The following is a 140740-nucleotide window of genomic DNA, read 5'->3' as shown; positions in this document are numbered from 1 at the left end:
TGAAAACAAGCAGTTCAGTTCATTTTAGGTTACTTGAGATTTTTTCACATTGCTGTGTTAACTGTACCATCTTTACCAAGAAATTTTATTTAAAAATAATTTCTCTCTAAGTTCAATTCTTTTTAATAATATAATATGAGCAGTTACAATGATGGTTTGGCACAACCATAATGTGTTTTTGTACAGTCAAACATTAGCAACAGGCAGTGTTAAACCATAAAAATTAAATGTTTATTGCTTATGAATTTCCCAGATTTTCTATATCAGGAGGTTTCAAAATATTTAGCGGCTAAATATTTAAGAAAAGTGAACATGTTAACCCTTTTCTAAACATCCCTGAAACCCACAGCACCACACACAATAATCTATTAAAACTGAGGTATATAACTGATGTATTTTGAGATTGTGGTGGGTGTGTGATTGTAAATGTCTCAGAGTTTTGTTAGCATTCTGTGCCCATCATCCGTTATTCCCGCCACTTTTAATTAAAATATGACGTTTTATTTCACATTTCTTTTCGTTTCGCGTTGCCTCTCATATTGAGGTATTTAGTCCGCAAACATGACAGTATTCTTACCGCGCCCGGCGCTCAATCATTCTCTCTATGAAACCTATAATTCACCGGTTCTTACTCTATAGCGACAATAACTCTATAGCGGTTGACCAGAGCACTGCAATTAGCCTTTCGCTGAGCCCCGCCCCCCTTAGTTACTGTTGCTTTGTCCGACAAGCCGTGGCGCTGTCACTCCACACACAGTGAAAAATACATCGCGGAACAAAGAGGATACTGACCACACATCGACAGACAAGACAGAGCAGGTTACTTATGATATTAAACAAAGTCTCAGCTTTCAAACCGTGTAGTTATTAAAGAAATTCAAACAATAAATACCGTTTTGTTGCTCTTTAATGTGTCGTGACTCATGACAGATTGCTGTAGATCCTCAGCTCAACCGCTCGTAAAAAACTATCATCTCTTCCTATTATTCCATGAACATGAGAATGAATGTTGTTTAAAACACGGAAAGATGTCAATACAAACCATTTTTCAAGTTTAACTCCACCGAGGTTAATCTTTTAACTACTGGCTGCTTTGTCGGACAAAATGGCGGATGCGGCGTTCTGATTGGTTAGATCGCTTGTCAATCAAACTCCCAGCGAAAGGTCAATTATTTCTCATTTAAACTACAATCAATTGTTTAAACAACTGACAATTGACATTTAAACAACTACATTTAAACAACTACAATTGTTATGACAACGGGCGGTGCGCATGCATGCGCCGAACGCCTCTTTCCCAGACTGAACGGAACACGGGAAATGAAGTATACCCGGGCCTTAACCGCTCTAAATTGTAATGGACTGGAGCTCACGTTCACATCGGGAACACGGGAGCACTTCGATGCGACCGCAAAAGGCACTTTCACTTTCACTTTCACGATCAAAGTGCACGCCACTGATAAGCATTGTAAATTAAGTATTACAGTAGGCTATACACATACCAATTAAACGCACAGATCTCATCTCGTGCGTCCTCCACTGGATGAGGCAGTATCACTTTCTTTTCTATTTCAGATATCTCTTTTATAGATGCCATCAATGCTTTTGCCTTTCAAGATGTAATTACCGAAATCAAAACAGTCCATAAACTATAAATCCTCACAAAAACTTCAGTCAAGCCAGCGACAAAACAGTTGATTATTTACGAACGGATCGCTTACAGAAACGTGAAAAGGGTCTCATTTGAAAGAAAATATCCTAAGCTAAAAGATGATTTAGTGTGACTAATTGAAGCAGCCCTTTTCAAAACTGCGGGGGTCCTGATCCCCTGTCCCCCGTGCCAACAGCGCTCCTGCCCAAATGTGTCGACAGACCCACATAAAAACAAACACAGTCATGATCACCTGAACATAAATGAATGTTATCAGTTCAGTCACAGCTGATCCATATGTTGCTTGACCAGATGAGATGAAAAGCAAAGGTGTTTTGCTCACACGAGACAATCTTTGCTTTGCAAACTGACAGTATCTTACAGATTAACTTACAGTTTTATAACATTTGAACTTCTCTGGCCTGAGAATGACGTCTTTTAGATCAATGCAAAGCAAACAATCAAATTTTTTTTTTTCTTTCCCAAAAACATAAAAAATCATAAAGTGGGATGTATAATTGTGTAACTGAAACATATTTTTTTATTATTATTATTTCAAAGTTTTACAATAAATAGGATTCATTCAAAGAATCATCTGTTCAATTTTATAAAACAAACAAACAAAACAAAACAAAAAATATGAGAGGAAATAAAGAGGAATATAGATATTATGTCATTTCTAATGGAGATGAATATTAGCCTAATAATAATAATGAAAAAGGTATTGTTGGTAATTGGAAACTTTCTCAATTGGAAATGGCCCGTACACACACAAGTTTTCATTTATGCATTTAGCAGACTCTTTTATCCAAAACCATCAAGACTGCAGTCATGCCAACCAGCATACAGTAAAACCCCTGGTGTTCATCTGGCAGTGGTGTCTAATTTTACTGTGGTACTGTATTGTGTGACACCCCTGTCATTTGGAAATCACCAGTAGGGTGTTAAAGTAACACTGAAGCAGTGTTAGAGTTAATTATAGTATCGTTCTGAATATAAGACAGTTTTTTTTTTTTTTATTGGAAATACATCTGAAAAACAGGCTGGTCTTATATTTGGGGTTTAGACTTTTATATGACAATAAAAACCTGCAACAATAGGTGGCGCCAAAACATCCGTAAAACGAGTGTGCCAAGGAGGAATACAGTGTGTCAGAGTGTAATGCTAGAAGATCACAAGCACCAAAAGACATTCTTAAAAACCCTAACAGTCAAAGACAAGCAAACTGTCTAAGAGCCGAACATGAATGCCATGTTCTCACTGATGGGACAAAACTTCCCCTTACGTGATTTTAAAATGTAAGATGGTATCCAAATTTCAAGACTACAGTAAGATTTCACTTCTGTTAATGAAATGTTGGTCGGCTACATGTTTTTCACAATGAGATGGATAGACTAATTGTTATATAATTCAGTTAGAGGCTACATGTTATTTTTATGGTATGCCAAAAAGGGTTTATTTTTAAATGTACATTTTACCAGTATTTACCACATTTTCAATGAAATAAATGCATATGAAAAAAAATGCAATATGAAAATTATTTTCAGATAAAAACATTCTTTATAAAATATAAGATTTGGTTTATTGAAAATATTTGGTCTTTGTAACAGTGTTTACCAAAACACAAAACTTGTTGTAAAAGAAACCATAAACAAAGATGATCAGGTGATATGGTTTCCATCATAATAAAGTAAAATGATTGATTAATATCATCATTGATATTAATACATTCACCAATAATACATTCTTGCCACAGATCAGCAGTGTTCGGCAAGTTTCTTCCAAAATGTAATTATTCATTCATTATTACTTGTTACTGTCATTTTAAAGTAATTAGTTATACATTACATTTGTGTTTTTTGTGTTACTTTTTAGTTACTTTCACCAAAATAACCACAGATGTATGATAGGCAAATGCTAAAATGTAGTTTATTGCTGCTCATTATACATCCAGTGGAGGATGATGTGGTATAACACAAAATTATACAATTATATTTAGATACCAGCATATGCCCACATTAATATTACATGGTAGTTTAAGAATGTTTCAGTCAAAAGGCATACTAGAAACGTCCATGTTTTGAGGCAATTTGGAGCAAAACTCTGCAGGATGGTGGCCCTCCAGTAAACAGCTTTTAGCTATTATCTACAACTTAATTTAGTAAGCCATATATTATTTTTGTGGAGTGATGTAATTATATTTCTGTGCCATTCTATTAAGTTAACTGAACAACAAGCTAGTGATTAGGTGTAATTACTGCTGGTTTTCAGTTATAAATTGCTAAAATAATATAATAAATACAATTTGACCTCCTATTCTAAATTAAAAAGTATATCCTCATTAATTATGGCACTTATTGAGTGATATTTAAATGTATTGACCAGAATAAGCTGATAATTACATTTAATTCATTCGCTGTAATCCACATCTTTAGAATTCATACGACTGCATACAGATTTAATTCTTTATCCAGCGATCTTCATCTCCAGATGGCTATGGCTATCACAGGAAAAACTTGTACCCATTCCAGAAGCCAAGAATCCGGAAGTGTGAAAATGGTTAAATTCTGCTCTGTACCAACTATCTGATACACAACTATTATATAATCACCAGAGAGGACTGCGACTGCAACACATCGTCATTCACACTACTATTGGTAGCGCTTTTGACATTATTGACATTATTTTTGACCACTTTATTGGGATTACACTTTTCTGTCTATGTTTTTTTTTTTTTATAACTCAACATATTTTTAAGAAATGGTTATGGGTAGGTCTTAAATATTTCTGTCCATTATGTTGTAATTCTCTATAAAATGGTTATGTTTGGGTTTAGGGATAAAAAATGGATACAGATATCTTTATGATATTAAATATTTGTCAAGTCAAGTCAAATTTATTTATATAGCGCTTTTACAATTGGTAATTGTTTCAAAGCAGCTTTACATATTAGAAGCACAGAAAAAAGGGAAGTGGTTAAAAATAAGCTGTACAAACAAGCGTGGTAATATGTAACATATACAAGATGGTGCTACATTAAGCCAATGTCGGCTGACTTCCAGGGGTGGAAAAAAACCCCTTGGATATATATAATATATGTAAATGGATATGGAGATCAAAATCTGAATTATACATTTTTTAGGGCTGGGCAAGTTAACGCATTTTTATCGCGTTAACGCATTCATTAATTAACGCTGACAATTAGTTTATCGCGCGTTAACGTACTTTTTATTTTGAAAGTCCTTTGCTCACTGCGTTTGGGTTTGAATACACATAGATAGACTACAGCCGAATACAACACAAACCATGGGTCACAGGAGGGGCGGGATGTTTATCAGTAGGCTACTGGCTGCTTGGGATGAGCGTCATCACGCGTCTCAACCAATGAAAGCATTTGTTGTGTGCCTAAGAGAGCTACAGCGCGAAAAAGAAAATATCTGGTGCGGACAGAAAAATGGAAAAAGGTACCCACTGCTTATCACTCAATAAAAGAATCACATTGCTAAGTGTTTTTGAACGTTTTGATTTCGTTTGGTTAATTAACATTACCTTTGCGAGTCTGACTCTCACTGCGCCCGTGAATTAGCAGAACTTGGCGGGGACATTCAAATGCTTAACAAGAAAAACGCTTCATGTGACCAACAATTCTGTACATGTTTATTAAAGCATACTGTGTGGAGATCCGCAAATGAGCCCAAAATATGAATGCAACACGTTTATATCTTAAACGGTTTCCTCTCATGTCATCTCAAGAAAATGCTTAATGCACTTAGACTGATATTAAAGATACCAAATTCTATTTACAAATAAAGCACATGCAGAAAACGGATGACACCAAAATATAAACTTTAAGTATCACTTAAAATGTAACCATTTTATAAATTTTCTTCATAACGGTCTTATAAAGGTAGGAAATTGCTTAGTGTGGTTGTCATTTGTTAAAATAAATATAAAAATACAGTGTGTTCGTGTCCATCTGTCCGCTGAATTTGACCCATAATCTCTGATTCTCCTCATCTGTGATCATGGAAAAGGGGAATTACAATGACAAGTAGGCCTACTCAATATGCTCGTTTAAGCATCATTTAAACGTTTCCAACAAATAAATGAATCGACTTTTCTCAGTGTGTTAATTACATAGATTTATTTGGATATTCATACGATGATATTCATACGATGGCTGAAGCAGCAGTGAGCGTGCAGCGCGCGACACGGTAAACAGATCAACACTGTAAACAAAATTCTACAAAACTTAAGTGAAAAAAAATTAAAATAAATAAAATGATCATGCGATGCGATAAAATAGCTTCTATTCCCTGCAAACGATACCATTAAAAATGTTAACGTTCCACTTAATGGCAGAAACAAAACAAAAGGTAAGCAAGAATCCGTATTAATTTCAGTATGAGTAATAGAGGGCGATCCTGTCAAAATGGCGGCGCCGCCCCGGCATGCAACGAGGTGTGACGTCGGTTCGTATTCTCTATTGCACTTTTGTTTATACAGGAGTACTTTGAAAGAATAAAATTATGCAATACAGTACTTTTGATTTCATTATTGAATTTTGCGCATGCTGCGATTAATCGCGATTAATCAGAAAAATCATGCGATTAATCGCGATTAAAATATTTAATCGTTGCCCAGCACTAACATTTTTATTATAGAGATTAAAAATCGATTATATATAAATATATGTAAGCGGATATGGGGATTAAAAATCTGAATTATAGATGCAGCCAGAACTGGATCTGTAGGCCCATTGTCTCCAAGGCTACGTTGTAGTCAGGTCCAGACACAGGTTCTCCATCTGATCTGGATACGGCCTGAATCCAGCACCCGGCAAACCTCAGGATAAGCGGAGAGACAGATATTAGCGTAGATGCCATTCTTATTCTGATGTACAGGTATATCTAGTGTTATAGGAAATGTTCTCGGTTCCAGCCGACCTAATTATTGCAGCGTAACAATCCTTTAACGGATTTGAAAAAATGTTAATGTATTGATAATGTGTTATGTTTATGCAAGAGCAAAGAGATGTGTTTTTAGTCTAGATTTAAACTGACAGAGTGTGTCTGCTTCCCGAACAATGCTAGGAAGATTGTTCCAGAGTTTAGGTGCTAAATAGGAAAAGGATCTGCCGCCTTCAGTTGATTTTGATATTCTGGGTATTATCAACTGGCCTAAATTCTGAGATCGCAATAAACGTGGAGGACTATAATGCATTAAGAGCTCACTTTAGGTACTGGGGAGCTAAACCATTTAGAGCTTTATAAGTAAGTAGCAAGATTTTAAAATCTATACGATGTTTAATAGGGAGCCAATGTAATGTTGACAGAACTGGGCTAATATGGTCATACTTTCTGGTTCTAGTAAGAACTCTAGCTGCCGCATTTTGGACCAACTGTAGTTTGTTTAAAAGCCGAGCAGAACAACCACCCAGTAGAGCGTTACAATAATCTAGTCTTGAGGTCATGAATGCATGAACCAACTGTTCCGCATTTGTCATTGAGAGCATATGTCGTAATTTAGATATATTTTTTAGATGGAAGAAGGCGGTTTTACAGATACTAGAAACATGACTTTCAAATGAAAGATTGGTATCAAAGAGCACACCCAGGTTCCTAACTGAGGACGAAGGTTTAATGGAGCACCCGTCAAGTGTTAGAGAGTATTCAAGGTTTTTTCGTGAGGAAGTTTTTGGTCCAAAGATTAGGATATCAGTTTTTTTTTAATTTAATAATAAGAAATTTCTTGTCATCCAGTTTTTAATGTCAGCTATGCATTCTGTTAGTTTTGTGAAATTGTAGGTTTCGTCAGTGCGCGAGGAAATATAGAGCTGAGTATCGTCAGCGTAGCAGTGAAAACTAACACCATGCTTCCTAATTATCTCTCCTAAGGGCAGCATGTACAGAGTGAAAAGCAACGGTCCTAGTACTGAGCCTTGTGGTACTCCATATTTATCCTGTGATCGATAAGACATCTCTTCATTAACTACTACAGACTGATAACGGTCGGATAAGTACGATTTGAACCATGCCAAAGCAATTCCACTAATGCCAATATAGTTTTCAAGTCTTTTTAAAAGAATGTTATGATCGATAGTGTCAAAAGCAGCACTGAGATCTAATAACACTAATAGAGAAATACAGCCACGATCGGATGATAGGAGTAGATCGTTTGTAACTCTAACGAGAGCAGTCTCAGTACTATGGTATGGTCTAAATCCTGAATGGAAATCCTCACAGATTCCATTTCTTTCTAAAAAGGAGCACAGTTGTGTTGAAACTGCCTTTTCTAGTATCTTTGACAGAAAAGGTAGATTCGAGATTGGCCTGTAATTTACTAAATCTCTCGGATCTAGTTGAGGTTTTTTAATAAGAGGTTTAATAATAGCCTGCTTAAAGGTTTTTGGCACGTATCCTAGTGTTAAAGATGAATTAATTATATCAAGAAGTGGACCTACGACCTCTGGAAGCATTTCTTTCAGTAGTTTAGTCGGCATTGGGTCTAACATACATGTTGTTGATTTTGATGATTTGATAAGTTTAGATAATTCTTCCTCTCCTATAGCGGCGAATGATTCTAGTTTTACCTCAGGGACACTACAGTGCACTGTCTGAAGCGAAACTGTAGACGGTTGCATGTTTATAATTTTCTCTCTAATATTATCAATCTTGCAAGTAAAGAAGTTCATAAAGTCATTACTGCTGTGCTCTATGGAAACGTCAGCAGTTGAATCTCTGTTTCTAGTTAATTTAGCCACTGTGTCAAATAAATACCTAGGATTATGTTTGTTTTCTATTAAGAGATTTGAAAAATAAGTAGATCTAGCATTTTTTTATAGCCGTTCTGTACTCAATCATTTTTTCTTTCCACGAAAGGGCGAAAAACTTCTAGTTTTGTTTTCTTCCAACTACGTTCAGCTTTTCTAACAGCTCGTTTTAGAGCCCGAGTGTGCTCATCATACCACGGCGTTGGATTAGTTTCCTTAATCTTCTTTAGACGTAAAGGAGCGACTGCATCTAATGTGCTGGAAAAGAGAGAGCCAATAGTTTCTGTTGCAGCATCGAGTTCTTCTAAGTTGTCAGGTATACTAAGGCGATGAAACTGCTCTGGGAGATTATTTATAAAGCAATCTTTAGTGGTAGACGTGATTGTTCTACCATATTTATGGCTGGGTGGTGGTTTTGTAGCCTTGGCTAATTGTATTATACACGAGACTAAATAATGATCTGATATATCATCGCTCTGCTGTAGAATTTCAACAGCATCAATATCAATTCCATGCGACAGTATTAGATCTAGGGTATGATTACGACAATGAGTGGGTCCTGACACGTGTTGTCTAACTCCAATAGAGTTTAAAATGTCTGCAAATGCCAATCCAAATGCGTCTTTATTATTATCTACATGAATATTAAAATCACCAACAACAAGGACTTTATCTGCAGCCAGTACTAACTCTGATAGAAACTCAGCAAATTCTTTGATAAAGTCAGTATGGTGCCCTGGTGGCCTGTATACAGTAGCCAGCACAAATGTCAACTTACATAATGTTACATAAAGCACCATCACTTCAAAGGAATTATATTTGAAATTCTTTTGAATGATTCTGAATATATTACTATAAATTACAGCAACACCTCCCCCTTTGCCTTTCTGTCGAGGATTGTGTCGATAATCATAACCTTGAGGACTAGATTCATTTAAAGTAATGTAATCGTCTGGTTTTAGCCAGGTTTCTGTCAAACACAGCAAGTCTAGTTTATTGTCTGTGATAATTTCATTTACAATAAGTGCTTTTGAAGAAATAGATCTAATATTCAGTAACCCAAGCTTTATCATTTGTTTATCTGATTTATCTGTGATTTTCATTTTTTGAACATCAATTAAATTTTTACCCTTAAAAGGTTTCGGAAGTTTTTTGTATTTACTAGTTCGAGGTACAGACACAGACTCTATGTGATAATATCTAGGTGAAAGAGTTTTTTATGTGCTGTGAATTATTTGAGTTCTGTGACGTGAGGCGGCTAGCAGACGGTCGGTTTAGCCAGTTTGTCTGCGTCCTGATCTGGGCCCTGGTTTGTCATGTTTCAGCTCTAAGACTTTTTGCCAAATTTCTAGATAGAAGAGCAGCACCATCCCGGGAGGGATGAATACCATCTCTTTTCAACAGATCAGGTCTGCCCCAAAAGCTTTTCCAATTGTCTATGAAACCTATATTATTCTGCGCACACCACTTAGACAGCCAGCCATTGAGTGATGATAACCTGCTAACTATCTCATCACTCCTACGAACAGGAAGAGGGCCAGAACAAATTACTTCTGCTGACATTGAATTTGCGAGTTCACACACCTCTTTAATGTTAATTTTAGTGATCTCCGACTGGCGAAGTCATTTGTGCCGACGTGGATAATGATTTTAGAATATTTACGTTTAGCATTAGCCAGCACTTTTAAATTTGCTTTGATGTCAGGTGCTCTGGCCCCCGGCAAACATGTGACTATGGTGGCTGGTGTCTCTATTTTCACGTTCCGTGTAATAGAATCGCCAATTACTAGGGCACTTTCAACAGGATTCTCAGTGGGTGCGTCACTGAGTGGGAAGAACCTGTTTGATGTTCTAATCGGAACGGAAGAGTGGTGTTTGTTCTTTGCCGTTATGCCGCCTCACAGTCACCCAGTTAGCCTGCTGCGTGGCTTCTACAACCGGAACCGAATGTGCAGTGTTTACTAGGCTAGTCGCATCCAAAGCAGTATCTAAGGCCCTTTCATTCTCACTATCCTCAATTAAAGTTTGGATGCGTGTCTCTAATTCTGAGATTCTCTCTGTCAGCCTGACAATATCCCTGCATTTATCACATGTGTAAGTCTCACTGCTGACAGAAAGAGCTAAGCTGTACATGTTGCATTTACTACACATGATAATCGTCGGACATGACTGACCATGTGTTTGATGAACGCCGTCCGAAAAACTGCAACGCACACGGGACTCGCTGGCTGGATGTCTCGGTCGCTTGCCGGTGCCTGGGGCGAGGGTGATGTGCGGGACGCTGTACCTCGCGGTGGATCGATGAATGCCGGGCAGCAATGTCTCCACAGCTTCCCGATCTGGCGAGGACAGATCAGAATAACATACATTGGATATATCCGCCATTAAATCGACAAGGAAGGTTGGTTTAGAGGAAAAAAGAAAGTAGACGGTAGCTAGCAGGCTAGCGGGCTATGGCTAACACTAGGTGATTACGCTGGTGGATTGCTAGTAATAAATCGTTCCGTTTAGTAATACTATGCAATAGGTTAAGTAATCTAGTGAAAAATAAGAAAGTTATATTATGTGAATAAGAATAAAGAGAAGGATTTAGGATAAACTCCACAAAGCTCCGAGCGTAGGTCAGACAGCAGACAGGCAACAGCGTTGAACCGGAACAGTGTCCATTGTTGGCTCTTTCGGCGGTGGACAGAGGTCAGCATGGACACCCTGACTGATCTGCAGCAGCTCCATATGAAACAAACTGTGATGAACTGTGTATTCTGACACCTTTCTATCAGAACCAGCATTAACTTCTGGAGCAGTTTGAGCCACAGTAGCTCTTCTGTTGGATTTTAATTAATTACATTTGTGAACTGACTTGAGACAAAAAGGTTTTGGATGGTTTTGTTGTGTGTGCAGTGCTCATAACAGACACTAGATGGCGCACACACAAAGCGTGAACAGTTATTTGGTTTCTTGTCAAGCAGCGTTACACATGTCAGTGTTACACATGTTGAAGGAATAGCTCTTGGTTTCTTACAAACAAAAAAGGGAATACAGTAGTTCTTTTGATTCATCTTGTGAAAACAAATATCCTTTAAGTTGCACCATAATGAACTTGGTCTGAACCTCTTGTTAAATGACTTTTTTTTATTGATGGATAATTTAGATAGATAATGTAATGTCCTCAGGAAAACATACTTCCCATGGTGGGTACATACATATCACAAAAACATAAGACATACAATCTTATACAAAAGTGTAGAAAAGAAAAGGACAAAGCTCTTACTATAACTGGCCTTTCTGCACAAGATTGATTAATCAGATAAGATGGAGTTGAGAATACTGATGAGTTTACTGTCTAAATGAGTTTTAATTTTATTAAAATTTTGTTCTTTAAAAATTAAAAGTTTGTTCTTGTTGGTAACTAAACATATAATAGAAACAAGATGGCACCATAGAGAAAAGCTGGTGCAATAATGATTATTATTATTAATCATTAGTTTAAGACTGGATTTATATATCTTATTATTTTATTAAGTTACAGCTTTATTATTGGCAAGGCAAGGCGATTTTATTTGTACAGCACATTTCATACACAATGGTAATTCAAAGTGCTTTACATAAAGAACAACCAAATACATAATAATAATGGAAAATAATAATGTATAATAATAATAATAATAATATTGTAGATGTTGTTAATGAGCTGGTGTCTATCATATTAACTATATCAACTATCTATAAAGCTCTGAACATCCCAGATAGCAAGCAACCGTCGAAATAACATAAAATCAAAGTTAATAACTGCATTGAATCAACATCACTTTTGCACCCGCAATTAATGTTGAACAAATGTTGATGTCACGGAGTCACAGCCATCACAACCACTAATCAACCCATCGGCACCAGATCAGCACGCTCTGCCCACTCGTTCACTTTCCCCAGAGTCCTGATTCACTGCACCTCCTCATCAACACACCCCATATACACCTTCACAGCCTGCACTCCATTGTCTGCTCTCGTCCTTACCGCCACAAACAGACTCCTTACAACAGATACTCACCTGAGTACTTACCTGCCGCCTTGGATCCCATCTTCTGTCGTCTGCTATCTCCGTGTGTTCATCATGCGCCTGGTCTGCATCACCACATCTGCAAGAGACAATACCTTTACCATTCAACTAAGTCATCTCAACTGCCTCACCATTGATGCATTCCTGTTCAGTCCTGTGCTCTGTTTAATAATAAACTCTGTTCATCATCACTCACCTGTCTGTCCTCTTCTGTTGTGTGACAGTTGACATTTCATCTAAAAATCAATGGTAATGGCATTGAATCAGTGTTACAATGTGATGTTGGTTCAACATACTTGCACTCTCAGAAAATTAAACACAACTGACTTACGCTGCCTTCACGTGCTATAGGAATTGTCGTTAATACAAATTTTCTAGATAAAGTTGCACATGAACGCCCTCTGATGTCGTGTTTACCACTGGGAAGTTCGGGAATAATTCTGATACCCAAATTCTAAACTTTAAACATGGCGAGGAGAAATACTGCTGTGACAGGTATGATTTATCAGTGTTTTTTTCCCCCATAACAACTAGATCATCTTGTCATTAATGTAGTGCATATTACATTCATGAATAATCATTTGAAGTGTATTGTATGTTTTCTACATAGTGAAAATAGCCATTCTCCCCTTTGGGTAGCTTCTGTCTCATTGGTCATGCACACCATTTCAATCAAGCACAATAATTTTATTGCACAATTACTTGAAAACATGACCTATATTTACATGCATGCATACAAGACAAACTTTACAATGTTAAATGAAGAAAAAAACAGGTTATGCAACAACCATGAGGCACTGGTACACTATTACATTTGTTAAAAAGAAAGTATCTATCTTAGCCTAAACATCTCACACTTGTCTATTCTCTTGTTTGGAATATGTGCTGCATATACAATGCTGGGCATTGAAGATAAATTTAAACAATCCCTTCATATGCATATTCTGAAATGTATAAGGCTATTTAAATAATAATTTCAGTATTTACAATATTAGTAAAAATTTAAAATTGTACATGTTTCTCCTAAAATAAAATTGAAGACATATGGGGCTGGTTGCAAAAACTTGTTAGAGTAGTCTTAAAAGTTAGTCAAAAAAAATAAAAAAATAAATTAAATTATTATTATTATTATTATTATTATTTTACTTCAAGCCTTGTAATACATTTTTGTAAGTCCACTGCATGAATATGAAGGTATATCTGTTTAATTTGAATCAGGAAAGTAAGACTGACTGCTTTGGTTAACTATGTAATCAAACTAGTTCTTAAGTTAATATGCAACTATGTAAAGTTTATGCAGCTGGCACTAAAACACAACGCTGAAACCTAAACGAGATGTATAAGAGAATAATCAGCTCTTAGTATCCTGAGCCAAGTTCTCTGTCAGAACCACAGCCTTGTGGACAGCACATCAACATTGAGACACAGCAGCTCCTCAGACAGCACGAGTCCGAATCCCAGCTAAAGGTACCTGTTCCCTTCTCACTCTCCCATTGTTTCCTGTCTCTCATCCTACTGTCCAGTTTTTCATTTTGGACTTCTTTCTCTCAGAACTTTCTAATGTCTCAGTTGTGTGTCAAGTGATGGGCAAATCGAGGCTTCGTGAAACACTGAAGCAGTTGAAGCAAATGTGCCGTAATGTGTCGAGGTTTCGAAACAATCTGACACCCGTCTCCACGGTGACCCCTAGTGGTCAAAACAATTTAAATGCAACAAAACTCAGGCCAAACATGCATTAAAAATACCCATTTACAAATGTATTGCAAAAGTTTTATTGAAAGTAAAATCAATCAAATGCAATTAACTAATCATCTAATAAGATTAAATATATAGTATCTGTATAATATGTGTTTTTTATTAATGTATCAATTTTGAAGGCTTGTTTCTCTGTTCCATGGCTCAAGCTAAACAGGCCAATAAGAGATTAATAACAACCATTATTCATTTTAATTATTCTAATGTCTAATTAAAACATCTACAAATGTATAAAACTGATCAGAGATCAGGTAAAAGCCCATAGACACTTGTTCAATAGTTCTCAGTGAATCTACATGATTAGTCACTTTATCATCGCCCTCTACCGGTGAACCATTGAAATTAACTGTTTTGAAACGTTTCGAAACAGCGATGACGTAATGAAGCCTCGTTTACTAAAATCACGTGACTTTGGCAGTTTGATACACGCTTCGAATCACTGATTCGAAACAAAAGATTCATGAAGCAGTGTATAAACCATCACTAATTGTGTCTACTTTTATTTTAGGAGAAACATCTGAGACAGTGTTGATACTACAATGAGAGATTTTTGAGAATCACAACTCTCACAAGTCTCATGAGCTTAGAAGGAGCAACCTCTGAGAAATAAAATATTCCTATAAAGGAGTATTGAGACTGCAGAAAGACAATAATGAGATATTCTAAATTTCTTCCACCACTCTCTCAGTTTTGACTCTTTTTTTCTCTCAGATATTTCTCATAGCTCATTTCAGTCTTCTCTTATTTCTCCTAAGGAATTTTAGGAGAAACATCTGAAACTCTATTGATACTAAATGAGGGATATATGAGAATCACTACTAAGTCTCACAAGCTTAAGAAAAGCAACCACTGAGCAATACATTTTCCAATGTGTTAATATGTACTCTTAAAATATGTAATGACTGTAATGACATATTTTGGTCATATGCCACTGTTTTTAGGACTTTGATGAAGAAGAAATGTATCATCATCATACTGATGTGGTCCCTGAGGACTCTAGAACCATCACTACTGAAAGATATTTCCTATTGGAAAATTTGCAGTTTGCTTAACAAAGTTAAAGGGTAAGATCACCCAAAAATGAAAATTGTCATCATTTACTCACCCTCATGTCATCCCAAACCCATAAGACTTTTGAACTTTGGAACACAATCCAAAATATTTTTAATGATGTCTGAGAGATTTCTGTTGCTCCATTGAAAGTTTATTCACCCAAAGCTCTGATGCTTCAAAACATTCATAAAGAGGTAGTAAAATAAATCAATTTGAAAGGAGCTTTAATCCAAATCTTCTAAAGAGACACAATCACTTTATATGATGAAAAAGATTAAATTTAGGCTTTTATTCACATATAGTTGAGGACAAGAAAACTTGATATATGGTAAATAATAACTAAATTATTATAAAAAGTTGAAATAACAAAATTATTAAAAACGCAAAAATATTTTTTACAGTGCATGTGGCGGTTGTTATTTTTGGCGTATGTCCACCAACACAACCTCACTGCCATGGAAACCATTGTCGACATTCCGGAAAATGAAAGAGCACCAAGGGAAACACTATTCGGATGTGAACAGTTGTGATACACAAAGGGGACAGTCAATCATTTTAATTTTCAGATACACAAATAATCAGATTTAGACTAACGGTGTGAATGTAGCCTAAATACTTCTCAATGCCTAACTTAAAATTCTTTCACAAAAGATAATAATAATAATATGTTACATCTATATAGTGCTTTTCTCTGCACTCAAAGAGTTTTACATATGGATGGTGTAGCATCACTGAAAGCTTATCAACGTATTGGTATATTACAGTGATTTTTCTACCACAGCACTTTTATATGTCGTTCAGTATGATTCAACCTTTCTGTAAGTAATAAAAGTACAGATAAAAATTACTAAACCATTTGAGTCAAATGTCATACTTTCCTAATCTGTTTCTTCCTTATTCTCCTTCTGTAACAACAGTGTGTTTCTGCTCATCTCTCTTCTTTTTCTCCTCTTGTTTCTCTTTCCTCTGGGATTCTGATTGTTCACAGCAGGTGTTAATCAATAATGCTCAATCATCAACACTATACAGAGATTCAGCAGGTGGAGCAGGAGATGATTTCTGTGCTAGTGAGGGAGATGCAGCGTTTTTCTTCAAGATTAAATAGAGGTATTAAAAAAGAAAACAAACAGCAGACCAATTGGTGTTTTGGTTGTTTAAAGTAGCACTGTGAAATACACTGTAAGAAAAAAATCCTTAGAAAAACATATAATGTCCTGGCAGAAAGTTGCCAGTACCAAAACATTTCACACTTTTTTAGGCTGTCACAGCAGAAAGTATCTAACTGCTAATGAAGAGGAAAGTTAAACAGACTTTGAAAAAATGCTCAACTCAGCCTCTAACTAAGTGGGTGAACTGAATTGTGACATATTGTATATTATGATAAATTCACATACATTATGCTAATAACTTTTACGGTGACCGGGAAGGGACATGTTTGGTTCACTTAGTTTTGTCACGGCCATGAGATATTAATTTGTGGGAACGTGATAAGTCATGGCCACATGATCATTTTTATGAGGTAACTACATCCTTATCCCACTAAGTTATGTCCAGAAGACGTCTTTTCGTCATCTTGGCACACGTTGAAAAGACATCCACTGAGGAGCCAGAATGGTTTTTATGACGTCCTTTTTTGACATCTTCTGCATGTCCAATATAGACGTTCATGAAACCTCTGTACAAGGTTAAAAAAAAAAAAACTCATCCACGGATCCATCCTAAGGCAGTAAAACACACATTCACACCTTTTAACATCTGTAATTCACACATCTTTGGATTGTGAGGGAAACCAGTGACTTTCTGATTCAGCTGAGACTCAAACCAGGAACCTTCTTGTTGTGAGGAGACAGTGTTTCCCACTGACACACTTGTGCTGCTCTTAGACACAAACATAAAATACAGATACTTGTAGGTAACACTTTACAATAAGGTTCAATAGTTAAACATTAGTTAATGTATTAACTAACATGAAGTAACCGTGAGCAATACATCTGTTACTGTATTTACTAATCTTTGTTCATGTTAGTTAATGAAAATACAGTTCATGGTTTGTTCATGTTAGTTCACAGTACATTAACTAATGTTAACAAGATTTTCATAATGTATTAGTAAATGTTGAAATTAACATTAACAAAGATTAATAACTGCTGTATAAATGCAGTTCATTATTAGTTCATAACTAATGTAGTTAACTAATGTTAACTAATGAACCTTATTGTAAAGTGTTACCAAAAAAAAAACTATTGCAGACTTTTTTCATGTTTGTACTGTATGTAAAAAAACAAAAAACAAAAAAACAACATTTACAGGTACATAACTCTGTTTGGACAAAAGCTGAAATGTACAGCATATAATCCTCAGTGAACACTGCTCAGTGTTTATATGAGTCCAGTCTCCACAAGAAACACTGAAACAGTGTTGAAGTTAATGAGATAATTAAGTCATCAAATAACTGATGATTGAGCATTTGGTAAAATCAGCTGCAAGTAAAAGACATTAAATCTCTCCAGATTTCAGTAGAGGAATAAACAACTCCACAAACAACATTATCAGCTTGACTTATTACTAACCAGATTGACTTTATTTCTGACAGACTTCTACAGAAGATCTTATTGAGAACTAACAAAAGTTTAGATGTTGATGTTTGTTTCATCTGTAGTCACCATCATGGTGTTCAGTGTTTGCTTTAGCTGGGTTCTTGGTTCCCGTACTTTATGTGTTCACTTTCTTTGGCTGCTGTAACTGTGTGTTTATAAAACAAAACAAAACAAACATCTAATATTCTGTTTTTAATTCTGTTGTTGGTATTTATATTTAACCTTGTGTAACTGCAGTATTGGCACCAATAGCATTAAAATGATCATTTATCCTGAATAAAAAGCTTGTGCACAAGATGTTTGAGTGAATGTATCAAGCAGTCACACACAGACATCTTTTTTTTATTAATCGTTGAATAAAATCTGATGCTTGATTCCAAAGCTTTTTGTTTTGTTTTGATTGTCACCGTTGTTGTGATTCATATCCAAAATCTTGATGTGTGTGTGTGACTACTTGATACACTCGCTCGGACATCTTGTGCACATGCTTTTTATCCACCTTCAGGATAAGTGATCATTTTAATGTTATTGGTGCCAATACTGACTTTGTGCCAATACTGAATCTGTTGATTAACAGTAATTCATAAGAAAATGACCCATCATGCATTAATTTCACTGTAAAGTCCTGACTACTAATTATTGTAAATTAATACTCTTTAATCCTATTTTTTACAGTGTAGGGGAAGGGTTTGGTTTAGAGTTTGTTGCTTGTAATTATGCATAATTTACTGTTATTACTATAGTAAGTTCATGTAACAAGATCACTAAAATAGTTACCCTACTTCTCAAGCTTTCTCTCATTTCTCAGGATGAGATATGAGATCCTCTTCATTCTGGCTCTCAGCAATGGAGCAGACTGTCAGAGCTTTAATTAATTCAAATGAAATCACATTCTCTCAACTCAATTTAACACCAGGGATATAAGTGCTTGTGTTACATGTGCCCTGGGTCCATGCTCTATTCTGACTATATGGACTCCATTTCCTACAATTCCCCACCTAGAAACTAACAGCATGCCTCTCGATGCAGTCCCTCCGTAACAGCTTGGGTGAGCTCCCTGATGAACAAAGATTCAAAAACATTCCTTCATCCATAGCAGTGAAGAATATGAATCTGCAATGACTTGGGCTGAAACATGTTGGGCTGAAAGGGTTGAATCATTTTACAAGTACAGTACCCTTCCAAGTGTACATTTTTGACTGTAAAAGGAGAAAGTTTGTCATTTGAAATAGTTCTAAAGGCCTATTGTAATGAAGATCCACTGGAGGCAAGTTTGCAGAATATTCCCCCCTCTATGGGCAGCTCCAGACCTCAAACGACACAAAACCAAACACTCAAAGTTCAGGAGGGTGGTGGAGCGGAGGCGGTCTTGGGGGAGGGATGGTGGGCCAGGCCTGTGTGGGGGAACAGGACATAGACCTGGGCATGGCAGAGGCGGGTCAGGGCTGTGGAGCGTGGGCAGACCTGGCAGGCTAGGACACCTCCAGGGCGGCGTCGGCAGTTCAGGGGATCAGAGAGGCGTGGCCTCCATGGCCTTAACAAGGTACCCACTGCCCCCCAGGGTTATGCGGTCGTGGAGCGGGTTCATAGGCTGAGGCAGTCTCTGGACGCTGGTCAGGGGCTGGAGACAAAGTGTGTGCAGACCACACACACTAAATGGCTGTGGCCATAATTGTCAGTATTGCACATTCAGAAGTTTCTAACATGGCGACCATCTTAGCTGAGGGCTCAAGCGTGGCGGCCAACTTGGAACAGGGCTGTGGCTAGGCAGGCGTGGCCTGGATAACTCTTGAAGTGACCGTCGGGACGTGAAAACACTCTGGTGTGGTGGATACTGTGCGATTGTGGAGCCCCTCATCTACAATTCCCACAGTAAAGGATGAACCAGACAGCAAAAGGGCATGGTCAATATACTGACCAAGAGCGAAATAAATTTTCCCCCAGGCAGTACAGAGCGCAAGGCTTCATTTAATCCATTTCTAAAAATGTCTTTGAAGGCAACATCATTGAAGTCCACCTGGTTACACAGTCCACAGAACTCTTCCGCATAATCCTCAATTGTGCGATGGCCTTGGCGAAGATGTAGTAAGGTGACTGCTGGGTTCATTGTTGTAGGTCACACATTCTGTAATGAAGATCCACTGGAGGCAAGTTTGCAGAACCCAAGTGCAGTTTATTTCCTTTCACATGAATCCAACATCAGACAAAGACTTTACATGGCTTGGCATAAACAATAAACATGGACTCACCAACAATGGTTACAATGACAATGCATGACCAAGACACATGTTAAACATGAGGACTTAAATACACAGGGACTAATGACTAACAAGAGACACATGTGGCTGTGAACAATCAACCAATTAACCAATGGAAAAAAACACATGACAACATGGGAACGCATGGCAGGATCACATGATACAAACAAGGGAATCACATGACACAAGGGAGCACATGGCAAACATGGAAACAAAGCAATGACAAACAGGAACATGACTAAACTGTGAAATAAAGACAAAACACAAAACCCAATAATTATAAACATCCCAATAAAATAATTATTCGCAAAGGGCAGTTTGGTATTATAAAACTGATGAAATGTACACCTTGAATGCAACACAAGTCACTTCGAATAAAAGCATCTGCCAAAAGCATACATGTCTCATCTCTACAGTGCTTGATTTAATTGCAGCAGTCTTTTCTTTATGAACAAACAAAAAGAAACAGAATACTCAGAAACATGTTTTATAGTTAAAATATAAATCCTAAACTTCAGATACTGATGCATCTGCTGTCTGCTGTCATAATTGTAATCTATTGCCACTGTTCTTGAAGACTATAAAGATCAATGTTAAGCTTCATGTTAAAGCTTCAGTAAAAGCTGGATTAAACTTCATCTGAATAAATGTTTGAGTGACACTGCATGCTGATGTCAAACACACAAACACCACATAAGAAGAAACCTTGTTAAAACATTTCACACTTTTTTAGGCTTTCACAGCAGAAAGTATCTAACCGCTAGTGAAGAGGAAAGTTAAATACTTTGAAAAAATGCTCAACCTCTAACTAAATGGGTAAACTGAAACCATTTTCTGACATATTGCATATTATGATGAATTCAGATACATTATGTTAATAACTTTTATGGTGACCGGGAGGGGACATGTTTGGTGCACTTAATTTTGCCGCGGCCATAAGATATGAATCCTATGAGGGTAAATCAGAGGCAAAACTCGAGATTTGAATGTGAGAATTTGTTGTATTAATATTTGTATTTGTAAATTGAAATTTACACTCACAGCCCTGATGTGAAAAGCTTAATGTTTCGATTTGCACACATAGACAACAATCAACACATCTGTGTTACAAAGTTGAAGTTGCAGATTAAAAACTACAAATGTGTAAAATGGCATTCACAAAATGACAGACACAAAATAACTTCTTTCAGTCTTCTGCTGTCCAATTCTTGCTGTACTTGCAGAATTCTAGTCTGTCCTTGATGTTTTTCTTGGAGAAAAGTGGCTTCTTTGCTGCCCTTCTTCACCAAGCCACTGTCCAAAAGTCTTGACCTCACTGTGCCTACAGATGCACACCTGCTGCCAATATTGAGCTCTGCACATGGTTCAGGATTGACTCTTCAGGAGGTGACCGTCCTGCCACTTGCTGGACACTCTGGGATGTTCTCCCTTTAAGACTCATACGGCTAATCTGACTATACATCCAGCAGAATGTGTCATGTGATTAACTTGCATCTAGCCAAAAACTGTGATAGGGTAGTGTTTTGTTAAGCGAAATAAAATTTGAAAAAATTCAAAAGAAATATTTTAAATACATTTAATTGAAGTATTGCCCATCTCTGCCAATGGGATTGTTCAAATAATTCAATATAATGAGATGAGAATCTTCTGTCTCTGTCAGGATCAACTTCTGTCTCAGCGGTTCATAATGTTTTGTTTGTCAGATTGTCTCTTAAAATTCCTTATTTCAGCAATGAATTTTCCTGCTTTTGACCTGAACTTACTTTCATCTAGTTCTTCATGTAAGGGTTTTTCTGCTAGTTTGTCCATGTCATTGAGTGCTCTGCTATATTCTTTAACTGAGATCAAGGTTAAACCCACCGTAAATTTCTGCTATTGATGTAAGCAAACACATGTTTACAGACATCTGCTTAGTCAGTTCAGCAAGCTCTTCTATCTGCATGTTATTAAAATCACTGGCATCTTGCTTTAGGTTTTTAAAGTCTCTTATTATTTTCTCAGTACATTCATGAAGCAGCAAATGTCAGAGAACAAACACTGAAGGACTAAATATGTACTAAATACAGTGTCACTGGAACAGAAGATCTTTCACTTTCTGGAACTCAAACGTTACGGTCCAGACCTCACTATTTAAAAACAACAGCTTAAACTAAATATGTCGATTATCAACTAATAACATGTTTCCACTTGCTCCAGCTAACTTGGTCAAAAATTACAAAAACAAAACAACAAAAAAAAAAACACTAAACAGGTAAAAGAGTTAGGTTAAACTGCTTGTTTACTGATGTGAAAAGATAAAACATTGCTGTGTATATTATTACATTATAGTTTTGGATCATTTAGATTTTTTTCTTTCTTTCATGTTTTAGAAAGAAGTCTCTTCTGCTCACCGAGGCTGCATTTATTTGATCAAAAAATACAGTAAAAACAGTAAAATTCTGAAATATTATTACAATTTAAAAGAACTGTTTTCTATTTGAATAAATGTGACCCTGGAGCACAAAACCAGTCATTAGTCACACGGGTATATTTGTAGCAATAGCCAACAATACATTGTATGGATCAAAATGATCGATTTTTCTTTTATGCCAAAAATCATTAGGATAGTAAAGATCATGTTCCATTAATATATTTTGTAAATTTCCTACCATAAACATATCAAAAATGTATTTTTTGTGAGTGGATATGCATTGATAAGGACTTTATTTGGACAACTTTAAAAGGTGATTTTCAAATAGTTGTATCTAAAACAAATCTTGTCCTATCCTAACAAACCATATATCAATGGAAAGATTATTTATTCATTAATATTTGTGGTCCAGGGTCACATATAGTAAAATATAATTCATTCCTGTGATCAGAGCTGAATTTTCAGCATCATTACTCCAGTCTTCAGTGTCACATGATCCTTCAGAAATCATTCTAAAATGATGATTTGCTGCTCAAGAAACATTTGTGATTATTATAAAAGTTGAACACAGTTGCTTCATATTTTTTTGTGGAAACCATGATACATTTTTTTTTTTCTTTTTCTTTTTTTTCTCAGGATTCTTTGATGAATAGAAAGTTCAAAAGAACTATTTCTATTTATTTGAAATAGGAATCTTTTGGAACATTATAAATTAATTCAGCTGTGGCATCCTGCTGGTGTCAGCTATCTGAATAAAAACCACACAGAGAGCTCAAGTGCAAATCTACTTGCTATTGTGACAACAATCACTTGTTGGACTGATATTCTCATAAACAACACAAATACATTTTTTGCCTCCCTTTTTGTTTTATAATTGATAAAAGAACAAATTCATGCATAAAACACAGGCGAAGTCCAAACCTTGAGGAATGAGGTGATAGTTGATCCTAGTTTGCTGTTGCACTCCACCTAGTGGACAGAAACAGATGTGCAGTGAGATGATGGTCATGGGTATTTGTGGATGAATGGTGTTTATTTGCATAAAGACTTACAGCCGCTTCCTCATTTGGAGCCTGATCACCAACCACCAGCATCAGGACATCTGAAACACACGGACATGTAAACAGAAGGCGTTCTGGGTTTGATTTTCACCATTCTTACTTGAAAGTGTTGTTCCTGCCGATGCTCTGCGACTGCGAGGCAAAAAGAAAAACATGAATGAAGGCACCAAATTGTATTTGTCTTTCATTGTGTTGTATCACGTGTGAACTTGCTTGCTGATAATATGCATGTTGCATACCATGTTATGAAAGGTACGTACTGCACATATTTTGCATCATATAAGTAACTTTTAATGCAAAATTAAACATGCAAGTACACAGCATTGATATATATATATATATATATATATATATATATATATATATATATATATATATATATATATAAAATTCAACTGTCATTAGTCATCTGCTTCAAAGGGTCAGATCAATCAAACCCATTTTTTTTTTAACCTTTCGAGATGATAATAATAATACATCCAAAACACTATGTTTGACAATCTTTGACCCTTATTCATAAATCTACATAACTGTCCACTTTGTATGTCATTGTATTTTTTATTTATAGCAACATAAATCAACAATGCAAATAATAAACAGCTGGAACATCTGCTTTCATCTTCTAATACAGTGGACAGATGTGTACTGCTATTAAAAAAAAAAGAAAGAAAGAAAAAGGTTGATTTCAAGAGAAATAAAACATGAAGATACATTTGGTCCTTTGTGATTAGATAATTAATAATAATGCTAACAATCTGACCATATTGTTGCTGTGATTAATTTCATATTCTGTGCAGTGAAAGCAGGTGATTTTACCCCAGCTCTTCCAGAAGAGTTTGATGTTGATGAGGTTCGGCACGATTCTCTCTCTCTTGAATCAGATCTGTGTTTGCTGACAGCTCTTCCTGAAAACACACACACACACACACACACATGTTTGTTTTTGTGAATTGTGGGGACTTTCCATAGGCCGCAATGCATTTTATACTGTACAAACCGTACTTTCTATCCCCCTACCCTACCCCTAACCCTAAACCTAACCATCACAGGAAACTGTGCACACCTTTATTTTCTCACAAAAACATCATTTAGTATTTTTATTAATTAATTTACATTGTGGGGACCGGTGGCTGGTCCCCACGATGTAGGTGAACTCAGGTTTATATTACATCATGGGGACATTTGGTCCCCACAATGTAATATAAACAAAAGCACACACACACACACACACACACACACACACACACACACACACACACACACACACACACACACACACACACACACACACACACACACACACACACATGTTTGTTTTTGTGAATTGTGGGGACTTTACATAGACTTCAATGCATTTTACACTGAACAAACTGTACATTCTATCCCCCTACCCTGCCCCTACCCCTAAACCTAACCCTCACAGGAAACTGTGCAAACTTTTACTTTTTCACAAAAACTCATTCTATATGATTTATAAACCCATTTACATTGTGGGGACCGCTGGCTGGTCCCCACAATGTAGGTGAACTCAGGTTTATATTACATCATGGGGACATTTGGTCCCCACAATGTAATATAAACAAAAGCACACAGACACACACACACACACACACACACACACACACACACACCAAACAGTTTCACTGTTTTACACAGCTTTATAATGGACGGCATTTATAATGATTGTATATCAGTCTGAAAGACTTGATTTTGATTCCTGTAGCCCAAACAGCAGAACATCTGGGTCATGGGTTCAATTCTCAGAGAATGCATAAAAATAATATAATATAATATAATATAATATAATATAATATAATATAATATAATATAATATAATATAATATAATTATGTGCTTTGAATGCATGAATGCATTGTGAGTTGCTTTGGATAAAAGTGTCTGCTAAATGCATAAATATAAATTATTGATCAGTTGCAACATTGTGTGGCCAAATAATTTTGTATGATGATGCTAAACTGTATAATTTCCATCTCACTGTCTCATTCTCTAACATTATAAAGTAATTTATTCCTAAATCAATAATTTATATCCATGTAGTGTTATTGTTAAATTGTTAAGATATTGTTATAGTTTTAATTCTAATCTAATTTCATTGCTGTTGAAGCACAAACATAAACACACACACACACACACACACCGGACTGAAGAGGTGACTCAGGATTTTGTCTGTGAGGGAAGACGTCAGATTGGAGAGCTGCAGAGGAAACACAAGCCATGTTGTCATTTTCGGGTACATTTTGTTATTAATCAGCAACATCATATACAGCTGACAGACCTTCTGGACAGCCCAGTTCATCCAGACTTGTGAGTTTGTGTCCATGTTGATCAGCACGAGTCCTTCCATGGCTTCAGGGTTTAACAACTGTGTGTGAGAGAGAAGAGAGCGGATGTAAAGCTGCGCTCAATGAATGTGAAGATGCTGCGGCTCCATTTTAAACCCCAGTCATCATCTACACAGACAGAATTTGAAGGTATAATGGGCATTTTTCTGTTCAAAACACTGGCAAAAGGATGCTGCCTTCCTTTCTGGACAAAATCTAAGGTATCAGCATGTTTCCTTTGAAAATAAGGCAATACTATGTATTGTGATGTAAGTTAGTTGATGATTTAAACAGTCTGCAAAGTGAAATAATATTTAATATTTGACCAGCAGAACTTCATTCAGTCTTTGAGTCTCTGTTTGTTTTATATATGTTGTATTTTAACATATTACAGTTTTTTTCAGTTGCTAACAAGCATTGTTCAATACCGAAACCACATTTTCAAATCTCTTCACACAGTCTGCATTACCAGCATGAATGTTGGCCAAACAGTTAATCTCACCTACAAAACTCACTCAGACCAACATAACACTCATTCAGAAAACACATTTCATTCACAACACACTGACCTAAAAAACACTAACAACAGGAAGCATTACATCATTGATGAACTTTTCTTTTTTAAAGTTTCAATGAATAATATTTCATAAATAAGTTCTTCATATAGAATATTGTAACACAATTTCACTTTATTGAAAGCATTTGTAACACGAATGAATCAGAAATTAATCAAAATTTCATTTTTTTATATGAATATACTTGAAAATTATAACCAAAAAGTGAAAAAAGAGGGAAAAAACTCCAGGGCTGCAATGATAATAAAAAAAGAATAAATAAAATACATTCTACACATTACTGTAACAACATGTGTAGTTGTTCATTATAGTAAATTACAGTGATGGTTCTAGTCTGCTCTCTCTTTTGCACTGGAGTGGGTGGAATCTCAGCTAAAATTGCAATTAGCTTGTAATAATTATTATTATTATTTTTTTTTAATTTTTGGCTATAAAATTGAGAATATTTTAAAATAATTATTGGAATTTGCCATCATTCTGTTTTGAATGTGTTTTTAATCATTTTAAATGCAGTGTGTTAGCATTAGAAAAATGTGCTGAAAATACATAGTATTTTGCATGTTGTGGAGTACGAATGGGAAAAGAGTTCCTGAATTTTGAAAAGTGTGGTCACTGAATGCATTTTGTCTGAAAGAAATGAAAAACGGTTTACAGTTTGGTCTACATTGACTTTTGTTTTGCTGATTGTGTGAAGAGTTTTGAAAATGTGGTTTCAGTATTGAACAATGCTTGTTAGCAACTGAAAAAAAACTGTAATGTTGCATATTTAAATGTTTTATGAGAAAGAAACTCAAAGATTAACTCAAAACTTACCAGAAAGCTGCTAAAACATTTACTACTAGAGTCAAACTGAACACCAAAAAAAAAAAAAAAAAAAAAACAAGTGTTGAAATTATTAGTTTACCATTATTGACCAGAAAGCAATAAAAAGGGAAAAAATTACAATAAACTAGGAGACCTTCAAATAGTTTTCTTTTTCAGAATTCTGGGAATTCTACGATTTCAACAAATATTTATGTGTGTATTTACTGATGTATCATATTTATGATATTTGTGCTGTATTGTGCTATGAATCTGAATACCATATTAATGGTAATTATAGAGAGATCTCTACAAGACCATGGTATTATCTGAATGGCTTTTTTGATATTCAGATCAGTTCATTATTTCTTTGATTAATGAAATGCAAAACATAATTTCTGTATATTACTGGAAAAGCATTTTATTTCACATCAAATAACTGAAACATTAGTAATAATGCATGCATTAGATGTGACACTCACAGTAAATCTGGACAGTATGTAAGCATCAACTCCGACCCCAACACTGATAATTGTGCAGAAAGTAAACCAGATGAAAATAATCAGCTGTAATTGAATCATGTTGTCAAGTACATCATTGTTGTGAATCACTTAAAGAACTGCAGGATGGCAGGGAGCATCTCAGAGATCTGATCCATGGTTGCATACTGGTATCTGTCAGAGAATAAAAACATTTTAGGACTCTTAACACATCTAACATGAGACACAGTGGCCTGAGGATATATGAAAGCATAAAAATAGACATTGAGTCACAATCTGCATCTAACGCACAGGACATAAAACCACTAACACCTTCTGAAGAGCTGAAGATGGTTTGACAGGTGTCAAACGGCATTTATATGGATATGTCATACTTTATATATACTGTCACATACTTCTTTATGTTCTTTATGATCTCCTGCATCTCCTCAAACGTAAACAGGGTGAAGGTGCAGCTCTTTCCTGAGAGACAAAAATCATTAAAATCATTTAAAGTGACTTGACCCGAGGTTTAAGTGTCTTGTCGATGGTTCATGAATAGCATGACTTGGGAAGTCCTGACTTTATACAAATAATTATTTTAACACAGAAACACATACAACACAACTCATATGACTGTTTCTCACGTTTACATTCATTCGTTCACTTTTCATTTCAAAGCATATTCAAAACTACACAGTACACTGAACATGGCTAATGACACAAAGAAAAAGGAATACAATGTTTGAAATAAATCACTAAAAAGAAAGGTAAAAGGTTAAAGAGCACAAATATGACTTAAAACAACCTTTAAAACAACATCAACTTAAAAGTTATTTAATAACAGCATTTTTTGACCAAGGTTGTTTTTTTTTTTTTTTTAAATTTCAAATGAACTGAATCTGAATTTTCAGGAAATTGAGAAATGTTTCATTTACGTTTAAATTCATGAATTCATTCATTATCAAAAATGGAAGTCAGAAGAATACAGATCATATTTGTTTTGTGTTAGCATGAAGCTGCAGTTTAACAATACATTAATTGCACTTAAAAAAAAAAAAGTAAAATGCTGCAAATCGATTTACACCTTTAAAAATCTTACCCTGCGCATGCAAATCTTCATAAACTTCCCGTTTACCAAAAACTGCACATGCAATAAAAAAACTTCTAGTTAGGTGTTTATTTTGGTACTCGTGCACTTTGACCCTGTTAAACACACTCATCGAGTGTTAACTATATGGACTAGGTGTGAAGAGCTCATCTTGTTTAATGTTATGTGCACAGCTACCTTTAAACCTACATTATTAATAAATGCAGCAACACTTGTATTTAAAAAAAAAAAGTATAAAAAAAAGTATTTGCGCTGCATTTCCAAGAAACAAGGTTCTTTTTCACACCTGCCTCTAATAAATATGAAGGTTCAGCGAGCTTCTCAGACACTGCTGATGCTTTCTGAACTTCAGCTCAGACTCAACGAGACTCTTCATTTACTAAAGCTCAAAAAAGGCACACAGGTAAATCAATATCCTGTTCAAATGACTGAAACACATAAAAAATATTTATAAAAAATATGATTATATTAATGCGCATTCAGTTATTTTGTTAATGTACTATATTGTCCACTGTTGAAGTTTTTATTTTTTTTAATTATAGCTTGTTTGGAGTAACACGTGTAAAGTGTAATAATATTCATACACTCTAAAAAATGCTGGGTTGTTTCAACCCAAGTTTGGGTCAAAAATGGACAAACACAACCATTGGGTTAAATTTTTAAATGCATTTTTTAACCCAACAGTTGGGTTTGTCCATATTTGACCCAAATTAGGGTTGAAACAACCCAGCATTTTTTAGAGTGTAGTGATGAAATAAAGATAGTTATGATGATTGAGCAAAACTGACTTCATACAACCACTGAAAATCACCAGCTGATTTAAAGTTATCAAGACTGCAAACATGATGAAGAAACATCATGTTAGAAAAGAACCTGCAGCATTTGAGACTTGATCTAATCAATTACAATCAGATTTATATGTGACTGATTAATGGATAAAGTTCAAATTTAACGTTAAACAGTATTAATTTGATCAAAATGAATATGCTCATTTTATTCGTTTGACACACATGCTTACGCACTTGCTCTAATGAGTATTTAAAGTCTGTGAATAATTGAAAGTATTTAAAATAATCATAGTTCTTGAAACTCATAACAATCATAGACAAGAACAGTCAAATGTAAGTTCAACCTTAGTGTCTGATCTGGGTCTGGAGGATCCTAATTATTCAAGGCTTCATTACAACCAACTGCTCGATTAGTCATTAAAATAATATAAATAGTCAAAAGTTAATATTCTGGAAAATGTTGAAGACTTCCCCAACATGACTCACTTCTGGTCCTATGTATGGTGTTTGCTTTCATACTAAATGTCTAACTTTTCTCTTGTTTTCAGGATGAGATCAAAGGCTCTTCTCTCGCTCCTCTTCATTCTGGCTCTCAGCGATGGAGCGGATCACAATGACCAATACGAGGAGTTCAGACGAAAACACCTTCTCCCTTTGAACTTTGATACTGGGAGTAGAAATAATTGGGTGAACCACCTAGAGAACAATCATCTCTGTGGCATTAAATCCCCTTCATCTTTCATAGCAGGAGAGCAGGAGACAAATATTAAAGAAATCTGCATAAATGGCTCACACAGGAAGAGGAATTATTATGAAAGTACATCACGTTTCCAAGTGTATATTGCCTACAGCAAGTTCTCAGGCAGGAATTGTACCATCGATCGATGTAGAACAGGCAGTTATCTTGTAATTGTTGCCTGTGTCAACAGCCTGCCTGTGCACTATCATGGACAAAAGAAAGGGACGGGAGAAGATGATTGCTATGAAACCACATGACTTGTTTTTAATCACCGTGAGACTGAAAAACTATGTGGGACTTGAAATGTTGTTGTTCTTTGTACATTTTAAAAAGTTGCTATGCCACATTCATGTTTAAATCTGATCTAATTTCAGAAGCATTTCAAATAAAAGCTACCTTTGCAGAGCACAGTTTGGTATCGTCTCTGTTCTTTGTGATTCAATTATTCTGATTATCTTTCAGGTACGACATGCAACGGCATCAAAAGTAATTGGACTCTTTTAGATACTTAAGTAAATTCAAACATCCGAGTGTCATTTCATTGAATGCTGGATTTTTCTCTTCACTAATGTCACTTTTCTTGATCATGTCTTGAAGTGTCAATGTGTTTGAATCAACTGGTGTTTTTGGATTTCTGAGGTCAGTTCTTCTCAACCTCACACGGGTGACTGTATAAAGACACATCACACGTTTGTATCAACTTTCAATACAAAACAGCACAAAACAGGGTGTATTTTAACTCTTTGACCTAATAGTTATCAGTCCAGTGACGCTTTCTGACCTTTAGCTCAGACTCAACAAGACTTTTTCATATGCACAAGTTCAATAATGGCACAAAAATAAACCTGAATTCTGTTCAAATGCAGTTTAAAACTCCTACAGGATGATTTTATGATGCATTTGATAAAAATGTTATTCCAATACATGTAACCTTTGGCTAAAAGTAGAAGAAACCCCGACTACGCCACCTAGGTTCTCTCTCTACCCAGGAAAAGAATAAATTACCTTCAAAAAGGGATCAGCCAAAAGGAAGTACAACAAGATGAAGGACCCTGCTGGTTCGGATGGAATCAAAGACAGAGACGTGACTTTCCAAAAATACAGTTGTTAAATAATTTCTTATGGGCTTCACTTTTTGACTTTCTCTGTGTCTTGGGATTTTTCCATTGTGCAGCTCATGTACCTACCTAGACAAAACAAGAAGTAGTAGTCCTTGAACACGCCGACACTCTCACACACAACCAGAAGTTGAAGACACACACACATTTACGCACATACATTTCTTATTTGTTATTATATTTCTTGAAATGCCATACATGGTAAGGTTTGATTCTTAAGTCGTATGATTGGATGCTCAAGCCATCCTGGAGATTGTTGTTTGACCTATGTCTATAAATATGACCCTTCTTCCTGAATAAATCTGAGAATGCTTTGTACCACACTTGATCTGTGTCTGCTTGGTCATTCTCCCGATGCCTCGCGCTGCTGCCACACATCACAGGGGTTGAGGCGCCTGTTTCTAAACTGATGACTGGAATTACAAATATTCTACCTATTATTGAGATTTTGATCTAACAACAGTATACATTTATTCCACAAAAATAACTGACTCTAAAATGTTCTTAAAATCTTAAAATCTCTTAACAGTTTACCAGTTATTCACCCACAATTACTATGAAACCCGTAATAGTCCACTTTAACAGAAGGGACAAACTACACAGCAATCAGTGCATCATTAAAGTCAGTGATAAAACAAAGACAAAATCAAACCAAAAAAAAAAAGACAAATATTCACTTTCCTTCTGTTAAACCTCAATATCACAGCTCCTCAAATAATGTAGATAAATACATAGCAAAAATTACTAATGCAAACAAAATAAATACAACAATAGATAAATCACAATTAATATTTCACAGTAGTCCAAGCTGCTTCACTGGAGAAAAATACCAAGCATGTTAATTTAATATACTTGCACGGAGGACGAAAGCGTTTATTCAAACTTGTCGTACAGATAATTGGGCAGAATAATCTTTAAAACATTGTTCAAATCAGTGGTGCAGAACCACGACATCCACAGCCAGTTGTATCAGTGAAACAGCAATATGGAGCGGATATATGAAGTCAATCAATGAAACGCGTAGATCCAACAGGTATAAAACAGGTATATAAAAACAGGTGTATCAAACTGGCAGCAAACAGGCAGCAAACAGCACCTAGTGCTCTTAGGCTGCACCTCCCAAGCGAGACTCAGACTACTATAATTTTACGCTACCTGCGCTCGATCGCCACTTCACGCACACACATCTCAGGGGAAAGCAACAGGAAAAATACAACACGATCACATGAGAATGCGTATCAATAGTACGAGTTTGTAATCTCGTAGAATATATACGCCAAAATGAGTTTTGGCGTGCTTATGGTACGCGGTTTTTCGCGCCATAAAGTGCGTATCATATGCACGCGAAAAACTGCGTACCATAAGCACGCCAAAACTCATTTTGGCGTATATATTCTACGAGATTACAAACTCGTACTATTCATACGCATTTTCGTGTGATCGGGCTCGAAAAATAAGCCACAAGACCTTTTCTGCCCACAACATGCAAACAGAGGAATCACAACGCCACATTTAAACATGCTTTCTATAAAGCCACTAACACTGAATGTACCGGCAGATGGAGGCGTAAAAATGAAGTGATGTGATGATGAAGTCAAAAGGTCAATGTTTATTCCAAGAAGTGCAAAAATAAAGGTTTTCCAATGGAGTGCAAATGGTATTTACAGTGAAGATCCAAAAAAGACAAAACAAACAACAATAAAATAAACTGTTCAAAAGTTATATGCAAACAAGCTTCCAGTTATACCAATAAAATGATTCAAAACAGCAATTTCTCTATACAATTATCCTCTAGCTCACTCTATGAGCTCTCAAACAACTCTGAGAGACCATCTTAAAACGTCTCGGTTATGTATATAACCTTAGTTCCCTGATAGGGAACGAGATGCTGCGTAAATCGCTATGGGAACGCCTCTGCGTGATGTCGTCGTGAAGCACGTATGCAATCTGTCCAATCAGGAGACGGAACGTCATAGGCGGGTGACGTCACTGACCAGGAACCATAAAGCCAGCCCGAAAACACTGTCATTCAGCTTCTCAAAGTCTGAAGCAAGTCGCTCTCGGGCATGCAGGGAGTATGGCAAGGTTACGCAGCGTCTCATTCCCTATCAGGGAACTAAGGTTATATACATAACCGAGACGTTCCCTTTCAAGGGAACTCGCGCTGCGTAAATCGCTATGGGAACGCCATACCAACGTCGCCATAGTAACAAGTGACCGATCGTGTGAAGCCGAGGCGCACATTCACAGTAGCACTTGTGCCCCTGGAGCGGAGCCGAGGTCTAGTTCATAGAACTTTACAAAAGTGTGCGGTGAGGACCAGCCTGCCGCATCACAAATGTCAGAAAGGGAAACCCCTGAAATAAAAGCCTTGGAGGCAGCCATACTCCTCGTAGAGTGTGCCTGGACAGCCAATGGTGAAGGCTGTCCAACCGCCTCATAAGCAAGTGAGATAGCCTCGACCACCCACTTGCTCATTCTCTGCTTAGATGCTGGTAAACCTTTTCTTGGTGCACCGAAACATACGAACAGCTGTTCGTTCTTTCTCCAATTGGCAGCTCTGTGTACATAAGCATCCAATGCCCATACTGGACATAGCAGATTAAGCTTTTCCTGGTCCGATGACGTAAATGGAGGAGGACAGAAGGCCTGCGGCATTATAGGTCTCACAGTATTAGTAAGAACCTTAGGGATATATCCCGGTCTGGGATGAAGAAATGCCTTTACATTGCCAGGCGCAAATTCTAAGCACGATGGAGCAACCGACAGGGCTTGAATGTCCCCAATTCTCTTGAGAGACGAAATGGTGATGAGAAACACTGTCTTAAGTGTTAAAAAATTTTCTGCCACCTCTTCGATGGGCTCGAAGGGGGCCATAGACAGGCCCTGTAATACAATGGCCAAATCCCATGTCGGAACTCTCGTGCGTACTGCAGGTCTCATCCTCAAAGTGCCACGAAGGAATCGGGTTATATGCGGGTGTCTCCCCAAAGAGACTCCACTGAACGTGCGTGGTAAGCAGCTAAGGCCGCCACGTACACCTTTAGTGTGGAGGGGGATAACCCTGCAGAAAATCTATCCTGTAGGAAGTCCAGCACCGCGCTAACCGGGCAGTTAACTGGATCCCACTGATGATTTTCACACCATGAAGTGAATAATCTCCACTTCAGAGCATACAGTTTCCTCGTGGATGGAGCTCTGGATTAGAGTATGGTCTCAACAACCTCAGTTGAGAGACCGGAATCTATGAGACGTGCCCCCTCAGAGGCCACGCCCACAACTTCCATAACTCCGGGCGGGGATGCAGTATTAGACCGCCCGCCTGAGAGAGAAGGTCCTTCCTGACCGGAATCTCCATCGGAGACCCGTCCAGGAGAGAAACCAGGTCCGAGAACCAAACTCGGGCCGGCCAGTACGGGGCTACCAGTAATAAGCGGACCCCGTCCCGGCGAACTCTCTCCAGAACTCCCGGGAGCAGAGCGATCGGGGGAAATGCATACAGCGGTAGCCTCGGCCACGGCTGTACCATAGCATCCAGCCCAAGAGGTGCTGGGTTTGTCATGGAGAACCACAGTGGACAGTGAGTCGTCCCTCGAGACGCAAACAGATCCACTTGGGCTTCGCCGTAGTTCTCCCAAAGGAGCTTCACCACATCCGGATGAAGTCTCCATTCCCCGGGCCTCGGCCCCTGCCTCGACAGGATGTCTGCTCCCACATTCAAGTACCTCGGAATGTAAACTGCTCTGAGGGATAGCAGTTTCCCTTGGGACCACAGAAGAATCTGATTCGCCAGCTTGTAAAGCGGGCGTGATCTCAGACCCCCCTGGTGATTTATATACGAGACTACTGATGTGTTGTCTGTTCTGACTAACACATGTTCGTCTCTGAGGTCTGGGAGGAAGTATCTCAAAGCTAGAAATACCGCCATCATTTCTAGACAGTTTATGTGCCATGTGAGATGATGTTCCTGCCACAGACCCCGTGTCGAGCGACCACTCATGATCGCCCCCCAGCCCATGAGGGATGCATCTGTCGTAAGCGTGACGCGACGACTGAGAGCCCCCAACACAGGTCCCTGGGATAGAAACCAAGGTTGCTTCCATATGTCTAGAGCACGTAAGCATCGCCGCGTGACTCTGATCATACGAAACGGATTCCCCCTCGGTGAGAACCCCTTGGTTTTGAGCCACCACTGCAGTGGTCTCATGTACAGCAGGCCACAAGGTATAACATTGGACACTGCTGCCATCAGACCTAACAGTCTCTGGAACTGTTTTACAGTGAGTGACTGGCCTTGCCTTATGTCCGAGAGGATCGATGTTATTCGAGCCGGAGATAAACGGGCTTTCATAATCACCGAATCCCATACCACGCCTAGATAAGTGGTTCTCTGAGCAGGAGAAAGAACACTCTTCTTTGCGTTTAGTCTCAACCCCAACTTCTCCATATGAGCGAGAACAACATCTCGATGTAGAATCGCCATCTGCTCTGATTGAGCGAGAATCAACCAATCGTCTATGTAGTTGAGAATGCGGATGCCCTGCATGCGCAAGGGCGTCAGCGCCGCATCTACACACTTGGTAAAAGTTCGGGGTGACAAGGCTAGGCCGAAGGGGAGAACCCGATATTGGTATGCTTCGCCCCCGAAAGCAAACCTCAGGAATTCTCTGTGATGTGGAAGGATTGACACATGGAAATACGCGTCTTTTAGATCTATCGTCACAAACCAATCCTTGGATCTGATTTGTGACACGACATGCTTTATTGTCAGCATTTTGAACTTGAGCCTTGCTACTGTTCGATTTAATTGTCGTAGATCTAAAATCGGATGTAATCCTCCGTCTTTCTTTGGCACAATGAAGTAACGGCTGTAAAAGCCTGACTCCCTGCTGGGAGGAGGGACCCTCTCTATAGCCTCCTTTCGCAAGAGTGTCTTGTGCCAGTACCAGAGCCTGCTCGGGATCTACCACTGTGGATAGAACCCCGTTGAATCGGGGTGGGCGTGTTCTGAACTGAATCGCATACCCCTTTTCTATAGTTCGCAGGACCCACTGAGATACTTTTGACAGATTTTTCCACTCTGACAAAAAATCTACTAAGGGTACAAGTCTCTCAAGACTGGCCTCTGGTGTAACATGAGCAGCCAGCACAGTGCCCTGAAGCGGCGGACCGGCAGGGAACAACTGGCGTGACTGCAGAGGAAGCGCGCCACCCTCGGGTGACACGCAGGGAACTACTGCGCCCCGGCATTGCGGCGGGGTTGGCAGAGCGCCCTCCTGAGGGCACCGAAGACTCACAGGCACCGTGTAATGAGGTGAACACTGCTTGTCTCCGGAGGGGACCACCCTCAGAATCCTGACCGCCCTTATGGTGTCAGGATTTCATAGACGAAGCCCTCTTAGCAGCAATGACGGCCCTCAGATCCGTCTTGCCCTTCGAGGACTTCGCCTGCGAGTGATGCCCCGCCTCACAACTCCTCGGAGGGGGAGTACGGGTAGCAACACTCTGCTTCTGGTGTTGTCTGTGTTGTTGCGAGGAGCTCGCACTCGGCCTCTGCTGCTCTCGCCCGGCAGCAGAGGGGATTTGGGCCCGTCGAGAGAGAAACTGCTGCAAGGCTGCAGACTGTTTCTTGGCCTCTAGGAACCTGTTGGTGACGGTAGAAATAGCATCACCAAACAGGTTGGAAGGATTAAGTGGGGCATCCAAGAGAAATGACTTATCCTTGTCCTTAATCTCAGTGAGATTAAGCCACAAGTGCTGCTCCGTAGCCACCACAGCTGCCATCGAACGACCAACAGACTTGGCCGTTTCCTTGGTGGCACGGAGAGCGAGATCGGCTGTCAGACGCAACTCATGGATGAGATCCACCCCCACTTCATCACTTTCCCCCAAATCCTTAAACAGGTCAGCTTGGTATGCTTGCATGATGGACATCGTGTGCAAGCACGCCGCCGCCTGACCTGCAGCCGAGTACGCTTTGCCCACTAGTGCTGAAGTAGTCTTGAGCGGCTTAGTGGGCAACGTCGGGGCTTTAAGGGACGACGCCGCGTGAGGAGAGAGATGGCTCGCAAGCGTCTCTTCTGCTCTTGGCATCGCCCCATACCCGTGCCTCCTCATCCCTGCCACATTGCTGTAGATGGAGGTTTGAGGTGTGTAGACACAGGTAGACACCGGTTTCTTCCACGACCTCGACACCTCAGTGTGGAGGTCGGGAAAAAATGGTAATGCCCGACGTGGAGGTTGAGCAGACCTGGATGGCAAGAAGCGTTCATCTAGCTTGCTTCTCACCGTCTGCTCTTGCTTCTTGGCCGGCCAGTCGATGTTCAGCTTAGCCACAGCACGAGAAAGCACCTCCATGAGCTCCTCGCTCACGGGAGACTGAAGTGGCGAATCCTCAGTCTCTCCCGTGGCCACACTAACAACATCCAATTCCTCAGAACTAGACGCCATTAACGTGACCGTATCCCCCGGAGCGGAAGAAACCGCAAAGCGTGCTTCCGGCCTCCGGATGGATACACTACCAGATGTACCAGGTGAAGGCAGAGATAAGGCATGGCCCGTCTCTAACCCCTCTGATACATCCATCTGCGAACCCCAGGACATAAGGCGCCGCCCTGCCTCGGCAGAAGCGGGACCTGAGCCCTGGGGAACGCGAACCGAGCCACTCTCCTCGAAGAGAGCTCGGCGGGAGCGCAGCGTTCTCAGCGGGAACTGATCACAATGCACACAAGCAGCCCCCTCGAGAGCTGCCTGGGCATGCTGCACTCCCATGCAAACAACACACATTTCATGCGAGTCCCCGTCCGGGATGAAACTCGGACAAGGGTGCACGCACTTCCTGTAATGTTGCTCACTCGCCATGATAAATCACTCGTAATAGAGACAGACAACAGTAAATAAGACAGACAGATCACACGGAGCGCTTGCTGAAGACACAGAAGCTGAATGACAGTGTTTTCGGGCTGGCTTTATGGTTCCTGGTCAGTGACGTCACCCGCCTATGATGTTCCGTCTCCTGATTGGACAGATTGCATACGTGCTTCACGACGACATCACGCAGAGGCGTTCCCATAGCGATTTACGCAGCGCGAGTTCCCTTGAAAGGGAAAGGCCAATTTTGGCCTCCTATTGGACTAAACCATTAAGAAATTAAAGGTAACAAAGATAGTAAATAAAAATAAAAAAATGTGATTTAACAGTAACAAAGAGATAAACTGTTAATAATAATACAAAATACATAAACATTTGAAACAAAACAACTCAATTAATTAGTAATGATTAACAATGTTCAACCAAGAATTAAACAGATCACCAATCTCCCCTCACACATGAGAACAATGAACTGTTCCTTCTGTTGGCGGGAATGAGATCTTCAAAACGGTGGCATTTACTGTGAGCAGGTTTTGGTAAAATGTTCCTATACATAAGTATGACTATTGATCATATGTAAGAGGTTATATAGAAACAATAAACATTCAACATGATTGTTTTACTTGTTTACACAATACATAAATCAGCATAGTGAAATGTATGACTCATTAAACGTTAAACTGAGGAAGAATTGGCATGATGAGGACAGGAATAACACTACACAACACACAATCAGTGGCACAAACATATCTGTGTTAACTGGTGCAAAATAGATCATGTGTTTATGATGTTACAGTGAGAAGTGTGTGTTCATAATGCAGTGTCCAAATTAAAGTCCTTTTCATAATAAGAGTCTCTAGTCACAGAGCCTCACTGTGGCAAACAGATGCATTGGTCTAAATAATACAATATAAAGTACATAATTACAAATACAACTAAAACGGAAAACAGTAGGGATAGACAGATCAATGAGCAGTGAATAATCCTACAAAATAATAGGTTTAAGAATATGAACATGAAGAACAATATCAGATACTGTATTTCAAGAGTCAAGGTGTATCAAACATTAACAGGGTTGAATCTGTTTTTTTTTTTTTTTATTCTTTTCTATCATTAATATTATTAATATATAAACATATTGAATGCAATAGACTTCAAGGTCAGACAAAATAAAATAAAAACCCAAATTAACTGTTAACTTCAATGAAACAATAATATAAAATAAACAAAAATAATGGACCAATAAACAGGAAAAAAATAAACAAATAATAATAATAATGATAATAATAATTTTATTTAGATTTTTTTCCCAATCAAAACTCCACACGAAAAATAATCAGAAACACAACAACAATAAGACTGATCAAATAATGTTAAAAAATTATCAATGATGTCATCTTTATTAACATGTTTGATCATGTTCTCAGTGTCTTTGCCATACCTGAGAAGAAGTGCTGATTTGCAGCATTTTGTTAAATAAATGTGTCTATGGCATGTTTAATTTTATCCACAATCTTCTTAAACTGAGCAGCTGTTTCTCTCATCTGAAGAATAAATTTCAGCGTTTCTGATTTGATTTCTTCTTCTTTTCTCTTGTCTGCTGATTGATTCATTTCAGAGAGCTCTGCTGAATCTTGAACAATACAGTAAACATCAAGAGCAAGAAACAGAGCCGAGAGCACATCAGCGAGCGCTGCTGACGAACGGATAGATTTGGCAGTCTCTGCAGTTGCACGCACAGCTTTGGCAGACTGTGCAGATCCACGCATAGCTTTTACAGCTTTTACAGACACACAGATTTCTTTGGCAGCTTCTGCACACATTTTTCCAATTTCAGCCACATTAGCTACTTTTACAATCTTTAATGCGTCTGCAGCACCTCTTGCTGCTCTCTGGATTATGTGCTCATTTAATGTCTTCTCCATCAATTCAATGTCCTCTGTGATGATACAAATTTCACTCAGAAGCTCAATCATTGGCTTGACTGTGTTCAGGAAATCACTGATGATCTTCTCAATAGTCTTACGCAGGTTTTTCTGCTTGATCACATTAGTGATGTTAGATGTTGCACTTGTTACTCCTCCAGCTACTCCAGCAGCAGCACCAACACCAGTGAGAGCCAAAGAAGCTCCTAATGTGAACGGGGCCAAACACACTCCTGCTAGAGCTGCGATTCCTCCAGCTGCTCCAATGGATGATCCTACCAAACTGCCCACTGTAGAGTTCTTGTGCACAGATTCAACTTCATCAGTGATGTCATTCAGCTTCTTTATTCGACCAATGAGAGTTTGATAATTTCTGTCAAATTCTGACTTCAGTTCTTCAATGCTTCTTTTCAATTCAAGATTCAAGTTTCCTGAAAAATTAAACATTTCATCAGGATCAGTATTTGAAATTTGTTTTGAGTGCTTTATATTTTCATTGGCCTCAAAGAGAGAACATATTCTGTTAACATTCATTGTATGAATAATCATATAATAACTTGTACAAGTGTTTAACTAAATATTTTCCATGATATAACTTAAAAATATTGCTTGTAATAACATCAATAAACTGATTAAGTCAAATGTTAGAGCAAGAAGGTTCTTCTGGTTGATTTCCATCACCAGCATTACCAAAGATTATGATCATAAATAATATTAGTAACTATTACATTTAGCTATATTTTCCAAACCATGCCTAAAATGGACGCTTTTGCAACCAAAAATATTAATTTAGAGACCACATTAGAGACCATCTGACGAGATTTTCTATCTGCGCCACAAGTTAGATCCAGACATCAAGGTGATAATACCTTCTTAAGAATCAAGTGTGGCATATTGGACAAATATAACAATATTAAGAACTTGTTTAGTACAACGTCTAATTAAAAAACAGTCTTTTTTTCTGTTTTGCAATGAAACTGAAGCTGGAACTGAGCTTTACAGCTATAACAACTTAATTACACTTAACTTGCACAGAACTAATACATCCAATTTAGTTTTAAACCATTTGTGTAACACAAATAAAAGACAAACAATGAAAAAATCTACGCAAAATGAAGTTAAAACAAGTTTACTTGAACTTATTTGCTCCTCCTCCCTTTGTCCCGTTATCTTCTGCACCAAACAGACTGAAACCGAAACCATCAGGTGAAGTTGATGTGCGGCCCTCTGCTGGGTGTTCCTCTAAATTCTGGAATTAGAACTTCAAAATGGACTGAGTAACAGACTGAGGTCTCTTGTCTCTACCACAGTTGTCCGCTTATTATTATTACTTGTTTATTACTTGCTATCGCTTATTACTTGTTTTTCCATGAAGTTAGGCTACTTATAGATCGCGGGTTGTGTTTTTTAGGCTTATTTCCAGAACACATTTGTGTATTTGTTCATGAGTTCACACCTCTCACTCCGCCATCTTAGGACCTTCCCCAAAAAGTAATGTTTGTATGGAGAAAGAGTCATGTTTGTATTTGATATTATTATTATTATTATTATTAACGGTAGTAAATGAATTGTTTTTTAAACAGCTTCATTCCAAACACAGTCTAAATTCTTCTCATTAATTATTTATTTGATCATTCATTTTTAATGACAAATACATTTATATCTTCCAGAATATTGACATCCCTAATTGCAATTACACTGTAGATGAAAAATGACATTTATTGACACACAAAGACTGGCATATACAGAAAGAAGAAATTTTTGTACATGTTCCTTTTTTACAGTATATAGTTCTCAAAACATCAAGAAACAAAAACTTAATATTCTAAATAGAAAAAAGCCCCAATATATTCCCAACATAATTAAAATCACTAAGAGCTAAATGCTTATTTATTTTCTTCTTGATAAGTTTTCTCTGAATGATAACTAAACTAGAAATTACTTTATCAAGAAAAATATTTACCTAACTTAACCTAACTTATGGTGCTGCTATAATCAATACATGTCTATGATGAACTGTGCCACGTCACCCCCTGGGTGGTTTCTGCCGCGACCACGCAACACTATCTTGGTCACGAGCCACTTCCTCTATTCATATTACTCAACTCCTGTAAAAGGTTTACCTTTATAGATTCAGGAGGAGTCAGGTAGGCGTATAATATTTTCTTTTTAGATTATATTATCTCAGGGTCTACTTCTGCTCACTACCGTATCCTAGGCCTACGGTTCAGATATCAACCAAGCCTACCTGGGTGGGGTGGGTTAGCCTCCCGTTCAGTGCACCACAGCTGGCCCTTCGCCCTCAGAGGACAGCTATGCCTGCTAATGCACTCCCACGGCCCACTCTGTTGCGACTGGTTGGCAACCTTGACTGACTTTGTAAAGTCCGTCGGGATATCTTTATAAAAATCTATCTTTTTTCAGACAGTCAACCTCTGATACCCCAAATGGATTCTCACTCTACAACAATAAACAGACTGAGACAATACTATCAGAGTTTGAGGGCAGTCCTCATTCTCATTTTATTATTTCTTGCAAAGGCAAAAGCTAAATAAACCACTCAATGCCAGCTAAGCTGGAAGTTCCATGGGCCAGATAAATAATTACATTTTAAAGCTTACCCTCTTCTCTATTCAGTATATATTTTCTCTAAGAAAATCAGATGTCTTCTTTGATCTTCTGAGGGTTGTGGTCTGGCGTTGGCTTCCGCTTTCTGCTTGCTTGTATGCTCTTTCTTTCTTCTGCAAAATTACACAACTAATACTACTACTCCAACTACACCTCCCTTCAGAGAGCTAAAAAGACCCCAATATTTATATTCTCTTTTGACGCACTTTATCTCTTCATTTACGACATGTGGTTTCTACTTGCGTCAATTGCTAGGTTACTTGTCTATCACCTTTTTTTACTTGCGTCTATGCATTTGTATTCGCAGCAATGGCTTAAGCAATACACACATTTCTTTATTATACATTTTTATCAGATGTCTACCTTGCTAGACATTTATTTCCTAACTGTCTTCATTCTTATCAGTTACACACAACAATGTCTCTATCCCCCAGAACCCATGCTCACCTACACACATAATGCAACATTTGTCATCTTTACAGGATGTGGTATACACTTCACTCAAGCCCACAGCATATGTTTTTGTATGTCTCATCTATGAAAACTTCATAGACCCAGAGATTCTCCAAGTTCAGTAATTTTCTGCTTTTTATTATATCTTTTAAAATCTTTATCAAATTGTTTGGAAGAGAACACTCCATTTCTCTTGACAGAACAAACATACTGAGGATTATAAACTTTGTTCATTATTTGTTTTTGTATCTCCGGTTCTAGATTTTGCAGTTCGTCTTTTAATTCATCAAGAATCTTTTTTAGCTCCTCTTTAGTCTCCCTCATTTTTTTCACCAATTTCATGATCTCAGACTGCAGATCTTGCTCTTTTTTGTTTGTAGACGGATGATTTTTTGTGTTGCTGTGCTGTGCTTCACATTCAGTTGACTCTGGGGTTTGGTTGTTTTTGGACTTTTTGTTTTGTATTGGTTTCTGTTTTTTCTGATTCTCAATGACTCTCCATTGAAGCATAATCTTTGTGGAGGTTGTGAATTTCTTTGGCGTCGAGGGCAACAAAGAAGATGTCAACAGCTACAAATAGTGCAGATAAAACCCCTGTAGCTGCTTCAGCCACACGAACAACTCTCGCAGTCTGAGCTGCAATTCTCCCAACACTTCCAACTTGAGTTGAACAGACAAGCTCTGAAATTCCTCCCAGACCTCGTCCAAGTCGAGCCCCAACCTGGTTAACCATCTTTGTTATGTTGCTCACACCAGATGCTACTCCACCAGCTACTGCTGTACTGATTCCCACTCCTCTTACTAGAGATGCTCCGAGAGTGAACGGAGAGAGAATAAGTCCAACTATAGATGTGATTCCTCCAGCCAATCCTACAACACCTCCTGCAAGACTGCCTACGGTTGTGTTGTAGTGGACCGTCTTCAAATCATCTGCCAGCTCTTCCAGTACCTTTAGTCTCTCATGAAGCTCTTTAGTAGTTTGTGTGCTCTGAAAAAATAATCAAGTTTAATTAAATAAAAATTTTGTGTTTGACGGTTCAATGTTTTGTTTAATTTCATTAACGTCAATTCCAGTGTCTGAAAAATTATTTTATGACTTCAGGAGGCTACAGTAAAACGTATAAAAAAATAACACATTTTAATAATGGAACTTACCTTTTCATAAAGATGATTAATGATAAAGGGCCTCATCAAGATCTCACTGACAGACGGACGGTTCACTGGATCTATCTGAAGTGTGTCTGTTACCAGCTGACGAAGATCCTCAGAGAAGGTCTCAGGAAGAGCTTCATAAGAGCAGTTATGTATCTTTGAAATAATCTCAACTGTGCTTCTTCCTGTAAACTAAAGATATTAATTAACTAAATTTGTGGGCTTGTACAAAATCATGAAACTTTTTCTCATACTGAGGCAAAACAGTCAGCCCACCAACCAGAGGCATAAATTTCATCTGACAGTTGGGGGTAGTGTTGTCAAAAGTACCGGTACTTCGGTACCAAGTCGGCACTGAAATTTTGAATATGTGACCATACCCGCATTTCTGTAGTACCCTTCTTCTTCTCCTCTATTAGAATTCTGGCAGTGTAGACACTACTAAGTGTATTACTGCCCTCCACAGGCCAAAGTTTGAACTAATTTTTATATGCAATATACTAGTTCAATAGTATATAACAATTAGTTCAAACTTTGACATGTGGAGGGCAGTAATACGCTTAGCAGTGTCTACACTGCTGGAATTCAAATAGAGGAGAAGAATAAAAGAGCTAGTTCAAGATGAGCATTTAAGGTTAAAACTTATATAATTGTCAATTTTTTTTCAGAAAATGAGCGATGGTTTCTCTAGATAAGACCCTTGTTTCTCATCTGGGATCGTGTAGAACAATTTGAAGCTGCAGTGAAACTAATTTTGACCTTCAACTGTTTGGTGCCCATTGAAGTCCACTATATGGAGAATAATCCTGGAATGTTTTCATCAAAAACTTTAATTTCTTTTTGACGAAGAAAGAAAGACATGGACATCTTGGATGCCATGGGGGTGAGTAAATCATCAGGAAAAGTTTATTTAAAAGTGAACTAATCCTTTAAGCGGCTGTTCATTCAGAAATCCGTTATTGCGTTATAAAAATGTGACACAGTCAGTGGAACGAGGGGAAAAAAAAGTCAAAGTTATTAAACGCGAGTTGAGCTTTTTCTTCTTTTTTTTTACTTGACCGCCGTGTTTTTAGAATGCCGTTTCATGGTCGAGACACTGCAAAAGACACGAGACAAGTGCAACACCTAAACATGTCCGCCAAACATAAAAACAAGGACAAATAGCGCAATAGAATGCAAAACCCAGTAAACCTGTTTGATATTTCATGTTTGCATGATGGTGACAGGCTGAAAGCTGCTGCTGTTTTCTGTTTTTACTAAGCATGTGCTGTTAATAATAGCCTATTACTGGTGTTATCTATTGCTATTTTTGGCTAAGAAACATTTTTCATTTTCTTATTTTATATTTTAAAAATATTTATATTTTATTTCTGAGTAGGATGTGTTTAAGAAAAGTTTGTACAACATTTGTCTTCATATTTCAGACATATTTATATTTAACAAATTGTTTTACATTTACACCATGTTTATCACTTCATGTGTGGTGCTCTTGGAACTGAACTTTTTTTAACCAGATTGTTAATAAAGAGAATGTTACTTAAATCATATTGTAGTTAAGTTTTTAAGGTGACTAGTTAAACAGTTAAAAAAAAAAGAAAAAAAAAGAAATCGATCAATCGTTCTGAAAAATCGAGATTTTATTTTTTTGCCATTTCGCCCAGCCCTACAATACAGTGTGTTTTGAGGTAAATTAGGCTGTAGCTGCTTGTCTACATTACTCCGATTGAAAAGAGGTGTTATTTGTGTAATTTGGCTCACCGATTATTGATCCGGGAAATTCGAATCTGTGAATATGTGGCCAACTTTACTTAAGTCAGAAACTTGGGTAAAGTTGGTTTTATATTCGCACATTCGCACATCCGTATTCAATAGACTTGTTAATCACACTACATTGGACATTCAGTGGACATTCACAAGTAAATATGCCATTAAAACAATACTTGCCTATTTTGATCGACTGTGAAAAATGTTGTAAGTTGACAATCGTTGGTTGTCAATATCATGTCGCTGCTTAAAATTCGCAAACATTAATTTATTGCACATTTATTGGAAAGTCTGAATTTATCAGAAGTCCGAATGTGCGAATATAAAACCAACTTTACCCAAGTTTTGTTGTGTTAGAGCGGGCTATTGAAGTTGTTGGCTTTACGTTGTATCAGCGCACTGGTTGATTATATCGTGCCTGCATGTGATTGCTGTGGCTATTGGTTGTTGGCTTTACGTTGTTTGTACTGTGGTGGTTATTGGCATCTGCCTGTATGCACAAAATGAGATGATCAAATGCTGGTTCAACTTCATCTAAAATGGAGAAAAGAAAAATCACTCTGACTGCAAAGGCCCTGGCAAGCAAGATTGAGTCAGTTCAGAAACAGCGTAAAGGAGAAGTAAACAAATTAAAGAGCCAGATATTATCTCTCAAAGAGCTCATGAGAGATGATCAAAAGGTTTCACAAGTTAAAGCACAGCTTGATGTTTTGTTGCGATTGTCTGAAAATGCCACTGCATTGTACAAATCTCTGATGCCTTTGATCCCATCTGATGAACAAGAAAGACAAAATGCATGGTTTGCAAACATCACCGAATACAATCAAGGGTTTATTAATGATGTTAAAATATGGATTTCAGAAATCAACAAGCCTCGTTCAGAGCGAACTCATGACGTTAAGTGTCACCAGGAAGTTCTGTCAAGAGAAGAAAGTGAAATTCATGAGGCTGTAGAAAGGGGACAACAGCAACCATCTTCTCAACATGATGATCAGGATTACATATTACCATGTGACAGTATATCAAACCTAAACAGTAGAAAACAATGTTCAAAATCAAACGTCTCCACTACTTCATCTGCTCGTCTCAAAGCAGATGCTGAAATGGTTGCTCTGTTTCCCCGTCAAAGTTTGCTAAAGGATAAACATTCTCTTGAGGAGCAGCAAGAGAATTTAAGACAACAAAAAGAACAACTTCAACTTAAGGTCGATATAGCTGCATCAGTGGCAAAAGTGAAGGTTTTAAGGACCTCTGGATCTGGTGAGCGGAGTGCTGTTTCTCATCGATCTGATGGCATGGAGTCATATTTTAAGAAAAAAGGAAAAACAGTGGAAACTCTTAATGTTGATGCAGAGACTTTTGTTCCACAAAAGGATGAAAAGGGAAAACCAGCGACTGAAAATTCTGATTTACACTTTGGAAGGCCAAAACAGAAAAGGGCAGACAATGCTACTGATCTCCAGCAGAGGCCCTCGGAGCTCATGAGACAGCGCACAGTTCCAAATACTACTGCACCTCCAGTGTCTCTTCGTAGATGAGCCATGCACCCCTTTCCACGAACAATAACAATGACCAGAACCACATGTTGTCTGTAATGGAAAAACAAAATGAGTTAACATCAATGCTGGTGCATCAGCAATGTCTTGCATCACTGCCTAGGAGAGATATCCAAATATTTGATGGCGACCCTCTACAGCAGGGACCATTCTTTCATGCGGTCTTTTGAACAAGTAATCGAGGAAAAGACTGACAATGTTGAAGATAGCCTGCACTTTTTGGAGCAGTACACTAGGGGGCAACCACAACAATTTGTTAGGAGCTGTCAATATGTGACTGATGGCTCAGGATATGCAAAGGCAAAGACTTTACTGCATGAACACTTTGGAAATGAGTATATGATTGCATCTGCCTATTTGAATAAGGTTTTTTCGTGGCCAACAATTAAGTCAGAAGATGGAAAGGCTTTACAAGCATATACTCTGTTCTTGCGTGGATGTTGCAGTGCCATGGATGAGGTTCATAGTCTGTGTGAATTGAATACACCTGCTAATATGATTGCTGTGCTGCTGCTGGTTTGCGTCTCCATATAGCTTTGTTTTCTCTTTTATTGAATCTCTTACTTTTATTCATTGTTGCTTATATTATTATTATTGCCTACCACATTAATCTGACATCGCTAGCTTGTAATCTTTGAATCTAAATTGCTATTACAACGCGTTTGAATCTCGCTAGCTTGTTAACTTGTCATCAGTCTCACGCGCGCTCCTTTTCAACGCGTTCATCAAACAGCTGTGGTAACTCGGATTGGGTCAGTCTACAAACACGGTGAGTCATGTCATCCTCTCCCAGAATTGTTTCCTGTTCCATCTGTCACATGTTCAGTATAGCTCTCTCTGTCAGCGACAGAGAGAATCTCAGAATTAGAGACACGCATCCAAACTTTAATCGAGGATAGTAAGAATGCAGGGGCTTCAGATACTGTTTTGGATGCGACTAGCTTAGTGAACTCTGTACATTGTTCGGTTCTGGCTGCAGAGCCCGCGCAGCAGGGCACTTGGGTAACGGTGAGGCAGCCTAGCCGCGGAAAACACCACTCTTCCGTTCCAATAAGAACATCAAACAGGTTCTCCCCACTCAGTGACGCACCCACTGAGAATCCTTTTGAAAGTGCCCTAGTTATTGGCGATTCTATTACACGGAACGTGAAAATAGAGACACCAGCCACCATAGTCACATGTTTGCCGGGAGCCAGAGCACCTGACATCAAAGCAAATTTAAAAGTGCTGGCTAATGCTAATCGTAAATACTCTAAAATTATTATTCACATTGGCACAAATGATGTTTGACTTCGCCAATAGGAGATCAATAAAATTAACATTAAAGAGGTGTGTGAACTCGCAAATACAATGTCAGGAGAAGTAATTTGCTCTGGTCCCCTTCCTGTTCGTCGGAGTGATGAGATAGTTAGCAGATTATCATCACTCAATGGCTTGTTGTCTAAGTGGTGTCCGCAGAATAATATAGGTTTCATAGACAATTGGAAAAGTTTTTGGGGCAGACCTGATCTGTTGAAAAGAGATGGTATTCATCCGTCCCGGGATGGTGCTGCTCTTCTCTCTAGTAATATGGCACATAGTCTTAGAGCTGAAACATGACAAACTGGGGCCCAGGACAGGAAGCAGACAGACTGGCTAAACTGACCGTCTGCTAGCTGCCTCACGTTACAGAAGTCAGATAAATCCCAACACATAGAAACTCTTACACCTAGATATTATCACATAGAGACTGTGTCTGTACCCAGAATTAGTAAAAACAAAAAACTTCCAAACCCATTCAATGGTAAAAATGTAATTGATGTTCAACAAATAAAAAATAGAGATAATAATGATAAACAAATGATTGGCTTGTTAAAGCTTGGATTGTTAAATATTAGATCACTTTCTTCAAAAGCACTTATTGTAAACGATATTATCACAGACAATAATCTAGATGTGCTGTGTTTGACAGAAACCTGGCTAAAACCAGATGATTACAGTGCTGCATTTGACACTATTGATCACAATATTCTTTTAAAAAGACTTGAAAACTATATTGGCATTAGTGGAATTGCTTTGGCATGGTTCAAATCATACTTATCTGACCGTTATCAGTTTGTAGTAGTAAACGAAGAAATGTCATATCAATCACAAGTTAAATATGGAGTACCGCAAGGCTCAGTACTAGGACCGTTGCTTTTCACTCTGTACATGCTACCCTTGGGAGATATCATTAGGAAGCATGGCGTTAGTTTTCATTGTTACGCTGATGATACTCAGCTCTATATTTCTTCATGCCCTGATGAAACTTACCAATTCACAAAATTAACAGAATGCATAGCTGATATAAAAAACTGGATGACTAGTAATTTCCTACTACTAAATTCAGAAAAAACAGAGATTCTAATTTTTGGACCAAAAACTTCTTCACGCAATAATCTAGAATACTGTCTAACACTTGATGGCTGCTCTGTTAAGTCTTCGTCGTCAGCTAGGAACCTGTGTGTGCTCTTTGATACCAATCTTTCATTTGAAGGCCATGTTACTAGCATCTGCAAACCCACATTCTTCCATCTTAAAAATATATCTAAACTACGACATATGTTCTCAATGACAAATGCAGAAGTTAGTTCATGCGTTCATGACCTCAAGGCTAGACTACTGTAACGCTCTACTGTGTTGTTGTTCCTCCCGCCTGATAAATAAACTACAGCTCGTACAAAATGCAGCAGCTAGAGTTCTTACTAGAACTAGGAAGTATGACCATATTAGCCCAGTTCTGTCATCACTGCATTGGCTTCCTGTTAAACATCGTATAGATTTTAAAATCTTGCTAATTACTTACAAAGCACTAAATGGTTTAGCTCCCCAGTACCTGAGCGAGCTCTTAAATCATTATAATCCTTCACGTTTATTGCGATCTCAGAATTCAGGACAGCTGATAATACCTAGAATATCAAAATCAACTGCAGGCGGTAGATCCTTCTCCTATTTGGCACCTAAACTCTGGAACAATCTTCCTAGCATTGTTTGGGACGCAGACACACTCTGTCAGTTTAAATCTGGACTAAAAACACATCTCTTTAACCTGGCATACACATAACACATTATCAATTTATATTTTCAAATCCGTTAAAGGATTATTAGGCTGCACAAATTAGGTCAGCCGGAACCGGGAACACTTCCTATAACACCAGATGTACTCGTTAAATCAGAAGAAGAATGGCATCTACGCTAATATTAGTCTTTCTGTTTATCCCGAGGTTTACCATAGTCAACCGGATCCGGGCCGTATCCAGCTGAGACCAAGGACCTGCACCTTGACACGACCACAACGCAGCCCTGAAGTATCAGCAGAGATCGAGTCGACTAGATCATCCATTGTGAAGACATCATCAACACGACAGCCAGTAGCACAGTTCCTCAACAGACCGCCCATACCGGCGTGATGAATACGATCCTCAACTGGATGGAACTGAAATAAATACTTTGAATGTTGCGATCCTATCAGATTTATGATAGCAACCTGATTCGTAACAAAGCACTGTTGGCCAGAGGAGAACTGGCCCCCCGACTAAGCCTGGTTTCTCCCAAGGTTTTTTTTTTCTCCATTTTAACACCTATTTGCCACTTGTTTGCCACCTGATGTCACCTGATGGAGTTTGGGTTCCTTGCCACTGTCGCCTTTGGCTTGCTTATTTGGGGACACTTGACATTTGACTTGACATTTGATATTCAACAGTATTCTTGACATTTATTCAACAGTGCTTTGATCTGCCTGCATTGACACTATTCTTGAAGAGCTGCTGTGCAGCAAAAATTATGTACCAGTTATCAATGAAAAGCCGCTTTGATACAATCTGCATTGTAAAAAGCGCTATATAAATAAAGGTAACTTGACTTGACCTAGGATAGTTAAGACCACTAAAGGAGGGAGAGTGTTATCACATTTGGCTCCGAAACTCTGGAATAGCCTTCCTGATAATGTTCGGGGCTCAGACTCGCTCACCCAGTTTAAATCTAGATTAAAGACGCATCTCTTTAACCAAGCATTCACATAATGCATTTCATGTCAGATCAATTGCACGTATCTTTGCTTAAAGTTATGAACAGCAGCTACGCTAATTATTCTCTATTTGCTTTTCTGTTTTACTAGAGAGGACATCAGCTTCAGTTTGGATCCAGCCTCTTAAGAGACCTCAGATGACCAACACCTGTGAAGAGACGGCGCCAACTCCTGCGAGGACCTCAGAAGATGCAACATGCACATTCCCAAATTTCTATATATCCTAATTATTGTTGATGTAATTCATTTTTCCAGGAGCTCATTGCTTCTACCTTAAAGTTAAATGCTAACAGTGTTTGTAAATTAATTGCACAAATTATTATGTTATTTGCTAACTGCATTCTTCTAATATTGTAATTTTGACATGCATTCTCTGTAAAGCTGCTTTGAAACAATATGTATTGTGAAAAGCGCTATACAAATAAATGTGAATTGAATTGAATTGAACTGAATTGAATTATAGCTGTGCTGTGGACTGTTGTGGTTATTTTAAATTTAGAGTGTTTTTTTTTAATTAGTTAACATCCTTGGTGTGAACTGGCCTGAAATCACTGTTTTAAAACTTTAATCTTATAACAAAATACATATTTTACAGATATAAATTAAAGCTGTATATGTTACATAAATACACAGGGTTAGAGTTTTAGAACAAACCCCAAACAGAATGTTTGAGGAAAATCAATATGATTAATAAACACACATAAGAAACATATACCAAAATAACACAAAATTAACACACACACACAGGCTGTTGTCTTCTATGGCACGAGAAAGGGTTTTAATGTTTCTGATTGGCTCTGACAGCTATAGTTAGTGAACAGCGCACTCTAGTGGTCATTATGGAACATAACCATGAATGACATCCTAAACTATCCAATTCATACAGTGGTCAAAATCAACATGAAAGTGTTGATTATGTATTATTCATGAGTGCACATTCTTCTTCTTCAAAAAAACGTAATTCTGGTATGTCATTATCCATCAATTATTTATGGATAAAATTAAGTCCCATACTACATTTATTCTAGATTAATATTTTGTTTTATTCTGAAATATAATGTATATGATAATTGAAGTAATATAATTGCAATTTCTTTTTGACTTTGAATTTAAATTGAGGAGCAGAGTTAAAATTAAACATGAGTAATAGATGAAATGTTGTTCTATGATATAGAAATATGGAGTTTCAGTATAAGACTGGTCATCACACTCACCTATCTCAGCTGGGAGATGCATCACTGCAGAACTCTGATGAACAAACGCCCTGGAGATCACACACACACACACACACACACACACACACACACACACACACACACACACACACATATATATATATATATATATATATATATATATATATATTGCCATAATTAACTTTTCTTCAGCTTCTCTTCTAAAAGTAAATTCCTGATTTAAATAACTTTTTAAATAAATAACATAATAATAATAATAATAATAAATTATGATGAACAAACGCCCTGGAGATCACACACACACACCCACACGCACACACACACACACACACACACATATATATACATATATATATATATATATATATATATATATATATATATATATATATATATATATATATTGCCATAATGAACTTTTCTTCAGCTTCTCTTCTAAAAGTAAATTCCTGATTTAAATAACTTTTTAAATAAATAACATAATAATAATAATAATAATATATATATATATATATATATATATAATACTTTGATAAAAACTCCTGATAACTTAATATTAAATCAATCATAAAAATAAATAACAATAATAATAATAAATTATATATAAAATAGTACATTAATAAAAACTCCTGATTTAAATAACTTAATATTAAATTAATAATATAAAAATAAATAATAATAATATTAATAAATAGTATATAAAATAATACATTAATAAATCCAAATTTAAATAACTTAATATTAAATTAAAAATATAAAACAAACAAATAAATAATATAAAAATAAATTATATATATATATATATATATATATATATATATATATATATATATATATATATATATATATATATATATATATATAATACTTTCATAAAACTCCAGATTTAAATAATTTAATATTAAATAAATAGAATAATAATAACATATAAAATAATAAATTAATAAAAATTCCTGATTTAAATAACAATATTAAATTAATATAAAATAAATAATAATAATAATAATAATAATAATAATAATAATGATAAATAGTATATAAAATAATACATTAATAAAAACATCTTTTGTTAATTAACTAAATTAAATTAATAATATAAAACAAAAAAATAATATCAAATAATAAAGTAATCAAATTCATGCAATGTAAAATGTTTAATGTTGCATGTTGTGTACTGTTTTTTTTGTTATTATTATAGGCCATATACAGTGCATACTTAATAACTCAATAATAATGAAGTATAAAGCACACTAATGAATGGACTCCATAATGTGGGAGGGATTTTACCGGCTCCTTAAGCTGACATCATCACGCAGCGTGGACTCTTCTGCAGCCAGAAGCATCTGGAGGCACTTTCTCGCTTCTCTCCAAGCGTCATAACCCAGAGCCATAAACGCATTGAGGGTGGGCTGTGATGAAGAGGAAGAACAGTGTAAGCATGCAGAATATACACACATAATATTTCATACAGAGCTGAAGTGATGAAGCTCACCTGCTCGAATACATCCTTATGGGGTCCAAGAGCCGGTCCACTGAAGAGATGCTTGATGACACTAAGGTCCAAAATTTGGTCTCCGATGGCAACACCGATTCTGTGCCTGGGCTGTTATACCCAAATATGTTATATAAGTTAAAAAGGATCTTGACTAGAACATTTTTGCATCAAAATTTCAATGTCTTTGGATTTCAGCACCAAAAACCTGATTTCACCAAATACAACATTGGAATCAATCAAACAGATCTGAGGGAAAAGTTTACAGTTTATGTCAAGTTTACAACCATTTTAGGGATAATTTATGGGCAGTGAATGTTGTTTCAGGATCAACAAAATATATTGAACTGATTTGTGAAATCAGGACGTGTCTTTTGTTGACAGAGAGGATTTACTGCGTTTTTGCTCTTTGACCCTTGAACCCAGCTGTGTCCACACAGGACTGCAGTGGAAGTAATAATATTCCAGGAAACATCAGTTCGTTTTATAAAGTTAAGCACACTTGCATTACATAATTCTATTCAATCATGTATAATGTCATTCTCAGGACTGAATAAACCGTGCACTCACATTATCCGGCGTGGAAAAAACTCCGTAAGGCAAGTTGTGATATGAAAAGTCACTTTTCTCCTCCACTTTTACGAAAGACATTGTGAAGTTGCAGTGATACTCTGAAACACTTCTCAGAGTGAACAACAGCGCGAGTAACTCCTTCCAGATGCCCAGTCGAGACATATGAAAGTTACCGCCTCACGTGTCGAAGCGGAGAGCCAATCAGAGACGCCCTCCTCTATCCTCCCTACGTCAAGTACGCTTCGTCTATTCGCCGTGACTCAGCAGAAAAACACCAACCACAGCATCTGAAGGAAAGACTCTCTGGCTCAGCTGGGATTGAAGTTGTGAGGAGACAGTGTGCTTCATAGAGAATAATATTTGAGTAATTTACAGTTGGTTTAATAACTTTATGACAAACAGTGTTGTAGTGTACGGTGTTGCATACATTTAAATGTCCAAAATTATTATAAAATATGTGAAATGCTAATTCTAAAAACAGCCTTATGCAATAAAAGGGATATTTTTCGGAACAGATATCCTAGGTACAACCAGAAGTCCAGAGTTTTGTGATCTTAAGGAGCGTGAAGGATTGTAGGGCGATAGAAGATTGGTTAAGTACACAGGAGCTAAACCATTTAGAGCCTTATAGGTCATTAGCAATACTTTATAATCGATACGGAACTTAATAGGTAACCAGTGTAGAGATGATAAAATTGGTGTTATATGATCATATTTTCTTGACCTGGTAAGAACTCTAGCAGCTGCATTTTGTACTAATTGTAGCTTGTTTATTGAGGAAGCAGGACAAACAGCTAATAATGCATTATAGTAATCTAGTCGAGACGTCATGAAGGCATGAACTAACTTTTCTGCATCAGAAATAGATAACATATTCTGTATCTTAGCAATGTTTACTGCGGTCAAGCCAGCCGCCACCCAGAAATGAGCGGTCAATCTAGCCGCCCCTATATTCCGCGCATACACTTGGTATTACGGTAAGACTGTCTGTGAACCGATCTGAACGTGATTTCACATTCATTCATTTATTCAGTCAGTCAGTCAGTCAATAAAAATAACTAAAAAAAAAATATTTCACAGCTCAATTTCACCTGAAAATGATAGTAAACCTCAAAGCCTGACATTGTATGCTGCTGAATTCCAAAATTAAAGCCCTCCAACACTCATACGCTGTTTTGTCCATACATTGTGAAACTGAATACATTTCACAGAACTGTTTTACCTTGTGTGGAGAGGACACCTTATCACAGTGTTAACGGCATCGTTTCAGCAGGATATTCTGATGTTGGATTCCAAAATAAGAGCCCCCCCAAAACTCATGTTTGTGCTGTTTTGTTCATATTTTCAGAAATTCATAAAAAATAAAATCCTAGTTTCCACAGACTAATTTCACCTCAGGTGGAGAGGACACCTTCTCACAGTGTCAACTGCACCGTTTCAAGACATTCTGATGTTGCATTCCAAAATAAGAGCCCCCCAAAACTCATGTTTCTGCTGTTTTGCTCATATTTTCATATTTTCAGAAATTCATAAAAAATAAAATCCTAGTTTCCACAGACCAATTTCACCTCAGGTGGAGAGGACACATTCTCACAGTGTCAACTGCACCATTTCAAGACATTCAAATTAACATTAAAGAGGTGTGTGAACTCGCAAATTCAATGTCAGCAAAAGTAATTTGTTCTGGCCCTCTTCCTGTTCGTCGGAGTGATGAGATAGTTAGCAGGTTATCATCACTCAATGGCTGGCTGTCTAAGTGGTGTGCGCAGAATAATATAGGTTTCATAGACAATTGGAAAAGCTTTTGGGGCAGACCTGATCTGTTGAAAAGAGATGGTATTCATCCCTCCCGGGATGGTGCTGCTCTTCTCTCTAGAAATTTGGCAAATAGTCTTAGAGCTGAAACATGACAAACCAGGGCCCAGATCAGGACGCAGACAAACTGGCTAAACCGACCGTCTGCTAGCCGCCTCACGTCACAGAACTCAGATAATTCACAGCACATAGAAACACTTTCACCTAGATATTATCACATAGAGTCTGTGTCTGTACCTCGAACTAGTAAATACAAAAAACTTCCAAAACCTTTTAAGGGTAAAAATTTAATTGATGTTCAAAAAATGAAAATCACAGATAAATCAGATAAACAAATGATAAAGCTTGGGTTACTGAATATTAGATCTATTTCTTCAAAAGCACTTATTGTAAATGAAATTATCACAGACAATAAACTAGACTTGCTGTGTTTGACAGAAACCTGGCTAAAACCAGACGATTACATTACTTTAAATGAATCTAGTCCTCAAGGTTATGATTATCGACACAATCCTCGACAGAAAGGCAAAGGGGGAGGTGTTGCTGTAATTTATAGTAATATATTCAGAATCATTCAAAAGAATTTCAAATATAATTCCTTTGAAGTGATGGTGCTTTATGTAACATTATGTAAGTTGACATTTGTGCTGGCTACTGTATACAGGCCACCAGGGCACCATACTGACTTTATCAAAGAATTTGCTGAGTTTCTATCAGAGTTAGTACTGGCTGCGGATAAAGTCCTTGTTGTTGGTGATTTTAATATCCATGTAGATAATAATAAAGACGCATTTGGATTGGCATTTGCAGATATTTTAAACTCTATTGGAGTTAAACAACACGTGTCAGGACCCACTCATTGTCGCAATCATACCCTAGATCTAATACTGTCGCATGGAATAGATATTGATGCTGTTGAAATTCTACAGCAGAGCGATGATATATCAGATCATTATTTAGTCTCGTGTATAATACAATTAGCCAAGGCTACAAAACCACCACCCAGCCATAAATATTGTAGAACAATCACGTCTGCCACTAAAGATTGCTTTATAAATAATCTCCCAGAGCAGTTTCATCGCCTTAGTATACCTGACAACTTAGAAGAACTCGATGCTGCAACAGAAACTATTGGCTCTCTCTTTTCCAGCACATTAGATGCGGTCGCTCCTTTACGTCTAAAGAAGATTAAGGAAACTAATCCAACGCCGTGGTATGATGAGCACACTCGGGCTCTAAAACGAGCTGTTAGAAAAGCTGAACGTAGTTGGAAGAAAACAAAACTAGAAGTTTTTCGCCTTTCGTGGAAAGAAAAAATGATTGAGTACAGAACAGCCATAAGAAATGCTAGATCTACTTATTTTTCAAATCTCTTAATAGAAAACAAACATAATCCTAGGTATTTATTTGACACAGTGGCTAAATTAACTAGAAACAGAGATTCAACTGCTGACGTTTCCATAGAGCACAGCAGTAATGACTTTATGAACTTCTTTACTTGCAAGATTGATAATATTAGAGAGAAAATTATAAACATGCAACCGTCTACAGTTTCTCTTCAGACAGTGCACTGTAGTGTCCCTGAGGTAAAACTAGAATCATTCGCCGCTATAGGAGAGGAAGAATTATCTAAACTTATCAAATCATCAAAATCAACGACATGTATGTTAGACCCAATGCCGACTAAACTACTGAAAGAAATGCTTCCAGAGGTCGTAGGTCCACTTCTTGATATAATTAATTCATCTTTAACACTAGGACACGTGCCAAAAACCTTTAAGCAGGCTATTATCAAACCTCTTATTAAAAAACCTCAACTAGATCCAAGAGATATAGTAAATTACAGGCCAATCTCGAATCTACCTTTTCTGTCAAAGATACTAGAAAAGGCAGTTTCAACACAACTGTGTTCCTTTTTAGAAAGAAATGGAATCTGTGAGGATTTCCAGTCAGGATTTAGACCATACCATAGTACTGAGACTGCTCTCGTTAGAGTTACAAACGATCTACTCCTATCATCCGATCGTGGCTGTATTTCTCTATTAGTGTTATTAGATCTCAGTGCTGCTTTTGACACTATCGATCATAACATTCTTTTAAAAAGACTTGAAAACTATATTGGCATTAGTGGAATTGCTTTGGCATGGTTCAAATCATACTTATCTGACCGTTATCAGTCTGTGGTAGTTAATGAAGAGATGTCGTATCGATCACAGGTTAAATATGGGGTACCACAAGGCTCAGTATTAGGACCGTTGCTTTTCACTCTGTACATGCTGCCCTTAGGAGAGATAATTAGGAAGCATGGTGTTAGTTTTCACTGCTACGCTGACGATACTCAGCTCTATATTTCCTCGCGCCCTGACGAAACCTACAAATTCACAAAACTAACAGAATGCATAGCTGACATTAAAAACTGGATGACAAGAAATTTCTTATTATTAAATTCAGAAAAAACTGATTTCCTAATCTTTGGACCAAAAACTTCCTCACGAAAAAACCTTGAATACTCTCTAACACTTGACGGGTGCTCCATTAAACCTTCGTCCTCAGTTAGGAACCTGGGTGTGCTCTTTGATACCAATCTTTCATTTGAAAGTCATGTTTCTAGTATCTGTAAAACCGCCTTCTTCCATCTAAAAAATATATCTAAATTACGACATATGCTCTCAATGACAAATGCGGAACAGTTGGTTCATGCATTCATGACCTCAAGACTAGATTATTGTAATGCTCTACTGGGTGGTTGTTCTGCTCGGCTTTTAAACAAACTACAGTTGGTTCAAAATGCGGCAGCTAGAGTTCTTACTAGAACCAGAAAGTATGACCATATTAGCCCAGTTCTGTCAACATTACATTGGCTCCCTATTAAACATCGTATAGATTTTAAAATCTTGCTACTTACTTATAAAGCTCTAAATGGTTTAGCTCCCCAGTACCTAAGTGAGCTCTTAATGCATTATAGTCCTTCACGTTTATTGCGATCTCAGAATTTAGGCCAGTTGATAATACCCAGAATATCAAAATCAACTGAAGGCGGCAGATCATTTTCCTATTTAACACCTAAACTCTGGAACAATCTTCCTAGCATTGTTCGGGAAGCAGACACACTCTGTCAGTTTAAATCTAGACTAAAAACACATCTCTTTGCTCTTGCATACACATAACACATTATCAATACATTAACATTTTTCAAATCCGTTAAAGGATTGTTACGCTGCAATAATTAGGTCGGCCGGAACCGAGAACATTTCCTATAACACTAGATATACCTGTACATCAGAACAAGAATGGCATCTACGCTAATATCTGTCTCTCTGCTTATCCTGAGGTTTGCCGGGTGCTGGATCCAGGCCGTATCCAGGTCAGATGGAGAACCTGCGTCTGGACCTGACTACAACGTAGCCCAGGATCCCCGTATCCGCTTACATATATTTATATATAATCGATTTTTAATCTCTATAATAAAAATGTACAATTCAGATTTTGATCTCCATATACATTTACATATATATATCTTCCAAGGGGTTTTTTCCCTCCTAGGACTTTTTTCCCAGTGCTAGCACGCTGGGTTTTTCTCCTAGGGGGTTTTTTCCACCCCTGGAAGTCAGCCGACATTGGCTTAATGTAGCACCATCTTGTATATGTTACATATTACCACGCTTGTTTGTACAGTTTTAACCACTTCCCTTTTTTTCTGTGCTTCTAATATGTAAAGCTGCTTTGAAACAATTACCAATTGTAAAAGCGCTATATAAATAAATTTGACTTGACTTGACTTGACATTCTGATGTTGCATTCCAAAATAAGAGCCCCCCAAAACTCATGTTTCTGCTGTTTTGCTCATATTTTCAGAAATTCATAAAAAATAAAATCCTAGTTTCCACAGAATAATTTCACCTCAGGTGGAGAGGACACATTCTCACAGTGTCAACTACAACGTTTCAAGACATTCTGATGTTGCATTCCAAAATAAGAGCCCCTCAAACCTCATGTTTCTGCGGTTTTGCTCATATTTTCAGAAATTCATAAAAAATAAAATCCTAGTTTCCACAGACTAATTTCACCTCAGCTGGAGAGGACACATTCTCACAGTGTCAACTGCACCGTTTCAAGACATTCTGATGTTGCATTCCAAAATAAGAGCCCCTCAAAACTCATGTTTCTGCTGTTTTGCTCATATTTTCAGAAATTCATAAAAAATAAAATCCTAGTTTCCACAGAATAATTTCACCTCAGATGGACAGTTCACCTTGTCACAGTGTCAACTGCACCGTTTCAAGACATTCTGATGTTGCATTCCAAAATAAGAGCCCCCCAAACTTCATATCTATGTGCTGTTTTGACTATAGGTTCAGAAAATCATAAAAATAAAAGTCCTAGTTTCCACAAAACAAATTTACCTAAGATGGAGAATACACCTTCTCATAGTGTCACCTACATCGTTTCAGGACATTCTGATGTTGTGTCCCAAAATAAAAGCCCCCCAAACTTCATATCTATGCGCTGTTTTGTCTATACATTCAGAAAATCATAAAAATAAAAGTCCTAGTTTCCACAAACCAAATTCACCTCAGGTGGACAGTACACCTTGTCACGGTGTCACCTACATCGTTTCAGGACATTCTGATGTTGTATTCCAAAATTAGAGCCCCCCAAACTTCATACACAGTTTGGAATACAACGTCATAATGTACTGTAACGGTGTATTTGACACTGTGATAAGGTGTACACCCCATCTGACATTAAATTGTTCTGTGGAAACTAGGACTTTTCTTTTAAATGATTTTCTGAATGTATAGACAGTGCGCTGTTTTGTCTATACATTCAGAAAATCATAAAAATAAAAGTCCTAGTTTCCACAAACCAAATTCACCTCAGGTGGACAGTACACCTTGTCACGGTGTCAACTACACAGTTTCAGGACATTCTGATGTGGCATTCCAAAATAAGAGCCCCCCAAAACTCATGTTTCTGCAGTTTTGCTCATATTTTCAGAAATTCATAAAAAATAAAATTCTAGTTTCCACAGACCAATTTCACCTCAGCTGGAGAGGACACCTTCTCACAGTGTCAACTGCACCGTTTCAAGACATTCTGATGTTGCATTCCAAAATAAGAGCCCCCCAAACCTCATGTTTCTGCTGTTTTGCTCATATTTTCAGAAATTCCTAACAAATAAAATCCTATAGACAAAGTGTATATATGAGATTTTGGGGGGCTCCTATTTTGGAATACAACATCAGAATGTCCTGAAACAGTGTAGCTGAAACTGTGAGAAGGTGTACTGTCCACCTGAGGTGAATTTGGTTTGTGGAAACTAGGACTTTTATTTTTATGAATTTCTGAATGTATAGACAAAACAGCGCATAGATATGAAGTTTGGGGGGCTTTTATTTTGGGACACAACATCAGAATGTCCTGAAACGATGTAGGTGACACTATGAGAAGGTGTATTCTCCATCTTAGGTGAATTTGTTTTGTGGAAACTAGGACTTTTATTTTTATGATTTTCTGAACGTATAGTCAAAACAGCGCATAGATATGAAGTTTGGGGGGCTCTTATTTTGGAATGCAACATCAGAATGTCTTGAAACGGTGCAGTTGACACTGTGAGAATGTGTCCTCTCCACCTGAGGTGAAATTATTCTGTGGAAACTAGGATTTTATTTTTTATGAATTTCTGAAAATATGAGCAAAACAGCAGAAACATGAGTTTTGGGGGGCTCTTAATTTGGGATGCAACATCAGAATGTTTTGAAACGGTGCAGTTGACACTGTGACAAGGTGAACTGTCCATCTGAGGTGAAATTAGTCTGTGGAAACTAGGATTTTATTTTTTATGAATTTCTGAAAATATGAGCAAAACAGCAGAAACATGAGTTTTGAGGGGCTCTTATTTTGGAATGCAACATCAGAATGTCTTGAAACGGTGCAGTTGACACTGTGAGAATGTGTCCTCTCCAGCTGAGGTGAAATTAGTCTGTGGAAACTAGGATTTTATTTTTTATGAATTTCTGAAAATATGAGCAAAACAGCAGAAACATGAGATTTGGGGTGCTCTTATTTTGGAATGCCACATCAGAATGTCCTGAAGCTGTGTAGTTGACACCGTGACAAGGTGTACTGTCCACCTGAGGTGAATTTGGTTTGTGGAAACTAGGACTTTTATTTTTATGATTTTCTGAATGTATAGACAAAACAGCGCATAGATATGAGGTTTGGGGGGCTTTTATTTTGGGACACAACATCAGAATGTCCTGAAACGATGTAGGTGACACTATGAGAAGGTGTATTCTCCATCTTAGGTGAATTTGTTTTGTGGAAACTAGGACTTTTATTTTTATGATTTTCTGAACGTATAGTCAAAACAGCGCATAGATATGAAGTTTGGGGGGCTCTTATTTTGGAATGCAACATCAGAATGTCTTGAAACGGTGCAGTTGACACTGTGACAAGGTGAACTGTCCATCTGAGGTGAAATTCGTCTGTGGAAACTAGGATTTTATTTTTTTATGAATTTCTGAAAATATGAGCAAAACAGCAGAAACATGAGATTTGGGGGGCTCTTATTTTGAAATGCAACATCAGAATGTCTTGAAACGGTGCAGTTGACACTGTGAGAATGTGTCCTCTCCACCTGAAGTGAAATTATTCTGTGGAAACTAGGATTTTATTTTTTATGAATTTCTGAAAATATGAGCAAAACAGCAGAAACATGAGTTTTGGGGGGCTCTTATTTTGGAATGCAACATCAGAATGTCTTGAAACGGTGCAGTTGACACTGTGAGAAGATGAACTGTCCATCTGAGGTGAAATTAGTCTGTGGAAACTAGGATTTTATTTTTTATGAATTTCTGAAAATATGAGCAAAACTGCAGAAACATGAGTTTTGAGGGGCTCTTATTTTGGAATGCAACATCAGAATGTCTTGAAACGGTGCAGTTGACACTGTGAGAATGTGTCCTCTCCAGCTGAGGTGAAATTAGTCTGTGGAAACTAGGATTTTATTTTTTATGAATTTCTGAAAATATGAGCAAAACAGCAGAAACATGAGTTTTGGGGTCTCTTATTTTGGAATGCAACATCAAAATGTCTTGAAATGGTGCAGTTGACACTGTGACAAGGTGAACTGTCCATCTGAGGTGAAATTAGTCTGTGGAAACTAGGATTTTATTTTTTATGAATTTCTGAAAATATGAGCAAATCTGCAGAAACATGAGTTTTGGGGGGCTCTTATTTTGGAATGCCACATCAGAATGTCCTGAAACGGTGCAGTTGACACTGTGAGAATGTGTCCTCTCCAGCTGAGGTGAAATTAGTCTGTGGAAACTAGGATTTTATTTTTTATGAATTTCTGAAAATATGAGCAAAACAGCAGAAACATGAGTTTTGAGGGGCTCTTATTTTGGAATGCAACATCAGAATGTCTTGAAACGGTGCAGTTGACACTGTGAGAATGTGTCCTCTCCAGCTGAGGTGAAATTAGTCTGTGGAAACTAGGATTTTATTTTTTATGAATTTCTGAAAATATGAGCAAAACAGCAGAAACATGAGTTTTGGGGGGCTCTTATTTTGGAATGCAACATCAGAATGTCTTGAAACGGTGCAGTTGACACTGTGAGAATGTGTCCTCTCCACCTGAGGTGAAATTAGTCTGTGGAAACTAGGATTTTATTTTTTATGAATTTCTGAAAATATGAGCAAAACAGCAGAAACATGAGTTTTGGGGGGCTCTTATTTTGGAATGCAACATCAGAATGTCTTGAAACGGTGCAGTTGACACTGTGAGAAGGTGTCCTCTCCAGCTGAGTTGAAATTGGTCTGTGGAAACTAGGATTTTATTTTTTATGAATTTCTGAAAATATGAGCAAAACAGCAGAAACATGAGTTTTGAGGGGCTCTTATTTTGGAATGCAACATCAGAATGTCTTGAAACGGTGCAGTTGACACTGAGAGAAGGTGTCCTCTCCAGCTGAGTTGAAATTGGTCTGTGGAAACTAGGATTTTATTTTTTATGAATTTCTGAAAATATGAACAAAACAGCACAAACATGAGTTTTGGGGGGGCTCTTATTTTGGAATCCAACATCAGAATATCCTGCTGAAACGATGCCGTTAACACTGTGATAAGGTGTCCTCTCCACACGAGGTAAAATAGTTCTGTGAAATGTATTCAGTTTCACAATGTATGGACAAAACAGCGTATGAGTGTTGGAGGGCTTTAATTTTGGAATTCAGCAGCATACAATGTCAGGCTTTGAGGTTTACTATCATTTTCAGGTGAAATTGAGCTGTGATTTCTGGGTGGCGGCTGGCTTGACCGCAGTCAATGTTTCTGAGGTGGAAGAAGGCTGTTTTTGTAACATATGAAATATGATTTTCGAAGGACAAGTTGCTGTCTAATATAACAATCAAGGTCTTTAACTGTAGAGGATGAAGTAACAGTACATCCTTGAAATACCTTAATGTTACGGGTGGCTGGTAGAGAGATGAGGCAGATACGGATTTCCACGATAATAGAGACTTTACTTCAAACAATGGCAATGAACAACAGACAGACACCTTAACAAAACAGAGAACGGACGAGGAGTGCAGGGAGTGAGTGCATTATATAGGAGTGCTAACAATAGAGTCCAGGTGCAGGTGATCTGTGATGATGAGGAGCTGACGAGGGAAGTGAGTGCAGGTGTGGAGAACAGGAGGAACATGGGAATTGAAGTCCAGGGAAACAAGGGTTCTGTGACATTACCCCCCCCTCCCGGTAGGCGCGTCCTCGCGCCGTAGATGTAACAACCGGGAGGGGGGCGGGCGCCCTGGAGACCTCAAGCTGGTGCAGGGGGAGGAGCAAACTGGAGTGGAGGTCTCCAGGGCAGGTTCAAAAGCCATGGCAGGTCAGGGGCTGAAGGCAGCCATGGCGGGTCAGGGGCTGAAGGCATCCATGGCGGGTCAGGGGCTGAAGGCAGCCATGGCGGGTCAGGTGCAGCGGGCAGCCATGCAGCAGGCATACATGGCGGGTCAGGTGCAGCGGGCAGCCATGGCGGGTCAGGTGCAGCGGGCAGCCATGGCGGGTCAGGAGCCGAAGCCTTCGAGGCGTTGAGCCCAGGCGTCGCTGAAGGACTGGCGGGTGATGGCGGAACCGAAGGCTCCGCCGACCGAAGCGCAGCCGGGGCTCCAGAAGGCCGCAGTGAAAGCAGAAGGACAGCCAACAAAACGAACACCGGGGGGAGTGAGGAGGCCAACTGAATCCGAGGGACGGAGTGACGGAGCGGAGACGGAGGAGTGAAGTCCAGAGGGGAGGGCAGGCTGATGAATGACCAAGGTGTGAGTGGAGGCAGGATGGAGACTGGTGAAGCTGGAGGACTGATGGGCAACGGTGGAGCAGAGGGAGGTTGGAGCCGGGGTGAAGGTAATCGCCCAGAGGTCCGAGGTGGAGATCTGGGCGAGGGGGCTTGAGGTGGAGGTGCAGTATAGACATGACTTGGAGGAGGCGGGAGAGGGAGGCAGGGAGGGAAAACAGTCTTTGGGCTGGAGGGTTCAAAAACACAGTTCATAGGAGCAGTAGGTTCGGCGGCGGCGGCTGGAGCGGCTGGCTCGGCGGCGGCGGCTGGAGCGGCTGGCTCGGCGGCGGCGGCTGGAGCGGCTGGCTCGGCGGCGGCGGCTGGAGCGGCTGGCTCGGCGGCGGCGGCTGGCTCGGCTGGCTCGGCGGCGGCGGCTGGCTCGGCGGCGGCGGCTGGAGCGGCTGGCTCGGCGGCGGCGGCTGGAGCGGCTGGCTCGGCGGCGGCGGCTGGAGCGGCTGGCTCGGCGGCGGCGGCTGGAGCGGCTGGCTCGGCGGCGGCGGCTGGAGCGGCTGGCTCGGCGGCGGCGGCTGGAGCGGCTGGCTCGGCGGCGGCGGCTGGAGCGGCTGGCTCGGCGGCGGCGGCTGGAGCACTTTGCTCGGCGGCGGAGACTGGAGAACTTTGCTCGGCGGCGGAGACTGGAGAACTTTGCTCGGCGGCGGAGACTGGAGAACTTGGCTCGGCGGCGGAGACTGGAGAACTTTGCTCGGCGGCGGAGACTGGAGAACTTTGCTCGGCGGCGGAGACTGGAGAACTTGGCTCGGAGGAGACTGGAGAACTTGGCTCGGAGGAGACTGGAGAACTTGGCTCGGAGGAGACTGGAGAACTTGGCTCGGAGGAGACTGGGGTTGAGGGCCATTTCATCCCCTCAAATACAATTAAAATCCCCACAGGCACTGGAGCTGGCTCTGTGGGGACTGGAGCTGGCTCTGGAGATACTGGAGCTGGCTCTGGAGATACTGGAGCGGGCTCTGGAGATACTGGAGCGGGCTCTGGAGATACTGGAGCGGGCTCTGGAGATACTGGAGCGGGCTCTGGAGATACTGGAGCGGGCTCTGGAGATACTGGAGCGGGCTCTGGAGACACTGGAGCGGGCTCTGGAGACACTGGAGCGGGCTCTGGAGACACTGGAGCGGGCTCTGGAGATACTGGAGCGGGCTCTGGAGATACTGGAGCGGGCTCTGGAGATACTGGAGCGGGCTCTGGAGATACTGGAGCGGGCTCTGGAGATACTGGAGCGGGCTCTGGAGATACTGGAGCGAGCTCTGGAGATACTGGAGCGGGCTCTGGAGATACTGGAGCGGGCTCTGGAGATACTGGAGCGGGCTCTGGAGATACTGGAGCGGGCTCTGGAGATACTGGAGCGGGCTCTGGAGACATTGGGGCCGCTTTCTTCCTCCTCCTCCGCTTACTGGGCCCAGTAGCGGAATATGGGTCCAGCCTGGGGCAGGCAGGGAGTTCGCTGGAGCGGTGTGCGGAGGAAGCCGGAGGTTGACCAACTGGCCCGGCCAACCGTGTTTCTGGATGGACCGGACGACAACACTGATCCTGAACCTCTTTCACTAAGAATTTGGAGCCATTCAACCACAAAATTAAATTGATAGTTTCGCTTAAGGAGAAACAAAAAACAGGTTCATCAAAACGGATAGTGTCGTCATCCAATCCATCCAAAAACAGGGAGATCAACTGAGCGTCGGGCCAGTTAGACAAGTAAGCAAGCTCAACGAACTCCTCCACATACCTCTCCAGCGAACGTCCTACCTGCAGGAGCCCGATAATGCGTTCGCTGGCTGTTAGGGTGAGAGGCGATGGAGGAGCTGGATCCAGGGAGCTGGGGAAAGTCTCCATTTTTTTTTTTCGTGGAAAATCCGGTCGGTTTAGGGTCCGTTCTTCTGTTACGGGTGGCTGGTAGAGAGATGAGGCAGATACGGATTTCCACGATAATAGAGACTTTACTTCAAACAATGGCAATGAACAACAGACAGACACCTTAACAAAACAGAGAACGGACGAGGAGTGCAGGGAGTGAGTGCATTATATAGGAGTGCTAACAATAGAGTCCAGGTGCAGGTGATCTGTGATGATGAGGAGCTGACGAGGGAAGTGAGTGCAGGTGTGGAGAACAGGAGGAACATGGGAATTGAAGTCCAGGGAAACAAGGGTTCTGTGACACTTAAAATGCCATAAAATAGTTTAATATAATAATAATCAGTTTTCATACAGCAAGTAAATATGAATTGCATGATTTAGATGTTGTAAATTAATGAAAACATGGGATAACAAAGCCACTGTCTTTCAGCATAACAGGTGACATTGTGGTATAACATGAAACTTTTGTTGTGCTGAAGGACAAAAGCGTGATACTGAAGGACATATTTCGTACATGAACATATTTAACAGGCAGTGCCTTGGACACCTATATAAAGTAATGGCCTTTACATATAAAGATCATTCTTAATTTTCATATTTAATATAGCTTTTTATAAAATAATAACATTAAAAGTATATTTTCTGTGTTGTACTGAAGGACATGTGCTTTTGTTAGATTACTAGAGAGTGAAAAAGTGAAATCATCAATTATTTCAGAGAGATTTACTCACCTTATCCCACAGATAAAGGGTCTTCAGTGGGTCCTCTTTGTAATGTGTCACACTGTCACATGAGTCATCATGTGATATGCTTTAAAATGTTTTATGTCTTTGTTATACTGAATGACATTCATGAAACACAAAAGTTAGGACAAATATTATTCAAGTTTTAAAATATATTGTAGATGCAGTATGTTGCCCATTATTCTATATATTTCTGCACTAACACAATTATGAAATGGGTGTTCATTTATATTTTTAGGATGAATTTCTGCATTTTAAAAACACTTTTCCTCTGGTTTTACAGACAAGGCTTAAGCTAGTCCTAGACTAAAATGCATGTTTGAGCTGTTTTAACTGAAAGAAACTTGCTCTGACAGATCTTAAAATTGTCTCAAGATGCACACCTGTAATGTTTTTTTTTTTTTTAATGAACATTTATAAAAGATACTTAAATGGCTTAATTAAACTAATGTCTAATCCTGGCTTAGTCTAAGCCCTGTCTGTGAAACCGGGCCTTATTTCTGGGCAATAACACTGAATGACATTTTGACACTTTAGAGCTCAGTAACTCCCTTAATTTAATAGCTTGCAACACATATATTCCTGGGTCAAAAGAAGGGTAAGAGTTACGTGATTTAATATTATATTTACACATATTTATAGTTATGTTAAATTAATGGCCTTTGAACAACAAATTTAGACATCTCGTCTTTGACTGTTTACTACTGTCAATGCATGGGACACTAAATATAATTTTGGCTTTAATAAGATTTTCCCAGTAAACAGGCAAGAATAAATCTGGTGTCGTCCATGATTCCTGTTCATTCCATCAACAAAGCACTTGAATGCAAAGAGCTTGTAATTATGACTTAAGAAGTGGGAACTATGAAGGCAGCATAAAAACCAGCCTGAAATCAACTTAAGATAAAAGACCAAGTGCAACAAAAAGAGCCACAGATATGTACTGAACAGGAGCAGCAGCTCTGAATGTACCGGCAGATGGAGGCGTAAAAATGAAGTGACGTAATGATGAAGTCAAAAGGCCTCTTTTTATTCCAAGAAGTGCAAAAATAAAGGTTTTCCAATGGAGTTCAGATGGTATTTACAGTGAAAATCTAAAAATAACAAAACAAACAAAAAATAAAATAAACTGTTCAAAAGTTATATGCAAGCTTTCATTTATACCAATAAACTTGTTCAAAACAGCAATTTCACAATATAATTATCCTCCAGCTTACTCTATGAGCTCTCAAACAACTCTGAGACTTTTTTAATCTCTGAGAAATTATAAAAAAAAATGATTTAACAGTAACAAAGAGAAAAACCGTTATAATAATACAAAATACATAAACATTTGAAACAAAACAACTCAATTAATTAGTAATGATTAACAATGTTCAATTAAACAGATCACCAATCTCCCCTCACACATGAGAACAATGAACTGTTCTTCTGTTGGCGGGAATGAGATCTTCAAAACTGTGGCATTTACTGTGAGCAGGTTTTGGTAAAATGTTCCAGTACATAAGTATGAATATTTATAATATGTTAGTGGTTATATAGAAACAATAAACATTCAACATGATTGTTTTACTTGTTTACACAATACATGAATCAGCATAGTGAAATGTATGACTCAATAAACATTAAACTGAGGAAGAATTGGCATGATGAGGACAGGAATAACACTACACAACACACAATCAGTGGCACAAACATATCTGTGTTAACTGGTGCAAAATAGATCATGTGTTTATGATGTTACTGTGAGAAGTGTGTGTTCATAATGCAGCGTCCAAATTAAAGTCCTTTTCATAATAAGAGTCTCTAGTCACAGAGCCTCACTGTGACAAACAGATAAATTGGTCTAAATAATACAATATAAAGTACATAATTACAAATACAACTAAAACAGAAAACACTAGAGATAGACAGATCAATGAGCAGTGAATAATCCTACAAAATAACATGGTTTAAGAATATCATCAATAATATCAGTCAAATACTGTAATTTTAATCAATTTTATATTATTATTATTATTAATATATAAACATATTGGATGCAATAGACTTCAAGGAGACACAAAATAAAATAAAAACCCAAATTAACTGTTAACTTGAATGAAACAATAATATCAAATAAACAAAAATACAGACATTTCTCTCTCTATTAAAGGGATAGTTCACCCAAAAATGAAAAATTTGATGTTTATCTGGTTATCCTCAGCGCATCCAAGATGTAGGTGACTTTGTTTCTTTGTTCCTCATTGAAGTATATGCGCGAGACATCACTGCCCTTGTCAGAGCGTGATCAGACCTCACTAAGCGAATGCTGAACGCAGTTGGACATAGTGGTGTTTTAGAGGTAAAAATGATATAAATACTGTTCAGTTTCTCACACAAACCGATTGTTTCGTGTCTTAGGACATCAATGTGTCGTCGCGAGCCACAGGGTTTAATTTGGATTTGTCTGTGCATGTTTATTTGACTCTTATTTATTCCCATTCACTCGCATTGTTTGACTGACAGACGGCAACGGTTGCAGTTAAAAATCATCATTTGTGTTCTACTGCAGAAACAAAGACACCTACATCTTGGATGCCCTGGGGGTAAACAGATAAACATCAAATTTTAATTTTTGGGTGAACTATCCCTTTAACAATAAACAGGAAAATAAAATAAACAAATAATGATAATAATATTTTGATTGACTATTATTTCCAATCAAAACTCCACATGGAAAATAATCAGAAACACAAGAACAAGACTGATCAAATAATGTCAAAAAATTATCAATGATGTCATCTTTATTAACATGTTTGATCATGTTCTCAGTGTCTTTGCCAGATCTGAGAGGAAGTGCCGATTTGCAGCATTTTGTTAAAAAAAAGTGTCTATGGTATCTTCAATTTTATCCACAATATTCGCAAACTGAGCAGCTGTTTCTCTCATCTGAAGAATAAATTTCAGCGTTTCTGATTTGATTTCTTCTTCTTTTCTCTTGTCTGCTGGTTGATTCATTTCAGAGAGCTCTGCTGAATCTTGAACAATACAGTAAACATCAAGAAAAAGAAACAGAGCCGAGAGCGTGCCAGCGAACATTGCATCCATACGGATAGCTTTGGCAGTTACTGCAGTTGCACGCACAGCTTTGGCAGCCTGTGCAGATCCACGCATAGCTTTTACAGCTTTTATATACACACGGATTTCTTTGGCAGCTTCTGCACATATTTGTCCAATTTCAACCACATCAGCTACATGTGCAATCTTTAATAAGTCTGCAGCACCTCTTGCTGCTCTCTGGATTTCATGCTTATTTAATGTCTTCTTCATCAATTCAATGTCCTCTGTGATTTTATTCAGAAGCTCAATCATTGGCTTGACTGTGTTCAGGAAATCACTGATGATCTTCTCAATAGTCTCACGCAGTTTTCTCTGCTTGATCGCGTTAGTGATGTTAGATGTTGTACTTGTTATTCCTCCAGCTACTCCAGCAACAGCACCAGCACCAGTGAGAGCCAAAGAAGCTCCTAATGTGAACGGGGCGAAAGCCAGACCTGCTATGGATGCGATTCCTCCAACTGCTCCAATGGATGATCCTACCAAACTGCCCACTGTAGAGTTCTTGTGCACAGATTCAACTTCATCAGTGATGTCATTCAGCTCCTTTATATGATCAATGAGATTTTGATGATTTCTGTCATATTCTGACTTCAGTTCTTCAATGGTTCTTTTCAATTCAAGATTCAAGTCTCCTGAAATATCAAACGTTTTATCAGGATCAGTATTTGAAATTTGTTTTGAGTGCTTTAAATTGGCCTCAAAGAGAGAACATATTCTGTTAACATTCATTGTATAAATAATCACTATATAAGAACTTGTACAAGTGATTAACTAAATATTTACCATTATAACTTAAAAATATTGCTGTACTTTTAATAACATTAATAAATTGATTTTGACTGAAGTTGAATCTTGGAGCAAGAAGGTTGTTCTGGTCTTCTGGTTGATTTTCACCAGCATTACCAAAGATTATGATAATAAATAGTAACTTTTAAATTTGTCTATATTTTCAATGGCTATTAATTATTATCTTATACAGCGCTCCAGACCGTGCCTAAAATGGACGCTTTTGCAACCAAAAATATTAACTTGCAAGTGATATTTTTTGCTGAGATCACCACTGCCGGCAATATAAATTTACAGGTTATGATTTAAAAATTTGGTAACACTTTACAACAAGCGACATGAATAATCATGTACTAATACCTGCATTAATAATTCAGCATGAAGTAATCATGAATGATGAAGAGCTATCCTTAAGTCATTATAGATTCATGCAATAACAGCAGTCTTAACCACATGTTAGTACATGTTTGATAGTTAATGCATTAATTAACATTTATGGCTAAACCAAATCAAACAGTCTCTTTGAGAAGGAGTAAGTACTCTAAATTTGAAACAAATTTAAATAATATTATCATAGTTTGAACTTTTGACTGCTGCTTTGTCATAGACATTACTGGATCTCACAGGATTAGTTGTTCCTCATCAACTAGAAAATACTACATAGGCTACACTAATAACTGACCTTAAAGGGGTTCTGGTAACACTTTATTTTGAGGGTCAGAATAATGCATTAGTTAAGCATTAAATGATCAGTTCACTTCAAATGTAAATTAGCCCAAGATTACTCACCCTACCCCATCAATCCATCATAAACGTACTCCACACATATATTATTTTGTGGAGTGATGTAATTATATTTCTGTGCCATTCTATTAAGTTCACTGAACAACAAGCTAGTGATTGTGTAATTACTGCTGGTTTTCAGTTATAAATTGCTAAAATAGTATAATAAATACAATTTGACCTCCTATTCTAAAATAAAAAAGTATATCCTCATTAATTATGGCACTAATTGTGTGATATTTAAATTTATTGACCAGAATAAGCTTCAAAAGAAATAAATTTTATTAATTTGCTTTAATCCACATCTTTAGAATCCATATGACTGCGAGGAACAGACTGAATTCTTTATCCAGCAATCTTCATCTCCATCCTTTATGGAGATGTCTATGGCTATGTATCACAGGAAAAACTTTTACCCATTCTTTAAGCCAAAAACCCGGAAGTGTGAAAATGGTTAAATTCTGCTCTGTACCACATACACAACTATTATATAATCACCAGAGAGGACTGCGACTGCAACACATCGTCATTCACACTATTGGTAGCACTTTTGACATTATTGACATTATTTTTGACATCACATTATTGGGATTACACTTTTCTGTCTGTTATGTTTTTTTTTATAACTCAACATATTTTTAAGAAATGGTTATGGGTATGTTTGAGTGGGATTAGTTGCTCAAAATATCTTTATAATGCTATATTTTTAATAAAATTGTAATTGTCTTAAATATTTCTGTCCATTATGTTGTAATTCTCTATAAAATAGTTATGTTTGGGTTTAGGGATAAAAAAAAATATTTGTAAGTATTTGAAGTTTTTTTTTTTTTCTGTGAAAGCATAATATGTTTATGTTTGCCAGTGTGTCCATGTTGTATCTTTCACCATTTATCCAAATGTAAAAGTATGTTTTGTGTCTGTAAAAGTTACGTATTAATACTTATATAACAATGAGACCATTCAATAATTGCCATAATTGAGGATATAAATATAAAGTTCAGTCATTGAACTAACTATCGCTGATTGGTTCTTCCAGTACTGCGACACCAACCAATCAGAGGTACTTCCTAATCCACATATCTTTATTTATATCATATCCTAGCTGCGATCAGCACACCGCATGATATGAGAACTCCTATCATCCCACCTCCTCCCCAGCGCCACCTGTAGAGATCTGCTACAGGAGATCATCTTGCAGCAGCCTTTCCTTTGATGTTATTTTGACTAAACTAAACAAATCATGTATTTGCTCAGCAGCAGCAGCGTAGCAGATCTCACTTTAGAATAGGGGGTCAAATTGTCTGTATTAGTACTGTATTAATGGCAGTTTAGCCTTAATTATTGTCTTAATCTGCTCAATAAATTTAAATATCTCTCAATAAGTGCCATAATTAATGAAGTTATAACTTTCACTTTAGAATAGGGGGTCAAATTGTCTTTATTACACTAATTTAGCAATTTATTACTGTAAAACCAGCACTAATTATACATAACTAGCTTCATATTCTTTAGTTAACTTAATAGATGGTGAATCACTGAAGCATAAAGTTCATCACTACACAAAAATAATATATGGTTCATTAGGTTGTAAATAATGGCTAAAAGGTGTTTACTGTACATTCAGTTAATTATTAATTACTAGCTTACTAGCTTGGCTAATATGAACTTACTATATGTTAAGATAATCATTAATTACTAGTTTATTTATGCTAAACACATGCATAATTATGGACCCATAATTTCAGCTCCATTTCACAAGTGTTGCTGGTATTGCCTGAAAAAAATATTTTTCTTTTCTTCCATGCGCTTTGTTTATCTTGTAAAGTTGCATCAGAATAACTACAAAATTACATTTTACAGTGAAATGGTAAATTGTAATCATTTCAGAAATATCTCAGCTAAACTTTTAGTAGCCTACTGTCACTTCATTAAAAGTTTTTTTATTCTACTAATTCAATAAACATGTAAAATAACTAAACTAAATATAATAACAACACTAATGTGTTTCAAAAACACAATGCTGTTTACTGACTCACTGTTGAATGAAGGAGGAAGTTCATGGCTGTGATCAGAAGCTCCGCTGTCATCACTGCAGTGACTGTGATGATGATCCATTTCTAGAAAGAACAATGAATTACAAAATTGAATAATAAAATTGTTCATAATTTTTGACACCGCAGAGAACAGAGCTGTGCAGCTGTATAGCACAGCAGGATGCGCAATGCTTGTTCCCATTATCTCAGAAAACCAAGGTTAAGCATAAACCAGGGCTATAGCATCCACTATCCAGCAGGATAATCTTTGCTGCGTAGCCCTTTAGGACGGCCTCTGAAAGCACACGAAGAGCTGCTCTGATTGCTGATACTGGCTGAAACACTCCACAGAAGTTCTGAGGGCCTGAACCAGGCAAAGTATGTTAGATCTCTGTTCATCATCCAAGGCGGGGAGAGATAACAGAGAAATGACTTGTGCTCTAATCAGAGTAGAGTTTACTTTAGGCACGTGCCCATGGCTGGGTTTGAGGACGACCTTACAATCCTTAGGCCCAAACTCCAAACAGGAAGAGTTCACTGAGAGCACCTGAACATACTCATAGGGAGCTGCAAATGTTCCCACTGATGTAGTTTTCCTTGGGATCTTTGGCACCCTGTCAGTTTTGATTAAAAGTAAAAACTAAGTTATTTACATCACTTATATCAAACCTTTTGGCTATTCTTACAGTTTAATTTGTATTATTGTTGCAGTTTCTTACAGCATGACTGCCTCTGACATGAGGTTTAACTTTGAACCCTGTATGAAAGTGAAAGGATTCAAAGTTGTGAAGCAGTATTATATCTTTCAATGAATCCTTGAATCTTTTCTGTTGTTTTTATTCTGTTTATGATTTCTGTTAAACCAGCTATAACTAATATAGCTTATTTATTATAAAAACACAAGGAGCATTATTGGGCAAACTGCACAATCAGTTGTCTATAGATATACTTTTGAACTGCTAATAATTTATCATTTGTCAATCAATTTATCACCATCATCAGACACAATTACACTAGAATCTTCACCTCTGTATTCTATAAGCTTTATGGTCCGGTTTCACAGACAGGGTTTAGGCTAAGCCAGGATTAGGCTTTATTTCAATTAAGGTATTTAAGTAGCTTTTATAAACATGCCCTAGAAAAAAACATTACTGGTGTGCATCTTGAGACAAAACAACGGCTCTTGACATTTTTTAAGATATGTCAGTGCAAGTTACTTTCAGTTAAAGCAGCTCAAACATGCATTTTAGTCTAGGACTATCTTAATCCTTGACTGTGAAACCGGGGGTATATGTTTATATTAGTGGTGGGCATAGATTAATTTTTTTAATCTAGATTAAAATGGCTCATTTGAATTCTGCCGAAGACATTCAGAATATGTGAGATACCCAAATTGTCCCTGCATCCCAATGTCCATACTATCCATCCTAAATAGTATGTGAGATTAAAATAAGTGTGTCCCAAAGCATAGTATGTTGAAAAGAGTATGCCAAAAGTCCCCGGATGGTCTACTATTTCCAGTAGATTTTCAAAGTTTGGATCCGTGCACACTATAAAGGCTAATATTGCCCACAACCCATTGCTGAGAGGTTGTTTGAGTGACTAATAATCAGTTCAAACTGATAGAAAATATTTATTTAATGTTATATGTGTTATTTTTCATCTGCAAATACCAATGTGGACTTTTATAAAGATCTGATTGGCCATTAACTTTTAAATGCATCATATGCATTAATATGAGGAGAGTTCTCCACATGAAAGACTCGCGACTGCAGATCAACGTGCTGCATTTCTCTCCGATACGGTAGGAAATTAGCTAAATGAAATGTGGAGGATGTAAGATGATTGACAGGCCAGTTTACGGCGACTGGATGCGACAGAGAGCAAAGACGCAATTGTATGACGTGTTAGTATGTCCCAAAGCTTGTCTACTCTTTTGCTACACACTCAAAAGTAAGTACTTTTTGTTCACAGAAAAAGTACATACTTTTAGTAGTCGAATTGGGACGCAGCAAATGACTAAAAGTAATCCGCCATTTTGTCCGACAAAGCAGATAGGCGTTAGAAGATTAACCTCGGTGGAGTTAAACTTGAAAAATTGTGTATATTGACATCTTTCCGCGTTTGAAACAACATTGTTTCTCATGTTCATTCATGTTTATTTGATGCTATAAATGGACTCGTAGTACGAGATGATCGGTTTACGAGCCTCTTGAGCTGAGGCGCTACAGCAATCTGTCACGACCATGGACACGACACATTAAAGAAAACGGGTTTTATTGTTTGAAATTCTTAAAAAACTACACAGTTTTAAAGCTGGGACTTTGTTAAATATCATAAGTAACCTGCTCTGTCTTGTCTGTCGACGTGTTGTCAGTGTCCTAGATAGCACACGTACATCAGCAAGACGTCTGTTAAAGATCACTTCATCTGGAAAGCATCTGCTGTTTACAAACATCTAATAGACGTCTTTAAGATGTTAGTTTTACATACATTCTAAATCATAAACATCTTAAAGACATCTTCTAAACGTCTATTTGACATCTGACAGGATACGTCCTATAGACGTATTCCAGATGAGCAAACACCCTAAATAATACGTCTTCCAGACGTAAACACACACATCAAATAGACGTCTCCGAGATGTACGTGTGCTTTGCTCCGTGATGCATTATCACTGTGTGTGGCGTGACAGCGTCACGGCTTGTCGGACAAAGCAACAGTAACTAAGGGGGGCGGGTCTTTGCGAAGGGTCAATTCGGCTAGGTATACATCCGCGCTAAAATATCAAGGTGAAAGTCATCATAGCTTGCGTAGTATAGACCCAGCTCCCAACCCAACTTTGAGAATAGATTGACGGCGATATTTTTTTTATCGCCCGATAAGATTCTCACGTTAACGCAGCACGTTAACGCCGATAACGGCCCACCACTTGTTTATATACAATGTATGTTTATACTTTGTATAATGGTGTATGATGTTTAATGCACATTAAGAAAACTAAGTATATGTGCTTCTGTGAATTCTGTTCACTTTCAAGTTGTCGTGTGTTTCCTGCAGACATGAATTAGAAGTGTCACATGACTAACTTTTCAACCCCTTCCTAAATGCCAGGAATAACTGCTTATCATCCGTGGTCCAGTTCTGATGTTCACGTATCCACTGCTGGCTCTTTCGGCGGTGGACAGGGGTCAGCATGGACACCCTGACTGATCTGCAGATATGCAGCTCGATATGAAACAAACTGTGATGCACTGTGTATTCTGACACCTTTCTATCAGAACCAGCATTAACTTCTGGAGCAGTTTGAGCTACAGTAGCTCTTCTGCTGGAGTGTTGCTGGTATTGCCTCAAAATTTCTTTTTCTTTTCTTCCATGCGCTTTGTTTATCTTGTAAAGTTGCATCAGAATAAGAACAAAATTACATTTTACAGTGAAATGGTAAATTGTAATCATTTCAGAAAAATCTTTGAAATATCTGCATTTCTCAGCTAAACTTTTAGTAGCCTACTGTCACTTCATTAAAAGTTTTTTATTCTATTAATTGAATAAACATGTAAAATAACTAAACTAAATATAATAACAACACTAATGTGTTTCAAAAACACAATGCTGTTTACTGACTCACTGTTGAATGAAGGAGGAAGTTCATGGCTGTGATCAGAAACTCCGCTGTCATCACTGCAGTGACTGTGATGATGATCCATTTCTAGAAAGAACAATGAATTACAAAATTGAATAATAATATTAATCATCATTTTTGACACATTGTTAATGGCATTTTAATGATTTTGAGACCAAAACGCACACACAGGGCCAGATTTACTACCAGCTTGCACCAGCACAAACCCTCTTTTGGAGTTAAAAACAAATACTGTCAGGATTTACTAAAGACATGCAGCGCAAATTGATTCATAAAATCAATTATTATATTAGCCTACATTTTGTACTAATTTTGTGATGAGTGAGCAGTGTTGTGACATCTAAAATATGTTAAAGACAAGTTTTGGAAGACACTTTGAATATTTGAGACAGACATCATGTTCTAGTTAGTTTAGTGAAATTGATGGTCTCAGAATGAGTTTCCTATAGGTAAAAAAAAAATGCACATGGGCGCCCTCATGTCGAAACTAAGGTCATGTCGTCTGAAAGCTGTGACTTTGTTTTATTAAATAGCCTGCATCAGAAAATCTGGTAACGCTTTAGATTACAGCCCGGAAAGTACTGCGTAATTACAACAAATTTACAGCGTAACTTTCAATAAATTATAGTGTAACTATACAGTAAGTATGTGTAAGTATAGGGGAACAATATAAAGTATTGGGAATAAAGGGGTAACAACCAGGAAAATAACAAATTATTTATACTGTAAATATTTTATAACTAAGGGGTACGTATGACATATAAGTAAGGGGTAAGTATGACATTACGGGCCGTAAATTAAAGTGGAGCTTGTTACACTCTTGTTTCATGTAGTTACAGGGTAAGTAATTAATAATAATAATAAAAAAACCGCAAACAGTCATATCACTTGGAAAACTTTATTTGAAAAACAACTTATTTCAGAACAGATTTAAAGTTACAACACTTCTCATTTGTTTCTCTAGCTTGGCATCAAACAGCACAAACAGCAATAACTACAGTAATCCATACGACCACAATGGATGAATCGATGTCTTCTTAAGTGAAACGATATGTATTTGTAAGAAAAATACCAAATATTTTAATATTTTTAAAACTTTCGACCAACTGTCTTCGGCGCGTGCACGCGAGGATTGAGAGTTCATGCTTGACGTAACTTGAAGCGTGACGTAGGCGTGCCGAGAAACTCACGCAGATGTTGGATGCCGTCAGTTTTTTTTTTATTATTATTTTTTTAGTAATGCTCACAACAAAATACACAGAATAACAGATAATGAGAATGAGAAACAAACAAGACAGAATAACAGAGACGGCAGTTCTCGCGCGAGTTTCACATGAATCTCCCGCGAGAACATCATGAAAGCTTCGCGTTGCTCATTTCAATGTTCTTCGTCGAACACAAAGTCGACTCTCATGCAGGCGCTGGTGACAGCTGGTCGGAAGCGAAAAGATGAATAGCCTAAACCATGAATTTCTGGGTGTAGGCCTACTGTATTTTCTAATAATACAGAATAGCAATGGGATTCCTTCTTAAGATTCATCAGTTGAGAAACAAGAGGAGGAGGAAGCCAAGCGAGAAACAACAACAACCAAAAAACGGACAAAACTTGTTACTTTCTGTCAGGACTTCAGAGTTTGAAATGAAAAGTTGATTTTAAAAAATGAATAATAAGTGGTGTAGACCTGTTTTTAATGAAGTTGTTTTTCAAATAAAAGTTTCGGAGTCAGTGATATCAGATTGTTTGCATTTTATTAATTACTTACCCTGTAACTACATGAAATAAGAGGGTAACAAGCTCCTCTTTAATTTACAGCCCGTAATGTAATACTTACCCTGTAACTACATAAAAATAAGAGGGTACCAAGCTCCACTTTAATTTACGGCCCACAATGTCATACTTACCCTGTAACTACATGAAACAAAAGTATATTTCCCCATGTATTAAAAAAAGATTGCAATAGTTCTTTCTACTTGCCTTGAAACAATTTAATCAGTGCACTTTCTCGATAAAATTGATCCCAAACGTAAGATTGTTGTCTATCATAACAGTGTAAGTACCCCTTAGTTCTAATACTTGCAGTATAAATAATTTGTTATTTTCCTGGTTGTTACCCCTTTATTCCCAATACTTTACATATTGTTCCCCTATACTTACACATACTTACTGTATAGTTACACTATAATTATTGAAAGTTACGCTGTAAATTCTTTGTAATTACGCAGTACTTTCCGGGCTGTAATCTAAAGCGTTACCGAAAATCTTCAACAATCAGGTGTTTTCTTTATAATCGCGTTTAGTATTCAACATAATCAAGAGCCTATAATCACTAGCTCACACGTATCGGCCAATAATATTTGCTCAATTTGTTTATATGGCCAACAACTATTTTAATATGGAATCAAGAACATCCAGGTAAACAAAAGCATCTGAGCGCGCACACGCGGACACAGCGCGCCCTGTATCTGCGTCACCATAAACATTTTGACACATTAAACACATCCAGTTATTGCAAGCACTTGAAAATGTGTTCAGCTGGTCACTAATTAGGCTCATTTCTGTCCGTGCACTCATGATTAGAAAACAGAGGTGCGCGCGGTTTGATGTCTGTCCAGCTTGAGACCCAAATAATTTCTGTCTGCGCCACAAGTTAGATCCAGACATTAAAGTGACAATAATACCATCTTAAGGGATCAAGTGTGGCATACTGGACAAATATTACAATATTTAGAACTTTAGTTATTTAAAACAACGTCTAATTAAAAAAAAAAAAAAAAAAAAAAAAAAAACAATGTTTCTGTTTTGCGATTAAACTGAATCTCGAGCTGGAACTCTGAGCTTTACAGCTATAACAACTTAATTACACTTAACTTGCACGCGACTAATATATCCAATTTAGTTTTAAACCATTTGCATAACACAAATAAAAGAGAAACAATGCGAAAATCTTCCCAAAATGAACTTAAAACAAGTTTACTTGAACTTCTTTGCTCCTCCTTCATTTTTCCCGTTGTCTTCTGCCCCGAACAGACTGAAACCGAAACCACTCCCAATAGATGAAGTCGATGTGAGGCCCTCTGCTGGGTGTTCTTCTAAATTCTGAAATTAGAACTTCAAACTGGACTGAGTAAAGTTTTCTTGTCTCTACCAGAGTTGCCAAGTCCGCTTATTATATTTGGGCTTGTTTTTTCATGAAGTTAGGCTAATTATATATCGCGAGTTGTGTTTTTTAGGCTTATTTCCAGAACACCTTTGTGTATCTGGGCTTGTTCATGAGTTCACACTTACATATAATTAAATAGATTACAGGTTCAGTTTATTCGCTTCTGTCCTTGGGGCTCTGAACTCTAAATTTGACTCAAACCCATGCGGACACGCGCCTTCAGACGCAGATGCGCCTTTATCCTCAAATAACAATTCTACATTTTTAGATCTCATTGGATTTACTTTATTTTCCTCATTTGTTTGTAATAAACAAATGAGAAATAAACAATTACAATAAACTTTAATAAACTGTATAGATTATATACAACTATTTTATTATTGAATTATTCATTCATAAAATTATATCATTAATTATTAGGTACACACACACACACACACATACACACACATACACTTTCTCTCACACACTCATACACACATAGTGATATTTTAAAAGAAGAGTGGGAAAGGTTAGACATGGTTGTTTATGTTGTAACAAAAGCTTATTAAAGTGAGATTTGGCAGTGCTGTACTAACTTTTATTCTGCCTGACAGATTTAAGGGCATACTGAAGACAGTGTGGTTTGACCAACATGTGCGAATTGAATATTGAAGCCATAGACCGATTTGCAAACCACAAACGAAAAATGAGAAATCAAGCCAAAATCTAATTTTCTGTTCGATAAACCGAATGAAAAAACTAACAGATGAGCCTTTTTTCATTTCTTGTTATTCCATTAATGAACATCACTCAGTATAACCATTAGTGATGACACCTGATGTTAATGAGTAAAATCACTGAAGGAAAGAGGAACAAACAGTTGAAGTCAGCATTGTGGTGATCAGTGTTTCCTGTAGGCTCTTGACCCTTGACTGTTTTATTCATTTTTTTCTGGCTGCTTTAACAGTGTTTAGAAACACATTTACTGTGTCAGAAGAATATGAGACAGAATAACATCCAGTGATGATGACTGTTAATTCATCAGTAATTAACCTGATTCATTGATCACATCGGAATTCTAATGACTGATCAGAAGTGTGTTTTGTTATTAATTAGTTTAAATATTGTGTTACCATGTGATACTATTGTGAAAATCAGACTGTCTGAAAAATGAAAAAATGTTCCACTAATATCAAGAAAATCTTAAACAGACTGAGCTGACTGCCTATATAAGTCGGCACCGAATGCATTTCATCAAAATCTTTTGACTGAGAAGTGGCAGTGTCGACTCGCGTGCAGCTGTATAGATGATATATACAATGCTTGTTCCTGTTATCTCAGGAAACTAAGATTAAGCATAAGCCAGGGCTATAGCATCAACTATCCAGTGAGATAATCTCTGCTGCATAACTGGTAGCCCTTTTGGTTGGCCTCTGAAATCACACAAAGAGTTGCTCTCATTGGCTAAAGCACTCCACAGAAGTTCTGAGGGCCTGAACCAGGCAAAGTAAGTTAGTTCCCTGCTCGTCATCCGAGGCGGGGAGAGATAACAGAGTAATAACTTGCGCTCTAATCAGAGTAGAGTTTACTTTAGGCACGCGTCCATGCCTGGGTTTGAGGACGACCTTACAATCGTTAGGCACAAACTCCATACAGGAAGAGTTCACTGAGAGCACCTGAACATACTCATAGGGAGCTGCAAATGCTCCCGCCGAGAGACCACAGATGTTGTGATCCTTGGGATCTTTGGCACCCTGAGGCGCAAACGTCCCTGACATCTTGGTATTGACGAGGCGCAGCTGGTAGGTCCAATCATGTAGATTAGGACAGGGAGAAGCACAGAAAATAGGACACAACATGCAACAAAATTACAACTCCCAGCAGGCCTTTGGGTCCATTGGCAGCACGGTACAATAATAAATTACATCATAAAACACAAATGTATACGTCCTGGTATGTAACAGAACCACACACCTGAAGCAGAAAGGCTGCGAGTGAATTGAAGCGAGTTTAACAGAAAAGGTACTGGTAAATTTCTGTCATGACATTGTGTTTTTCTATGTATTTTTTCTTACAGTGTATTTCACAGTCCTACTATATACAACCAAACCAGCAATTGGTCTGCTGTTTGTTTCCTTTTTAAGACCAACAAACACTCTGCATCTCCCTCACTATCACAGAAATCATCTGCTGAATCTCTGTTAATCTGTCATTAATTTGACTCAGATGTTGATTATGTTCTGGAAATCACTGCTGATCATCTGATGAAGGTTTTTGACCATATCAGTGATGACACATGCTGTTTAGAGTCGACCGATTGATCGGTTTAGCCGGTTAGTTGTGGTCAATAGTGGGTGAATTACACTGCACTGTTGTGATTTTGTTCTTTATATATTTTCTATGTTGCATATGAGTGTCAGTTTTGATTAAAAGTTATTTACATCACTTACATCAAACCTATTCTTACAGTTTAATTTGTATTTTTTTTTTTTTTTTTTTTTTGCAGTTTCCTACAGCATGACTGCCTCTGACATGAGGTTTCACTGTGAACCCTGTATGAAAGTGAAAGGATTCAAAGTTGTAAAGCAGTATTATATCTTTCAATAAACCTTTGAATCTTTTCTGTTGTTTTTATTCTGTTTATGATTTCTGGTAAACCAGCAGTAACTAATATAGCTTATTTATTTATTTATTTATTTATTATTATTGGACAAACTGCACAATCAGTTGTCTATAGATATACTTTTGAACTGCTATTAATTTATCATTTGTCACCATCATCAGACACAATTACACACTAGAATCTTCAGCTCTGTATTCTGCACACACTTATACATCTAATTAATGTTTGAATGTATATAAACAATCTATAATGCTTATACTTTGTATAATGGAGTATGATGTTTAATGCACATTAAGAAAACAAATTATATCTGTTTCTGTGTATGAATTCTGTTCACTTTCAAGTTGTCATGTGTGTTTCCTGCAGACATGAATTAGAAGTGTCACATGACTATCTTTTCAACCCCTTCCTAAATACCAGGAATAACTGCTTATCATCCGTGGTTCAGTTCTGATGCTCACGTGTCACTGTTGGCTCTTTCGGCGGGGTCAGGGGTCAGCATGGACACCCTGACTGGTCTGCAGCTCCATACGCAACAAACTGAACTGTGTATTCTGACACCTTTCTATCAGAACCAGCATTAACTTCTGGAGCAGTTTGAGCCACAGTAGCTCTTCTGATGGATTTTAATTAATTACATTTGTGAACTGACTTGTGACAAAGAGGTTTTGGATGGTTTTGTTGTGTGTGCAGTGCTCATAACAGACACAAGATGGCGCACACACAAAGCATGAACAGTTATTTGGTGTCTTGTCAAGCAGCGTTCTTGGTTTCTTACAAACAAAAAGGGAATACAGTAGTTCTTTTGATTCATTTTGTGAAAACAAACATCCTGTAAGTTGCACTTAATGAACTTGGTCTGAACCTCTTGTTAAATGACTTTTTTTATTGATGGATAATTTAGATAGATAATATAATATCCTCAGGAAAAAATATTTACATATCACATACATACATATCACAAAAACATGAGACATACAATCTTAAGCAAAAGTGCAGAAAAGAAAAGGACAAAGCTCTTACTATAATGGCCTTTCTGCACAAGAACTGGAGCGGATGCTCTGAGTCCTGTATGACTGTATGAGCTTTACCAATCTTAGATGAAAAAACTCAATCAGATAAGATGGAGGTGGGAATACCGATGAGTTTACTGTCTAAATGAGTTTTAATTTTATTAAAATTTTGGTCTTTAAAAATTAAAAGTTTGTTCTTGTTGGTAACTAAACATATAATAGAAACAAGATGGCACCATAGAGAAAAACTGGTGCGATAATGATTATTATTATTAATCATTAGTTTAAGACTGGATTTATATATCTTATTATTTTATTAAGTTACAGCTTTATTATTGGCAAGGCAAGGCAATTTTATTTGTACAGCACATAATTCAAAGTGCTTTACATAAAGAAGAACCAAATACATAATAATAATGGAAAATAATAATATTGTATAATAATAATAATAATAATAATAATAATAATATTGTAGATGTTGTTAATGAGCTGGTGTCTATCATATTAACTATATCAACTATCTATAAAGCTCTGAACATCCCAGATAGCAAGCAACCGTTGAAACAACGTCAAGTCAAAGTTAATAACTGCATTGAATCAACATCACTTTTGCACCCGCAATTAATGTTGAACAAATGTTGATGACACGGAGTCACAGCCATCACAACCACTAATCAACCCATCGGCACCAGATCAGCACGCTCTGCCCACTCGTTCACTTTCCCCAGAGTCCTGATTCACTGCACCTCCTCATCAACGCACCCCATATACACCTTCACAGCCTGCACTCCACAAACAGACTCCTTAGATACTCACCTGAGTACTTACCTGCCGCCTTGGATCCCATCTTCTGTCGTCTGCTATCTCCGTGTGTTCATCATGCGCCTGGTCTGCATCACCACATCTGCAAGAGACAATACCTTTACCATTCAACTAAGTCATCTCAACTGCCTCACCATTGATGCATTCCCGTTCAGTCCTGTGCTCTGTTTAATAATAAACTCTGTTCATCATCACTCACCTGTCTGTCCTCTTCTGTTGTGTGACAGTTGAAATACCATCCAAAAATCAATGGTAATGGCATCGAATCAATGTTATAATGTGATGTTAGTTCAACATGCTTGCACTCTCAGAAAATGAAACACAACAACTGATTTACGCTGCCTTCACGTGCTATAGGAATTGTCATTAATACAAATTTTCTAGATAAAGTTGCACATGAACGCCCTCTGATGTCGTGTTTACCACTGGGAAGTTCGGGAATAATTTTGATACCCAAATTCTAAACTTTAAACATGGAGAGGAGAAAAACTGCTGTGACAGGTATGATTTATCAGTGTTTTTTCCCCATAACAACTAGATCGTATTGTCATTAATGTAGTGCATATTACATTCATGAATAATCATTTGAAGTGTATTGTAGGTTTTATACATAGCGAAAATAGCCATTCTCTCCTTTGGGTAGCTTCTGTATGATTCATGCACACCATTTCAATCAAGCACAATAGTTTTATTGCACAGTTACTTAACAGAGGAAAACATGACCTATATTTACATGCATGCATACAAGACAAACTTTACAATGTTAAATGAAGAAAAAAAAAAAAGGTTATGCAACAACCATGAGGCACTGGTATTAAATTTGTTAAAAAGAAAGTATCTATCTTAGCCTAAACATCTCACACTTGTCTATTCTCTTGTTTGGAATATGTGCTGGACATTGAAGATAAATTTAAATAAGTATCCCTTCATATGCATATTCTGAAATGTATAAGGCTATTTAAATAATAGTTTCAGTATTTACAATATTAGTAAAAATATTCTCTTAAAATAAAATTAAAGACATATGGGGCTGGTTGCAATAACTTCTTAGACTAGTCTTAAAAGTTAGTCATCTACATTTTTATTTATTTATTTATTTTTACTTCAAGCCTGGTAATAACTTTTTTTTTAAGTCAGCTGCATGAATATGAAGGTATATCTGTTTAATTTGAACCAGGAAAGTAAGACTGACTGCTTTGGTTAACTGCTACGTAATCAAACTAGTTCTTAAGTTAATATGCAACTATGCAAAGTTTATGCAGCTGGCACTAAAAGACCTAAACCTAAATGAGACGTATAAGAGAATAATGAGCTCTTAGTGTCCCGAGCTTAGAGAAAACTCTGTCAGAACCATATAGCCTTGTGGACAGCACATCAACACTTAGTCCGAATCCCAGCTAAAGGTACTCCTGTTCCCTCCTCACTCTCCCATTGTTTCCTGTCTCTCATCCTACAGTCCTGTCCAATAAAGGTAAGGGGAAAAAAGCTAATTCTGAAAAAATTTACAATAAAGAGATTTCTTGTTTCTCATTTTGGACTCCTTTCTCTCAGAACTTTCTCATGTCTCAATTGTGTCTACTTTTATTTTAGGAGAAACGTGAGACAGTGTTGATACTACAATGAGATATTTTTGAGAATCACAACTCTCACAAGTCTCATGAGCTTAGAAGGAGCAACCTCTGAGCAATAAAATATTCCTATAAAGGAGTACTGAGACTGCAGAAAGACAATAAAGAGATATTCTAAGTTTCTTCCACCACTCTCTCAGTTTTGACTCTTTTTCTCATGTCTCATTTCTGTCTTCTCTTATTTCTCCTATAAGGTTTTTAAGGAGAAACATCTGAAACTCTATTGATACTAAAATGAGGGATATATGAGAATCACAACTAAGTCTCATGAGATTAAGAAAAGCAACCACTGAGCAATACATTTTTCCTATGGGTTAATATGTACTCTTAAAATATGTAATGACTGTAATGACATATTTTGGTCATATGCTACTGTTTTTAGGACTTTGATGAAGAAGAAATGTATCATCAGCATACTGAAGCGGTCCCTGAGGACTCTAGAACCATGCCTAGCTCTCTGCTACTTGACACCACATCTACTGCAATAATTTTGGAAGGTAAAATTGATGTGGATTACCTGGAAAATCTTCCCCAAGTCACGTGCCTGCTGTTAGGACTCATTTATGTTATGAAATTAGAGTATCCTCCAGTACTGAAAGACACCTTTGATTCATTCAATGGCTGATTTTGTCAGAAATCGTCTGATGTAGTAATATGTCATTGTGGTGTGATGGACCATTTTTCAGTGTAATTGTTCTTGATTGACCATTAATAATTTAGAAAATGGTAAATCACTACTGAAGGATATTTCCTATTGGAAACTTTGCAGTTTGCTTAACAAAGTTAAAGGGTAAGATCACCCAAAAATGAAAATTGTCATCATTTACTCACCCTCATGTCATCCCAAACCCATAAGACTTTTGAACTTTGGAACACAATCCAAAATATTTTTAATGATGTCTGAGAGATTTCTGTTGCTCCATTGAAAGTTTATTCACCCAAAGCTCTGATGCTTCAAAACATTCATAAAGAGGTAGTAAATGTCCATTTGAAAGGAGCTTTAATTCAAATCTTCTAAAGAGACACAATCACTTTATATGATGAAAAAGATTAAATTTAGGCTTTTATTCACATATAGTTGAGGACAAGAAAACTTGATATACGGTAAATAATAACTAAATTATTATAAAAAGTTGAAATAACTAAATTATTAAAAACGCAAAAATATTTTTTACAGTGCATGTGGCGGTTGTTATTTTTGGCGTATGTCCACCAACACAACCTCACTGCCATGGAAACCATTGCCGACATTCCGGAAAATGAAAGAGCACCAAGGGAAACACTATTCGGATGTGAACAGTTGTGATACACAAAGGGGACAGTCAATCATTTTAATTTTCAGATACACAAATAATCAGATTTAGACTAACGGTGTGAATGTAGCCTAAATACTTCTCAATGCCTAACTTAAAATTCTTCCACAAAAGATAATAATAATAACAATAATATGTTACATTTATATAGTGCTTTTCTCTGCACTCAAAGAGCTTTACATATGGATGGTGTAGCATCACTGAAAGCTTATCTCTATTCACCTTATCACCATACTGTTATATTAGAGTGATCTTTCTACCACAGCACTTTTATACGTCGTATGTGATTCAACCTTTCTGTAAGTAATAAAACTACAGATAAAAATTACTAAACCATTTGAGTCAAATGTCATAATTTCCTAATCTCTTTCTTTCTTATTCTCCTTCTGTAACAACAGTGTTTTTCTGTTCATCTCTCTTCTTTTTCTCCTCTTGTTTCTCTTTCCTCTGGGATTCTGATTGTTAACAGCAGGCGTTAATCAATAATGCTCAATCATCATGTAATTATCTCACTAACTTTAACTCTGATTAAGAGTTGATTTTAAAATGCCCTAAGTGTGGATTATAGAAACACTGCAGTGTTCATTTAAAACTGAGGGTTTTGAGGTGTTTAAACCAGGTTTACAGACATAAAGGGGCTTTATGTAGGAATGACACCCAGTGTTCAAAATAGGTACTGCAGTCCAAATTCAAAATATTGTTTGGCCTGCCCCCTTGTTCAAAGATGCGGGTTGCCAGCAGCAATAGGGAGCGCAATTGACAATGAAAGCTGAGGAGACTTACACACTGTAAGCTGATGAGTTGATTTATATGTTTTAATATGTTGTTGTTCATAGAGATATTTAGATAGATTCAGAGTCTTTTTAGGTCAAGTAATCTGCGATTCTCTGACCCAGTTTGTTTGCTGGTTTCCATGGCTACAGTACACGGTGTTTTCCGCCAACTGGCAACCTGTGATGTCGAAATACTATTGGATAAACTGGCAGCACGCGGTTTCACACAAACCAAAACAAAGACAGACATTCCGGAACGCACATTTTCAAAGTAGAATATCTGGCTGTAGCATTGTTTTTCTGAGAAACAAGTAGGTGAACTCAGCATGTTTCCTAAATATCTGCAAACATATCGGGGTATTTTTATGCTTTATTAAAGTGAAAATCTTACATAGAGCCCCTTTAAACCAGACACACACTACACAATTGTAATCCCAGTTTTTTTTTTTTTTTTTTAATAATTTTATTTATAACAGTTTTTATATAAACATAAAACAGATGAAAATCTCAATGTTTACATAAATATACTATACACACAAAAAAGGAAACAAACAAAAGAGAACCACCCCCCACCTGGGTTACTGGGTTGTAAAATCTCATCTCGGCTCCGACCGGTCTGCAAAAGATGAGCCCACTTGACACCTTTGTTACCCTCCGAAGTAGAACAGAAGGCCCAATTTCCTAGCTCTAAGGACATCAAAGGGGCCCCTCGTGTGGACTACGGACCACATCACATTCCAACACATACCACACACACACACAGACACATACAAAAACACACAAACATACATTATTGACTGTATATGTAAAATACAGTCATGCCAAAATATACCCATCATGTATTTCGAGCATATGCATGTTTCCTAGTGTTTAGATTTAGTTTAAATGAGTGTATTGGTGCTAGTGTTAGTTGTAATAAGGGAATTTTGTCTGTAAACCATAACTTCCTTTATATGCCTGTCTGATCTATCGAGCTTGATCTCGTTTTAAAGCTCTGGCTACTGATCATTCACTGAGATATGTCACATAGCTGACAAATGCATTTTTCTATGTGTTTAATGATACTGTGAAGAAAGTAATCTCGAAATCTGATCTGATAGTCGTAAATTCAGCTTGGAGACAAGACAAAGAAAGAGCCTGCCCGCCAACTTTGCATCAATGTCACTGGCTATTCCACCTCAAGGAGGTGTGTCGGCTTATCTGTCATAAAAAGGGAACACCAGGATTCTCCTGTATGTTCTCCCGACGGCCCAAAAACATCCATCGCCTACTCCTGCACGTCTCTCCCGGACGTCACGGTGACGCGCTTCCATTGCGCTCATCCATCGGGACCACCATCTCTCCGGCAAAACTAACTTTCACGTCCTCAGTTCAAACCCTCCTGCGGAAACGGAAGAAGTCAATGAACTGCAGCAGTACTGACCTGAAACCCCGCAAGCAAACTGATGCAAGTACCGTTCTGAATCTTAGATAATGAAACTGATTTCTATGCTGGCTGTCAAGGACTGTTAGATTTTGCTATTTGCCTTTTCTCTTTCCTTCCTTTCCTGTCTCTACATTCCCTTTTTGTATATATTTGTATATTCTGTATTTTAGACGTATAACCTCTGTAGTCGTAGTTTGCATATATTAAACACATTATTCATGCTCGATTGTTCTTTTTGCTCATTTCAACAAAAGCCAGGTCACTTTAACGTTTCGATCCTATATCCTTGCTTTACGTTTGGATGCTATCATAGGAATTTATCCTCGTGGCCAGAGGATAACATTTCTGTTGTAATAGTCTGTGGATAACTTACCGGTTTGCTGGACGGACCGATAGTTTTCTACATAATTATTAAACCAGAACCAATCATATATGTGATTGATTATAATTCGTTGTAATTAATTCACCATATACGGTTAATTCCCCCTTGGGTCGGTATATGCATAATAATTATTCATAAAGCTTTATTAATTATTATATTCATATTCCACCCATAAATTGATTAATAACTATACAAATCGTTACACTAGTGTAGGATCAGAACACCCAAGCAAAGCTAATTCAAAGTCTGGACTGATATTTTCTCCAAAAACATTTGAATACCACTGAAAAATATTCTTCCAAAACTCAGAAATCTCAGAGCAAAACCAAAAAGTATGAGCATGCGTGCCATCTGAGCTCTTACATCTGTCACATAATGGGGAAACTGAAGGGTAAATTTTATTGAGTTTAGTTTTGGTATAGTGTAACCTATGCAATACTTTAAATTGTATAAGTTGTAATCTGGCATTAATAGAGCAGGTATGAATTCATTTCAGTCCCTCTTCCCAAATCTCATTTGAGATATTAATTCCGATATCATTTTCCCATGCTACTTTGAGGTGATCTGAAGGCACTGCAGAATGAGAAACAAACATAGAAACAAATTGTGCCACCAAATGTTTGTCCACAGGAGGTTGGCCCAAAAGATCGTACATATAATGATCCTGAGGCAAATCCTGAAATTCAGTAAAAGAATGTTTTATGTAGTGGTGCACTTGTAAATATCGGAAAAAATGTGATTGGGAAAGATCAAAGGTTTTATACAAGTGTTCAAAGGTGGCAAATTTATCACCTATATAAAAGTCCTTGACAGTGGTTAGTCCTTTGCCTCTCCACAGTGAAAATACCTTATCCGACAGGCCAGGCAAAAAATTTGAATTATTGCAAATGGGCAGGCGCACAGAAGGACACCTAATATTCAACGTGGTCTTCATTTGTTTTAAAATTCTGATGGAATTGAGCACAACAGAAATTTTAATTTCTTTAAAGATACAGGATTAGAAAAAAGAATAGCAGCAAGGGAGCATCCAACAACTGACCTAGCCTCAATATACAGCCACTTTGGGTCTGTATCCATCAAATTATCGGCAGCTTGATCGCTAATCCGCCAGAACATGATAGCTCTTGCATTAGCAGCCCAATAATAATGACGGAAATCAGGGAGTGCTAAACCACCTAACTCTTTCGGCTTCTGCAAATGGGCCTTAGAAATTCTATGTGATTTAAAACCCCAAATGAATGGCAAAATGACAGAATCTAATTGTTTAAAAAAAGAATGTGGCAAATATATAGGCAGGTTTTGAAAAAGATAGATAAATCGAGGCAGAGAGACCATTTTAATGGCATTAACCCGACCAATTAAAGATAACGGAAGGACCCTCCATTTATCTATAGAGATTTTTAACTTATTTATGGCTTCCATGAAATTCAAACTGAAAATATGTTTCAATTTTTTGGGAATGACTAACCCTAAATAAGTAAAGTGATCCTCTGTTATTCTAAAGGGTAATGACCTCAGAAAGTGTGCATCCAGCCCTGAATACACTCTTCTCCCAGTTAACAGAATAACCAGAAAAAGAGCCAAAGGCCTCAAGTGATTCCATTAAAAGTGGCAAAGCAAAAGAAGGATCACTTCAAGCAGATCGTCTGCATATAAGGACAGCTTAACCTCAGTACGACCGTATGATATACCCCTGATCCCAGGATGATTACGAAGATGGATGGCCAGGGGTTCTAAAGCTAAATCAAATAACAGTGGGCTTAAACAACAGCCTTGTCGTGTACCACGTTGAAGAGGAAAAAAAGAAGACCTATCCGAATTAGTAAGTATTGCAGTTTTGGGGGAAGAATAAAGCATTTTTATCAATAGTTTAAAATTCTCACCAAAGCCAAACCGATCCAAAACTGAAAACATATAGCTCCATTCAATACGATCAAAAGCCTTTTCGGCGTCTAACGAAAGAACAGCTGCCTTGGAACTCTTACTCTGATTACTATACAAAATATTTAGCAGGCGACGTGAATTAAAAAAAAAGAAAATCTTCCTGGGACAAAGCCAGTTTGATCTGCGTGAATTAACGAGGCCACATGTTTATTTAAACGTGTTGCCAAAATCTTGGCAATCACTTTTTGATCACAATTGAGGAGACTTTCCGAGATTTTATTTGAAGAATGGCCCTACTGGCCTGCGCACCCCTCAATTGTGTGGCAAGAAGCTTATCTGCCTTGTCTCCCAATTCAAACTGTTTCTGTTTAAGTTTAATTAACAAATCAGAAACCTGATCGCTCAAAATAGAGTTATATTAATATTTCAGCTTAAGAATAGCGTTAAGGTCACTCTGAGCTTTAGATGAACGAAAGGTTTGTTCTAAAGATGGGAGTATGGATTCTATCTCAGAGAGACGCCTACGCTTTTCCCTCCTCAACGAAGATTCATATGCAATAATATGACCTCTTAACACAACTTTACAGGTTTCCCACAAACAAGAGTCTGAAACATCCCCCTTATCATTGGTCTCTAAAAATTGGGTTAAACACTCAGACATATAAGACTGAAACTGTTTATCCATTAATAATTGAGGATTGAAACGCCAACAATACTGCGCTTTTGGCAGCGAAATTTTCAGACCCATAGAAATAGGGCTATGATCAGAAATGAGAATATTATGATATTTGGACTGAGTCACCCCCTGAATGAGTTTCGAATCAATAATAAAGTAATCAAATCGTGTATAGGAGTTATGAACGCGAGAAAAAAAAGAGTAATCACGGGCAGTCGAGTTAAGTAATCTCCCTACATCAACAAGATTCATGGATTTTATCAAATTATTTAAAACCCCTACGGACTGAAAAGAAGGAGGAACTTGTGAGGAGTGATGATCGAGAAGGGGATCCAAATAGCAGTTAAAGTTTCCCGCAATTATCAAATTGGTCGAGTTAGTGTCTGGAATGAGCCTGAATAATTTCCTAAAAAAACAGGATCATCTATATTCGGCCCATACACATTAACACATGTAATCGGGAAATTATTAATGGATCCGGATACAATAATATATCTTCCCGCAGGATCAGACACCACGGAGTGCATTCGAAAAGGAATTGATTTCCGAAAAAGTATAGCCACACCTCTAGCTTTAGATGAAAAAGTGGCTTGATAAACTTGCAAAATCCAATTTGCCCTAAGCCGCGTCTGTTCATTGGGTCTAATATGGGTTTCCTGAAGGAAAATAATGTCAGCCGACAATGACTTTAAATGTGAAAACACTTTCCCCCTCTTAATCGGGTGCCCCATTCCTCTTGCATTCCAACTAACAAATGTAATATTCACTCCAGCATTGCTAATATTATTAGTAATAGTGCCAGTCATACATCATCTTCAAAAACATAGCAAACGTAAAATCATCTCCGTGTTTATTACCGAGGTAGGAGTGTCTGTGTTTTACATGTGGGCATTTCAGAAGATCATGTGTTCAGAATGCACTTTGAAATATAAAGTAAAACGTCGTAACACATTTAGTGTTTTGTAAACATTTTATAAAAATTGTAGTGTGAAAAAACTAAACATACATTTATCATCATGATTTAATAGAACTGGGTTCTTATAATAAACCCACTGGAATAAAAAGTTTTAACTTATATAATTTACACGTTATGTAATTAAGTGCAGAAATGAAAGTAATCTTACCTGAAACTGATATTACAGTAGCCAGTCTTAACAGTTTACGTGATTTGGCTCTTCTTGTTGATTTATTTTTTTATTTCTTCGCAGTGTACCAAACACATTTACATCGGTGCGCAAAAAGCAGAAACTTGAATACCGGCACGATAGCGAGAGATTGTACAGTTCACGTTGACCAAAACACACAAGAAAAAGCGTTTTGGAAAAAACATTTTCGGAAATCACAGACATTCGCATTCGGACGGGATTAGATTTCTCTGAGGACCGCCGAGTTTGACGAAAAACAGTAGGTAATTTGCTCTGGAATTTTTACAGAGGTCGTGTGAGAAAAAGACAGACATGGCAGATTCTCGGACGGGATTAAAATCTCAAAGTACGTCTGTGAAACAGAAATTTCTCTAACGTCCCCCTGTGAAACTAGTCCCGTCCGAATAGGGCCTTAGACGCCATTTTCCTGACAGAATGAGTCAGCGCAGTAACGAAAATCACCCTGAACGCACTTAAAATTCAATAAATATTCAAGACAACTTACTAAAGTTGACTCTCAGTAAGTCAATATCGACTGTGAAGTGGATTGATGGTACTTTAATTTAAAAAAATATTCAAAATGTAATGTCAACGGAGAAGAGCTCAGAAAAAGGCGACTACTCCATGATATGCGCACGTGCGCCCCCTTCTTGTAGTCCCAGTTTTCACTTGCAGACAGTTTCGTGAAAATTGTAGACAAATGACACAATCAGAGTTAAGTCAGTGCTCGTTCACATGAGTGACAATCGTGTTTTGTGTAAGACGTGATAGAAATACCACACAATTTGGTGAATATATGGTTGAGATCATCATGTACTATAGCTTTAATTTTACATTACAGAACAGTAACATATACAACAAAAAATGTCAACAGTCATTTAAAAGAATGTTTGATTGAACATGCAAACAGTTGCTCATCAAAATAAAACAAAGTGAAAGACTATGACAATCAGAGTAAATTAATTACACATTACAAAATAAATGTAAAAAAAGGTTACATTTGGCCTTATTTTCTTCACTATTTGCTTAGTTTGTATGAAACACAAGCCCTGAAAGCATTAGCAGATGCCCAGAAGAAAATCCCAGAATATGTAAGCGTATAACTTTTTTATAATTCAGAACACCCTGCTTGCAAAGACTGCACACTTTCTGTGATTAAGTGCACACATTTTTAAAGATTCCAGTTTAACGAGTGCACTGCTTTGACTGTATTATTGATAATAATATCAGACAAAGCAGTTCAAACTCTTCTTAAACAATTTTCAACAGATTTGTAACTCTCTGTTAAAAGTGTCTCTAGCTTTTTCAATTTCATCCACAGTTTCCTGAAATTTAGCTGCTCTTTTTCTCATTTCATAAATAAATTTCAAAGTTTCTGATTTGATTGCTTCTGCTTTTCTCTCTTCTTCTGGTTGATTAATTTCAGAGATCTCTACTGAATCATTAACAATACTGTAAAGATCAAGAATAAGAAATACAGATGAGATTTTCGTAAGTAGTTTTCCAACCCCTTGGAGAGTTTTGGAAGCTTTTGCAGCCACTTCTCCAATTTTTATAGAATGACATACAGTTACAAGTTTTGCCAAGCCCACACCCATTTTCACAGATCTCACACTTGTCAGTGTTATTTTAATTGTAGCAGAATATATCTGCTCCATCTGCTGAAGCTCTTCTATGGTATTACAAATTGTATTCAGATGCTCAATAATTGGGTTGATTGTGTTCTGGAAATCATTGATGGTCTTCTCTATAGTCTCACGCAGAGTTTTCTGCTGGACAATGTTAGTGATGTTACATGCTGCACCTGTTACTCCTCCAGCTATCCCAACAGCAGTAATAGCTAAAGAAACACCAGCTGTGAACGGGGCCAAAAAGAAACCCACCAAGGCTGCGATTCCTCCCACTACTCCTACTGCTGATCCTACCAAACTGCCCACTGTAGTGGCTTTGTGCATGGATTCAATTTCATCAGTGATGTCATTCAGCTGCTTTATTTGACCAGTGAGAGTTTGATGATTTTCATCAAATTCTGAATTCAGTCCCTCAATGCTTCTTTGCAGTTCATCTTTCAGCGCTTCAATTTTCCTGAAATATCAAAGTTTAAACATTACCATAATGGCTCATTTGTTAACAAAAATAGCGAGTGCTTATGTGTCTAAAAGCTAAGTGGGACACTATGGACGCCCAATCCTGCAGAAAATGAATGAATGAATTAACAAATGAACGAATGAATGAATAAACATTTTTTTTTTTTTTTTTTTAGTTCAAAAGTAATTTTATTTTATTTATTTTTTTGCATTCATTTATTTTTATATGTATTCATTATCATGTGTATTTATTTCTAGATTTATTTATTTATACCAGTTGCGCAAAAAAAGTGTTGCTTTTTTTAATGAAACTCACCCACATTCAAGTGTTGATTAAAAAAAAATGCATGAAGCTAGAATAATTTTTATTATTATTTTTGAAAATGTAAGCTCAGATATTCATAAAACAAAATATTCTGGGGGCCATTCAAATTTTGTGAAAATCATAAAAAATGCTGGTGGTGATTGGCAACTTAAAAAAAAAAAATGCTTGTGAGGAAAGAGTTAGAATAGTATTTATATTCCTGAAAAGAATGTTCTTCTTAAAGTTAGGATAACCTCCAGCCTGTCTTAAAACCCCAAAGGTAATATGTTTAATTAATTTATTGGGTTGCTTCTTGAAATGAACATATTTCAATATTTCTGCAGTGGCATATAAGCAACTTTAGAAGTGATGAATTTTAAATATAATACATTTTTCAATTGTAGTAATAAAAAAAAAACGCCATCTGAAATAATAAACTGTGCAATGTAGTGTTGTCAAAAATATAGATATATCTGAAATATCTGAAATGCTTGTTCCAATATTCATTTTCTGCAGAATAGACACATGATACCATCTGCGCTTTCTGTCTCTCATCTCTCCGACAGTGAGTTAAGCAGAAAGTTAATTTTACTTAATTTTTTTTACACGTATACTCGAACACACGGCTTTGCAAAGTATACTTCATTTGACTCGTATGCATAGACAGGCATTCGACACATGCAGATTTGGGCAATCTCTCGCCATGAGTTACAACACATGTAATAAATATATTTGTATTCTTTCATGCTGGAATTGTACAAATAAGGGTATTTTCTAAACTCTTCACACAATCTGTCGTCTATGTCGGCCTCCATTTTCGCTGTAGCTTGCATGTGTTCCGGTCTGTTCTGTTTATGCAGTTTTTCTTTGACTACCTTGTGAATCGACACCCCCAGGGTACGGCTGCCACCTTGTGGATAAACTAATTACTGCAAACAAACAAATAAATAAATAAATAAATAAATGCGCATGTGCAACGTGTGTACAAAGGTCTTAAAGTGACAGCACCCTAATTTCCCTGATGTTTTATGAGATAATATTAAAAATATCTATATGGCAGTTTTCCCTCATGGTATTGATGTCAAAATTGTGGCCAATGAAAATGCTGAGTGGCTGGTAATTTTGGAAAACCACTAGCCACAGAAAATATTTTTTAAGAATTTTTCAAGAATTGCACTTAGGAACATTCTTACAAGCTTCTTACAACTTATCTTGAATTTTTGTGACTTTTTTTATAGTAGATTTTTGTGAATTAGGCCATTAAAAGCTGGTTGTTATAGAGACAGTCAGTTTTCTGAGACACTTGCTTAGGACTGCACTTATGCATTAGCTAGACCAACCTGACATATAAGCTTTTTAACACTAACCGTGTGTCTCAATCAGCTCCCTAGTTCAGTAGTCAGGGCACTGATCAGGGAATCAGTCACACTGACTTTCATGATATACTGATTCACGACCTAGGGAACTAGGGAGCTGATTGAGACGCAGGTTAAGTGAGTATAATAAATTCAATTTGTGGGGCAGATTTTGTTGCCATTTCCCCGATTCGACTAGATAGGACTTGGTCTTGGATACCCAAAACAGCTGTTGGATGCATTGCAAACAAAATAAATAAATAAATAAGAAAGATAAAAAAATGACAGTAAAACTATTTAATAAATATGGGGGGAAAGTAATACAAAAATAAATTCAGGACTAAAATTAATTAAAAATGAATTGTATTTGTTTTAGCAGTTCATGTATTACTTTAATTGTTTTTTATTATTACATTTATTTATATTTTTTGCAGGTTTGGTCCTGCAGGTAATAACAATGAGCAATATATTTATAATTTTTGTAAAATAAAAATGTAATTATTCATCGATTGTTAGTTTTTGTTTCATAATTTTTGTTTTAATTTAGTTCATCAACTGAATTTAAAAGGTACTTTTAAAAACTTTAGAAGTTTAACATTTTTACAAATGTTGAAATTAAGATTAACTAAAATTAATAAATGCTTTACTTACTGGTGAAAGTTTAAGTAAACTAATGTGAACAAGTGTCTTTGAGAACAGTGTATGTTCTTATATTGATAATATATTTGATAATCGGTTGATTATAAAACTAATAAAGACACCAGTAAAATCAAAGCTTTGAAAAATAAATACTTACTGCGGAGACATCTTTTCTGGTCGATTCACTTCACCTGTATTGGACATTAAGCGTTTTCAAAGATTACTTTTACTCATACTCATGATGTGCCTGTAGAAAAGTAGCTTAAGTGATTGCATTTTTAAGAAGCCAGAAGCAAAGCTGATCAGGTAATGGTTCAACAACTTCATCACTGACCAAAAATGGTACTTCATTATTAATAGATAATATTAATAGATTATCTATTATATGTATATATATATATATATATATATTAGACAGTCCTATGCTATAAATTGTGTCATAATATATAAAGCACATATATGATTTAATGTATCTCAGTGTTAATAGTAAATGTTGCTGCAGCAGGGCTAATCCAAATTAAAATGAACCCAAACTAAATCAAAAATCAGCACATGGATCTCAACAATGGTGACATGCTTCATGCTGGGAGCTGTGAGTTTTATTAGTCTTTGGTGAGATAGTTGAGATTCATACACTGATTCTTGATGTCTGTGTGTGTCTAAATAAGACATGTCTTTCAACATGTTTATGTAATATATTGTATGTTCTTGTATTAGCAACTTACAATTTTGAGTAAAACATCTTTAAAAAGTTTAAGGCAGTGAGTCCTTATAAGATGTTGAAAATATATTCGCAATGACCAGATATGAAGTGGTTTTTCATCTTATACAGAGGTCCCTTGGACATCATAAAAAGATGTTGACTCTTCAGGGGATGCCTTTTCAATGTTTGACACAATGAAACAACATTCAAAACCATTCAAAACCAAAAAGGCAATAATTACACATTTGTTACACATTTGTATTTAAATTACAATATAAAAGTTGACTGCATGCACATACTGTATTTGGAGTCCTCCACATTTGTGTTATTAATGTATTACCAAAATCACCTAAATAATGTAATTACCTAAAATCTTCAACTTTAACATTTGAGTAATTTTACTCTAATATACAAAATTATTCATGTAAATTCAGCTCACCTGGAATATGTATCAGCTGCCTAATTTGAACCTCATGCAAGATCTTAACTGTTATCTGCTGACAGCAAAATGGCTTTTTCAGATTTGTATTTATTTGAAAAACAGTGCAGTTATATTTGCACATAAACAACCAATATATTAGTTTGTAAGAGGAATATTACGCCCTGTTAAATAATTTCAAGAGAGGGAAAAAAAGTATTTTTTACACACCTTGATTCTGTGAAGATTGTCTGGCAATTTACAGCAGAAATACTTCTCTGTTTATTGAAGAATTAAGTCCCTCCCAACCAAAACATATATGCAAAGCACCCATAGAACATGGAAACCCAACAATTAAGTTGTTTAAAGCACGTAATGACATCTTTTCTATTTTCCAAATGCCCAACCAAAGTGAACATTAATTGCGGCAGTCAATATTAACCTAATTAACATTAATATTAATCACCATAACGGTGAGTTTAAACAAAAATCAGTATCAGTTTATTCTAACAATTATACACCTAATTAAAAGACTAAAGTGATCTATTAATATAGATAGCAGTTTAACTATATATAAATAAAAATAATGTGCATTATAATAGAGTGCAGAAAATGTGACATATTACATACACACAAGTTGTGTTTGATTGAAGTGGATGACTCACAGAAGTTTGAATTTACAATTCAAATAAACCAAATTGTGTAAATGTTTGGCAAGAGTTATTTTGTAAGCGCATTTGCATTTATATTTTTAATTGTTTTTTTATGATCTTAACTTTCAAATCTGTCAGTGTCCAATAGCATTTTTCTGCATCCCAAAACACTATTTAAGATGCCTTCATTACCACAATATCTCTTAGTTGAATTACAAGTTTAAATTAGAAATAATAAAATATACAAAAAAACTCTGTTAGTTCTCAATAAGGTCTTCTGTAGACATCTGACAGAAATAAAGTCAACCTGGTTAGTAATAAGTCAAGCTGATAATGCTGTTTGTGGAGTTCAATCCTCCTCTACTGAGATCTGGAGAGATTTAATGTCTTTTACTTGCAGCTGATTTTACCAAATTCTCAATCATCAGTTATTTGATTACTTAATTATCTCATTAACTTCAACACTGTTTCAGTGTTTCTTTTAACATTCTGGAGATTGGACTCACATAAACACTGAGCAGTGTTCACTGAGGATTGTACTGTATGTTGTAAAAACAGAGTTTTGTACCTGTAAATGTTTTTTATTTTATTTTACATACAGTGAAAACATTTTTTTAATGATTCTACAAGTATCTGTATTTTATGGCTGTGTCTAATAGCAGCACAAGTATGTCAGTGGGAAACACTGTCTCCTCACAACAAGAAGGTTCCTGGTTCGAGTCTCAGCTGAATCAGAAAGTCTTTCCTTCAGATCTGGTTTCCCTCACAATCCAAAGATGTGTGAATTACAGATGTTAAAATGTGTGTTTTACTGCCTATGGATGGATCTGTGGATGAGGTTATTTTTTTAATCTTGTACGGATGTTTCATGAATGTCTATATCGGACGTGCAGAAAATGTCCAGAGATCATTCTGGATCCTCAGTGGAAGTCTTTTCAACGTGTGCCAAGATGTGGAAAACACGTCTTCTGGACATAACTTGAGATAAGGATGTCATTACCTCAGAACAATGATCTTGTGGCCACAACTCATTGTCACGTTCCCACAAATTCATATCTTATGGCCGCGACAAAACTAAGTGAACCAAACATGTCCCCTCCCGGTCACCGTAAAAGTTATTAGAATAATGTATCTGAATTCATCATAATATGCAATATGTCAGAAAATGGTGTCAGTTCACCCATTTAGTTAGAGGATGAGTAGAGTGTTTTTTCAAAGTCTCTTCAACTTTCCTCTTCACTAGCGGTTAGATACTTTCTGCTGTGAAAGCCTGAAAAAGTGTGAAATGTTTTAACAGGGTTTCTTCTCATGTGGTGTTTGTGTGTTTGACATCAGCATGCAGTGTCACTCAAACATTTATTCACATGAAGTTCAGTCTTTTACAATCCAGCTTTTACTGAAGCTTTAATATGAAGCTTAACATCTATAGATCTTAATAGTCTTCAAGAACAGTGGCAATAGATTACAATTATGACCAAACAGCAGATGCATCAGTATCAGTATAAGTTTAGGATTTATATTTTAACTATAAAACATGTTTCTGAGTATTCTGTTTCTTTTTATTTGTTAATAAAGAAAAGACTGCTGCAATTAAATCAAGCACTGTAGAGATGAGACATGTATGCTTTTGGCAGATGCTTTTATTTGAAGTGACTTGCGTTGCATTCAAGGTGTACATTTCATCAGTTTTATAATACCAAACTGCATGTTGCAAAGAATGCTTTTATTGGGATGCTTATAATGAACGGTTAGAAAGCAACATTTCAAGCCCCATCTAGTTCTTCAGTCCCACCATTAAAAAATAAATAAAAAAAATAAATGCTGTTTAAAAGCAACTTTCTACTTGTATCCACAGTACTGTGTACATCCTACTTGTGCACAGGTGCAACTCTATTTCCAAAGACATCACAGCCAACAGTTACATAATGTGTCACAGTTGGTGTTGGGTTTTGAGTTCATGTTTCATGTCTTTATTTTTCAGTTTACCCTGCCAACACACCCATGTGGGTTCCATAAGGGTTGGATATGGGCTGGTGAGTGGGCCCCATCTGGGCTGCCCAGATGGGGCCCAGTTAGTTTTGTCCGGGGGTTCCATGGTGGCCCCATGTGGGCAAGCCCAGATGGGCTGAAGTTGGGCTTCACATGGGCCCTAGCTAAAACCCACACGGGCAACCCAGGTTTCTCCCATCTGGGGCCCACACTTACCTGGGCCCCATGTGGGCTGCTCATGGGCCCCTGCTATTCTACCCATAAGGGTAATAACCATTATTATGGGCTAACAAATTCATTTTTGGGGACTTATTTTACAGTCAGCCCATACAGTTCTTTAACCTGTGTTCAAATTTTTTTACACAGCCAATATTACCGGGTCTGGTGGACCCACCTCATTTTTAGGCTTTTAAATCAACACAGCCATAACAATTCATGTAAAAAATACTTGACAAATGTTTACTTTAGCTATTTACCCCTGTGAGATCGCATTTATGATCGTTTGTTTTTTGTGAGAAACCAAGGAAATTCAATAAAAAAAATAGAAAAGATTTTATCATTATTAGTGATTATTTCTTAGAACTTAATCAGAATAGGTGAAAATGCTTGAAATGTAACAATTTTGTAACTTTGTGTGGGAATAGCAGGTGCAGAAAGACAACACTCCCGCACTCAGACGGCCAATGAGTTTGTGTTAGAAAAAATAATAAATAGCATATTTTTTTCTTTTAGCAACCTTTAAAACGGGTCCCAAAGACCCAAACACCTTGGATTAAATGAGCTACAATAATAACAAGACCAGTAATACAATTAATTACCTTTTTATTTAAATAAAATGAAGAAAAACATTAAGAAAACTCTCATTAAGAAAACTTTTGCTCAGTGTTCCCTCACTGTTAGACAGGATTAGCTACTTTCCACCTCAAATGAACCCAAAGCCTGAAGTCCTTGTTAAGGGGTTGCCTGTCGGGCCTGTCTATTCCCCCCCCAGTCCCTAGCACCAATGAGCCACTTGGAGACCGCCTTCTCTGCATCTTTACGTGTGATTTGGCTGGTCATGGCGTTTTTCTTTAAGCCTCCTGCAAGAAACAAATATAACGGTCACTTACTTTATATGTGCCAACACAACTCTCAGCCAGGACTGTAAAGACCACTATGTAAAGAAAAGTGCTACATAAATTAAGATTATTATTAGAACTACACATACTCTTAAACACACAAGATAGGCAACTTACTTGCAACTCCATACACAGTGGCTACGTTGACATGCACCAATTTTCACCAATCCGAATGAATTGAATCTGATTGCAGATCTGTTTACATGTACTCTAAACATTGTAATCTGATTCAAATATCCGTTTATATGTGTTTTATATACATTGTGATTAAAACGTTTGCGCACACACTGTGCGTGTGTGACGTCATATCAGTCACACATGCAGTAACCCAGGTTGCGTCAACAGACGATTATCATGTCTCGACGATAGCAAGAGATATTGTCAACAGCTTCAAATCTTGGCAATATTAAGAGGATTTGGTATTTCCAATTAATGTAGGCCTGTTACATTTTTCTAGTCTTATTATAACTATTAGGTTCAGCTTCTTTTATTATTATATTAATATTATATGTGCTGTGAGAATAATAAAAGATTAGGCTATTAGCTATCTTTAAAAATGATTTAATTTTTTTTAGGTCTATTATTACAATGAATTATAGCCTATAATTAAAATTATTTAGAGAGTATGCTATAATACTATTTCCTAACAATGCAGTCAACAATGAAAATTAAGTGCAGCGTTACTTCAAGCACCGACTTAAAAAACTTCAAGCACCGACTTTGTGCACTGCGTAATGCGTGTCAACACTGCACTGCGCATGTGCCCCAGAGTCTTCTGAGAACGAATGAGAAAGTAGTCGGATTTAAGCGTTTACATGGTCATTTTTTGCTGTTGGATTGGATTAGAAAAGGAATAAACCACCCCTTCCAATCCGATCGAAATTTCATTCGGATCAAGCTCAGTCGGATCGATTAAGGTGTTTACATGAACGTCTTTCAATTTGATTGAGCTGTCAATCCAATTACAAATGGATTATTTGGGTGCAAGTAAACATAGCCAGTAAATAATGTTTATAACTTTGGGGTATTGTGACAGCTTTCTAGTCTCAGTACAACTTAAAACATTATCCACATGCACACCTACCATTACTTCATACAGTTTTAAGGCCTTGAACTCTCTCTTCCCGTTTCGGCCCACAAAGTTGTACTGCCAGTTGGATGGAGGCCATGGAGGTGTCAGCAGAGATCTGAGGGTGGATGGAGCCCGGTGGAGGTGTCGGCACAGATCAGAGGGTGGATGCAGCTGGTGCGCTGTAAAAAAAAACAAACAAAAAAAAACACAACTTTGAAATGAATAATTTTGTTGTGTTGGTTCAGCAAAAATCCACACTGTAAAAATCTTGTACAACAAAAAAATCTTTTAATACACACACACATATATATATATATATATATATATATATATATATATATATATATATATATATATATATATATATATATATATATATAAATTAAATTCTTAAGTACTTCTGTATCCAATAGACATTAAATGTTGAATTGGCTCAACTACAAAAGATTTGGTACAGAATAGTTTTCTCCAGAAAACAAATAATGTCAAGTTGACTTCTTTTTTTATAGTGGAGGTGATGACCTGAGGGTGGATGGAGGTGTAGGCCTGATGGGGCTCATCCTCACTGGACAAAATCACTCGCCTAGAAATCTATAATATACAAGCACAATCAATGAGTTTAAGTGTTTTAAAAACAGTTGGTTAAAAAATATATACATAAAAAATATATACATCTCTGGTATCTACACTCTAGATACCAGAGAGACCCTCACATTGATCCTTAACATCTGTTCCAACACCCCATGCTCCCTTCAGGCATGCACACATCCATTTGTATACATCTCTTTTCCCCTCAAAACGTGATTGTTACTTTTATTAACTGATTACATTTAATATTATTTATTTCTTAATCGTATATCTGTTGTCTACCTCCCTCGTTTTGACAGCTTTGAGCCAAATACACTTAACAAAACTCCCACAAAACATGTCCTTCCTGTGTCATTGGGAAATTTTTCACCATCCATTTAGTAGTAGTAATTCAAATAGCCTCACCTCTTTCTGCGCTTCCCCTTCCCATATTCTCTTTAGTATCGGACTCGGTTGGTACATCTGTGTTCTGTTCATACTCAACTAATTTTGTGTGGGCAATTTCATACGTTGCTGTGGGAAACAGAGTGGCAATTAGTTTCATCCAGAGCAAATTTTACATTTCTAATGACACCCACAACCTACAAACAAAATATATATATTAAATTAATTATTATCAGTAAGTGTATAATATTTAAAACATTGAAATAAATGAATAAACTTTTAATAGCAATAGAACATAACTACTTCTCTTGTCAGAGAAGAGTCAACATTTTTTGAGTGCAGTTCACACCCACAAAATTGTCTGAATGCACCACGTGCAACATGGATAATCCAGGATTGGGTCTTCTGACCTTTTGATTTTGAATAATATGTGAAATATGAGAGAGTTAAGACAGTTCTTATTTTGAAGACAGAGAGAGGGGCGGGGAGGGGCTCTCTGCTCGTTCTCTCTGTCACTCAGTTAACATGCGCAGCAGGCATCTACATCACTCATAAACCGGGCTTTGGCGGGATAAAAAATTGTTTTGTCGGCCGCTAAAAAAATAAACGCAGGAAAACCCTGTTAACGTTTGGTGATTTACGGTAGAAATCTAAAGGCACAAGTTGACAAAATATAATGAAATAACCACCTTAATGTGTAATGTTGACAATTTTTTATTTTGACATGAAAGCTTACATGTTAAGGGAGCAAACTGGTTCAAAATCTCAAAATTGATCACTGCATAGAAAACGATGTTTTCACCTGCCGTGTTTCGAAGTGCAGCAGAGTGCACGCGCGCTCCCGTGGCCAGGGGATGCAAATCATGGCGGGGGATATGTGGGGCCTTAATTGGCACGACACCCTAGCCGATAAAACTTTGCTGACATTCACATGGACTTTCATCAGTGTTTTTGCTTTAACTGTAAATGCAACAAGTGCAAATATTAAAATTCCACCAGCTGGTAAAAGCGGAGAAATGGGCATTTTACAGCCTTTTTAACAGCTTGCTAATACCTGTTCGACTGCCTTGCTAAGAAGTGTACAACCAAATACTTCTAAACAATATATTTAAGTCAACCACTCAAATAAGCTCAAATGCTACTGACTTAATAAATTAAAGTCGTCTGTTCAACGCTTTAACCAGGTTTAAGCTACATCTGCTAATGCACAAACATTTGCTAAAAGCTTTCCTCGTAACTAATACTTTCCAAAAAAGCTTTAGGTTAACATCATGCGGTAAAATCATCCCCAGTTTATTATACTCTTACCTGCCTTTTGTCCACACGACGACACCGGTGAACTCGAGGATCCTTAACGGACAGCAGACTACTGAAGAGGCGGCAAAGTTGTTGCTGGGCAGGTTCTTTCGCTCGGCGATGGGGGTGGAGCTTTCCAGATGTGCGCTGCACAGAGTGCGCACTGCTTACGGTTTGAACATTACGGTTGAAACCGTACAAACTTGTCTTTTGAAACTCGTACAACGTTCTTAAGACAACTGTTTAGCTGCAGCCTGCAATTTGGCGCTCTAGCGATTAATAAACAGAATTCTTCTTGCGGAAGAACACTGCAGCCGGAACTACTTCTCCTGTTTATGTCTATGACGAGTCACGCAGGGACTTTGCTCCTCCGCAGCGATTCCTACTTGACCGGCCTGAAATAGTCCCAATATAAACACTTATTATAAATGTATAATGATTCGGGGTAAGACAAAAACACGGTTAGGAAAATGGATTGTTAGATGGATGGATTGAAAATGAATGTTGTACATTTTCATTATAAAATTTTTGTAAATCTTAAAACACACAAAAAAGTTACAGAGAGCAGCTAATCTAATAAAATTTGTATAAAAAGTGGACCTAGCCCAGAATCTATATTGTTAAAAATAGCATCCATGTCTGACAGTCCATTTTGAATGGAGCCCTTTAGCCTATCTACTGCCCATGTGGGGCCCAACAACAACAGCCCACCCTGAGCCCATGCCCAGCCGAAGCCCAACTAGCCCAAGCGAGGCCCATGTGGGCCCCAACTGGACGTGTTTGCAGGGTAGTCATGTTTTATGTTCCTGTTTGTCATTGCAGGTGTGTTTACACGGCCTCGTAATTCCTGTAGTTACGAGATTCTAGCTTGTAAAAAGCGTATACGTCCTCATAGAGCTCGTAATTACAGCTTGTAAGCTGGGAGTTTTCTGAAAGCTCCCAGATGTAAACTCATAGGTGTTGATAGTGGTGCCATGGAAACACATAATTCCCAGTCCAAGGACGTGAACGGCTCCGAATATAATGTCACATGTTGTCATCTCAAGATTCCAGTAAATACGAGGTGGCGTGAACGCAGCATTTGTTTCCATGTTTGCCATGTGCTCCTGTGATATGGTGATTAAGTTCTCAAAGATAATATATAGTTAATTGTATTTTTCTAATATTATAAAATTGTATTTAATTCATTATATGTGTTTTTTTGAGAAGTAAAGTCTGTTTTGTGCATTTCCTAAATTAATTATTTTCATTTGGCATACCTGCGTCATGACGTCATCGCACAATAAGTTGGTGCGCGCCTGTGATGTGCTTCATTCGTTGCAAATGAAGAGATGAGAAGCCATCACAGCAGACTCTATCTTCTTTCATTTTACTTCTTTCCAGGTAACTGCGAAGTAAACTGCACAAAACACACTTTCAGTTTTAGCATAAACACTGTCTAAAGTAAAACGAGCAAGTTGTATGTGTTCTAAGCTGTTATTTTGTACTTTACAAAAACTTGTCGTGAGTTCAGTGTGGTTGAGCACATGATTAGCATGTGCTCCGCGACTAGCGCGAAAGCCCGCCTATATTATAATGTTTATAATAGAAATATAATTCGAATATATATATAATATATATATTATTGTTTTAGCGTTATGAGATATCTTAATTTTGCATACATGGTTGTTTAATTCATGGTTATTTGCGTTACATTTGACAATATATGTGACGAGTGAATTTCATATTCAACATAATGCATCAGAATGAACTGGGAATATTGTTCATCTTCTCAATGTATTTATTTTGACATAAATTTCATGTTATTATTTAGTTAAAGGTTAAATACTAGTGATGTCAAAAATATATATAGAGAGAGAGATTTAATATATAGATATGTTTATTATATATATAATATATAAATGCGTGTGATGCTTATCTGTATATTTTAGGAATCTTAATCTTGTAAAAGAATAAGACATTTGAGTGTCACTTGGTGGATTCTGATGATGAAAAATATTGTTGTTCATGTTTATACCCATTCATTGCTGTACAAATGTGCAAGTCATACATGTGTTGACCACTGTAATGTGATATGCATTATTGTTTCATTCGTTGCAAATGAAGAGACGAGAAGCCATCACAGCAGACTCTATCTTCTTTCATTTTACTTCTTTCCAGGAGTGTTACACTCCCTTGTGTCATGTGATTCCCTTGTTTGTATCATGTGATCCTGCCATGTGTTCCCATGTTGTCATGTGGTGCTTCCATTGGTTTATTGGTTGATTGTTCACGGTTGGGGTTGGGTTTTGTGTTCATGTTCATGTTTCATGTCTTTATTTTACAGTTTAGTATTTTACAGTATTTACTGTTCACATTCCTGTTTGCTTTTAAACAGCATTTATTTATTTTTATTTTTATTTTTTTAATGGTGGGACTGAAGAACTAGATGGGGCTTGAAATGTTGCTTTCTTGCGTTCATTATAAACATGAGAAGAAACCTTGTTAATACATATCACACTTTTTTAGGCTGTCACAACAGAAAGTATCTAACAGCTAGTGAAGAGGAAAGTTAAAGGGACTTTGAAAAAACGCTCTACTCATCCTCTAACTAAATGGGTGAACTGACACCATTTTCTGACGTATTGCATATTATGATGAATTCAGATACATTATTCTAATAACTTTTATGGTGACCGGGAGGGGACATGTATGGTTCACTTAGTTTTGTCACGGCCATGAGCAATGAGTCGTGGCCACAAGATCATTTTTCAGGTAACGATAGGGCTGGACGATATGGCCAAAATTTATATCACGATATAATTCTTAATTTCGGTCGATACGATATAATTCCGATATCGATATGAACTATATAATAGCCTCAGAAAAACTGCCAAGAACAGCCACAACGGATGTCTGTACCTACAAACGTCTGAAAAATGAATTTGCCAAACATCTCTTCCTATAAAACTATATAATATTTTAGAAATAAAAACAGTACAAATAAATTTATGTTCAGCTTTTATTTGTATTTAGCCTTCATACAAACATAAAAATAAACATAAGACTCACTCACTTTAGTAATATTAATATCTTTAACATTAAACTATAACGTAGGCTGATTTTATTATTCTTAATATAGATTAAAACAAAAGTGCTTCAGCCAAGATAAAGATTGTGAACAGTAAAAACAGAAAAAAAGAGTGAGAAACAACAAAAACACATTGCTGGGGCAGGAACATTGTTGAGTGTTGATGACACCCTATGACAGGCTTTAGAGGTTTCTGGCAAGAAATACAAGCTGGTCTACATTATCCGGCTTCAGAGATGCCCTTTTACATGTGACAATGTTGCCACCTGTACTAAAAACCCTCTCAGAGGGGGAGCTTGTGGCCTGAATGCACAAGTAATGTTGTGCCAGTTGGCTTACTCTGGGGAAGTTCTTTTGATAGACTTTCCACCAATCCAGAGGATTCGAGTCATTGTCAGCATCTGGAGACAGAAGGTAGTTGCCAAGCTCCCTCTCAACTGCCTGTTGTGCACTGAAGCCTTCTGTGTTGGTACTAATAGTAGTGGTGGGCCTGTTTGAAAAAAGCTAGCCAGAGACCGCTTTGTTTTCTTGGCTGGTGGTGGCACTGCTGCAGAAGCATGTCCGACGGCTTCTTCTCTGGACTCTTCTTCCACAACAGCTCTCTCTCCCTTCAGCATCTCCAACACAGCTCTCTCTTTGATGTATTCTTTTTTCTCCTCCTTAGTGTACTGTAGCTTGAATCTTGGGTCAACAAGGCATGCCATGTCAAGAAGATCATCCATGGCTGGGTCATCATACTTTTCGTTGAGGTATCCCATCACTGTTGTCTTTATGGTCCGGGTGAGCTCTGTGTCATCCTCTGCTTCCTTCAAGATGGAGGCGTTGAAGAGCTGCATCACTGGTTTTAGGAATGATACACTGACATAGGACTCACCAGACAAGGCATCAGTGAATTCGAGGAGTGAGCTTAGAGCTGCATCTATAGACTCTAAAACATCCACATCTTGCCAGGTAGGAACCAGCGACCTGGTCTTCTTGTCTTTTGAGAGGACCTCTGTGATGGCCCTTTTCTGCTCCAGAATCCGCTTCACCATTTGTTGACGGGAGCCCCATCTTGTTGGTGTTTCACTGATGAGCTTGTGCTTTGGCAAGTGATACTCCTCCTGAGCAGCTGCAAGGTCCCGTTTCTTCTTCCATGAGTAGGAGAAGGCTGCCACCACCTTTTTACAGACCCCGATTGCTCTGTCCACTCTCTTGTCTTGGTTAACTTTCTCTGTAGACAGAGAGAAAAAAATTGCAATAAACTATATAGTTTGCAATATTTAGCATTTATGTATTCATTTGCATTTATATTTTAACTAACATTTTTGTTTATTTATATTATTCTTACAGCAAATCATCACAAATCCCCTGCTTACATCATTTTTTTTTATTTCACACCTGATTTGGCAAAGTAAACATCTGCCCCATGCCAGTAAAACACCTTTGAATTTAATTAAGAGAATTGCTGTATGTATAATCTATACAAATATGCATGTCTTGACTAAAGATTAAATTAATAGACCATAAAATAACTTAAATGGGGGAATGAAATCACCTTAATTATTGTATTATTTTTATCAAATAAAATGCACAGTATAACACATGCTCAATGCAATCCTTATGACATGGCATGCAACAACCATACACCAAGCATAAATGGCACACAATAATATTGTGTGAATATAAAAATAATATAAACAAATATAAACAATATAAAAATAGCTACCAAAAAACATACAAGCACTTCTATGATAAGCTACGTTTAGGTTAGGTCTATTTCGTGTTAAGCATATAGTATGCAATATAGTATGCACATAAACACTTATGTGTACCGTAGTGATTCAGGATAAGACAAACACAGTTTAGAAAATTTGATTCATGATGTACTCGATTATGTAAATTTTTTAACACAAAAACATTATGGAATGCAACAACATAACACTAACATTTATATTAACTGTGTATAACTTACCAATAGCAGAGTTTAGTCGGTGCCCGAAGCATTGTAGTCTTGTCCATCTGTTCAACTCAGCGGCTTTGATGATATTGGTCCCGCTATCTGTGGTGATGCAGACCTGGCGGTCCTCGCTGAGTCCCCAGGAGGCAAGCGCATCCATAAGTCCGCCTGCAATTGCTTCGCCTGTGTGATCCTCAGGAAAGTAGACCGTCTGGAGGCATAAGCTGACAAGCTTCCAGTCTTGGTCAATAAAGTGGACTGTCAGGCTCAAGTATGGTTGCGAGGTTCGGCTTGACCACAGGTCAGCAGTGGTCGCGAAATACGACACTGACTTCAGTTGCTCCTCCACCCTTTCCCTAACTTCACCATAAAGTTTAGGTATAGCTGTGCGCGAAAAATATTTTCGGCCAGGGAGCTCGTATCTGGGGTCGATGACTGACATCATTTTCCTGAACCCCACATTTTCTACCGTACTAAACGGCATCATGTCCTTAGCCAAGAAGTTTGTAATAGCCTTAGTAATGTCTTTATTACGTTTACTCTGTTTGTCATAAGGCATGAATGCAGCGATCTGCGATTGCTGCAGGGGTTTTACTTTTGACACCGCTGGTGATGGTGATGGAGATGGGGGTGGTGGTGGGGATGTTACAAGGACAGTTAAATTTCTATGGTGCTTTATCTTCTGACTCTCGGAATATTCAACCGGGTGGAACTGCTTCAGATGGTGGAACAGATTTGATGTGTTCCCGCTGCTAGTCGGCACCATTCTCCGACACATTTTACAACACACTGATACCTGAAGTTTATCAGATCTTGCATATCCGAACCACTTCCATACCACTGAATTGGTCTTTCCTCTCTTGTCAACTATTTCTTCTGCTTTCTCGAGATTTTCCTTACTTGTGGAAGCTTGTTCCGTCGCATTTGCCTCAGGCCTACTCATTTTCTAAAACTTGCCGCGTTCGCGTTTGATAGCATACAACTGCTGAGGCTGGTGTCTGCGTGTCTCTGTGGTGTACGTCATCACGCAAATAGCCAATCGCGTTCTGCTCTTTCTAACGGCTGCGCCTCAAGTCAGTGAGAAATGCTGTAATGTATATATCGAAATACCGGAAATGCGTTTAAAAATCATATCACCGTTATCGAAAAAAAATGGGTCTGCGATGGGTCGAGTATTGGTAAACATAATGACCGCTCACCGCTGTCAACGTTTTTTGTGCCTCCAATTCATGTCGTCATGTCACTCCGCAAGTAGTCCAATCATTTGTCACGGTTGAAGTTCAAAGTGTACGCACACCGTTATGAATGCGCACACAGTGAGGGAAAAAAAATCGCGCCGCATGATCTCGCAAAGCAACGCGCAGAGAGAACAGACAGTGGACAGACTAGTGAGTTTTTGTGACAATTGTGAGGGAAATACACAATTTATACCCATAAACTGTGTAGTCAGCCGTTCTCCCTCCCATCTGCACCGTGTGAATTGTGAACGCAGGCAGGTCAGTGAGTTACAGGGCGCTCCGTGTCTCCGTCCAGTTTAGGCTAGTAACTAATAGGCCTATGCTGTTATATAGTTTATAGGGGTGTGACGAGCGAGACTAAATTGTGACGAGATTTCTCGTCGAGGCGAAAAGTAGTATGTTGCCATGACAGAGTGTTAGGATGATTATGCCACCGCTACGTTTACATTACGCCTCCACTATCGTTTTGCTTTGTATTTAAATAAAAAACATTTAATTCAGTTGGATAACGGTCGCCACCGCTCCACATTCACAGAGTACGCGCGATCACGAAAGTGAAAGTAAACGCGATTTCAATACCCCGCATTTTGAAAGCGGCTCCCTGATGAATGCAAATATCTCTCAATATGAAAGCTATTTTAGGCTGGGCAGTGTAGTTGTAACCATCTCTTAGCTCTGTATCAAAGAAAAAATTGGTCTTATTTGCACTTTGAATATTGAGAGAGTGCGATTATGGTTGCATTTATTGTAAAGTGTTAGCATAAAAATGAAATGAAATGAACAGTTTTCTCTTAATCTTATTAAGCACAAACAGTAAGGTTTCATTTGTTAACAATAGTTAATGCACTGTGAACTATCATGAACTAACAATGAATGACTATTTTTATTAACTAACATAAACAAAGATTAATAAATACTGCAGCAAAGATATTGCTCATTGTTAGTTGATGTTGGTTAATATGTTAATGTTAATAAATGAGACCTTATTGTAAAGTGTTAACATTTTTATTCATACTGTTTTTATTTCTATGATCAGTTTGTGGAAAGGAGTTCAGTTAGGAGGTCAAAAGTTGTAGGAGCTCATAAATCATGTACAGTAAGGTCTGAAGAGACTGAAATCATACAGAAGAGAAGTCAGGAAAAACCTTTTACAGTGCTTGAGTATTGTTGTCTTTTACTGCATATGATAATTCATACTCAGAAAGTAGAACTGAAATGACATTCATTACAAGATGATTAGTTAAAACATTTCAAATACACCTGCAGACTACTTTTTCTAGTCCTGTATTTCACCATCTTGTCTCGTCTCATGAACTCAATCTCGAGTCTCGTCTCGTGAGATACCTGTCTCGTCACAGCCCTAATAGTTTATATAGAATTAAGTTAGCATTAGCAGAGTTGTGTGTTTTGCAGCACTGAGCAGTTATTTTACATAACTTTATCATAAAAAAAAGTACAAAACAAGCCACGCCCCTCCATAAGCCCCTCCCCATAACAAAGCCCCGCCCCTATGGTAAGTGCACCGTATAGTTTCCTGCTTTTTTGTCCTTTGCCAATCACACCTATGAAAGACGTCCACTGAGGATCCAGAATGATAGTTTTTATGACGTCTTTTTTGACGTCTTCTGCACGTCCGATATAGATGTTCATGAAACCTATAATAATAATAATAACCTGCGAAAGTGAACCTTAATGTAAAAGTGGAAACCTGTGAACCATTTATTAATGAGATATAAACATTAATAACCTGTGAAAGTACACCCTAATGTAAAGTGAACACACGTGAATCATGTATTTATTAAAGCACACACAGAAGATAGTATTTTTTTAGTATTTTATTGTTGAAATGTTAATTAGCAATTCATAATTATTCTTGATATCATGATAAAGGATACTGTAACTTTAGTATTTGGTCATCCACACAGCACCTGCGTGTGACAGAAGCGGAGCGCAGGAGCGGTTATTTGTTTAAGATAACTACAAACTAACAGCGATTACACACATAATATACAAACTAACACAGCGATTATACATATAATATAAACATTGTAAAATAGTCTGCAATGTCACCTCTGTTAGCTTACCCATCAAATCAGTAACCTTAAACACAAAATTTCACTTCAGAGCATAATGGAACAGTACTGTGTGACTTCTCGTGAAAAGTGGCAAATCTTTATTTGATGCTCACTAGTGCCAACTCCCGTCACACACCAGAACTTATCCCATACTTAATTTAGAAATGATAAATTAATAATTAATAAAGTATGAAAAAAAAAAATATTAAACACATTATAGATATGCTTATACATCAAGAATAAAGCAATTATAGCTGTATTTATAAACGACTTACTAATGTCTATTAATGCTTTATAAGTGATTAATTAACTATTAACTAATGCTTAACTAATGCTTCATAGTGTGCAGTTATTATAAAGTGTTACCCAAGTTTGTTCTACATTTTTGAATTCAGTTATCTTCAGAATAAAAAAAATAGTACTGCTGCATCTAAATCCTGCTTCCTCAATGCTCTTTACAACCAAATGTGACAATAATGTATACTATGCAATGTATTCTTCTTCTTCTTATTATTATTATTATCATTATTATGAGTAGTAGTAATAGGCTATATACTTTATACTCTTTCAGGTTCACATTATTATGCGTGTTCCGGTGTGTGACAGGAGTTGGCGCTAGTGAGCATCCAATAAATCCTTGCCACTTTTCACAAGAAGAAGTCACACAGTGTCACACAGAAGTCACACAGTACTGTTTTAACATGCTTTGAAGTGAAAATTTGTGCTTACTGATTTGATGGGTAAGCTAACTGTTTATATTATTTGAGTAATCGCTGTGTTAGTTTGATCCAGCAGCATGAGCTTCCGGATTTCTCCGCCAGCCAGTGAGTCCACTCCAGAGCCCGCTCTAGCCAGTGAGTCCCGCATGCTCTCCCTGTCAGTCCTATGATGGCCAAGAGGACTGTCTTCACTTTTTATATTATTTTATGTTTTGGCGGTCTTGCGTGCCTGGAGGATGCACTCAGAGCAGCCTGCTCTCCTGGTCAGCCCTGTCTTGGCCCAGAGGGCTGTGCTCACTTTTTATGTTTTGGTTGTCCTGCGTGCGCTGAGGATGAACTCGAGCTCTATGGACTTTGGAACAGTCTGCCAGCCCGAGGCCGCTGTCATCCCAGAGCAGCCCGAGCAGCCTGAGCCCGCTGCTGTCCCAGAGCAGCCCGCTCTCCCTGATTCGGCCACGGAGGCCATCACCATGCTGCCGCCGCCGCCCAGTCTGCCGCCGCCCGGGTCGTCTGTCCTGCCGCCGTCAACCAAGACTTCTGTCCTGTCACCGTCGTCCAGGCTTTCTGCCCTGCTGCCACTGCCCCGGCCGTTTGAACCGCTGGAACCCGCCTGGTCAGTTCCTCCAGTGCCGCCCTGGCATTCAGCCAGGACCCCGACCTTTTTAGAGCCCCCGTGGTCTGTTCCTCCGGCTCCCCCCTGGCCTTCGGTTGGGGGCTCTGGTCCTGGCCCGCCGTCCCTCCCCCTGGTCCTCCTCCAGTCCACCTCCCTCCTGAAAGTTGTGTTTTTGTTTTTTGTTTTTTTCATTGAGCGTCTGGTAGCCGCTCCGTAAGGAGGGGGTACTGTCATGATCATGAGTTGGAGTACCCCGTTTAGCCACCAGAGGGCACTCCAACATGGACTTTTGTCACCTGTCTAACTACATTACCCAATAGACACTTCCCTGGACTCATTATCTCATTGTCATTGCACCCAGCTGTTTGTCTATTTATAGTGAGCTGTTTCTGTCTTTGGTTGTGGTTCGTTGTTAATGTTGCGTGTACTTCTGTTTCTCTGGCCTTTTGTTTTGTGGACTGTTTTGACCCCTGCCTGTTTTGGATGTACGATTGTGGATTGCCCAATAAATGCTGCAATTGGATCTTTTACATCTTGTTTTTGTGCACCCGTGACACCTTTATTCAGCTTGTATCAAATAGCCTACGTTTGGCTTATAGGTGTGATGCTTATCTTATTATCTATTTTGGAATACTTGATTGTTTCTCTGAATGTTTTAATGTGAGTTTACATGCATAAGCCACTTTTCATGAGAAGTCATGCTCTGTAAATTTGTGCTGTAAAAGAAAATTAGAAACTTTTTTTGTTTCAAGTTTAAAGTTGTGTTTACTGATACATGCATCAAAAATAAAATATTTCATCAGAAAAAAATACTATCTTCTGTGTGTACATTAATAATATAGAAATACATGATTCACATGAAATACATTTTCACAGGTTATTGATGTTTATAACTAATTAATAAATGGTTCACAGGTTTTCACTTTACATTAAGGTTCACTTTTGGGCAATGAATCGTCCCTCCAATTTGATCAATTATGTTTTTTGTTTTTTTTAAGATGGCCCTGAGCAGCAAATAAATGTATAGCTATACTTTGGATATCAGAAGAACCACACAGTCATGCTATATGGCTTAGAGAACTTTTCTCCTATGTGCCTGTGGAAAAAATAATGTTTGATTTGAAAAAAATAATTTGGGGCAAATGTACTGAATATTTGAATAATTTGCGTTGAAAATGCTGATGTGATAATTTAACCCTTCTTTAACATTTTTTAATGCATTTATATATTTTATTGTTATTATATTTTTTATCTTACACATCAACTCAAGGGCTTGTAATAATGTCCATGCAAGTGTTCTGTCTCTTGAGGGGTGACAGGGTGTTTAGAAAGAATAGTTTACTTGTATACTGAACTGATTCTGTAAATTGTTCATGTGAAAATAATAAATATATTGTTAAAAAAAAGGTTCAATTTCATCTTGATAAACAAGCTGTGGATAGGCATCATGACCTTTATGGAGAGTATCATGGGTAAGACAGAAACTTTTGGTAAGCAACATAATAAGTGGCATTCGTGAGATATTAACATGAGATATTAATAAGAAAAGCACAAATACAATACCCTTCAGTCTAATTATGATAGTAAATTTTTGCTGCATCATGAAATAAACCAGGAATCTGGTTTTGAGTTAAATAAGTGTGAATAAATACATTTATTAAGCATTTATAACATATGAGTTAAAAACGTCTCACTATTTGGCAGGTATTGCATTAAATTTGCCCTTTTTTATTCATGCAGTTATAACAGCATTATTAATGATTTATAATGCATTTGTAAATGACTTATTACTCATTAACAAACACCTTTATAAACCCTTTAGAAAGGGAACCATAAGGTAAAGTGTTTCCAAAATATTAATAAGAAAAAAAATGTCAGCATTCATAATAAGAAACATTAATAATAATTGAGCACAAAAAATAACTGATAATAATTGATCAGCAAATCATCACATTAGAATGATTTCTGAAGGATCATGTGACACTGAAGAGTGGAGTAATGATGCTGAAAATTCAGCTTTGATCACAGATTTTAAAATATTTCAAAATAGTAAAAACAGTAATTCTCTCAGTTCAGCTATATGTAGTCATTATATTTTTTGGGGTCTCGTACAGTGTTGAACTATTGGATTATATCATACTGTGTGTAGTTCAGTGTGATTTTCCCTTAACAATTTTTGTTTCTTCTATTGTATAAACTGATATACGCATATATTTCTTTCTTTTGTTTTATTGATATTTTTGTTTAGATATTGTCTATTTAATACATTGTTTATTCAAACACATGAGAGTGAAGGTTTATTAATTGGAGGCACAGCGTTATATAACAAATTGTTCTTGTAGTATCTAATTTTCAAGGAAAGCACCAGTCGTTATCTATGTTACTACATCTGGGACAGGCTGGACCCGGCTGGAGTGGGTTACATAATAAGACAATATTAGCAAATGTTTATTAATGGCCAATCATTGAAGAACAAACACCATAAATCTGAACATTAAGAAAATAAAAAGAAATATTTGAGCTGGTAAAGTTGCCTGTTGCTCTTCAAATCTGTCATGTGACACTTGGAATAACAGTGATATTTTTCTGCAGTGTTACTTTAACACTATTTAGAGAGGAACATATGAACTCTGAGCTGATTTAACTCTGGGGATTTTACTGTGTAGAATTGATTATAAAAAATAATTTTAAAGAATTTGTATGTCATTCAACATTTTCTATTATTAAAATTGTATGTATATTTGTGTTTTAAAAACGTCACAACACAAGAATGCTGTTGTCAAGAAGTTTATTTGAGCTGGTGTTGTTGAATTACAGGTTACAAGAAACTTTATACTCAACTTTTAGTTTTTCTTTAAGAATAAACCATATTTCATTTCACTAAGACATATAGATGCTCACAATCATTTTAAACAAGTAATTTGTAAAGATATGACTAGACTGACCACCTGAATCCCAAGATCCCACGAAATCAGCTGATGTGATTGTGCTTTACTTTGATTTTCTTTTAAATAGTCAATATGATTTATGCCAAATCCTTGAATCATGATCTTCTAATGTCTAGTTGACTGTAAGTGTGTTTGATTGAACAGTCTGTGTTAAAATATTGAGCCATTTTTCCAGAAGAGAATGACTGCAATTTCCGAATGTTTCTAAAAGCCACAGATGAAAACTCATTTTGATTTCATGGGGTCTTTAAAACATATATAGTGCACACTGGTATTTTATACTCTTAAATTAATTAAATTGTACTGATATAAGCACATTATCTGATGAAAACAGAACAAAAAGTGTTTTGCCAATTTAAAAAAAGATAGAACAAGGCAAAATGAAAGTGAAAGAACAGCACAAACGAATCCTTCACTCTTCATTTCTGCTGCAGATGAAGTTGAGTCTGTCAGTCTCAGGACGGCTGATCCAGCGCTGATCTCCTCCAGACTGAACTGCTCCAGATCTCACTGCAGAATCACAGTTCTCTGAATCATCAATCGCCCAGTTCTGATAGCACACGGTCTGTCCGCTCACCCAGAACCAGAGGCCCACAGTGCAGGAGTGACGCAAACCCAACCACACCGCCCCAGTAGACGCCCATTTAACCACATTCATCACGCCACGCTGAATCTCTTCTGAATGAACCGAGACCAGATCCGTATGATTCTGTCTGCAGTATCTCAGAGCTTCAGACCACGTCAGATTCTGTTTGATCAGAATCAGTTTTTCTGGACACAAAACAAACCACAAGCAGAAACTAGAGAGAGACTGATCAAAAACAACATGCAGAACAAACACTGTGGAGGAATTTGTCATGTCAGACATTGAACTTTAAAGGGTTAGTTCACCCCAAAATTTTAGTCTTTTACTCACATGTAAACATTGATCAGTGAACATAAGCAGAAGCTCAACCTAACATGTATAAAACACAAAGAACAATCCTCTTCTGGAAACTCAAACGAGAATGAACCTCATTGGTTACGCAGCACGTTTGAGCATGTTAGGTTGAGCTTCTGCTTATGTTCGCTGATCAATGTTTACATGTGAGTAAAAGACTAAATTAAATCTGTTCGTCATATAAAGTGATCGATTCTCTTCAGAAAATTTGGACAAACCACTCAATTTATATGGATTTGTTTTCCAATCTCATTATGGAGTTTTTGAAGTGTCAATTAAGTTACAAAAGCAGTCAATGGAAGGAAATCTGACATTCTGTCATCAAAAATATCTTCATTTATGTTCTGAAGATGAATGAACATCTTACAGGTTTGGAACAACATGAGGATGAGTAATTAATGACAGAAATTACATTTTTGGGTGAACTAACCCTTTAAGATATCTGGAGCTGATGGATGGATTGTGTGTGTTTGTGAGGATCTGCTCACCTTCATGACACACAAAAGGATTTTGATCACTGCAAGGGACGTCGTTCCACTCTTTTGGAGCTTCCCCTTTGATCACTGCACAGTTTTCATTACCTCCATCATTATTAGGTTCACCAGACCTCCAGTATCTGAATGAGGAGTTACTCTGATCTGACCACTGCCATGAGTCTCTGAACAGACCGATCCAGACATCACCAGATATGTGACTATCATTGATGAACTTCTGAAGCTGTTGATTCTCATTCTGGTTCCTCACACTGACCAGATCAGTGTGATTCTGTCTGCAGTAACTCTGAGCGTCTCTCCAATTCTTCGTCTGATTGACAAAGACGAGTCCTGTGTTCACTTTAAGAAAAACAAATATAATAAATAAAAATCTCACACAGTTTTATGGTTTGATGTGAACAGGAGCAGCAGTGGAAACATCAGAAACACGTGTCATTCAAAGACTGTTTCTACAGCTGATGATATACTGAATCTTCTCAATATCTTCAGGATTATTTTAAAGATTTAACGTGAAGTAACATTTGTAAACATCGTGATGATTTTAAAAAGTAGCATAATCATTTTGGTAATAGCGACACCTACAGGTGAACAGAATGAGTGTTAGTTTAAACCTGTCATCAGGGTGGAAAGAGTACTGAAAAAATATAATCAAGGAAAAGTAACATTACTTTCCACAAAATGTAGTGTGAGTAGAGAAAAAAAACCTAGTTGAGTAAAAGAGTATCTTATTTGAAAGTCTCATGATGAAGTGAGAACTGAGCTGTGGATTCGACCTGCTTATAATAAACACTGAACACTGTAATTAAAAATGAAGAAAACAGTGTAAATACTGTAATTCACATTATCTTTGGTTGTTTGTAAAAGAGAACGAAGAATATCATCCAACAGTTTTAATTTTGACTGACAAAATAACACAGAACGTTTATTACAGAGAAGAAAAGATGATAAAGTTATTTTCAGTGCATTCATCACCATTAAATCATAATGTATGAAAATAAATTGATTTAAAATCATTTGTAAGTCCTTAATAAACACTGATATTTTATGTTCAACAATAGATCTCTCAATGTTCAGAACAGTGCAAAGAATACAATAAATAAATAAATAAAAACTCATAGTTCATCATCACACACCAGAGGTGGTTTTAAAAAGAGAGAAATAAAGCCCATTTACTGTATCTCCAAAATGCCAGTTTTATCATTAAAGAAATGAGAATCACTAATACTTACTAATCACAGTTTTCCTCACCTAATGCACATTGCACTGGATAAGATAGTGAGCGAACACAAACTACACTGTAATTTACAGGAGTGAATCTGCTCCATTGCTCCACAAATCACTCCTGAAATTGCTGTGATTGACAGTGATAACTGCAGCAACAGACAGACAGAATAGAGCATTTGTCAGAGTAGAGCGGTGCATTAATAGAGGAAATGAAGATTAATAGACCTGCAGCAACACAGAGGAGAAGAAGAGAACAAGTCTGTGTTGGCTGAGTGCTTCAGCAGCTTTAAACATCAGTTTAAAGAGCTTTTTTTCATGTCCTTTTTAAAGCAATGTTTAAAAATCTGCCTATTTAATGTTTTTAAATAATCTACAAACATTTGAAAGTATTTAATGCATTATTTAGTGATTAGCATGAATAATTTATTATATATATTTTATAATAAATCCAAAAGCAAAACATGAAAAGAACTACATTAGGAAGCGGTAAATGAGCTAACGAGTGTCATCTGCTGCCATCTACTGGTTATAGTGTTCATTTCAGTGTGTCTTTTTCATTTTAAACGTCTTTTTCCACTAGAGGACAGAAATCATCCTCTAAACTAAAGCATATGACATTCATTTTCCATATCTCATTGAATGAAAATGAGAAACGTTGACTAGATCATCTTTAAACTGAATTTACAATAACTATAATGAATTACTATAGATTACTATAAAATCACTATAGAGGTATAATAATAATAATAATAATAATAATAAAGTGTTTAAAATAGTAGGCTACATGTGTTTAAAACATTATTTAAATCATATATTGTCTGGGGTCTGAACATCATGTGCACCAGGCGAAAGACCCAGATTGCTCAGACCTCCACGATTGAAGATAAAAGAGTTCAGATTCATTTGCTGCATTTTTCAGATATCTGAAAAGGAGGAATATTGATGATGAGAGTAATAATACATCTCTGATCTGTTTTACTCATTTGGAATAAAGTGAGTCAATTAATTCATTTACATTAATTATTATTTTTGTGGTAGTTTTGTAATCTGTCTTAAAATCTAATTGACCTACTACCTGATGAAGAGAATATCTGCAAACAGTTTATCAGTATACATAAGGATTGTGTATTGTTCTTTTTACACATTTTATTATTATTATTTTACACATAGCCTAAATTTTATTTATATATTTTTCTCACTTAAGATATGAAAATGTGCAGAGCTCCTAAAGGGACATGGTGGTGGAAAAAATTGGGATGGAAGGAAAAAATATATTTCTAATCTTTTGCGTTTTCTGACAAAACCTGTTGTGAGTTCAGACAAACACTTCCTGTTTAATTTCCCTCAGGCAGTGGTTCAGACAGCTCTGTACATTAACAATGGAGCAGTTAATAGAGTTTGATTCTGAACTGAGACTGAAATATAAAGAAATCTGTTCAGTGTTTAGTTCAAGACACGTTTGACGTCAGTGAAAGACAACGGATAAGTTCAGTGAAGTTGGCAACATATTCACAGATTTAGATTTCCTGGATCAATAACTCATGAGCTAAACTTTGTTAAAACACAATAACATCTCTTTACAATCGTAGACAATGAGCTACAACCTAATTTTCCTCAAAACGAGTCTTCCTCCGTTACGTACAAAATACATTGATCTCTATGTGCAGAAGCTGAAGGGACCGTCTGCAAAGTGTAAAACAAGTGTTACTACAAAAATAGTCAATATCTTCACTGTTACACACTGTAGTGTCACCAAATTCAGTTCACACATCACTTCTGTTTTGATGGTTATACTACAACAGTTGGTTTGGGGGAAAAAAATGGTTTTGTATGTTTTTATAATTTTTTTTCTAAAATTATGCAAATTATTTATCAAACTAAGTGAGTTTAACCAACAGGCATGTTTTTTTTTTTTTTTCTAATCAGAAGTAAATGTTCTGGAGTCGTTATATTTGGTATATGGTGCATCTATAAATTAATGGTTGTAATTTTAAATAGCTGAACTCACTGTTGTTGCAGATGAAATGACGAGTTTCACTACATGACAAATCATGCCATTGTCCATTCTTCATCACAGCACACTCCTCAGCTCTGTTATCTGGTTGTCCAGTAGACCAGTTCAGATAGAGCACAGGATCACCTGAAGACCACTGCCATTTCTCAACACCCGTCTTCTTCAGCCCAAACCAGCCATACCAACCATCAAAATTCACACTCTTCTTCAGCTCGTTCATGTCGTTCATGTTGTCAACGGTGGCCAGATCTGTGTAATTCTCTCTGCAGTATCTCTGAGCTTCAGTCCAGTTCTTCGTCTCACTTATATAGTAATACTGACGCTGAACACATTCAGATACGGAGCAGAGAGCTGTGAAAGAGAGGGTTTGATTTAATGCTTTTCATAACAGAGTCAAACCTGATGAAACTATAAACCATCAATAAAACAACAAACACACTCACCAATGAGAAGAAGAATGAAATATAGAGTTTGCTCCATTTCTGAGGAAGAAACACATTGAAAAACTCAGATAATCCCATATTCATCTTGGAGTAAAACATGATCATGTCATTTAAAAATAGCAGAAAAACAAAATTCACAATCATTCAGACAATATTAACATCTCAAAGTCTAGTTGTGTTTGAAGAATGAACATGTGAGTTGTTCTTACTTTAGAGGTCGTGTGTTTCTGTCCTGAGTCTGATGTTTCTGTCTGCAGCTTTAAACAGTGTGATCATTATATCTGCTCTCATCCCTCTTTCATCACCTCATTTCACATCATTTGTTTATTTCTCAAACCCCCATATCATATTCACTTCCTCTATATTTGAGTGTTTGTCCACCTCTGTCCCTTTATTTGCATGTTGACGTCTGTGTCAGTCAGTATTAGTCTATATTAATATGAACCTCAATCAAAAAAATATAACAATTTATATTTTAACATTCACAGATAATGCATGTTTTTTTCTAATCAGAAGTAAATGTTCTGGAGTCGTTATATTTGGTATATGGTGCATCTATAAATTAATAGTTGTAATTTTAAATAGCTGAACTCACTGTTGTTGCAAATGAAATGATGAGTTTCTCTACATGACAAATCATGCCATTGTTCATTCTTCATCACAGCACACTCATCTCCATCATCTGGTCCAGATCTCCAGTTCTGATGCAGGATCACCTGAAGACAAATTTATATTTTAACATTCACAAACAAACAGCTGCTTTAATGATATTGCTGGACTGCATAACTCGTATTTCATCTCTCTCATCTTCATGTATGGGACTGTCCACACACACTTACGCTTGACTTCTTTTTTTTTTTTTTTTAGAATGAGTCATTGAGAAAATTCTTATTTTGTTTAATTTCATCCATAATTCAAATGGACGATCTACCAGTGTCAGCGTTTCACAAAATCCTAGGATATATTGCATGATTCCCTCTAGACATACAATGAGATTCCTGAGTAATCATATTATATCCAAAATAAATGTAGATAAAAATCCACCATACTAAAAGAAAGCAATCGTAATGCACAGACTGAACAATATGAATCAATGAAAACTATAAAACAGTACTATAAGCCTACAACGTGTCCTAACCAAACATGATCCGACATGAGAAAATGTATCTTTTCCATGTTTTTTAAATGGTGATTCGCAATGATTCTATTTTACAAACAGTTTCTATTTCTGCGGCGTTGCAGCTGAAACAACATACAGAATATGACAGTAATCATCTCAGGTGCAGATTATGTGCTTTATTTAATATTAAAATTATTTAGAGTTTGAGTATCATTTTTTGTAACCTTTATAGACAGCCTACTGAAAGCAACATGGATAAGCTAATTCACCTCAGATCTTAAAAATAAAGGACAACAATGTTCAAACTGTTGACGCTGATCAAGGTGAACAAACCAGTGTAAAAAAAAATAAATAAAAAAATGTTTCAGTCACTCAGTATTTTTAATCATGTTAAAATGGTGTAAGATTTATCAATTTGATAATGTACTTATCCATTTAAGCCCTGGATATACTATGCACACAGTCGATCGAACAGCCTTGCAAAGTAACTTCTTTCGACTCGTACGCATACACAGACAATCGACACATACGCAGTTTTGAGCAATCTCACACCACGAGTTACAACCCATGTAAACATCTTTTTATTCTTTCATGCTAGAGTTGTACAAATGAGGGTAATTTCTAACCTCTTCACACAATCTCTCGTCTATATAGGCCTCCATTGATTGGGAAGAGTTAAATAAACATATTGACACACACAATTGAGGATTTTTTTTGTTGAATTGGGTCAAAACCCCAGATCATTGGGGACGGCTTAAAATCTTCAGGTGTCTGTTCAGCCTTAAGGCCTGATATACTTCAAGCGAAGCTCTTTTTCGTTTAGGATAATGAAGTTCGAAATGTGTGAGCAGCGATATACTGTAATCGAACATCTGACGGCGCCCACACTGCTGAGAGCGACGGTTAGATGAATATGTAAAAATGTTGTGCGCTTTCCTCTCAGTAACAAAAACAATAAAATTGTGAAACTAGCAAGGATTTTTTAATAAAACATAAGAAAAGCATATGATTATGGCAACATGGATATATGTGTTTGCACAAGCTCTGTAATTCAGCACTCCAGTAAAGTCACATTGTGTTTATATTATAACACTTTATAAAATAGTGTTCATGTCTTCACTCCTGGACTCGAGAGGAAAAATGAACTGCAAATGATTTTCTGAGTGAAAGAAGGCGGAGCCTCAGCATATACTTGGTACACTTACATAACGGGCACGGACCAATGGTAGTGCGAAGGTGTTTACCAGCTGAAACTGTTGGCAAGCTGTTTTGAACTTCCAAAACGAACTTTAAACAAAGTTTAAAACTACAGCATTATTAAGATACAAACAGACATCAAGAACAATGATAATGATTGAACATCACAAAACAGGCTACAAAAAATTTATTCATGCTGCAATGCATGCTGGGACTTTTGTACTATGGTGGCACCCAGCATGCATTGCAGCATTAAACTTTTTGTTGATTGTCACCATTGTTAAGATTCATACACTGATTCGTGATGTCTGTGTTCATCACTAATGTTAAATTATCACTTAATGATTTAATTAACTGTAACTGCTTCAGTGTTAGTTTTTAACACTCTGTAGAGTGGATCCCAGGAGACACAGAGCAGTGTTATTTAACACCAGGGATTTTTCCATGATAAGGAAATACAACATACACACAGACTCTCCATTGTCTAGCACATTCAAATGAACATTTCCATGGTAAACACAGAGGACAATATGTGGACAAACATGTAAACGAGGAAGAAAATAATGTAAAGTAATAAACAAATGATGCACAGCAAAACCCCCAGTGTTAAAAATAATGTTCATGTGTGTCCACACCAATGTTCCCTCTATTTTTTTCTCGCTGAGCAAATCTTTTCTCTATGGAGCGCACAATTTGGCCACCTGAGCAAAAATATACTTTATATCAGACCTGTGAAACACACAAAGTGGTCTCATCATGCAATTGTAACTTTGAACTTTAATGTGCCATTTCTATTTTCTTTGACCCTTGATGTAATTTAGTGATAAATCATATTTTTGAAAACAAGCAGTTCAGTCACTAAATTAAGCACATTTCAGGTTACTTTTCACATTGCTGTTTTAACTGTAGCAGTCTTTACCAAGAAATTTTATTAAAAAATAATTTCTGTCTGTTCAGTTCAATTCTTTATAATAATATAATATAAGCAGTTACAATGATGGTTTGGCACAACCATAATGTGTTTTTGTACAGTCAAACATTAGCAACAGACAGTGTTAAACCATCAAAATTAAATGTTTATTGCTTATGAATTTCCCAGATTTTCTATATCAGGAGGTTTCAAAATATTTAGCGGCAAGGATCCCTAAACAATCCTCGTATGAGATCAATTCTTTATTGGGCTTACATTATAATATAATATAATATAATATAATATAATATAATATAATATAATATAATATAATATAATATAATATAATATAATATAATATAATATAATATAATCTTGAAGCATTTAAACTGATATACAGTATTATATCAGTTTAAATGCTTCATTTTTTTTTAATATATTACAAAATTAAAACAAACTGAAGCATTTAAATAGATCTCATAGCTAAATATTTAAGAAAAGTGAACATGTTAACTCTTTTATAGTCATCTAAACATCCCTGAAACCCACAGCACCACACACAATAATCTATTAAAACTGAGGTATATAACTGATGTATTTTGAGATTGTGGTGGGTGTGTGATTGTAAATGTCTCAGAGTTTTGTTAGCATTCTGTGCCCATCATCCGTTATTTCCGCCACTTTTAATTAAAATATGACGTTTTATTTCGCATTTCTTTTCGTTTCACATTGCCTCTCATATTGAGGTATTTAGTCCGCAAACATGACAGTATTCTTACCGCGCCCGGCGCTCAATCATTCTCTCTATGAAACCTATAATTCACCGGTTCTTACTCTATAGCGATAATAACTCTATAGTGGTTGACCAGAGCACTGCAATTAGCCTTTCGCCGAGCCCCGTCCCCTTTAGTTACTGTTGCTTTGTCCGACAAGCCGTGGCGCTGTCACGCCACACGCAGTGAAAAATACATTGCGGAATAAAGAGGATACTGACCACACATCGACAGACAAGACAGAGCAGGTTACTTATGATATTAAACAAAGTCTCAGCTTTCAAACCGTGTAGTTATTAAAGAAATTCAAACAATAAATACCGTTTTGTTGCTCTTTAATGTGTCGTGACTCATGACAGATTGCTGTAGATCCTCAGCTCAACCGCTCGTAAAAAACGATCATCTCTTCCTATTATTCCATGAACATGAGAATGAATGTTGTTTAAAACACGGAAAAACGTCAATACAAACCATTTTTCAAGTTTAACTCCACCGAGGTTAATCTTTTAACTACTGGCTGCTTTGTCGGACAAAATGGCGGATGCAGCGTTCTGATTGGTTAGATCGCTTGTCAATCAAACTCCCGGCGAAAGGTCAATTATTTCTCATTTAAACTACAATAAATTGTTTAAACAACTGACAATTGACATTTAAACAACTACATTTAAACAACTACAATTGTTATGACAACGGGCGGTGCACATGCATGCGCCGAACGCGTCTTTCCCAGACTGAACGGAACACGGGAAATGAAGTATACCCGGGCCTTAACCGCTCTAAATTGTAATGGACTGGAGCTCACGTTCACATCGGGAACACGGGAGCACTTCGATGCGACCGCAAAAGGCACTTTCACTTTCACGATCAAAGTGCACGCCACTGATAAGCATTGTAAATTAAGTATTACAGTAGGCTATACACATACCAATTAAACGCACAGATCTCATCTCGTGCGTCCTCCACTGGATGAGGCAGTATCACTTTCTTTTCTATTTCAGATATCTCTTTTATAGATGCCATCAATGCTTTTGCCTTTCAAGATGTAATTACCGAAATCAAAACAGTCCATAAACTATAAATCCTCACAAAAACTTCAGTCAAGCCAGCGACAAAACAGTTGATTATTTACGAACGGATCGCTTACAGAAACGTGAAAAGGGTCTCATTTGGAAGAAAATATCCTAAGCTAAAAGATGATTTAGTGTGACTAATTGAAGCAGCCCTTTTCAAAACTGCGGGGGTCCTGAAACATATTTTTTTATTATTATTATTTCAAAGTTTTACAATAAATAGGATTCATTCAAAGAATCATCTGTTCAATTTTATAAAACAAACAAACAAAACAAAAAATATGAGAGGAAATAAAGAGGAATATAGATATTATGTCATTTCTAATGGAGATGAATATTAGCCTAATAATAATAATGAGAAAAGTATTGTTGGTAATTCTCATTCGGAAATGGCCCGTACACACACAAGTTTTCATTTATGCATTTAGCAGACTCTTTTATCCAAAACCATCAAGACTGCAGTCATGCCAACCAGCATACAGTAAAACCCCTGGTGTTCATCTGGCAGTGGTGTCTAATTTTACTGTGGTACTGTATTGTGTGACACTCCTGTCATTTGGAAACCACCAGTAGGGTGTTAAAGTAACACTGAAGCAGTGTTAGAGTTCATTACAGTATCGTTCCGAATATAAGACAATGTTTTTTTTTCTTGGAAATACATCTGAAAAACAGGCTCTTATATTCGGGGTTTAGACTTTTATATGACAATAAAAACCTGCAACAATAGGTGGCGCCAAAACATCTGTAAAACGAGTGTGCCAAGGAGGAATACAGTGTGTCAGAGTGTAATGCTAGAAGATCACAAGCACCAAAAGACATTCTTAAAAACCCTAACAGTCAAAGACAAGCAAACTGTCTAAGAGCCGAACACGAATGCCATGTTCTCACTGACGGGACAAAACTTCCCCTTACGTGATTTTAAAATGTAAGATGGTGTCCAAATTTCAAGACTACAGTAAGATTTCACTTCTGTTAATGAAATGTTGGTAGGCTTCATGTTTTTCACAATGAGATGGATAGACTAATTGTTATATAATTCAGTTAGAGGCTACAGGTTATTTTTATGGTATGCCAAAAAGGGTTTATTTTTAAATGTGATTATTGGTACATTTTACCAGTATTTACCACATTTTCAAACAAATAAATAAATATGAAAAAAAAATAAAAAATGCAATATGAAAATTATTTTCAGATAAAAACATTCTTTATAAAATATAACATTTGGTTTATTGAAAATGTTTGGTCTTCGTAACAGTGTATCATTGATATTAATACATTCACCAATAATACATTCTTGCCACAGATCAGCAGTGTTCGGCAAGTTTCTTCCAAAATGTAATACATTCATTATTACTTGTTACTGTCATTTTAAAGTAATTAGTTATACGTTACTTTTGTGTTTTTTGTGTTACTTTTGAGTTACTTTCACCAAAATAACCACAGATGTATGATAGGCAAATGCTAAAATGTAGTTTATTGCTGCTCATGATACATCCAGTGGAGGATGATGTGGTATAACACAAAATTATACAATTATATTTAGATACCAGCATATGCCCACATTAATATTACATGGTAGTTTAAGAATGTTTCAGTCAAAAGGCATACTAGAAACGTCCATGTTTTGAGGCAATTTGGAGCAAAACTCTGCAGGATGGTGGCCCTCCAGTAAACAGCTTTTAGCTATTATCTACAATTTAATAAGCCATATATTATTTTTGTGGAGTGATGTAATTATATTTCTGTGCCATTCTATTAAGTTCACTGAACAACAAGCTAGTGATTAGGTGTAATTACTGCTGGTTTTCAGTTATAAATTGCTAAAATAATATAATAAATACAATTTGACCTCCTATTCTAAATTAAAAAGTATATCCTCATTAATTATGGCACTTATTGAGTGATATTTAAATGTATTGACCAGAATAAGCTGATAATTACATTTAATTAATTCGCTGTAATCCACATCTTTAGAATCCATACGACTGCATACAGATTGAATTCTTTATCCAGCGATCTTCATCTCCAGATGGCTATGGCTATCACAGGAAAAACTTGTACCCATTCCAGAAGCCAAGAATCCGGAAGTGTGAAAATGGTTAAATTCTGCTCTGTACCAACTATCTGATACACAACTATTATATAATCACCAGAGAGGACTGCGACTGCAACACATCGTCATTCACACTACTATTGGTAGCGCTTTTGACATTATTGACATTATTTTTGACCACTTTATTGGGATTACACTTTTCTGTCTGTTATGTTTTTTTTTTTATAACTCAACATATTTTTAAGAAATGGTTATGGGTAGGTCTTAAATATTTCTGTCCATTATGTTGTAATCTCTATAAAATGGTTATGTTTGGGTTTAGGGATAAAAAATGGATACAGATATCTTTATGATATTAAATATTTGTATGTATTTTGAGTTTTTTTTTCTGTGAAAGTGTAATATGTTTACGTTTGCCAGTGTGTCCATGTTGTATCTTTTTACCATTTATCCAAATGTAAATGTATGTTTTGTGTCTGTAAAAGTTACGTATTAATACTTATATAACAATGAGACCACTCAATAATTGGCATACAGTGGGTACGGAAAGTATTCAGACCCCCTTAAAATTTTCACTCTTTGTTATATTGCAGCCATTTGCTAAAATCATGTAAGTTATTTTTTTTCCTCATTAATGTACACACAGCACCCCATATTGACAGAAAAACACAGAATTGTTGACATTTTTGCAGATTTATTAAAAAAGAAAAACTGAAATATCACATGGTCCTAAGTATTCATACCCTTTGCTGTGACACTCATATATTTAACTCAGGTGCTGTCCATTTCTTCTGATCATCCTTGAGATGGTTCTACACCTTCATTTGAGTCCAGCTGTGTTTGATTATACTGATTGGACTTGATTAGGAAAGCCACACACCTGTCTATATAAGACCTTACAGCTCACAGTGCATGTCAGAGCAAATGAGAATCATGAGGTCAAAGGAACTGCCTGAAGAGCTCAGAGACAGAATTGTGGCAAAGCACAGATCTGACCAAGGTTACAAAAACATTTCTGCTGCACTTAAGGTTCCTAAGAGCACAGTGGCCTCCATAATCCTTAAATGGAAGACGTTTGGGATGACCAGAACCCTTCCTAGAGCTGAGCTATCGGGGGAGAAGAGCCTTGGTGAGAGAGGTAAAGAAGAACCCAAAGATCACTGTGGCTGAGCTCCAGAGATGCAGTCGGGAGATGGGAGAAAGTTGTAGAAAGGTGTTTTTCAGCTGCAGGGACAGGACGACTGGTTGCAATCGAGGGAAAGATGAATGCGGCCAAGTACAGGGATATCCTGGACGAAAACTTTCTCCAGAGTGCTCAGGACCTCAGACTGGGCCGAACAACTTAATTACACTTAACTTGCATGGGACTAATATATCCAATTTAGTTTTAAAACATTTGCGTAACACAAATAAAAGATAAACAATGCGAAAATCTTCCCAAAATGAAGTTAAAACAAATTTACTTGAACTTATTTGCTCCTTCTCCATTTTTCCCACTATCTTCTGCCCCGAACAGACTGAAACCGAAACCACTCAAGTGAAGTTAATGTGAGGCCCTCTGCTGGGTGTTCTTCTAAATTCTGAAATTAGAACTTCAAAGTGCACTGAGTAAAGTTTTCTTGTCTCTACTACAGTTGCCAAGTCCGCTTATTATTTGGGCTTGTTTTTTTCATGAAGTTATGCTACTTATAGTTTGCGGGTTGTTTTTTAGGCTTATCTCCAGAACACATTTGTGTATCTGGGCTTGTTCATGAGTTCACACTCGCATATAATTAAATAGAGTAAAGGTTCGGTGTATTCGGTTCTGTCCTTGGGGCTTTGAACTCTGAATTTGACTCAAACCCATGCGGGCGCGCTTTAGCCTCAGATTATAATTCTAAATTTTTTAGATCTCATTGGATTTACTTTATTTTCCTCATTTGTTTGTAATAAATTTGCAATAAACGTTAATAAACTGTATAGATTATATACAATTATTTTATTATTGAATTATTCATTCATAAAATTATATCATTAATTATTAGGCACACACGCACACACACACACACATTCACATACACTCTCTCTCTCTCTTACACACTCATACACAAACACACACCTAGTGATATTTTAAAAGAAGAGTGGGAAAGGTTAAACATGGTTGCTTGCGTTGTGACAAAAGCTTATTAAAGAGGGATTTGGCAGAGCTGTAACAACTCTTATTCTGTCTGACAGATTTAAGTAGTGATGGCCGATTTCGAAACACATGCTTCATGAAGCTCCGAAGCTTCGTGAATCATTTGTTTTGAATCAGTGATTCGGAGTGTGTATCAAACTGCCAAAGTCACGTGATTTTAGTAAACGAGGCGTCCTCGCTGTTTCGAACATTTCAAAACAGTTTGGAATTTCAGTGGTTCACCGGTAGAGGGCGATGATAAAGTTAACCCATGAATCATGCAGATTCAGTGAGAAGCATTGAACAAGTGTCTATGGGTTTTTACCTGATCTCAGTTTTATAAATTTGTAGAGGTTTTAATTAGACATTAGAATAATTAAACTGAATAATGGTAGTTATTAATCTCTTACTGGCCTGTTTAGCTTGAGCCATGGAACAGAGAAACAAGCCTTGAAAATTGGTAAAAGAACAGATATACAGTCATATATGTAGATATGTAGCCTAATCTTATTAGAGATTATTTGTAAAAGGTGTTTTTACTGCATGTTTAGTTTGAGTTTTGTTGCATTTACACTCTTTTGACCACTAGGGGTCACCATGGAGTCAAGTGTCAGATTGTTTCGAAGCCTCGAATCATCACGGCACATTTGATTCAACTGCTTCAGTGTTTCACGGAGACTCGCTGGAGACTCGCTCTGCCCATCACTAGATTTAAGGGCATACTGAAGACAACGCAGTTTGACCAATCAGATGGAAGGGGCGTTTCAACGCCGCCCACATGTGCGAACTGAATATCGAAGCCATAGACCGATTTGCAAACCACAAATGAAAAATGACAAAAAGAGCCAAAATCTAATTTTCTGTTCAATATACCGAACGAAAAAGCTAACAGATGAGCCATCTTTTCATTTCTTGTTATTGCATTAATGAACATCATTCATTCATCACCTGATGTTAATGAGTAAAATCACTGAAGGAAAGAGGAACAAACATTTGAAGTCATCCTTGTGGATCCTCCTGGCTGCTTTAAAACAGTGTTTAGAAAACTCATTTACTGTGTCAGAAGAATATGAGACAGAATAACATCCAGTGATGATGACTGTTAATTCATCAGAAATTAACCTGATTCATTGATCACATCAAAAGTCTAATCACTGATCAGAAGTGAGTTTTGTTATTAATTAGTTTAAATATTGTGTTACTGACAATGTGATACTATTGTGAAAATCAGACCGTCTGAAAAATGAAAAAATGTTTCACTAATATCAAGAAAACCTTAAACAGAGCTGACTGCCTATATAAAGGCCCCGGTATACTTCAAAAGAAATCGAAGAAAGAACTGATGTGACGTCATTTTGAACAAAATCAGGCAAAACGAAGTTCGTTTTGTGTTCTTTTTGGAAGTTCGAAACGGCTTGCCAAAGCGAACTTTCAGGAAAAGTTTGTTCCAGCACCAAAACACCTTCTTACTACCATTGGTCAGTTACAATAACGTAACAGGAGTGTGGGCGGCTTCAGATGTTTGTTTACAGTATATCGCTGGTCACGCATTTCGAACTTCGTTTTACCCCTAAACGAAGAACGAAAAAGAAGTTTGTTTGAAGTATACCGGAGCCTTAAGTCGGCACCGAATGCATTTCATCAAAATCTTTCGACTGAGAAGTGGCAGTGTCGACTCGCATGCAGCTGTATAGATGATAAATACAATGCTTGTTCCTGTTATCTCAGGGAACCAAGGTTAAGCATAATCAGGGCTATAGCATCAACTATCCAGCGGGATAATCTCTGCTTCGTAACTGCAAAATCACACAAAGAGCTGCTCTGATTGACGATACTGGCTAAAGCACTCCACAGAAGTTCTGAGGGCCTGAACCGGGCAAAGTAAGTTAGTTCCCTGCTCATCATCCGAGTGACTTTGCGATTAACTTGCGCTCTAATCAGAGTAGAGTTTACTTTAGGCACGTGTCCATGCCTGGGTTTGAGGACGACTTTACAATCGTTAGGCACAAACTCCATACAGGAAGAGTTCACTGAGAGCACCTGAACATACTCATAGGGAGCTGCAAATGCTCCTGCCGAGAGACCACAGATGTTGTGATCCTTGGGATCCTTGACACCCTGAGGCGCAAACGTCTCTGACATCTTGGTATTGACGAGGCGCAGCTGGTAGGTCCAATCATGTAGATTAGGACAGGGAGAAGCACAGAAAATAGGACACAACATGCAACAAAAACTACAGCTCCCAGAAGGCCTTTGGGTCCATTGGCAGCACAGTACAATAATAAATTACATCATAAAACACAAATGCATACGTCCTGGCATGTAACAGAACCACACTCCTGAAGCAGAAAGGCCTGGAAGTAAATTGAAGCGAGTTTAACAGAAAAGGTACTGGTAACTTTCTGCCATGACATAATATTTTTTCTTACATTGTATTTCACAGTCCTACTTTAAGCAGCCTAAACATTAATTGGTCTGCTGTTTGTTTCCTTTTAAAGACCTCTATTGAATCTTGAAGACCAACAAACACTCTGCATCTCCCTCACTATCACAGAAATCATCTGCTGAATCTGTTAATCTGTCATTAATTTTACTCAGATGTTGATTGTGTTTTGGAAATCACTGCTGATCATCTGATGAAGGTTTTTGACCATATCAGTGATGACACATGCTGTTTAGAGTCGACCGATTGATCGGTTTAGCCGGTTAGTTGTGGTCAATAGTGTGAATTACACTGCACTGTTGTGATTTTGTTCTTTATGTATTTAAAGTTGTGAAGCAGTATTATATCTTTCAATATGAACCTTTGAATATTTTCTGTTGTTTTTTATTCTGTTTATGATCTAATATAGCTTATTTATTTATTATTATTAAACAAACTGCACAATCAGTTGTCTACAGAAATACTTTTGAACTGCTAATAATTTATCATTTGAGTCACCATCATCAGACACAATTACACACTAGACTCTTCAGCTCTGTATTCTGCACACACTTGTACATCTAACTAACGTTTGAATGTTTATAAACATTCTATAATGCTTATACTTTGTATAATGGAGTATGATGTTTAATCTACATTAAGAAAACAAAGTATATGTGCTTCTGTGAATGAATTCTGTTCACTTTCAAGTTGTCATGTGTTTCCTGCAGACATACATGAATTATAAGTGTCACATGACTATCTTTTTAACCCCTTCCTAAATACCAGGAATAACTGCTTATCATCCGTGCTCCAGTTCTGATGCTCACGTGTTCACTGTTGGCTCTTTCAGCGGTGGACAGGAGTCAGCATGGACACCCTGACTGATCTGTGGCTATGCAGCTCCATATGTAACTCCATGTGTATTCCGTTCTATCAGAACCAGCTTTAACTTCTGGAGCAATTTGAGCTACAGGAGCTCGTCTGTTGGACTTGAATTAATTACATTTGTGATCTGACTTGTGACAAAGAGGTTTTGGATGGTTTTGTTGTGTGTGCAGTGCTCATAACAGACACTAGATGGCACACACATAAAGCATGAACAGTTATTTGGTGTCTTGTCAAGCAGCATTACACATGTCAGTGTTACACATGTTGAAGGAATAGCTCTTGGTTTCTTACAAACAAAAAGGGAATAACATCTACAAATGTATAAAACTGATCAGAGATCAGGTAAAACCATAGACTCTTGTTAATTAGTTCTCAGTGAATCTGCATGATTCATAAGTTCACTTTATCATCGCCCTCTACCGGTGAACCATTGAAATTAACTGTTTTGAAACGTTTTGAAACAGCGATGACATAATGAAGCCTCGTTTACTAAAATCACGTGACTTTGGCAGTTTGATACACGCTTCGAATCATTGATTTGAAACAAAAGATTCATGAAGCCTCTGAGCTTCATGAAGCAGTATATGAACCATCACTAGTGGTGTCTGCTTTTATTTTAGGAGAAACATCTGAGACAGTGTTGATACTACAATGAGAGATATTTGAGAATCACAACTAAGTCTCATGAGCTTAGAAGGAGCAACCTCTGAGCAATAAAATATTCCTGTAATGGAGTCTTGAGACTGCAGAAAGACAATAAAAACACCGGGGATTTTTCCATGATAAGGAAATACAACATACACACAGACTCTCCATTGTCTAGCACATTCAAATGAACATTTCCATGGTAAACACAGAGGACAATATGTGGACAAACATGTAAACGAGGAAGAAAATAATGTAAAGTAATAAACAAATGATGCACAGCAAAATCCCCAGTGTTAAAAATAATGTTCATGTGTGTCCACACCAATGTTCCCTCTATTTTTTTCTCACTGAGCAAAGCTTTTCTCTATTGAGGCACAATTTGGTGACCTGAGCAAAAATATTCTTTATATCAGACCTGTGAAACACACACACAAAGTGGTCTCATCATGCAATTGTAACTTTGAACTTTAATGTGCCATTTCTATTTTCTTTGACCCTTGATGTAATTTAGTGATAAATCATATTTTTGAAAACAAGCAGTTCAGTCACTAAATTAAGCACATTTTAGGTCACTTGAGTTTTTTTTTTTTTCACATTGCTGTTTTAACTGTAGCAGTCTTTACCAAGAAATTTTATTAAAAAATAATTTCTGTCTGTTCAGTTCAATTCTTTATAATAATATAATATGAGCAGTTGGAAATGTAGTTTATTGCTGATGTAGTTTGTAGTTTATTGCTGCTCATGATACATCCAGTGGAGGATGATGTGGTACAGCACAAAATTATACAATTATATTTAGATACCAGTATATCTGCCCACATTAACCTTAAATGGTAGTTTAAGAATTTTTCAGTCAAAAATTAAACTCAACAGCAATGTTTAAACAGCAAACGAGCAACAGCACAGTGAACAAAAAGCTGGAGACACAGAGGAGATTTAAAGAGGGTGGCGTAACGTGATTAGCATGAACCGGGGCGTCAGCTTCCTTAGTGAAGAATGACAGGCTGTGGATCCACTGA

The 140740-nt window shown here is 37.1% G+C and overlaps 4 protein-coding genes and 1 long non-coding RNA gene across 7 annotated transcripts; all 5 read right to left on the bottom strand.

The window, feature by feature from the left end:
- Positions 1-27841: 27841 nt before the first annotated feature.
- Positions 27842-55387, bottom strand: LOC137030629 (fumarylacetoacetase-like). 2 transcript variants are annotated; one of them, XM_067401046.1, is made up of 8 exons: positions 55218-55387; positions 54648-54758; positions 54443-54564; positions 53174-53223; positions 47874-47947; positions 44598-44786; positions 41495-44430; positions 38646-40792 (listed from the first exon to the last, which is right to left on the bottom strand). In XM_067401046.1, the coding sequence occupies exons 1-7, from the start codon at positions 55380-55382 to the stop codon at positions 43930-43932; spliced, it is 1212 nt and encodes a 403-aa protein (XP_067257147.1). In that variant the 5' UTR covers positions 55383-55387; the 3' UTR covers positions 38646-40792; positions 41495-43929. The 2 variants fall into 2 exon arrangements, with proteins under 2 accessions (XP_067257148.1, XP_067257147.1); XM_067401047.1 differs by lacking the exons at positions 38646-40792; positions 41495-44430; positions 44598-44786; positions 47874-47947 and adding exons at positions 27842-28005; positions 28227-28293.
- A 14623-nt stretch (positions 55388-70010) lies between these two features.
- On the bottom strand, positions 70011-82361 carry LOC137030627 (apolipoprotein L3-like). 2 transcript variants are annotated; one of them, XM_067401043.1, is made up of 4 exons: positions 82307-82361; positions 79317-79397; positions 75692-75772; positions 70011-72718 (listed from the first exon to the last, which is right to left on the bottom strand). In XM_067401043.1, the coding sequence occupies exons 1-4, from the start codon at positions 82329-82331 to the stop codon at positions 71844-71846; spliced, it is 1062 nt and encodes a 353-aa protein (XP_067257144.1). In that variant the 5' UTR covers positions 82332-82361; the 3' UTR covers positions 70011-71843. The 2 variants fall into 2 exon arrangements, with proteins under 2 accessions (XP_067257144.1, XP_067257145.1); XM_067401044.1 differs by lacking the exon at positions 82307-82361 and adding an exon at positions 79497-79938.
- A 23876-nt stretch (positions 82362-106237) lies between these two features.
- On the bottom strand, positions 106238-107507 carry LOC137029920 (uncharacterized). The gene is made up of 3 exons (XR_010896352.1): positions 107491-107507; positions 107020-107088; positions 106238-106676 (listed from the first exon to the last, which is right to left on the bottom strand). It is a non-coding gene; the product is annotated as an uncharacterized lncRNA (long non-coding RNA).
- Positions 107508-112170: 4663 nt separating this feature from the next.
- On the bottom strand, positions 112171-114540 carry LOC137030690 (E3 SUMO-protein ligase ZBED1-like). The gene is made up of 2 exons (XM_067401129.1): positions 113790-114540; positions 112171-113048 (listed from the first exon to the last, which is right to left on the bottom strand). Exons 1-2 carry the CDS (start codon positions 114538-114540, stop codon positions 112171-112173), a joined length of 1629 nt encoding a protein of 542 aa, XP_067257230.1.
- Positions 114541-121724: 7184 nt separating this feature from the next.
- Positions 121725-126519, bottom strand: LOC137030621 (C-type mannose receptor 2-like). Its single transcript, XM_067401036.1, has 4 exons — positions 126483-126519; positions 126034-126390; positions 122796-123140; positions 121725-122138 (listed from the first exon to the last, which is right to left on the bottom strand). Exons 1-4 carry the CDS (start codon positions 126517-126519, stop codon positions 121780-121782), a joined length of 1098 nt encoding a protein of 365 aa, XP_067257137.1. The 3' UTR covers positions 121725-121779.
- Positions 126520-140740: the final 14221 nt, after the last annotated feature.

This window comes from Chanodichthys erythropterus, chromosome 11 (assembly GCF_024489055.1).
Source record: "Chanodichthys erythropterus isolate Z2021 chromosome 11, ASM2448905v1, whole genome shotgun sequence".
NCBI lineage: Eukaryota > Metazoa > Chordata > Actinopteri > Cypriniformes > Xenocyprididae > Chanodichthys > Chanodichthys erythropterus.
The sequence above is the reverse complement of the archived record's forward strand: the minus strand, read 5'-3'. Positions and strand labels throughout refer to the sequence as shown.

Coding starts and splice junctions, on each gene's coding strand:
- LOC137030627 (XM_067401043.1), bottom strand. CDS start 82,331: ATGAAGGAGGAGCAAAGAAGTTCAA. Junction 79,398..82,306: donor GGAGGAGCAAAGAAGTTCAA/GTAAACTTGTTT, acceptor TGTTCTTTCTAG/AAATGGATCATCATCACAGT. Junction 75,773..79,316: donor ACTTCCTCCTTCATTCAACA/GTGAGTCAGTAA, acceptor TGTTCTTTCTAG/AAATGGATCATCATCACAGT.
- LOC137030629 (XM_067401046.1), bottom strand. CDS start 55,382: ATGTCTCGACTGGGCATCTGGAAGGAGTTACTCGCGCTGTTGTTCACT. Junction 47,948..53,173: donor GCATCTCCCAGCTGAGATAG/GTGAGTGTGATG, acceptor TTTCCATTACAG/ACAACATGTGGTTCTGGTCA. Junction 44,431..44,597: donor TTAATCATCTTTATGAAAAG/GTAAGTTCCATT, acceptor TTATTTTTTCAG/AGCACACAAACTACTAAAGA.
- LOC137030690 (XM_067401129.1), bottom strand. CDS start 114,540: ATGGTGCCGACTAGCAGCGGGAACACATCAAATCTGTTCCACCATCTG. Junction 113,049..113,789: donor CCGACTAAACTCTGCTATTG/GTAAGTTATACA, acceptor CTCTGTCTACAG/AGAAAGTTAACCAAGACAAG.
- LOC137030621 (XM_067401036.1), bottom strand. CDS start 126,519: ATGGAGCAAACTCTATATTTCATTCTTCTTCTCATTG. Junction 126,391..126,482: donor TTTCATTCTTCTTCTCATTG/GTGAGTGTGTTT, acceptor TCTCTTTCACAG/CTCTCTGCTCCGTATCTGAA. Junction 123,141..126,033: donor TCATTTCATCTGCAACAACA/GTGAGTTCAGCT, acceptor TTTTTCTTAAAG/TGAACACAGGACTCGTCTTT.